This window comes from Tachyglossus aculeatus, chromosome 14 (assembly GCF_015852505.1).
Source record: "Tachyglossus aculeatus isolate mTacAcu1 chromosome 14, mTacAcu1.pri, whole genome shotgun sequence".
NCBI lineage: Eukaryota > Metazoa > Chordata > Mammalia > Monotremata > Tachyglossidae > Tachyglossus > Tachyglossus aculeatus.
Window position 1 is genome coordinate 36,566,270 of NC_052079.1, and position 144,179 is coordinate 36,710,448.

Below are 144,179 nucleotides of genomic sequence, written 5' to 3' on the forward strand. Positions count from 1 at the left end.
CCTGCAACAGACTGCAAGCCCCACGTGAAACCTGATTATCTTGGGTCTACCCCAGCACTTAGCACTGACTGACTGGATTGTAAGCCCCTCTAATGATGGCATTTATTAAGCACGTACTATGTGCGAAGCACTGTTCTAAGCTCTGGGGAGGTTACAAGGCGATCAGGTTGTCCCACGGGGGGCTCACAGTCTTAATCCCCATTTTACAGATGAGGTAACTGAGGCACAGAGAAGTGAAGTGACTTGTCCAAAGTCACACGGCTGACAGTTGGCGGAGCCAGGATTTGAACCCATGACCTCTGACTCCAAAGCCCGGGCTCTTTTCCACTGAGCCACGCTGCTTCTCTAGACTGTAAGCTCCTGAGGGGTGGGGAACTTGTCTTCCAACTCTGTTGTACTGTCCTCTCCCAAGTGCTTAGTACAGTGCTCTGCACATAGTAAGCACTTAATAAATACTATTGGACCAAATGATGGATTGGGCCAATTACTTTCTTAGACTAGGAGTCCGACATGAGAGAGGGACTGTGTCTGACCTGATTATCTTGTAGATATCCCAGTACTTCCTAGTGTTTGGCACAGAGTAATCGCTTAACAAATACTATTATTATTATTATTATCAGTATTCTATTGTAAGGCTGAGGATATCCTATATTGAATTATCTTGGATACTTGTCTAGTTTGTCTATTAAAATAAGTTCTTCAAAGGCAAGGAAGATGGAGTCTGGACATTATAAATCCCCCTCTTAAAGAGAACCCAGTATAGACCTGCTCACTTAATCAGTGGAATTTATTGAGCTCTTACTTTGTGCAGAATGCATTTGGGAGAGAACTCAATGGATATCAATTATTCAATGGTGTCTATTGAGCATCTGCTTATGAATCAAATTAATTTATGCTAGTAGAGAGAGCATATGCCTAGGAGTCTGAAGGACCTGGGTTCTAATCCTGGCTCTGCCACTTTGCTGCATATTCTTGGGCAAGTCACTTAATTTCTCTATGCCTCAGTTCCCTCAGCTGTAAAATGGGGATTAAGGTTATGAGCCCCACATGAGTCAAGGACGGTGTCCAACTAGATTAGCTTGTATCTACCCCCAGCACTTAGTATAGTACATGGCACAGAGTAAGCAATAATAATAATAATAATGATGGCATTTATTAAGTGCTTACTATGTGCAAAGCACTGTTCCAAGCGCTGGGGAGGTTACAAGGCAATCAGGTTGTCCCACGTGGGGCTCACAATCTTAATCCCCATTTTACAGATGAGGTAACTGAGGCCCAGAGAAGTTAAGTGACTTGCCCAAAGTCACACAGCTGACAAGTGGCGGAGCCGGGATTTGAACCCATGACCTCTGACTCCAAAGCCCGGGCTCTTTCCACTGAGCCATGCTGCTTCTCACAACAAATACCATAAAAATATTGAATTTCCTCCCTCCCTGTTATTGAAAATAACTTTGCAACAACTAACTGAAGATGCATTTTCTCCCGCTGTTAATTTCCAAATTCTGTAGTCTCTTTATTCACCGCTAGCTCTCACTCATTCATTTATTCAGTCAATCATATTTAATGAGCGCTCACGGTGTGCAGAGCACTGTACTAAGTGCTTGGGAAAGTACAATACAACAATAAACAGTGACATTCCCTGCCCACAACGAGCTCACAGTCTAGAGTGGGGGAGAAAGACATCAGTATAAATAAATAAAGTTACAGATATGTATACAAGTGATTTGGGGCTCAAGTGAAGGCATCGCAGAAGGGACTGGGAGATGAGGAAAAATGGGGCCTAGACTGGGAAGGCCTTTTGGAGGAGATGGGCCTTCAATAAGGCCTTGAAGTGAGGAAGAGCCGCCGTCTTCTCTCATATTTTGGAAACTTGCGCTAGAGAAACTGAGTTTAATTGCTGGAAACCTTGTTGGCCAGGTCATCTTCATTTACCAACAACGTCTCTGACGTCAGCGAAGGGTTGAGTAACAGCTGCTGCGGAGCCAGGAGACAAAGCTTCCACATTTGCTTAAGGGTTTCAGTTACAATGATGGCATTAATCAGGTTATAACTGAAGTTCTGTGGTGGGGAAAGAGGACACTGAGGAGGAAAGGATGGAAAAAATGAAGCAGTAAGTGGGAGTCAGGAAGCTGGAGGAATTAGAAGTTAGACAAAACACAAAGAACTATTGTGTCATCCTCTTGCTCTACTTTTCGTGAAGAGCACCCATTCGCGTAAGACTTATTTTGAAAGGCATCTTTAGACCTTTAGGATCATATGCTATTTTCCGTGATTGAGTCAACTGATAGCCTAAGTTTGGGGAACTGCTGGAGCTGTTTTTCTGGAAGGTATTTTCCCCCCAAACGGACGCTTTGGCTGAAAGGGGGTAATGATTACACTACTAGACTGTGAGCCCACTGTTGGGAAGGGACCGTCTCTATATGTTGCCAACTTGTACTTCCCAAGCGCTTAGTACAGTGCTCTGCACACAGTAAGCACTCAATAAATATGATTGAGTGAATGAATAAGTAAGGTTCAGTAGAAGTAATAATAATAATAATTTTGGTATTTGTTGAGCGCTTACTATGTGCCAAGCACTGTTCTAAGCTCTGGGGGAGATACAAAGTGATCAGGTTGTCTCACATGGGGCTCACAGTCTTAATCCCCATTTTCCAGATGAGGTAACTGAGGCACAGAGAAGTTAAGTGACCTGCCCAAAGTCACACAGCTGATAAGTAGCGGAGCCGGGATTAGAACGCGTGACCCTCCGACTTCCGAGCCAGGGCTCTTTCCGCGGAGCCACGCTGCTTCTCTACAGTTGCACCTTGTTTTTAGGCAGGGGCTAGTGGAAAGCGGGAAGCAGCAAGGCCTAGTGGATAGAGCTTGGGCCGGGGTATCAGGAGGACCTGGGTTCTAGTCCTGGCTCCACCACTTGTCTGCTGGGTGACCTTGGGCAAGGCACTTCACTTCTCTGTGTCTCAGTTGCCTCATCTGTAAAATGAGGATTAAGACGGTGAGCCCCATGTGGGCCAGGGACTCTGTCCGACCTGATTAGCTTGTGTCTAGCACAGTGTTTAGAATAGTTGAGGATGCTGACCCATCTCGGGTGAAAACCCAAAGACATTAAGTAGTCCCAACAAGTCAAGAAAGAGAGCAGGCCTCCCTCCTCCCTTCTTCAACTATCAAGGGCACAGGAGGCCCATAGGCCCATCCCGCCTCCACTAATTGTCAGCTGTGTGACCTTGGGCAAGTCACTTAACTTCTCTGTGCCTTAGTTTCCTCATCTGTAAAATGGGGATTGACTGTGAGCCCCATGGGGGACAACCTGATCACCTTGTAACCTCACCAGCGCTTAGAACAGTGCTTTGCACATAGTAAGCGCTTAATAAATGCCATTATTATTATTATTATTATTATTATCATTATTATTATTATTGGTGAGCCTGCTTGCCAAGCGGAGAAGGAGGCTCTGGGTTCGCAGCCCCGTTTCTAGATCAGACTGACATTTGGTTCTGAGATATTTGCTGAAAATGTCTTTCTTCCAAATAAAGTCAAAACACCATCAAAGCTATTGCTTCATTTCCTCTCAGAACACACCCAGGCGAGGGAGCTGACAAGTAGTATAATCCCATTTAAAATTTAAGAGAACGAGGCTAAACTATTTGCTCCAGATCACACAGCAAGTACTTGGTAAAGCTGGACCTGCTGCCCATTTACCTTAGAGTCCTAGTTTAGTGCCCTAAGCATTTATCTAGAGGACATTGACACTCTGAATTTTGGCTGACGTTCTAGTTTGGCATCACGTTTTGTTGTCTTTTTTGATATCTGAGAAAGCTTCTAGGAGCCTTCTTTTCCAGCAAATAAATCTAAATGAATGAATCGAGTCCCCTCATTCAGGCCCCCGGTAGAGATAACTGCACAAAAAGCACTAAACTGTGCCAGGGCCTGTGGAGAGTTATCAAGAATGTGAAAGAAGCTGCCTCTTTGACCTCAAGGAGCTTAGGATTTTACCTCACAGCACAAGCAGTTATGTATTTGGAGCCATGGGCTGTGGGCTATCTTGCTCATCTGAATGTCTTTCAGTACAAGTTAGAGTCAAAAATAACCTGACAGTGTAACGACTAGTAAAGGGGCTTTCTTCCACATTTGAAATTCGTTACGTTGGAGGGGCAGGATTTGCTCCTAGTGATATTTTCAATCCATACAAGAAGTCCGGCGTGAAATTCTTATATAAATCTTCAGACATGAGAAGCCTCAAAAGATGGAAATCTGACATAACCCCCCCCACACTTTCCTTGACATTTCATTAATTTATCTAGGCTTCACTTTAGCTTTGGAAGGTGTATCCATTTTTAACAAGGACTTACCCTTTGGACGTAATTTTTGTTCCAATTTCAAATTTAGTTAGTTTTAATCATGTGCATTGACCTTCAGGGTCACTGTTAAATCCTACAATGGGAATTCTAAGATATACAAGGTGAAATTGATTTACTGCTCCTAAATGAAAAGGAAGGAGCCCAAAATATTCTTTCACTTTCATTTCCAATTACCCAGCAAATGTCAGATCTTTTGCTTTTCTCTTTATTTGGCATTCAAAAATAAATCAAAGTATTTTCTCGAGTTTTTTTATGATAAGATTGTTCTGCAGTACATGAATTAAATAAAGAACATTTTCAGAACTCAATTCCCCTTTGATCATTTTAGCTTTCAAGATTATTTCATTGGTGGAGGTAGTTACAGGAAAATTTCATAGGCAGAAACAGTAATTTTTTTTATTTATCATGTTACTAAGGGAGAAAATGGAATGGGAATGTCCTTCTTCCTGAAAACTGGAGTTCATTGAACATTGAAAATCCTGAAAAAAAAAGCTACAGAGGAAGGGTTGGACTATATTCCTTGCCTTACTGAATCTTACTGAACCTTATAAATTGGGACACTGAGGAGACTATTAATAATGATGGTATTTGTTAAGCGCTTACTATGTGCCAAGCACTATTCTAAATGTTGGGATAAGATACGAGGTTATCAGGTTGTCCCACGTCGGGCTCACAGTCTTAATTCTCATTTTGCTTGTCACATGCTGTCAAGCGGTGGAGCTGGGATTAGAACCCATGACCTCTACTTCATGGGGTAATAGTGGTGGTAGTAGCACTTGTATGTATTAATTGCTTACTGTGTGCAGAACATTTTACAAAACACTGGAAAAGCATACACAGATGGCAATCAAACAGGGTCTTTTATGGGTTTACAATCTTAGACGTTAAGGGAAAAGAGGACTAGAAACAGGCACACACTGAGTGTAGAGGTGAGACTTCTTGCTTAGGAATATTTTCCCTGGTTTTCTATTCATATTAAAGATAGGACTAGTTGCTCCCTGCTTTCACTGAGTGGATAAAGGGAAGAGGAGGTCTGTAACTCAATTCTGGGTAATAGAGCTCAATTTATAAGGCAAAATCTCATTGTGGTGAAATGGTGAAAAAGTCAAAAGAAACGCAATCGGCACTGTTGGAAATTAACACCTGTAAGTGCTTAACGAATACCATAATCATTATTATTATTACCTGAGACAATTCTATTGATGAAATACAGGTTAACACACTTCTACTTCCTATCAGTTATTGTAATTCTTCTAGGACAAGCAACTTCTTTGGGGATGTAAGGAATGTAAAAATCAAGGGTTCCGATTTATCACTATTATCATAGTCAGTCTTGTAGAAGAGGAAAGGAAAGAAAGCAATGACAGAGGTAGATGATTGTTAATTTAATTTGCGGAGTTAGTGGGTACTGGAGGCCAGTAAGTAGAAATTCAGCCAAAGGACCGTATTATCTGACTTAGGAACTCTAAAACAGATTACTCAAGTAGGCCAAAAGGATCAAAAGATAGGTTGCAATATGTTCCCAAACTCCCTCCAGTCTCATATTTCTCGTTGTATAACTTCTAATTTTTGAAACGACCATGTCTTGCTTCCCTCCCGCGAATGTCTGAAGAGTCTTAGCTCATTTCCTCCTCTTTTATTTTCTTTTTCTCTTTCCTTAATTTACCTCTTCAAAAACATTCCACGAATATGCAGCCTTTGGAAAACCACGCTGCTTGCACTGGAGCTCAGAGTAATGAAATTTCAATCTATCACACAATGGCAGGAACATCCTTTTTTTTGCTCTTCTAGTGGAGGAAGAATAGCAACTGCCTAGCATGAACAATAAAACTACTTTCCAGTTCTCTATGATTGGCTGTTTCTGAACAGAAGTGCATAAAAATAATCCTCAGTCATCCCATGGGTGACATGTCTCATTTCTTATCGGCTCTCCCGCATACAGTCGGAACTTGATAAGACACCAGAAAGAAGATAATGGCTACTATCAAGCTGTCTCGGTAGAAATAATAATAATAATCTGTTTATGGAAATGCAGCTGTCGTATTGTTTTGCATTTCATGGAATCCAGGAATAAAATATCCCCCTATCACTTTCAGGCTTTAGAGTGGGCAGATATTTTTTTCTGGGTTTTTATTTTTGATGCCCAAGGCAAGTGGCCATTCAGCTATCTTATAATTAAACCAATCGTAGAATGGGCTTGAAAGTAAAAGACAGCAAAAATCATCTTTGAGATCAGAAGGGCTTCTCCGATATGGGCATAGCTCTGGAGTGACTTGGAGAATTGTCAGAGATTTTGATAAAAAGCCCTACGTTGCCTGCAATCTTTCTTTGAAATCCAACTTCCCCACATTATTCCATTATTCTGCCGCCATCTGGACCTACATCAAGCACATCAGAAGAAGGGGTGAATCCATTAGAGAAGAGCTGAATGGCAGTGTAAGACAACACCTTTAAATACTTTCTGGCATGTTCCTTGCTCCCTGGACCCACTGGTTTTCCAACACCCCAACCAATCATCTGGCTACCTTATTGAGGGTCTGGAATCCAGAATCTTTGATTTTAAAATACCCGCCCCCATCCAGGCCCCTCCCAGCCCCTTGGAAAGTGAGAATGATAGGCACCACAGAAATGCTGGGGGGAGAAATACCTCCCTGGTTATACTTTATTCCCCCCTGAATACTTAAAACATGTGGATAAATAAGCGTTATCATTGTAAGTGTAACTTGTCCTCCGGCGAATGCTATTTTCTGTTCCTTATCGGCTCACGTAGGCATTTGTACCCAGACTCGCGGTGTCAGGATGTGAGGCTACAGTGGCACAGGAAGGGCTAGACTTTTTCTCTTGACCTTAGTGCAGCTCTCGGACTTTGCCACTCTCTCCAGGTCTCAACATACATCAGCGCCCCGCAGCACAGACGGGCCTGGAAAGAGACCACCGTTAATCAAGCAAGCCGATTGTCGTATGATCCCCTCAGTTTCCCTCTGATTAGGCCTCAGCTGTCTCATTTTCTTTCAGAGCTTAGCTTCAGGCTGGCACTGCCAGATGCGGAAAGATGGAAGCTATTGCGGTGGCTGTGTTGCTTTGCCCAGAGACTGAACATCGTGGGTGGTGGAATAAAATCTTCAGGAACTCCGCAAATTGACGAATCCCCTTGATCTGTACGGCAGGACCGTACATTGAACTTTCTAGTCTTCTTTTGATAGGTGCTATTCTCCCATTTCTTTTCCTCTAGAAGCAACATGTCCCAGTGGAAAAAGGCCCGGGAATCAGTAGACTTGGGTTTCAGTCCAGGCTCTGCCACTTGCTTGCTGTGTGGCCTTGGGCAAGTCACTCCTTGAAGCCTTAGTCTCATCTGTAAAATGTGTATTAAATATCTGTTTTCCCTCTCCCTTAGCCTGTGAGCTCTGTGTGCAGTACAGGGATTACGTCCTACCTGATTATCTTGTCTAAACAGGAGAAGCAGCGTGGCTCAATGGAAAGAGCATGGGCTTTGGAGTCAGAGGTCATGGGTTCAAATGCCGGCTCCGGCAATTGTCAGCTGTGTGACTTTGGGCAAGTCACTTAACTTCTCTGAGCCTCAGTTACCTCATCTCTAAAATGGGGATTGACTGCGAGCCCCCCGTGGGACAACCTGATCACCTTGTATCCCCCCAGTGCTTAGAACAGTGCTTTGCACATAGTAGGTGCTTAACAAATGCCATTATCATTATTATTATTAGAAGGGGGAGACAGACAACAAAAGAAAACATGTAGACAGGTGTCCAAAAATTATAATAAATATAATAATAATAGTTATTATTATTATTAAAGAGTTCAGGATGCAGAAGGTTGCAGATCACCGGGGGAAAGGAGTCAATGGCATAACTGCTGAGGCTCCTAAGGCAGCAAAAGTTAACCCTCTGATGGGTAAATCCCAGAACAAGCTCAGGGAAGCGTACGTTCGGATCAATTCTTTCTTAAGGTCAAGTGTGCTCCATTCATTCAGTCGTATTTATTGAGCGCTTACTGTGTGCAGAGCACTGTACTAAGCACTTGGGAAGTACAAGTCGGCAACATATAGAGACAGTCCCTCCCCAATAACGGGCTCCATCTGACTTCAACTGAGGCTGTTGACTTCTTGTGGCTTCATTCTCAGATGCTCTATTCTGTGAATACAGTCTGGGGAAGTGTTTGCCTCCAAATAAACCCTCCTAATTATGAAAAGGAAAGCAAAGTTGATCAAGCTCTGGATCGATATGCTCAAGTAGGTCAAGAGAGGATTTTAGAAAACAATGAAACTTGGCATTAGAGGTGTATAGTTCGTTGATACGGTGTTAGCATCACACCGTTGTAAGATGTCTAATCAATGCTATGGATTGCAAAATCCTGGAGCTGTCTGGCTTCAGGCCTTCATTCTCCTTCCTCCTCACCCCCCACCTCCCCGCCTGCCCCCATATAACATCAGAAGGGTTAACGTCTGGCCTGGTAATCAAATTCTGGCAACTCAAACAGAAAGCACAATGGGCATTGTTGCCATTGAAAGTTTGTCTGTTTTTTCTGGCAGGCAGCACTGTTTGGAAGTGATTCTAAAATAGAAGAAAAGGCATTCTGAATTTAAAGAAACACACCCGGACGAGGAATTGTTGTTCAGCTAGATTTCCAGGAAGAGTTAGTGGCTCGCTGTTCTGAGAAGCTGACTTACATGCTTTAAGTACAATTACTTCAAGAAGCAATTTCGATGTCCACATAATCTATGTATAAGGGAGCTTCTGTCTCAAATGTGAAGCAACACATTACCAGTGTATTAGCTGATACGTGAACTGTGAATACCCCATCTATCTGCATAGAAAATCCATTTGCTGGGCATTATTAATGCTATTACATCAACCAACGGGTTTCACTTGCAATCTTGTGGTCTGACCATCTCCCTCCGGATGAGCTCCCAGCTGTTCCTGTCTGTTTCCCTGCACGGCGCTTTTCCTAAGTTGTAAATCTGACTACAATGCAAGGGGAATACTGGCTTGCCTGTCTGCTGCCTGTCAACCCAGGGGGTGTATTATAAACAATTAAGAAACAAATGACTGAATATATAAAATAGATATTTCTTCGTGCTCCTAGGTGCCCTCAGCTCAATTTTGCTTTCAGAAGCTAGTCCCAAAATAGCCTTCGTGAGCGGTGGGTTAGTGGGTTGAAGGTCTGTTTTGTTTTGTGGGGTGTTTACAAACAAGTGTGCATTTGTGTTGCACGCATATGCACACACGCGAAAACCACTAATCCCTGTTTGCAGCAAGAGGTGGCAAGAAAGACCAACCAACTCTTTCAACATTATAGCACTTGGTTGGAAGCTTTCATGAAGAGTTTCATGATCTAATAAGAGGTTTGGGGAGCCTGTAAGTTCCTTGCAAAAACCACTGTGTCAAGAATGCATTCAGTTCGATGTTTGACCGACTGGGCACGTTTAATAGCTGCCCAGTTACAGTTGGGTAATCCATTTTCAGTTTTTATACTCCCCCTCTGCTAAACTCTTCACACAGCAATAAAAGAAAAGGTCTGACAAGCTATCAAGTCCAATGACTAAGGAAACTCTGGTGAATAGTGTCTGGGGAATTTGGATAGTTTACAATTGTTCTCTCCTGTTTTAATAATAATAATGATGGCATTTGTTAAGCGCTTACTATGTGCAAGGCACTGTTCTAAGCGCTGGGGAGGATACAAGTGATCAAGTTGCCCCCCGTAGGACTCACAGTGTTAATCCCCCTTTGACAGATGAGGTAACTGAGGCACAGAGAAGTTAAGTGACTTGCCTGAAGTCACACAGCTGACAAGTGGCAGAGATGGGATTAGAACCCATTTCTCCCCCTTCCAGACTGTGAGCCCACTGTCAGGTAGGGACCGTCTCTATGTGTTGCCAACTTGTACTTCCCAAGCGCTTAGTACAGTGCTCTGCACACAGTAAGCTCTCAATAAATACGATTGAATGAATAAATGAATGAATGACCTCTGACTCCCAAGCCAGTGATCTTTCCACTGAGCTACGCTGCTTCCTCTAAGACGTTTTCTGAGAACTTTGGCACCAAACAAGTCCAGTAGATATTCAGCACCTTGGAAGAGTGATTATAAAAAGTGTATTACGTGTGAAGTTCCAACAGTCGTGATTAGTTTCCTCTTCTGACCCTCAATCTTCAATGTGATTGAAAGCTCCTTGAGGGGAAAGAATTGTGTCTACTAATACTATTGTATTCTACCAAGGGCTTGGTAATTATAATAATAATAATGATATTTGTTAAGCGTTTACTATGTGCAAAGCACTGTTCTAAGCGCTGGGAAAGTTACAAGGTGATCAGGTTGTCCCACGGGGGGCTCACAGTTTTCATCCCCACTTTACAGATGAGGGAACTGAGGCACAGAGAAGTGAAATGACTTGCCCAAAGTCACCCAGCTGACAATTGGCGGAGCCGGGATTTGAACTCCTGACCTCCGACTCCAAAGCCCGGGCTCTTTCCACTGAGCCACGCTGCCTCTGCTGTTATTATTTTGTGGTTTTGAGGTTTAACCATTTGAAAGTGCTTTACAATCATGTTTTACAATTCAGTCAGCTAGTTGGCCTCGTTTTAAATAGTAATAATTGCGGTACTTCTTTATTATGTACTTATCTTAAGTACTGGAATAGATGCAAGATAATAAGATGGGGCACAATCCCTGTCCTACATGGGGCTCATAGGTATTTAATCAGCACTGTAGAGATGAGGAAACTGAGGCAGAAAGAAGTCGTGTGACTTACTAAGGTCACATAGTCGGCAAGCTTCAGGGCCAGGATTAGAACCCAGATCTCCAGGCTCCTAATCCTGTGCTCTTTCCACTAGGCCAGGCTTCATAAGATCCTTGTGGGCAGGGAACATGTCAACCAACTCCGTTGTATTATATTCTCTCAAGCACTTAGTACAGTGATCTGCATTAGATAAATGCTCAGTAAGTACCATTGATTGGTAAGGAAATCAAAGGAGAGGCTGACAAATAACTTGCATAGGTAATGTGTGGAGCAGAGTCAATTTGAGGTAGTATCTCCTGATTTTTGAATCAACTCAACGCGTTTACAGTGTTCAGGAGAATGAAAATGGATTTGGTGCAGTTTTATTTTGTGTACCCTACTGAGACCTTCAACAGAAATGTCACTCGGAAAGTTTTGTGTTATTTTTCCCCTTCCCCTTCCCATTCGATAAAGACAAAATTGAGGTTCTGGCAGCCGAAACAATGCTGGGGTGGAGGAGGAGGACAGAGGAAGGAAAGCCTGATGGCAAACATTCAGCTTGTGTGATTGTTTTCACGAGGATGTAATTCTGACACAACCCCTTCTGGGTCTCACGCTGCTTTGCTCAGCGGAGCCGGGGCAGAGCTGCCCAACGGTGCACCCATATGGATGCTGGGTTTTGTATAGTCTTCACTAAATCACCTTGTAACCTCCCCAGTGCTTAGAACAGTGCTTTGTCCATAGTAAGCGCTTAACAAATACCATCATCATCATTATAATAATAATAATAATGGCATTTATTAAGCGCTTACAACGTGCAAAGCACTGTTCTAAGCGCTGAATTATTATTAACCTCTCGTTGCCTCATCTGAAAAATGGGGATTAAATCCTACTCCCTCCTACTAATTTAGGCAAATATTTGTGTTTGTGCACCTGTGTGTTTTTAGACTGTGAGCCCACTGTTGGGTAGGGACTGTCTCTATGTGTTGCCAATTTGTACTTCCCAAGTGCTTAGTACAGTGCTCTGCACATAGTAAGCGCTCAATAAATACGATTGATGATGATGATAATAGACTTGTACCCTAGCTAAAATCGAAGAACTGTTCATGCTATTTTAACCCATAATGCCCTGTCTGTATTAATCAGGCTAGTGTTTCTTTATGGTCTTATCCATGATATTTTCTTCTTCTCCATTGTACTCTCTGTCTCACCCAATCTTACTGATTGTTTTTCTTAGTGTTTTACTTTCCTTTTTTTGCCTTTCTTTTCCTCAACTCCTGAGGAACCTGATGAATTTGTATGAATTCCAGCACTTGGAACTGCGCTTGAAACATAGTAAGCACTAAACAAGTATCATAAGTGTTATTGTTGTTATTTGATAGTATGTTGTGCTGCAGTTGTAAAATATTTACAACCGTTCGAAGATAAGGCATCACTTGAAAAGCAGCTGCTGCTTTGCCTAGATCTGCAGGGCCGATTTTATTCTGCTGGAACCAGGAAAAGAGCTGGTAATGTAACCAAACCAGAGCTACATGGATTTCCTTCCTTTTTTCAACAAAATATTTTCTTAGTCAATTTTCTTTTTTGCTCCGAAGGAAATGATGACAAAGTCGCATCAGTGAATGTGTCGAGAATCTCAAAATCCAAATCTGTGTGATCTTTTGATCATCACACTTTGTTGATAAGAATAATTGTGGTATTTGCTAAGCGCTTTGCTCCATCTAAGTTGGAGGCAGAATAGCCATGCATCTCTACTTTGCAGATGAGGGAACTAAGGCACAGAGAAATTAAATGACATGCCCAAGGTCACACAGCACACAAGTGGCAGAGTCAGGATTAGAACCCAGGACCTCTGACTCCCAGGACTGTACTGCTTACCTCAGTAACAATTGTTATTTTATTAACAATTTTGATAAGCTGCGTGACAGTTACTTTCAAAGGTCCCATAGTATTTTCAACCTTAACTTTAGTACATCCTTGTAGAAGAAGTATTTACCTTATGTCCATTTTTAATATGTACATGAGATGCCAATACATTATTTCATAATTCTATTCCTTATTTCCGTGTACTTTAGGCAAATATTTGTGTTTGTGCACCTGTGTGTTTTAATAGACTTATGCCCTAGCTAAAATCGAAGAACTGTTCATGCTATTTTAACACATAATGTTAAAAGCCCTGTCTATACTAATCAGGCTAGTGTTTCTTTATGGTCTTATCCATGATATTTTCTTCTTCTCCATTGTAATCTCTGTCCCACCTAATCTTACTGATAAATTGTTTTTCTTAGTGTTTTATTTTCCCTTTTTTGCCTTTCTTTTCCTCAACTCCTCTCTAAACTTTCCCTCTGGTTTCCAACAGACACCTCTCCCATTGTCTCACCTCTGCTCCTCTTATCTGCTCCTCTTGGAGCCCTCTCCCAGGAACTGATTCCCCTGATACCATGGATGATTTTTCTGAGTCCCAGAACCTTTAGTGATCCCAAGTCTCACAATGGATTACTGCATCAGCCTCCTCTCTGATCTCCCATCCTCCTGTCTCTCCCCACTTCAGTCCGCACTTCACTCTGCTGCCGGGTTCATCTTTGTGCAGAAATGCTCTGGGCATGTTACTCCCCTCCTCAAAAATCTCCAGGGGCTGCCTGTCAACCCACACATCAAGCAAAAACTCCTCATTCTCAGCTTCAAGGCTCTTCATCACTTCGCCCCCTCCTACCTCACCTCCCTTCTCTCCTTCTCCAGCCCAGTCCGCACTCTCCGCTCCTCTGCCGCTAACCTCCTCACTGGGCCTCGTTCTCACCTGTCCCGCCGTCGACCCCCAACCCACGTCCTCCCCCTGTCCTGGAATTCCCTCCTCCACACATCTGCCAAGCTAGCTCTCTTCCTCCCTTCAAAGCCCTACTGAGAGCTCACCTCATTCATTCAATCGTATTTATTGAGCACTTACTGTGTGCAGAGCACTGTACTAAGGCCTCCTCCAAGAGGCCTTCCCAGACTGAGCCCCCTTTTTCCTCCCCCCCTCCCCATTACCCCTTCCCTACCTCCTTCCCCTCCCCACAGCACCTGTATATATGCTTGTACAGAGTTATTACTCTATTTATTTTGCTTGTACATATTTGCTCTTCTATTTATTTTGTTAATGATTTGCATTTAGCTATAATTCTATTTGTTCTGATATCTTGACACCTGTCCACTTGTTTTGTTTTGTTGTCTGTCTCCCCCTTCTAGACTGTGAGCCCATTGTCAAGTAGGGACCGTCTCTATACGTTGCCGACTTATACTTCCCCAGGCACTTAGTACAGTGCTCTGCACACAGTAAGCACTCAATAAATACAATTGAATGAATGAATGAATGAATTGAAATCCCAGTGGATTTCAATTTGGGCTGAGAACGATGATGATGATAATTGTGGTCTTTGTCAAATACTTCCTGTGTGTCAAACACTGCGCTGAGTGCTGGGGTTGCTACAAGATAATCAAGTCCGACTTTGGACTCACAATCTAGGTAGGAGGGAGAGCAGGTATTGAATCCCCATTTTGCGGATGAGTAAACTGAAGCAAAGAGAAGTTAAGTGACTTGCCCAGGGTCACCCAATAGACGAGTGGTGGAGTCCGGACTAGAACGCGGGTCTTTGGAGTCCCATGCCTGTGCTCTTTCCATTAGAAAATGCTGCTATAATAATAATGATGATAATAATAATAATAATATGCTCACTGGCTGTCAAGAAATATACTAAGCGCCAAGGTAAATAGAAGACAATCAGGCCAGACATAGTCCTTGTCCCACATGGGATTCGCAGTCTAAGAGGGAGGAAGAATGGGTATTTTATTTCCAATTTTCAAAGGAGAAAACTGTGGCACAGGGAAGTTAAGCAATTTGCCTGAGGTCATCCAGCATTCATTCAATCATATTTATTGAGTGCTTACTGTGTGCAGAGCGCTGTACTAAGTGCTCGTACTATGCAGCAGGCAAGTGACAGAGGCAGGATTTAGAACCCAGGTCCTGGGACTCCCAGCCCTGCGCTCTACAAGCAGCTCATCAAGGTTCCCTCAGTTTGGCTTCACCAGGACAGCTAACTCCAAGCTAAGGAGTCACATGGAGACAGATAGGAACTCCCATTCCGCAAACCCCGGCCCCACAAGACTTCTCAGCTTGGACTGTGAGCCCACTGTTGGGTAGGGACCGTCTCTATATGTTGCCAACTTGTACGTCCCAAGCGCTTAGTACAGTGCTCTGCACACAGTAAGCGCTCAATAAATACGATTGAATGAATGAATGACCTACGAGACCCAAGAAAAACTTATTTCATGTTACCAGCCCCCTCAATCCAGCCCTGCCCTCAACTCATTCCTCCAGTCCCCTTCAGATTCCTGCTCCTCCCTCCGCTGCCCTGTTCCTACCTCTCCACCTCTCTCCTCTTCAGTTTTCACAAGCCCAATTGCACCCATCTCCTTCCCCGATTCTCGGACAGGCCTTTGTCCTTTCCTAAAATTAAGGGCTGCAGCTAAGCTGGGCTCATCCGTTGCACCGTGCACCCTGGTAATTCCTGCTAACTCCCGCCTACATCTTTCACAACTCGCTTCTGACTGGCGATGCAACATTTTCGTCAGCCTTTCCACCCTCCAGGCACTCTAGGCCACTCTGCGTAATCCTCCCCATCCAGGCGAACTAACTTCCCCATGCCCTCGCCTCACTGGGTCGGCCTTCAGATGACCCCTCCCGCGCCCCTTCCCTCGTTAGACCAGATCCCCACCGCTGTGTTTCTGTGACATCAAAGCAGGCCTTCCCACTTCCCCATCATGCTGCGTAGAGTTGCCCACGTTCGCCTTCGGGGTTTGGGCTTTACGTGTGGTACGTGGTCACTGCATAGCAAATCTCTGGGCAAGAATTTCCCGTAGAGTCACGGGAGTTAATCGGGGGGCTCAGAGTCAGCAGCCAGGCTATCTTCACAGGTAGTCGGCTCACTGTGGGCCGGGAACATGTTTACCGACTCTGCTGTACTCTCCCAAGAGCTTAGTACAGTGCTCTGCACATGGAAAGTGCTCAACCAATGCCATTGGTTAATTGATCAATCTCCATGGATAGATAACAACAATGACAATAATAATAACAGTGGTTTTGTTAAGCACTTACTAAGTGACAGGCACTGTTCTAAGCGACGGGGTGGATACGAGCAAACTGGGTTGAATGTAGTCCCTGTCCCACAGTCCAACTCTCCATTTTCCAGATGCCAGGTAATTGGGGCACAGAGAAGTTAAATGATTTGCCCCAGATCACACAGCAGACAAATGGCAGAGCTGGGATTAGAACCCAGGTCCTTCTGACTCTCACCACTAGACCATGATACGTACTAGTAGAGCTAAATAAATGCATAGTTACAGGACCTATATCACATTTCCATGTATACTTCTAGACTGTGAGCCTGTTGTTGGTAGGGACTATCTCTATATGTTGCCAGCTTGTACTTCCCGAGCACTTAGTACAGTGCTCTGCACACAGTAAGTGCTCAATAAATATGATTGAATGAATGAACTGACATATCTAGAGAGAAATATATGTAAGTTTAGAGAGCAAGAGACAATAATAATAATAATAATGGCATTTGTTAAGTGCTGACTATGTGTGAAGCACTGTTCTGAGTGCTTGGGGGGGAATACGAGGTGATCAGCCTGTCCCACGTGGGGCTCACCGTCTTAATCCCCATTTTACAGATGAGGTAACCGAGGCCCAGCGAAGTAAAGTGACTTGCCCAAAGTCACACAGCTGATAAGTGGCGGAGCCGGGATTAGAACCCATGACCTCTGGCTCCCAAGCCCGGACTCTTTCCACTGAGCCACGCTGCTTCTCTTAAACTTGTATATCTATCTTGTTCCCAATTTGAACTATACCTTCCTTGTGATTTATTGTTTATAGAGATTACTCATTTAGATTATATTGTAGATATTAGAATGCATTCAAAGGTGCTTTTATAGCATTTGGAGTTCTTGGAAATTGTGGCCCCCCCCCAAAAAAAAAACCCCACTTGATTCCCTTCAGAGGCTTAAATGGGCAGAAGTCCTTGTTGGAAATTCTCAAGTAGGAAAGACACTAATTGGGAAGTTGAGAGACTGGCTCACTGTATGATCACTTGTATTCATTCATTCAATTGTATTTATTGAGCACTTACTGTGTGCAGAGCACTGTACTAAGTGCTTGTATCCACTCTGGGTTTCAATTTTTCAATCGTTTATAACAGAGAAGAATGCAGAGGACTATTTTGTAGATAAATGGGATGAGAAGAGGGGTCCTGGAAGAACAGACCTGTGAGTGAGGGGACCTGGATTCTAATTCCAACTCTGCTACTCGCCCGCTGGGTGACCTTGGGCAATCACTTAACTTCACTGGGCCTCAGTTTCCTCTTACATAAAATGAGAATTCAACACCTGTATTCCCTCACATTTAGACAGTGAGCTACATTCCGGATTGTGTCCAACCTGATTATCTTGTGTTAATAAGTGCTTAACCAATACCACAGTTATTATCATTATCATCATGAAAGGGAAAGATCTCTGTAAAATGGGTGTTAGAAGAATGGGGCATTTTTCTGTGTGACGGGTTTTCCCTCCCTTTTTCTACCGGTTGTATTACTGCTGAAATGGGATGTAGCTCATAGAGCCTATAGTGGTTTTAAAATAGCAAGCAAAAATAAAGAACCTAGTAAAATGCACAGGCAGAGGACTATTAAAAAAAATCAAGGGCTTTTATAGCAAGTATTTTTTGGAATTTCATAAACTCTCATGAGCATTATGCTTCTCCTATGTAAAAAGGAATGAAGCCCCCCCCAAAATTTGACAGATTCCTGTAAGAGCTATGGTTTTCCATTCACTTCTCTTCAGCCTCGATTAAAACTATTTCCTTTTAAATTTGAGCTATAGCAGATCCATTGTATTAGAAATGAAGTGTTTGGGGGAAGGACCAGCAGTTACATTCTAATTATATTAATTCAGACAGCAATTTATTTGGAATATAAAAGCCCTGCTGTACCGATGATGTGGACAATGGAGGCTGATCATGTCAGAGACGTGACAAATTCTTCTAGAAGAGTGCCAGATGTGCTGTGGCACAGAGCAAATTCAGCCACAACGCCGTTGTCTAAGCCCAGAGGAAGGAGTGGTTCATTTGTTATCTTCCCAACTTGCAGGTATAGCTGCCAGGAAACCAAGTAGTAATTAAAATAATTTTCGTGTTAGGAAGTTGCTTCTGGGATGGAGCATTTCAGAAATATTTTACTTCTTCTTCCTTTGGTATTTAAAGACTCTTTCGATAGGCAGCGTCATGGATTTATCACAAAATGTCCTAAACTTCGGTCTCGCAACCCTGAATGTATTTTGTTGGCATCTAAAAAGAGCCTCAAACTACAGGGGCTTTGTTGATTAGAAACTGTCAAAGTCATATGCAGGTTGGACGCTTTTGTTGTCAGTTAATATCAAGGGAAAGGGACCAGAGGTTCGGTTTTTCGCTAAATCTCCATATGCATGTCACCCAAGAAACCAAGCACATTAATAAACATTTGCAACTGTCATTTTATCCTCTCCTCTCCAAGAGCATTTAACCATTTTTCTTTTGTGGGATTCATTTTGGTTTTTCCTCCAATACATTTCATTATCTCTCCCCATCATTTAAACTAAAAAACATTGTGTCAAAATCCAAGTAGCTTTAAAGGGGCTTTACGAACTCTTTCTCATGGATGAGAAGCCTTGCCGCAGCCCAGCGAGATAGGAAGTTTTGAAATTATTCAGCTGTTATAAATTTTATTGTTGTTATAGCATTCCATTGTCTCAAGGTGCCAGTTATTTGTTGGAAATTGCTGGGGTGTTTTCATTTCAAGAGAAGGGAGGGGAGTATCTTCATTCTTCAGAAATGTGACAGCTGTTTAAATGCCACCTTGATTTTTTTTTAATTGGTATTTGTGAAGCGATTACTATGTGTCAAGCACTGATCTAAGCACTGGGGTAGATACGAGTTAAATCAGGTTGGACACAGTCCATGTCTCATGTGGGGCTCACAGTCTTAATTCCCATTAATAATAACGATGATGATGGCATTTATTCAGTGCTTACTATGTGTAAAGCACTGTTCTAAGTGCTGGGGAGGTTACAATGTGATCAGGTTGTCCCACGGGGGGGGCACACAGTCTTAATCCCCATTATACAGATGAGGAAACTGAGGCACAGAGAAGGTCATTCATTCATGCATTCAATCATATTTATTGAGCACTTACTGTGTGCAGAGCACTGTACTAAGTGCTTGGGAAGTACAAGTCGGCAACATATAGAGACGGTACCTACCCAGCAGTGGGCTCACAGTCTAGAAGTGACTTTTTTTATCGTATTTATTGAGCGCTTACTGTGTGCAGAGCTAAGTGCACACAGTGTACTAAGTGCTTGGAAAGTACAAGTTGGCAACATGTAGAGAGGGTCCTTACCCAACAGTGGGCTCACAGTCTAGAAGTGACTTTTTTCATCATATTTATTGAGCGCTTACTGTGTGCAGAGCACTGTACTAAGTGCTTGGGAGGTACAAGTTGGCAACATATAGAGACGGTTCCTACCCAACAGTGGGCTCAAAGTCTAGAAGTAAGTGACTTTTTTTATCGTATTTATTGAGTACTTACTGTGTGCAGAGCACTGTACTAAGTGCTTGGGAAGTACAAGTCAGCAACATATAGAGACGGTCCCTACCCAACAGTGGGCTCACAGTCTAGAAGTGACTTTTTTTATCGTATTTATTGAGCGCTTACTGTGTGCAGAGCTAAGTGCACACAGTGTACTAAGTGCTTGGGAAGTACAAGTTGGCAACATATAGAGATGATCCCTACCCGACAGTGGGCTCACAGTCTAGAAGTGACTTTTTTTTATTGTATTTATTGAGCACTTACTGTGTGCAGAGCACTGTACTAAGCACTCGGGAAGTACAAGCTAGCAACATATAGAGACGGTCCCTACCCAACAGTGGGCTCACAGTCTAGAAGTAAGTGACTTTTTAAATTGTATTTATTGAGCGCTTACTGTGTGCAGAGCACTGTACTAAGCACTTGGGAAGTACAAGTTGGCAACATATAGAGACGGTCCCTACCCAACAGTGAGCTCACAGTCTAGAAGTAAGTGACTTTTTAAATCGTATTTATTGAGCGCTTACTGTGTGCAGAGCACTGTACTAAGCACTTGGGAAGTACAAGTTGGCAATGTATAGAGACGGTCCCTACCCAACAGCGGGCTCACAGTCCTGGCACTTCCTTGGACTTGCCCAAAGTCACACAGCTGGCAATTGGCGGGGCCGGGATTTGAACCCAGGACCTCTGACTCCAAAGCCCGCGCTCTTTCCACTGAGCCACTCTACTTCTGGAGCATTAGATAAGTTAACTGAGGCAGAGAGAAGTGAAGTGAACCCGGGTCTTCTGATTCCCAGGCTCATGCTCTTTCCACTAAGTCCTGCCGCTGCTTCCTTCTTTTTACCATTCAACTGTTTTTCTCAGCGTCGCTTAGCATCTCTCTCAATGTTCTGTAACGCAGCTGCCATTTCATTTGTGCATCCCGTGGATTTGCCGTTTGGTTTTGGTTTTATCCTGCTCGCTGGTGAGGACGGGAACCGGTCGGGAAATATTTTCTCCACTCGGAGAGCAGCGGGTGAGCTGCTGAGATGTCAGGAGGCTACGAGTGGCTCCACTTCTCCACCAACTTGGGTGACCAAAATCATCAGGTTCCTACTTGCATTAGACTTCAGGTGTTTCCACTGGCTGAGGAATAGGCCCTTGCTTTGTCTTTCCTTTATCAAGCAATCAGTGATATTTATTGAGAACTTATTGGGGGCAGAACACTGTACTAAGCACTTGAGGGAGTACAATACTAAAGAGTCTTACACATGTTCCCTGTCTATAAGGAGCTTAAAGTCTTTAGTGACCTGTGCCAAGCTCATAATAATAATATTATTATTATCTGTAAAGATGATTGCCAGAGGTGAGGGATACAGTCTATGGCTGTGGAACAGACTATCTTGGTGTGACCTCCTCTGCAAGTAGCAGCGTGGCTCAGTGGAAAGAGCCCGGCCTTTGGAGTCAGAGGTCATGGGTTCAAGTCCCCGCTCCGCCAACTTTCAGCTGTGTGACTTTGGGCAAGTCACTTAACTTCTCTGCGCCTCAGTTCCCTCATCTGTAAAATGGGGATGAAGACTGTGAGTCCCCCGTGGGACAACCTGATCACCTTGTAACCTCCCCAGCGCTTAGAACAGAGCTTTGCACAGAGTAAGTGCTTAACAAATACCATCATTATTGTTATTATTATTATGGCCATGGAACAGACTATCTTGGTGTGACCTCCTCTGCAAGTAGCAGCGTGGCTCAGCGGAAGGAGCCCGGCCTTTGGAGTCAGAGGTCATGGGTTCAAGTCCCCGCTCTGCCAACTGTCAGCTGTGTGACTTTGGGCAAGTCACTTCACTTCTCTGGGCTTCAGTTCCCTCATCTGTTAAATGGGGATTAAAACTGTGAGCCCTCCGTGGGACAAACTGATCACCTTCATCATCATCAATCGTATTTATTGAGCACTTACTGTGTGCAGAGCACTGTACTAAGCGCTTGGGAAGTACAAATTGGCAACATATAGAGACAGTCCCTACCCAACAGTGGGCTCACAGTCTAAAAGGGGGAGACAGAGAACAAAAGCAAACATACTAACAAAATAAAATAAATAGAATAGATATGTACAAGTAAAATAAATAGAGTAATAAATATGTACAAACATATATACATATATACAGGTGCTGTGGGGAAGGGAAGGAGGTAAGATGGGGGGATGGAGAGGGGGACGAGGGGGAGAGGAAGGAAGGGGCTCAGTCTGGGAAGGCCTCCTGGAGGAGGTGAGCTCTCACCTTGTAACCTCCCCAGTGCTTAGAACAGTGCTTTGCACATAGTAAGTACTTAAGAAATACCATTATTATTATTATTATTATTATTATAAGTAGAATTTTCTGCATCTCTGTGAGATTCTTGGCCATTTAGAAGCAAAGGCGGGGTCACTAGATGCTCTCTAACATCCCAGGCAATTATTGAAAGCTCGAAACAAGTGATTGAGTGCAAAGCAAATACATGCAGCCTCGTTGTGGGCAGGGAAAGCATCTACCAGCTCTGTTACATTGGACTCTTCCAAGAATGGTTTTCTGCATACAGTCAGTGCTCAAGAAATGCGATTGATTGATTGATTTGCTAAGAGAAGGAAAGACCTCTCGACCATAAAACACTGGAATCATAAAACACAGCCCAGCAATCCGGAGTGGGAACATTGTGCAATTTATTGTTACGCTGTCGAATGGAAAAAATTGGGAAACTGTTAGGAAATTAGAAGGAAACAAAAGAGTCCATTTTCTTGGTCATTCGCATGCAGTCATTTTCACATACAGAAAAGCTGTTCCCTATTCTGGTCGTGAAGAAGACTGCTTGACCCTGATGCCCCAAAATCTACAATCCTCCCAAGAGCCTTCCCTCTGGTGTCTTTCCAGGCCCAAGTGCCCAAGAGGAGAGAGCCTCATGCCTTCCCTTTTGACCTTTTCTAGAGTTAGAAAAACCATGGCCCCCTCACCGATTTATGGACCACTCACGCTCACATATCACTTGCCGTACAGCATGAATATTCATGACTATTCAGAGAAGTAGCTTGACTCAGTGGAAAACGCCCGGGCTTTGGAGTCAGAGGTCATGGGTTCAAATCCCAGCTCCGCCAATTGTCAGCTGTGTGACTTTGGGCAAGTCACTTCACTTCTCTGGGCCTGAGTTACCTCATCTGTAAAATGGGGATGAAGACTGTGAGCCCCCCCATGGGACAACCTGATCACCTTGTAACCTCCCAGTGCTTAGAACAGTGCTTTGCACATAGTAAGCGCTTAATAAATGCCATTATTATTATTATTATGAACAGATATCACAGCATTTAATATGATCGAGCAATCAATGAATGCTAACTCTGGGCACAACCGTGTACTAAGCGCTTGGGAGAGCTCAGTATTGTATTCTCCTAAGCACTTAGTACAGTCCTCTGCACACAGTATGTGGTCAACAGATACCATTGATGATGATTATGATTAGATTACAATACAATTGGTGGACACAAACTCAACCCGCAGGGCCCTTACAGACTAGAGCTGGAACCAGGCATTAAAATAAGTTACAGCTAGAGAAAGCAGCAGAATATAAGGATATTTACATAACTGCTGAGGGCCTGGTGTTGGGGTGGGTTAGATAACAAGTGCTTAAAGGGTACAGCCCAATTACCTTGTGTTTACCCCTGCATTTAGTACAGTGCCTGGCACATAGTAAGTGCTTAACAAATACCACAGTTATTACTATATCCAAGTGCCTAGGTGACCCAGAAGAGAGAGGGAGTAGAGAAAATGCGAGCGAAATGGGAAAGGTCTCTTGGAAGAGATGTAATTTTAGGATGGCTTTGAAGGTGGGGAGAGTTATAATAATAATAACATTTATTAAGCGCTTACTATGTGCAAAGCACTGTTCTAAGCGCTGGGGAGGTTACAAGGTGATCAAGTTGTCCCACGGGTGGCTCACAATCTTCATCCCCATTTTACAGATGAGGTCACTGAGGCCCAGAGAAGTGAAGTGACTTGCCCAAAGTCACACAGCTGACAATTAGCTAGAAGTCTAGAAATCCCTCCTAGACTGTGAGCTCCGTTCTAGACTGTGAGCCCGCTGTTGGGTAGGGACTGTCTCTATGTGTTGCCGACTTGTACGTCCCAAGAGCTTAGTACAGTGCTCTGCACACAGTAAGCGCTCAATAAATACGATTGATTGGTTGATTGAATTGCCGGAGCTGGGATTTGAACCCATGACCTCTGACTCCAAAGCCCGGGCTCCTTCCCAGAGTTGTGGTCTATTGGATAAATTGGTGATAATTGTTAAGATCCTACTCTGTGTCAAGTACCCTTATAAACTCTGGATTAGGTACAAGATAATCAGGTCAGACACAGTCCCTGTCCCATGAGCGGCTCACGGTCTTGGGGGGAGAAAGAACAGGTATGAAATCCCCATTTTACATCTGGGGAAACTGAACCCTAGAGAACTGAAGTGACTTACCCAACGTCACGTAACTGGCAATTGGGGGAGCAGGGATTGGAACCCAGCTCTTCTGACTCCCTTCTCTGTGCTCTTTCCTCTAGGCCTTGCTGCTTCTCACTTTTAAGGTAGTGCTGTATTTTGAGTGCTGATAAATATCTGTTTTTCCTCTCCCTTAGACAGAGTGCCCATTATGGGGCAAGAACTGGGTCTCATATGATTACGTGACTCTACCTTAGTGCTTTTTTTTAAATGATGGCATTTATTAAGCGCTTACTATGTGCAAAGCACTGTTCTAAGCACTGGGGGGGGGTTACAAGGTGATCAGGTTGTCCCACGGGGGGCTCACAGTCTTCATCCCCATTTTTACAGATGAGGGAACTGAGGCACAGAGAAGTCAAGTGACTTGCCCAAAGTCACACAGATGATGATTGGAGGAGTCGGAATTTGAACCCACGACCTCTGACTCCAAAGCCCGTGCTCTTTTCCACTGAGCCACGCTGCTTCTCAACTAACACCTCTCTTCTGTTTTACATATTTGTTAAGCGATTACTATGTGCCAGGCAATGTACTAAGCGCTGGGGTAGATACAAGATAAGCAGGTTGGAGACAGCCCACGCACGTGATCTCTCCACTAGGCAACTCAGGCCACTTCTTCTCTACTTTTCTGCAGGACAATCTTTTCCTGGCAAACACACATCTCGTCTTCTTCCTTTCTTACTTTCTTTAGCGTTGAGAGACTTAAGGGAAACAAAGAATCTTAAAGACAACCAAGTGTTCTCGTATTTTTTTATGTTTATAAATGGATATTTTGAGGAACGTTTGGACCCACAAGTACTGGCTGTGCAACAAAAATGCTGCGTAAAATGTTAGTTCAGTCAATCTGTCAATCAACAAATTACTCATGCCCTCCGCCCACAGCATTTATGTATAGATCTGTAATTTATTTATTTATATTAATGTCTGACTCCCTGTCTAGACTGTAAACTTGTAGCGGGCAGGGAATATGTCTGTTTATTATTATACTGGACTCTCCCAAGAGCTTAGTTCAGTGCTCTGCACACAGTAAGCACTCATTCATTTTCATTCATTCAATCGTACTTATTGAGCGCTTACTGTGTGCAGAGCACTGTACTAAGCACTTGGGAAGTACAAGTTGGCAACATATAGAGACGGTCCCTACCCAACAGTGGGCTCACAGTCTAGAAGGGGGAGACAGAGAACAAAACAAAACATATTAACAAAATAAGTAGAATAAATATGTAGAAGTAAAATAAATAGAGTAATAAATACATACAAACATATATACATATAAATACGATTCAATGAACGGTGTTTAGTTAACATTTTCTGTGTGCAGAATACTGTACTAAGTATTTGGGAAAGTAATGATAACAATGACAATTATGGCATTTGTTAAGCCCTTATTATGTGCCAGGCACTGTACAAAGCGCTGGGGTGGATACAAGCGAATCGGGCTGGAAACAATCCCCGTCCCATGTGGGACTCAAGTCTCTATCCCCATTTTCCAGATAATAATAATAATGGTGTTTATTAAGTGCTTGCTATGCCAAGCACTGTTCTAAGTGCTGCAGTAGAGGCAAGGAAATCAGGTTGTCCCATGTGGGGCTCACAGTCTTAATCCCCGTTTTCCAGATGAGCTAACCGAGGCCCAGAGACATAAAGTGACTTGTCCAAGGTCACACAGCATACAGGTGGCAAAAGCAGGATTAGAACCCAAGACCTTCTGACTCTCAGGCCGGTGCTCTATCCATTTTACCATTTGCAACAGTCGGTAGACACAATCTCTCCTGTATATATGTTTGTACATATTTATTACTCTATTTATTTTACTTGTACATATCTATTCTATTTATTTTGTTAGTATGTTTGGTTTTGTTCTCTGTCTCCCCCTTTTAGACTGTGAGCTCACTGTTGGGTAGGGTCTGTCTCTATATGTTGCCAACTTGTACTTCCCAAGCGCTTAGTACAGTGCTCTGCACACAGTAAGTGCTCAATAAATACAATTGATTGATTAAGGATAACTACACACACACTTCAAGGCCACTGATGTTCTAAATTTCTAAACTACCTTCACGGCGAGTTTAAGGTGTGGTGTTCATTATAGTATTTATTAAGCACTTACCATATGCCAAGCACTGTTCCTCTTGGAAAAAGCACGGGCCTCAGAGTCAGCGGACCTGAGTGCTAATCCTGCTCCATCGCTTGTCTGCTGTGTGACCTCGAGCAACTTCTCTGGGCCTCAGTTATCTCATCTGTAAAATGGGGATTAAGACTGTGAGCTCCATGGCACACCTGGACTGTGTTCAACCTGATTAGCTAGCACCTACCCCAGCTCTTAGTACAGTGCGTTGCACGTAATAAGCACTTAAATACCATTAAAAAATAGATGCCACCCTCTCTAATAGACAATCCAGTAAAATGAATGTTTGCAATTTGTTCTTAATTTGCCGTGTTTACAGGTTCTCATTGTCTTGCTGTGAATCCTAGAAATAATCCTCTTTCTGGCCCCTTTCCAGGGGCTGATGGTTTATTTTAATAAAGTCCATTCCTATGTTTTCTCACTAGCTTTCAGATATATATATGCATATACACACATATATATATACACACACATATATACATATATATATACACACATATATAATATATGTATATTATATATGCTTATATTACATGCACATATATAATATATGTAATTATACATATATAATATTTATGTAATATATATAATATATTATAATACATGTATATATATGTATATATGTGTATGTGTGTGTATGTGTACATATATGTATGTGTGTGTATGTGTACATATATGTATGTGTGTGTATATATATATATATATATATATATATATATATATATATATATATATATATATCTCCAAACAAAACAGCAAGCAATTAAAACATCAACACTTCTCTGAGCAGAAATGTCAACTGTCTTTAGATACTCTCTCTATTAGAAACCTCGTTCCTTTCCTGGAGAAGTCATCCCCTCAACAACAACTAACACCTCTCCAAAGGAAATTAGGTGTGATATGTTGAACGAGCTCTCCAGAGAGCATAAACACCACATTTTACACAGACGCATTTGTACTAATCGTTCTCTCCACCATTTTCCAAACCAAATGACTTCTTTGTGACTTCCTTGAAACCGACTAATATTTAGTGGAATCAATGCATCTAAATTCTATGGGGTGCGGAATGTACACCCGAGTTATTTGATCTTAGACTAAATAATATCATGTGTGGTCTAACAGTTAGCTATTCAAGGCTGCAAAACAAATCAGCTGAGTGTCACTATGTGCAATGAAGGTAACTATTCTAGCTGGTGTGCAGAGACTCAAGCCCTTATCTAAGAGAACAGCTGCTTTTTGTTTTTGTTTTGTCTCTCAACATATCATAATGTATAAACACTATGTGAATAAATCACACCGTACGTGGCATCCTACCAAGGATTCACAAGGGTTTGGAGGGAAAGTTGCAGGCCTCCTGGTTAGAAAATATAAACTATACTGGCCACTACATTCATTCAATTGTATTTATTGAGCACTTACTGTGTGCAGAACACTGTACTAAGCGCTTGAGAAGTACAACTTGGCAACATATAGAGACGGTCCCTACCCAACAGCCGGCTCACAGTCTAGAAGAGCAGAGTGAGCCCGTTGTTGGGCAGGGACCGTCTCTATATGTTGCCAACTTGTACGTCCCAAGCGCTTAGTACAGTGCTCTGCACACAGTAAGCGCTCAATAAATACAATTGAATGAATGAATTCCCAAATAGCTCCTGTAACCAAGAAGGGTTCTAGCCAGGAGGGATCCTGGGAATTCTAGTCTCAGGAATCTTACTTCAATATCTAACAAATTGACTTGGTAGGTTTAGGTTGAGTTGGCATTTATATTTTCAAAATCCTTTTGACAAATTTCTGCACCAGCAGCTATTAAAAAGTGAGTAATCATGCATTTGAATAGTCTGCCATGGATAGAGAATGAATTAAAATAGAGAATCTAAAGCTTAGAGATGGAGGTTAGTGTAAAAAAAAATGGAGCCCCACAAGGGATTGGTCCTGTTTTCTTGACCATATTCTCAAATCAATCAATCGTATTTATTGAGAGCTTACTGTGTGCAGAGCACTGCACTAAGCGCTTGGGAAGTACAAGTTGGCAACATATAGAAACAGTCCCTACCCAACAGTGGGCTCACAGTCTAAAAGAGAGTAAATAATGATAGCAAAGAGTCTATTTGCAACAGTTGCAGCCCCACTTGGAAACTCTTTGTTAGCAAGCTACTCACGGGCAGGGAGCATGACTTACCGACTCTTTCGTATTGTACTTCCCCCAGAAACTTAACACAGGGCTCTGCCTATAGTAAGCACTCAATAAATTGCATCGATTGATTCAGTCCTGCTCAGAAGCTCCCAAGTCTCATCTATGATCTGGAGAAAAAAAGGAAGGTGGGGATTCAGGCTTTTAGGCTGTGGGAATTGAGGACCCATCAGGGTATCAGCTTCGCATAGATTGAGCATCTACCCAACCATCATCTAGCAGCTCACGTAGTAAATAATGGAGCGAATATAAACAGGGACATTAGTAATCACAGAAGATCAAATTTTGTAGCTATTTCTTCTCAGAGCAAGGTGTTGGTTTTAGATGCAGTACAAATGCAGCACCAAGTATTACTTTATTACTCTATTTATTTTACTTTATTTTATTTATTTTTATTTTATTTTATTTTATTTTATTTATTTATTTATTTTACTTGTACATATCTATTCTATTTTATTTTGTTAGTATGTTTGGTTTTGTTCTCTGTCTCCCCCTTTTAGACTGTGAGCCCACTGTTGGGTAGGGACTGTCTCTATATGTTGCCAACTTGTACTTCCCAAGCACTTAGTACAGTGCTCTGCACACAGTAAGTGCTCAATAAATACAATTGATTGAAGTAGATGCTTCTTTACAAATTCTGTAGAGAGCTAGAAGCTGACCTGTGATGCTGGGAGCTGGTAGAGAGAACCTGGAGCGAATCTGTTTTCCCGTGAGCGTTGGACAATTCTGCTTCATACCGTATCTCACCGGTGCTTAGTTTGGTGGTCTGCAATATCCATCAATATCCAGCAGCGATTGAGTGATCGATTGGGTGCCACTCCTACTGCTGGGTTGAAAGTAACTCTGGCTTTCCCAAGAATGGGAATTCAGGAGCAGCGACAGAGAAAAGGGAGTAGAGAGGAATTTTGGTTAGGGAGACTCGTACGGATCAACTGCCCCAGGTCCATCAGAACTGGAACCAGATCCTGCTTCTAAACCGCCATGAGCTACAGGAAACATTGGGCCTCTCTCATCCTCCTTCATTCTCCTCCTCAACATCCCAGGCCCATTGAAAAAGACTTAGCCAGGGTCCATGCGAGGGTGAATTTTCTCTCTCGCAGCTTCCAGCCAAAAATGAAATTTCCTGCTGAATTGTATTTTAAAAAAGCACTTCGTCCCTGTGCAGACACGGCCCAGTCCTGTCTTTAAAGTCCTCTAACATTTCACTTCATTTTTTAACTCATAAGAAAAAAAAAATACTCATAGTGGTGGTTGTATTTGTTAAGCGCCATGTGCCAAGCACTGAACTGAGTAATGGGATACATCCAAAATCATCAGGATGGGTACGGTTCCAATCAAGACAGGATCTTTGCTTCTGAACCTTTGTTTTGTTTGGGAGATGCTTCATTCCTTGCCTACATCTCAGGGGGAAAAATAGCCCCCAATAGAAAATGACACCATTGAAGAGAATATGAACACTGATTAGTTAACCTTGTCCACTCACTAAAAACAACTGTACATCAATCCCCAGCTCCAAATGGACAGATGATTCCAAGGGGCGGGGTGGGGGTTGAACACAAGTTTTTATCTTCAGGACTGCTTCTTACTCCAGATCTTTCATTTAAACAGTGTAAGGCCTTTTCTGAATGGGAATCAATTGTCCCTGACGAAAATGTGTAGCCGTGACCTCTCCGCGGCCCGAGAGTTTCATAAACTAATGGAGCACGTTCCTGATAATTGCTTTTGGTCTGCGCTAGATGCTATTGCTTTTCCAGTGAACAAAGTGACTGCTGAATCGCTAGCAACTCCTATGCCAGAAATACGTACATGCTTGCATTCAAAATTGGATCACGTCTCCATGTGGTGACAAAATGTGGTCGGCCTTTTACTAATTAGCTCTTATTTCATACATCCTTACTTCATACATTCCTCCTTTAGGTCTCCCTGGGAGTTTCTCTTAAATTTTGCAACACACATAGTGATATCAATTGGATTCCGCACAGTGCAGCTTGCAGCTAAACCATGTGGGAGTCAATAAATGAATCGGAGCCCAGTCTACTTTATTGATCTAAGGATCATTTAGCTCCTTAAGTTAAAAAAAAGTGAAATTGTAATTAGTCTATGTGAGTATCAACGTTCAACTCTTGCATACAGTGTCTGAGATTTTAGACTCAGAGAGGCCAGGACAAAGAAGACTGTGAGCCCCCCGTGGGACAACCTGATCACCTTGTAACCTCCCCACCGCTTAGAACAGTGCTTGGCACATAGTAAGCGCTTAATAAATGCCATCATTATTATTATTAAGGGGTCTTCTTCAGAAAACATCAACCAGGTCTCCCCTCCTATGGGTGAGGATCACGTGGGAAGTGGGGTCCTCTGGAGAGGGTCTCCAAACTGCAGAAGGATCTGACTGTACAGGGAACCTAGCACTGTTTTCCAGATTGGCAAATCCTAAATCAGTCAATTACATTTATTGAGTGCTTACTGTGGGAGAGTACAATCTAAGCTTGGGAGAGTATCTGGCAGACCCAACCAGATTCCCCCAGGCTCCACATTCTTCGCTGTTTATTGTTATATTGTGCTCTCCCAAGTGCTTAGTACAGTGCTCTGCACTAAGTGCTTAATAAATGCCATCATTGTTAGTATTATTAAGGGGTCTCTTTCGAAAAACATCAACAGGGTCTCCCCTCCTTTGGGTGAGGATCACGTGGGAAGTGGGGTCCTCTGGAGAGGGTCTCCAAACTGCAGAAGGATCTGACTGTACAGGGAACCTAGCACTATTTTCCAGATTGGCAAATCCTAAATCAATCAATTACATTTATTGAGAGTACAATCTAAGCTTGGGAGAATTATCTCCCAGACCCAACCAGATTCCCCCAGGCTCCACATTCTTAGCTGTTTATTGTTAGATTGTACTCTCCCAAGTGCTTAGTACAGTGCTCTGCACACAGTAAGCACTTAATAAATGCCATCATTATTATTATTAAGGGGTCTCCTTCGAAAAACATCAACAGGGTCTCCCCTCCTTTGGGTGAGGATCACGTGGGAAGTGGGGTCTTCTGGAGAGGGTCTCCAAACTGCAGAAGGATCTGACTGTACAGGAACCTAGAACTCTTTTCCAGATTGGCAAATCCTAAATCAATCAATTATATTTATTGAGTGCTTACTGTGGGAGAGTACAATCTAAGCTTGGGAGAGTTATCTGGCAGACCCAACCAGATTCCCCCAGGCTCCACATTCTTAGCTGTTTATTGTTAGATTGTACTCTCCCTAGTGCTTACTACAGTGCTCTGCACATAGTAAACGCTGAATAAGTATGATTGAATGCCTAGCAACCTTGAGGGCGTCATCCACCCAACCTGAATTTTGTTTTAAATTTAGGCACTGTATGACAACTTCTTAAAGTAGGTGAGGGCCTTCTAAGCTGTTGACAGGTGTAACGCGGCCTTGGAGACTCCGCTAATGGGGACCTAGATGTGAGGCAGTGAGGGCCTCAGAGGGAAATCATCCCACCAAAAAATATTAGCTGGCAGTCACAGGTCCCACTGGCACTGCCATTTCGAAAACTCCCAAATTAAGAATGACTAATTTGGGGAGTTTAGAGGAGCAGCAGTATCCTGGCCCAACCTATGTGGTTTCAACTTGTCGGCAGACAAATCTGCCCGGAAGACTCGATAAGGTTGTAAGCACTTAACAAGCACCATTATTATTATTATTCAGTGTAGCCCGTGGCTCAAGCTTCTTCAAGAGAAGCAGCGTGGCTCAGTGGACAGAGCACGGGCTGTAGAGTCAGAGGTCATGGGTTCTAATCCCGACTCCTACAATTGTCCGCTGTGTGACTTTGGGCAAGTCACTTCACTTCTCTGGGCCTCAGTTTCCTCATCTGGAAAAAGGGGATGAAGACTGTGAGCCCCCCAGGGACAACCTGATCACCTTGTAACCTCCCCAGTGCTTAGAACAGTGCTTTACATTCATTCATTCATTCATTCATTCAATCGTATTTATTGAGCGTTTACTGTGTGCAGAGCACTGTACTAAGCGCTTGGGAAGTACAAGTTGGCAACAGATAGAGACGGTCCCTACCCAACAGTGAGCTCACAGCCTAGAAGAGTGGGCTCACAGTCTAGAATAAGTGTTTAATAAATGCCAATATTATTATTATTATTATTAACAATAATGATGATGGTATTTGTTAAACACTTACTATGTACCCAGGACTGTACTAGGCACTCTGGCAGATACAAGATTATCAGGTCAGACACAGTTCTTGTACAGCATGGGGTTTACTGTCTTGGTAAGAGGCAGAAGAGATATTGAATCCACATTTTACACATGAGGAAACTGAGGCCCAGAGAAGTTAAGTGACTTGCCCAAAGTCACACAGCAGGCGAGTGACAGAGCTGGGATGAGAACCGAGGTCCTCTTACTCCCAGGCCTGTGATTTTTCCGCTAGGCCATGCTGCTTCTCCACCTCTCAGTGATGTCTACTGAGCACTTACTCTACGTGGGGTGCTCTAACAGCCCTGGAGAGCATACAGTACAACTGTATGTCAATCAATACAACTGATTAATCAATTAATCAGTGATTAATTAATCAATGGTATTCACTGAGCACTTGTGCCAAGCACTGGATTAAGTGCTTGGGAGAGCACACTGTAACAAGAGTAGACAGGCATGTTCCTGGCCCTTTAAGAGTTAATAGTATACTACTACCTTAATAATAATAATACTGATGATGGCATTTATTAAGTGCTTACTATGTGCAAAGCACTGTTCTAAGCACTGGGGAGGTTACAAGATGATCAGGTTGTCCCACAGGGGGCTCAAAGTCTTAATCCCCATTTTCCAGATGAGGGAACTGAGGCACAGAGAAGTGAAGTGACTTTTCCAGAGTCACACAGCTGACAACTGGCAGAGCCGGAATTTGAACCCATGAACTCTGACTCCAAAGCCCGGGCTCTTTCCGCTGAGCCTCGTACCTTAAGGGAGCTCACTGACCAAAACCTCCATTCATTGATTCATTTATTCAATCACATTTATTGAGGGCTTATCGTGTGCAGAGCACCATACAAAGCGCTTGGGAGAGCACGATGCAACAATAAATTGACACATTCCCTGCTCACAACCAATCAATCCATCAATCAGTTGATTGATGGATTGATTGGCCTTGAAGGGAACCAGTTTACAATCTCCAGGCTCTATAATCCAGATCCATCCTGCAGATGGGCTTGGTAGTCAGAAAGGCCTGGGTTCTAATCCTGCCTCCTCCACACGGCTGCTGTGTGACCTTGGTCAGGTCACTTCTCTGGGCCTCAGTTACCTCATCTGTAAAATGGGGATTTAGAGTGTGTCCCCCATATGGGGCAGGGACTGTGTCCAAACTGATTACCTTCCAGACCGTGAGCCCATTGTTGGGTAGGGACTGTCTCTATATGTTGCCAACTTGTAATTCCCAAATGTTCCCAATATGGCAACATATTACTGACGCTTTCTTGTCCCTGCCACACATGTTCCCGCTGGGGCAGGGTGAGCAATCAGTGAGCATGTGGGAAGAATTGCAACTCCCTGCCAAGTATATACAATGTATTTTTACAGGCAGGACACCTCTAAAATGGCCGCAGCGTAGCGGCGATGCTTTGTTGGGTCACCATGACACGGACAGTGGGTTGCTTTGATATCCGCTGCAATCATTTTTTTTTTTTAATGGTGTTTGTTAAGCGATTACTATGTCCCAGGCACTGTACTAAACGCTAGGACTGATTCAAGCTAATCAGGTTGACACTGTCCATGCTCCATGAGGGGCTCACATTCTAAGGAGGATTATTATCTTGAATGGCATTTGTTAAGCGCTTACTATGTGCAAAGCACTGTTCTAAGCGCTTGGGGAGGTTACAAGGTGATCAGTGCTTAGCGCAGTACTTGGCACATAGTATTTGTTAAATATTACAATTATTCATTCATTCAAGCATATTTACTGAGCGCTTACTGCAAAGCACTGCACTAAGCACTTGGGTGAGTACAGTATAACAATAAACAGACACATTCCCTGCCCACAACGAGCTTCTTAGTATTATTAAACCAGTCACTCTGAATAATAATAATAATGGTATTTATTAAGCGCTTACTATGTGCAAAGCACTGTTCTAAGTGCTGGGGAGGTTACAAGGTGATCAGGTTGTCCCACGGGGGGGCTCACAGTCTTAATCCTCATTTTACAGATGAGGGAACTGAGGCCCAGAGAAGTGAAGTGACTTGCCCAAAGTCACACAGGTGACAAGTGGCGGAGCCGGGATTTGAACCCATGACCTCTGACTCCAAAGCCCGGGCTCTTTCCACTGAGCCACGCTGCTTCTCCAACGGAGACTGTTCTTTAACAGAGACTGTGTACAACCCGATTAGCTTGTATCAGCCTGAGTGCTTGGTAAAGTACCTGGAATATGGTAAGCATTTAACGAGTACCACAGTAATTATTATCATCATTATCATTACCAATTATAGGTTTGCAAATCTGATTGCCAGGAAGAAATCTCAGTAAATTAAAGAAAACATACCTTGAGAGGTCAGACTGCATGTGACGGTGGCTCAGTGGAAAGAGCCCGGGCTTTGGAGTCAGAGGTCAGAGGTTCAAATCCTGGCTCCGCCAACTGTCAGCTGTGTGACTGTGGGCAAGTCACTTAATTTCTCTGTGCCTCAGTTACCTCATCTGTAAAATGGGGATTAAAACTGTGAGCCCCCCATAGGACAACCTGATCACCTTGTAACCTCCCCAAGCTCTTAGAACAGTGCTTTGCACATAGTAAGAGCTTAACAAATTATTATTATTATGTGATTCTGATCAAGCATATCCAGAAATAAAAATTGCTTACCTTCTGCATCAACTAGGAGCCAATGAGTAACCCCAATGGACAACGTACGTAGATCACTGGTGGAAGAATGAACCAAAAAGATAATTTCCAGGAGTCTCTGGGCGTTTGAAGGGACCTTCGAAGACGAGGCCTGTGTCGTCCTTGTCAGGGATGTTTGTGGCATGAGGGGAAGGGGATGGCACTGAGGTTGACGGGGTGGAGCGCTTAGTCCAGTGCTCTGCACATAGGAAGTGCTCAATAAATAGGATGGAGTGAATAGGGAGAGATAGGTGATACCTTTTTCCCTTTTAGAGAGGCAGCGTGGTTCAGTGGGAATCAGGGGTCAAGGGTTCTAATCCCGCCTCCACTGCTTGTCTGCTGTATGACTTTGGGCAAGTCAGGGGATGGTGCGAGGCTGACGGAGGAAAGCGCTTAGTCCAGTGCTCTGCACATAGGAAGTGCTCAATAAATAGGATGGAGTGAATAGGGAGAGATAGGTGATACCTTTTTCCCTTTTAGAGAGGCAGCGTGGTTCAGTGGGAATCAGGAGTCCTGGGTTCTAATCCCACCTCCACTGCTTGTCTGCTGCATGACTTTGGGTGAGCCTCGTGGCTCAGTGGAAAGAACTCGGGCTTGGGAGCCAGAGGTCATGGGTTCAAATCCCAGCTCTGTCACTTGTCAGCCGAGTGACTTTGAGCAAGTCACTTCACTTCTCTGGGCCTCAGATACCTCATCTGGAAAATGGGGATGAAGACTGTGAGCCCCACGTGGGACAACCTGATCACCTTGTAACCTACCCAGCGCTTAGAACGGTGCTTTGCACATAGCAAGCGCTTAATAAATGCCATTAAAAGAAAACGTAGGGAACAAATTCTCATTTCGGGTCTCCAGCCTATGCCCAAAATGGTGAGAGCAGACAGGAGCTCCTGCAGGAAGCAAAACTCAGGAGGGAAAGCAGAAGTTAATAAGAGGGGAGGGAAAGACAGGCAAGGCTGCTACAGACCCAGGGTGGGAGTAATGCACGGGCTCAGGGGGCTGAAGCTTGTACTTCCAACTTGTACTTCCCAAGCGCTTAGTACAGTGCTCTGCACACAGTAAGCGCTCAATAAATACGATTGATGATGATGATGATGAAGCAGAGGGAGCTCCTGATTATCCCCAAAGCTCCCCTTAAGTGAAACCGGATGGATCACACATTCCTTCTAAGTCCCCATCCTGATATGGAACCCTCTCCCATCCCTGCAGCTTTGACGCTTTCCAACATGTGGGACCCCACAAAGCCTGGTACTTCCAAGTTAATGGGAGGATTCACACAGCCCTGCCCATCCCACTTTGAGATCCAAAAATATGGTCATTTATTCAATTGTATTTATTGAGCACTTACCGGGCCCTTAAAGCAAATCTGGTGTTGTGTAAGTCTCTTTCTGGGCTACTGCTGACCGGGCTCTTGTGCCTGGGAGGGCAAGAAGAGACCTAGAAAGCAAAATGAATGAGGAAGTTCTGAAAGCCAAAAAATCTTCTTTTTTCAATTAAGATAAACAAAGAGTGTAAAATAAAAGAAAGGACAATGTAAAGCAAGGCTCTGAAAGGACAAGCATTATTGATATAAAGTTTGCGGTACAGTGTGTCTATCCCCAAATTAAATTAAGTCAGGAATGGATCGAGTTAATATTCCCCAGAAAAAGAATAATAATGACTTTGTGGGTGGTGGGGGGGAGGCGGATGGTGAGTATTATGCTTGATAGGTATCATTAGAAGGTGTTTAATTTGCTAAGAGGTGTTAGAGAAGCAGCATGGCTCAGTGGAAAGAGCCCGGGCTTTGGAGTCAGAGGTCATGGGTTCAAATTTCGACTCGGCCAATTGTCAGCTGTGTGACTTTGGGCAAGTCACTTAACTTCTCTGTGCTTCAGTTCCCTCATCTGTAAAATGGGGATTAAGACTATGAGCCCCACTTGGGAGAATCTGATCACCTTGTATCCCCCCAGCGCTTAGACAGTGCTTTGCACATAGTAAGCACTTAACAAATACCATCATTATTATTATTATTATTATTATTTGCACTCAGAGATTCCTGGAAGATAATCCCAGATTGTTTATTTTTGGTTTACACACATAGAATGACCAAAAAGAGAAAAGGCCTGCTAAATATAGGCCCCTTTTCCTCATAAACCGACTGCCTTTGAACTGCTTCTGGCCTACAGGCTGCTCCTGGAGGATTTAGTCAAACTGAAACTTATGGCTGCTAACCAGGAAGATTGATTTTTTAAAGAATCAATGGAATAAGATCTATGTTTAGTGTTTTTTAAAAAAATTGAGATTTTTAAGTGTTATATGCCATCTGACAAAATGCCTAGGGAATAATTTTAAGTGATTTGCACAAAAATACCTAAATCCAGTATCTTTGAATATCTCATTTAAAGAAATAGTGACAAAACCGAATGAATTTCTCGGTGCATTTGGAGACTTTTAATTAGGAAAATAATTTAGGGTTTGCAAAGAAAAGCTCAAATAGAATAGGTTGGCACAATTTCAAGTCTTCAAAAATAATATTATTTCATTTAGTTCACGAGCAAGAAGCACAGATAGTTTTTATATATAAATGTGCCACCTGTATTCCATGAAAGCACTCGCTGTTGCTGTAGTATTTCCTTACACAATTTATTCACTGTTTGTTTAATCTAGTGGTGAGCTTGGATGGCAGAAAATCATCAATCCTTTAATCCCAACCAGCGAGGTAATCAATTTTAAAAAGCAAAAAAATAAAAAAATCATCTTGAACCTTACTTAGAACAGATTCTTAACCAGCTACTGAGCTAAAGATATCTGAGCGACTCAAGTTACTTGAAAACCACGTATATTTCTCTTCCTGAAATTATTTGCTTTTGAATAACCAAAGCTGCTGACTTAACAGAAGAGGGCCCGGTATTGGACGCCTTCAGGCTGAAATATGACACAGGAATGAATGAATCCTGAATCTGAGGCAAAAGTCTTCTCTGAAGACATTCAGTCAACTGCTGTGTTTCATCCAGTTTGTCTCAAGTTATTCATTAGCACATGCGTTACTTGCCCAACAGACACCAATGTATCGTCTCTATGTATTTGCAAGTAGTTTTTTGAAAAACCTGTATGTGTTTTTAAAGGGTATTTGTTAAGGTCTTACTGGGCTAGATACACAAACTAATCAGGTTCGACATGGTCCATGTCCCATGTGGGGTTCACAGTCTTAATCCCCATTTTACAGATGTGGTTATTGAGAGAAGTTAAGTGACTTGCCCAGTGACACACAGCAGAAAAGTGACACAGCCAGGATTAGACCCCAGATCCTTCTGACTCTATCCACTAGGCCAAGCTGCTTCTACAAGTAGTTGTTCTTTACTACTGACTAAAAAGCAAAAAAAATCGCTCTCTCTACCAGTCTGCTGAGCGAAACATCATCAGGATGTGTTCACGTCGCTATACGAAGGGCCCCTGTTCCTGATGTGTCCTGTCCATCTTGGACCTTGGTGATTAAGGCGACAGCAGCTCAGAAACTTTCCAAGTCTTAGGAGGCACTTATAGATCCCCTTAATCACAGGATTTATTAAACTCTGTACTTTTATACTGTCTTCTCTTCAAATTACTTCATTTTTCCTACTGTGCTTGTCGTCAAACTTTCTTCCACTATATTTGTAGTGTCTAAGAAGCAGGGACTGTGTCTAACACTCACCTGTGTATTTTTTTTTAGCAGAGTGCTCTGCAGACAGTTAGCCTTTAATTAATACCACTACTCCTTCTATATGGATTACGGCACTGAGGTGTGAAGCTGTCCAGATTATCGGGCAGTGAGAGGTAGATAAAATGACAAACTCAGAGTTTCCACAGGAATCAATTAGCCTTCGAATTATTTTCCTATTTCAGTCGATGGGAATTTGGATCTGTACCAGAACTGTGAACGTAGGCCAGCGAAGGATAAAGATGTAACCTGGATTGGCCTTCAGAAGTCTATGAAGTACAGTTCCGTAGTAAAACTTCAAAAACTCACTCACCGAATTCAGAGCATCATGCTGCCAAAAGAATTAAGTAGGTGGATTTGCTCTTGAAAGGCAGAGAAAATGTATAATTTCACCAATCAAAAACTTTCGCTAGTTCAATGTTCTTATACTTTGCCTTTTCAAAAACAGAAGTTCCTTCCTATTTTAGTAGCAGCACATGCACCGCTATTGTTCATTGTAAATTAGGATTTCCATTTTTAACCCTCTAAATACGTATTTTCCTTCCTAGCATTTCTTTTCTACTTTTCTGCCCTTCAGTTCTGTCTGCCTATTTACTCTGGGGGCAGGGAAATGTAATACTACCATGAATTTACCATTTGCCACTTTAGCAATCCCCAATTTACTTATATCATTTATTTAGATGGGACCTTATAATAATAATAATAATGGTATTTATTAAGTGCTTACTATGTGCAAAGCACTGTTCTAGGCGCTGGGGAGGTTACAAGGTGATCGGGTTGTCCCACGGGGGGCTCACAGTCTTAATTCCCGTTTAACAGATGAGGTAACTGAGGCACAGAGAAGTGAAGTGACTGGCCCAAAGTCACACAGCTGACAAGTTGTGGAGCTGGGATTTGAACCCATGACCTCTGACTCCAAAGCCCGGGCTCTTTCCACTGAGCCACGCTGCTTCTCAATTGCCTCAATTCACTGTTGCGAACTCACCGGGGCCACATTATTCCACCAAACAGTGGAAGCTCCACTTGTCTGCTCTGTGGCCATGTCACTTAACTTTTCTGTGCCTCAGTTACCTCATCTGTAAAATGGGGATTAAGACTGTGAGCCCCAAGGGAGACAGGGACTGTGTCCAACTCATTTTGCTTGTATCCACTCCAGTGCTTAGCAAAGTGCTTCGCACATAGAAAGCACATAACTAATACCACTATGATCATTACTCACCACTTACTGTGCACAGAGGATTGTACTAAGTGCTTGGGAAAATACAATACAATAAGAGTCGGTAGATAAGAAACCTGCCCCAAAAGAATCCACTGTCCTTTCCCTTTCCATTCTAAGAATTGACAGGCAGCAGTCTAGTGAATCCATCTTGAAATTCAAAATATGATTGGCTTTGATTTTTTTTTACGTCTTCCAGCATAAAAATAAATCCACTAGCCCTCGGATGAGTGGAAAGCCCACAATATTCAAATATCAGCCATCAGACTAGCAAGACCCCAAAGTACATGTTGAAAACAGATTTATACACACCAGCACAATTCACCCATTCAATCCACCCCCGTTTTCCTTCTACTATCATCATCATCAATCGTATTTATTGAGCGCTTACTATGTGCAGAGCACTGTACTAAGCGCTTGGGAAGTACAAATTGGCAACATATAGAGACAGTCCCTACCCAACAGTGGGCTCACAGTCTAAAAGGGTGGGGGGGGGAGTCTGACGGGGGGGGGGGGGAGTCTAAAAGGGAGTCTACTACTTAAACCATTAGTTGCTTTCTCTCATAATTATGTGCCAGTCTACAATTCATTGTTTATCACACTAGATGATAGACTATAAATTCCTTGTGGGCAGGGGATGTGTCTACCAAGTCTGTTGGATTATACTCTCCGAAGCACTTAGTACAGCACTTTGCATATGGTAAGTGCTCAATAAATGCCACTGATTAATTGATCAGTTGACCACTAATTGTCCAAAGACAGGAAGAGGGGCAGCACTGTGGAGCAGAAACAAATGGGGAAACTGAGGCACAAAGAAGTAAGTGCCTTGCCCAAAGTTACCCAGCGGGCCAGCGGTAGAGCTGGGACTAGATCTAGGTCCTTCTACTCCTAGACCCAGTCAGTCAGGAGGAGCCCTAGTAGCATGGAGTAGTGACTAGAGCATGGACGTGGGACTCAGAAGGTCATGGGTCCTAATCCCATAACAGAGAAGCCGTGTGGTTCAGTGGAAAGAGCCCGGGCTTTGGGTTCAAATCTCAGCTCTATCAATTGCCAGCTGTGTGACTTTGGGCAAGTCACTTAACTTCCCTGTGCCTCAGTTACCTCATCTGTAAAATGGGGATGAAGACTGTGAGCCCCCCGTGGGACAACCTGCTAGCGCTTAGAACAGTGCTTTGCACATAGTAAGCGCTTAACAAATGCCATCATAATTATTATTATCTTGTAACCTCCCCAGCGCTTAGAACAATGCTTTGCACATAGTAAGCGCTTAATAAATGCCATTAAAAAAAAAATCCCAGCTCCGCTAAGTGTCTGCTGTGTTGCCTTTGGTTTGGTTTTGTTCTCTGTCTCCCCCTTCTAGACTGTGAGCCCACTGTTGGGTAGGGACTGTCTCTATATGTTGCCAACTTGTACTTCCCAAGCGCTTAGTACAGTGCTCTGCACACAGTAATAATAATAATAATAATAATGATGGCATTTATTAAGCGCTTACTATGTGCAAAGCACTGTTCTAAGCGCTGCAGCGCTCAATAAATACGATTGATTGATTGATTGGCCTTGGGAAAGACATTTCACTTCTCTGGGCCTCAGTTATCGCATCTGTAAAATGGGGATTAAGATCGCGAGCCCCATGTGGGACAGGGACTGTGTCCAACCCGATTTTCTTGTATCCATCCTAGTGCTTAGCACAGTGCCTGGCACAGAGTAAGCGCTTAACAAATACCAGAATTATTAGTAGTTGTAGAAGTACTGGACTCCCTGAGGCAGACCTATTTACTAGACATTTGAGAAAGGCACTGGAAAATATGTGCTCTTATTTGCCTTTCTATATCCACCACATCACAGCCACAGAAGAACAGGATGTTATTAGTACATCGTGAACTTTTGGCAGTTGTCATAAAGCCTTTCTCTGAGCTTTCTACCTCTGTGCTTACAGTGTTTGACTGGCCCTCCAAGGTTCATCTTCCATGGAGATTTAAAGAAATATTATTTTTCTACCTTGCAGGATAGTACAAGCAACTCCCCAGAGTATCATTTTTAATGAAATCAATCAATTAATTGTCTTTATTAAGTGCTTACTGAGTGCAGCGCAATGTACTAAGCTCTTGGGAGAGTGTACTACTTTACAGTTGGTAGACACATTTCCTGCCCAAAAGGAGCTTGCAGACTAGAAGGGGAGATAGTCATTAAAATAATTACAGATAGGGGAAATGGCTGAGGGGTGTGTATATATAAAAGTCTTTAAATTATAATAATGATCATTGTGGTATTTGTTAAGTGCTTACTTCGTGCCAGGCACTGATCTAAGTGCTGAATAAGATACCGGATGATCAGGACAGACACAGTCCCTGACCCACAAGGGGCTCACTGCCTTAATTCCCACTTTACAGATAAGGGAACTGAGGCACAGAGAAGTGAAGTGACTGGCCCGAAGTCCCCCAGCAGACAAGTGGCAGAACGGGGATTAGAACTCAGGTCCACGCTGTATCCACTTAGCCAAACTGCTTCTCAGGCCCAAGTGCATAGGCAACACAGAAGGGAGGATGAATAGGAAAAATGTGGGTTTAGTCAAGGAAGGCCTCTGCAGAGGAGATATGATTTTAGTAGGGCTTTGGAGATAAGGGAGAGTTATGTTCTGTCAGATGTGAAGAGGGAGGGAGTTTCAGGCGAGAGGGAGGATGTAGACAAAGGGTCTGTGGCAAGACAAATGAGATGGAGGTAAAATGAGTAGGCTAGCGTTACAAGAGCCACGTGTGAGGGCTGGGTTGTAGTGGGAGATCAGTGATGTAAGGTTGGGAGGGGAGAGCTGATTGAGTGCCTTAAAGCCAACCAGAGTGGGGAGATATGGACTGAACATGGTTTTAGAAAAATGATCCAGGCAACAGAATGAAGTATGGATGGGAGGCAGGGAGTTCAGTAAGGAGGACGATGCGATAGTAAAGGCAGCGTTAGCATGGAAGCGGTTTGGAAAGTCTAAAGGCATTGTGAAGGTAGAACCAATAGGATTTGAAGACGGACTAAATATTCGAGTTGAATGGGAGAGATGAGTCGAGGAGATTGCCAAGTTTACGGGCTTGTGAGACGGAGAAGTTGATGGTGTTGTCTACAGGGATGGGAAACTCTGGAGGTGCGCAGCATTTTGGTGAGGAGTTAAGTTTTGGACACGCTAAGACGTTGGCAGGACATCCAAGTAGAGATGCCGTGAAGGCAGGAGGGAATGTGATACCACGGAGAAGAAGAGAGTTCAATACAAGAGAGGTAGATTTGGGAATCAACTAAGTAGAGACGATAGTTGATGATATGAGAGTCAAAGAGTTTTCCAAAGGAGTGGATTTAGATGCAGAATAGGCGGGGGCCCAGAACAGAGCCTTGAAGTTCCCTTTTTTTTGTTCTTTTAATAGTATTTGTTAAGCCCTTACTAGGTGACAGGTACTACACTAAGCTCTGGGATAGATACAAGCTAATCAGTTTGGACACAGTCCACGTCCCACGTGAGGCTCACGGTCTCTATCCCCATTTTTCAGACGAGGTAACTGAGGCCCAGAGAAGTTAGGTGACTTGCCCAAAGTCACACAGCAGATAAGGGGCAAAGTGGGAATTAGAATCCAGGTTTGTGCTCTATCCACTAGGCCAGGCTGTTTCTCCTAGTCTAGTGGATAATAATAATAATAATAATGATGGTATTTGTTAAGCACTTACTATGTGCAAAGCACTGTCTAAGCGCGGGGGTGGGGGGGGATACAAGGTGATCAGGTTGTCCCACGTGGGGCTCACAGTCTTAATCCCATTTTACAGATGAGGATACCACTGGCTCCTACCATTAGCAGGTGAGAGGCAGAGGACGAGCCAACTAAAGAGAAGCAGAGAAGCAGCGTGGCTCAGTGGAAAGAGCCCTGGCTTTGGAGTCAGAGGTCATGGGTTCAAATCCCGGCTCTGCCACTTGTCAGCTGTGTGACTTTGGGCAAATCACTTCACTTCTCTGGCCTCAGTTCCCTCATCTGTAAAATGGGGATTGAGACTGTGAGCCCCCCGTGGGGCAACCTGATCACCTTGTATCTCCCCAGCACTTAGAACAGTTCCTTGCACATAGTAAACCCTTAACAAATACCATCATTATTATTATTAAAGAGTCTGAGAAGGAGAGATAGGAAGGGAATTAGGACGGGCTAGTGTCAGTGAAGCCAAAGTTAGATAGTATTTCCAGGAGAAGGGGATGTGCAATGAGAGCTCACATTCTGAAGGAAAACGCAGAGCAAAAACTGTACTGTGAGCCCACTGTTGGGTGGGGACTGTCTCTATATGTTGCCAACTTGTACTTCCCAAGCGCTTAGTACAGTGCTCTGCACACAGTAAGTGGTCAATAAATACAATTGATTGTAATCTCTAAGAATAAACAAATACATATACAAACAAAAAAGTCTTGCCAAATTACGTTTCCTTTTTTTCTGGATAAAAAAGGAATAGGGCAATTATTTTGTAAGATGTACATTAAACAAATCATCCTCCCTTGACCCAGCTGGATTTTATAGTCGGATGAAACAGCAACTTGCTGAAATTCTTCTGCCCCTCTCTTCTATACAAATTCGGATTTAAGTAATGGTGGGTTACGAAAGCAAGTTAAAGCCTAAAGAATATTTAACCCAAGTGAAGTGAAATTGAACATGTGTACAATAGGCCCTCATAAATTATTTCCAGAGTTTCGCTTGCAAAATCTTCCGCTATAAATTCAGGCACAAGGTAAAGCGATCCAGTTCCCTTGGGACCCAAATTCCCATATATTAACATCTGTGTTGAATCACTAAGGTGCCACTTCGCTAACTTGCCATTTTTCATTATGGGGTCTGGGTTTGTCAGATGGGGTGCCCATATCCTCAGTTTGCCAGTGAGGAAATGGGAGGATCAGGATGGCAATAAAGAGAAGCTTCCAAGACCCTGACACTGACTACTCCATGGCTTTTCTGTGCTCCCTTCTCAGCCTACCACCACCAATCTTCAGCCTCCACTGTAAAACAAGCATCAGCTAAGCACTGGCCATTTACTAAGCACCCTCCACTGCACTCTTTTCAAGCATATATGCAGTCATAAGTGAAATTTCCTTTCATTTTGTTTTTTGTTGACACGAAGAACTCTTCTCCACCCTTGGGCAACACTGGAGTTCTTCTGTTTACATTATTTAATGTTACTAGGGCATGTCCAGACATCATAAGAAAACAGCAATCCCAGGCAGAGCATCTGGTGACTCATTTGAGGAAATACAAAGCTTATGAAAGTTGGTGTCCTGCCAGGGGAAATTCACAGACTTAATGCAACATGTCTCTTCACGGAATCTCAAAGGAAGGAAAACAAGGGGGAAGGGGAGGGAGATAGGGCGTCATCATCTGCCACTGATGGTCAGTCGGGATAAGCGCACAGTAAGTGCTCACTAAAAAAGATTGAATGAATGAATTCTCCGTGGTAGGTTGTCTTAAAGTTTCTTTGAGGACCTTCAGAGTTGTGGCCTCTGTTTATTGACAACCTGCTAGATCTAACCTTTTCAAATACTCTGTTGGTGATTCTCTGGTGGAATATCATTTAGGCCAATCTGAGTATGGCGTTTAGTAAATAAAGCGAACAAATCAGCAAATTGGTAATAATAATAATTGTGTAGTTGTTAAGCGCTTGCTACGTGCCAAGCATTTTCTTAGCACTGGGGTGGATGCAAGGTAATCAGGTTGGACCCAATCCTGTCCCACATGGGGCTCACAGTCTTAATCCCCATTTTACAGATGAGATAACTGAGGTACAGAGAAGAGAAGCGACTAGCCCAAGGTCACACAGCAGACGTGTGGCAGAGCTGGGATTAGAACCCACATCCTCTGACTCCCAAGCTTGTGATCTCTCTACTAGGCCACACTGTCCTAACAACATTCTTGGGAGAACATTATTAAAACACAAAGAGCAGATGTCAACACTATGCTACTGAAATTGGCCAGAAAGTAAATCCACCCCCCTTCCTGTTATTTCTGAGATAGGGCCTAGCTAGACCAAATATTTAGAACACAACTAGCACAACACAATACTTTGAATGCTTGTGATATGCAGGAATTGTACACAGCCACAACCGACAGATGGAGAAAGTGAAGCCAAAAGAACAAAAAAAAAAAAAATCAAGTTACAAATTAGGGATAACCCCCAAGACAGATCACACATCTCTCCAATTTGGTTTTCAAGAAGAGAATTGACTGTAAAAAGGGATTTTCTTGATAAGAAAACACTATCTCCTGTAAAGGTTAATGCAAAGGTAACAAAGATTCCCCATGGTCTGTTTATTGCCATTCTTTCCACAAGCACAATGTAGAGGTGTTATCTTATATTTGCAGATGGGGAAAGTGAGACATAGAAAGATCAAATGACCATTCCCAAATAACAAGAGAAAACCATTAGGCCCTGGCCTTCTGACGTCCAAGTAGTGCTCTGACAACTAAACCTCAACCTTCATATTGGGGGTGGGGGGGGTGGGAGAGAGTTAGTGAACCAGAGAAATATCACAATGTCTTGCAGTTGTAAATTTCATTAGGTCTCATTAACCGGATATAAATCTGGTCAGGTAGTGTGCGATTGAGAAATCTGAAAACCTTACCCACTTAGTGCTAGGAGACCTTGGACTTGCCTGTGTCCTACTAAATTGACTCTGCTGGAAAGGGTGGTGGTTTTTCACAAACTACTCTCTGATGATAGTTATTCGGTGTGAAGTGTGAAGATAATGATAGGGAGGAACTGAAGAAATGTGCATTAGTGATAAATTCAGCCCAGGAGACAAACTCTAGGGACAGCTGAAAATGTCAGTGAAAACAAAAGAATAGGAAACTGAATTAGGATTATGTTAGCTTGATCTTACTTTTAGAAAGAGTGCATCTCTTCGATTGTTTCGGGGTTCTAAGGGCCTTTATGTAACTTACTACTTCCTGGTCCCTAAATGGTTATTTAGTGGATTGTCGAAGTCCACGGACCTCCTCATTTGGTTCCCTTTTTCCAGTAGTAGTAGCAATAATAGTATTTATTAAGTGCTTACTATGAGCAGAGCATTGTACTAAGCTCTGAAATATCCCTAACTCCCACCTGTATAATGTTTCCCAGACCTTAGAAGGCTCACAGTTTAAAAATGGGGAGAAGAGATTTGTTAGAGGAACATAGAGATGAAAATAAAGCACTAATAGAGACAAAAAAAAAAGAACAATAGGGTTCTGTGGCTAGAGGATCAGAATGTCAGACTCTTAATAATAATAATAATAATAATAGCATTTATTAAGCGCTTACTCTTCAGGGCTTAGGGTCCATAGTCACTTAACCAGGGAGAGTCATCTTTCATGTTTTCAAAAGGATGTGCGAGGCCATTTACATCACAGTAATTAAACCGTAAGGAGCCATTTTAGTTGGAGGAGGAACCACTTGGAATCTTCATCTCCTTGCTGCTGAAAACTTCAGGGGCAAAGGAGACGTGAGCAACGGCTTTCAATTTCCTTTGCAGTGCTGATTCTTGGGGATTTTTCCCACCAATTTCCCTAGTGTGACCAGTTCACAGGAAAAATTCCCCCAGATTAAGTTCAAATCAGCAAAATAAAAAGCAGAAATCCAGAGCTCCCTCTGTGGGTTCACACTCCGTGGAATTCAGGATGTCGCTCACTTTGACAATTTCCCAATATCGCAGTGGAAAAAAATGGAAAGCCCCATACCGTTTTCATGGAGTTGCCGACTTGTACTTCCCAAGCACTTAGCACACGGCTCTGCATACAGTAAGTGCTCGATAAATACGATTGAATGAATGAATGGAGTGATAAATTAGCCATTTTACTCATTTTGGGATGGTTAATATGGTTTTTGTATGTGTGTATGTGTTTAATGGTATTTACTAAGTGCTTACTATATGCCAGGCACTATACTAGGCTCTGGGATAGAAACAGGCTAATCAGGTTGGACACAGCCCATGCCCTACATGCAGTCTTAATCCCCATTTTACAAATGAACTGAAGCACAGAGAAGTTAAGTGACTTGACCGAGGTCACAGAGCAGACAAGTGATGGAGTCGGGATTAGAACCCAGGTCCTCCAACTTCTAGGCCTGTGCTCTTTCCAGTAGGCCAAGCTGCTTGCCAGTGTCTGTGTGCTATGCCCATTGCAATGAAAGATCTTCTCCCCACGTGAAACTCTCTCCACCATTAAATCCTTTCAAAATATCACTTCCTCCAAGGAGCACACCCTAGTTAATTCCCATCTGTCATTATGTCACTCCATTAGCCTCCTTATCACCCATTGATCTTTTCTATTTATCTGGTTACTTTAGTTCTTTCATTTACACCTATTATATATTTTGACCATTTCTGTCGTCTTGCCTCCTCCTTGTACTCTAGAGCAGGGTTCTTATCTTCAACTGACAATGAATGTTCCCAAACTCCAAGTTCCTTATTCTGCACTCATAGAAGCTCGAAGAAATGCTGTTGCTGATAATGAGGGTGTGCCACTGTGGTGATCTCTGTTCCTGAATAAATCTTGAAATGAGCTGTAACTAAGCACAGTGGAGTTCTGAGGCCCCTGTTTCTCTCTTACAGTTCTTCACTGAACTATAATTCAGGCAGCTCACACAGTTAGTTCATGGGCAGTGCACACTTGTCAGAAAAATGTCTATTTTGGAATGTAAATCGTTCAGAAAGTCTCATTAAAAGCATTAAGTCGATCTTTAGCAGAGACCTAAACAGTCTTCCTGGAAACCAGTTTGACTTAGAAAAGCCTAGAGTCACAAGTTCTAATTTGGTCCTGTCAGTGACTCAAGTTATAACCTTGGGTAAGCACAGCTCCCTCCTGTTTGTTTCATCATCTGTAAAATGAAGAAGACGTTTTGCCCTCTTTTTTAAAATAGGCCGAAGTTCTAGCTGATGGCTGGATCGAAATGGGGAAGTGGTTGTCTTTATATTTCAACATTAAAATAACCGTCTCCATTGAAGAAAGCATTTAGAAGCAATCGATTTTTCCAGCAATGGCTCTAAGAAGGACTCAGTCCATTTCATTTGGAAATTCCAATTTATTGACTGTAGCCCTGTTCTCTGCGAAAAACAGAGATACATTTTAAAAAGATATTTTTTGGGAAAAAAAAAAGAAAATGCTGCTATGTCTCATCATCCCTCCTAAGACTGCCCAGAGGCTCCAACATGTAAAAGGCTTCTATAGCCGTTGCTGAATGTGACACCGAGTTTAGTGTATACACACTGCACGTTTCGGGTTAAAAATCTCACAATTTGTTTCCCCAGTTTTGGGAAATGGCAGTGCTATGAGTTAAAGAGAGCTCTCTTGGTATTGATATGCAAAAATCTATGTCAAGTGCTCTACTGTGCTTCAGAATTCCCATGACTGTCTCTTCCACAGGCAGGTTATTAAACCTAAACAAGGCTAGTTTGTCTCTCGTGAAAAGCACAGCCCTTTCCCAGTGACTGAGAGATTCACGATTGTTTACATTTAAACTATAAATAAATCAACCTAAGTGTTCTTCAGAATCCAGTTTCTAACCGACGTTGTCAGTTGTGCTTAACAGTGGCTTCAGAGAACCAGTGTTGGTTCAAGATTATGGTTCCAGCGCTTAGAACAGTGCTTTGCACATAGTAAGCGGTTAACAAATGCATTATTATTATTATTATTACTATCACACAAGAGTCAGAGTTTCAGTAATAACTGTTCTAGGTACTCCAAAAACAATATTAAATGAATTCCCATAGGATCTCATAAGAGCGACCAACTGTTCTAGGTACTCCAAAAACAATATTAAATGAATTCCCATAGAATCTCATAAGAGCGACCAATAGTAATCCCTGTTTACCAATTAAGAAACCAAGGCCACGCTGCGGCTCAGTGGAAAAGCTTTATAATCCCAAATTTGGTCCCTGGACATGACTGCCAGCAGGAAAGAACAGTTGCATCAAACGACAAGTAACGACCCAGAATAGAATCCCATTTAATTAATAAATCATTACAAAACAAGAGAAGCAGTGTTACCTATTGGATTGGGCACTGGCCTGGGAATCAGAAGGGCCTGGTTTCTAATCCCAGCTCAGCTCTTATCTCCTGTGTGACTCTGGGCAAGTCACTTCACTTCTCTGTCCCTCAGTTACCTCATCTGTAAAATGGGGATTAAGACCGTGAGCTCCATGTGGGACGTGGACTGTGTCCAACCTGATTTGCTCGTATCTACCCCAATGCTTAGTATAGCACCTGGCACATTGTAAGCACTTAACAAATTCCAAAAAAAAAACCCCAAAACCACAAGGTGTCCGGTCTCCTCAGAGATATTAGTTGAAAAACAATGGAGATAAAGAGGTAGAAATCATTGTTACAAATTCAGAAGTTTCACTAACATATGATTTGAAGCGATGATTCTCCTGTAGATTGTAAGCTCCTCCCTTTAGACTGTGAGCTCCTTGGGCTAATAATAATAATAATAATGGCATTTATTAAGTGCTTACTATGTGCAAAACACTGTTCTAAGCGCTGAGGGATCACAATCAATCAATCATATTTATTGAGTGCTTACTGTGTGCAGAGCACTGTACTAAGCGCTTGGGAAGTACAAGTTGGCAACATATAAAGATGGTCCCTACCCAACAGTGGGCTCACAGTCTAGAAGGGGGAGACAGAGAACAAAACCAAACATATTAACAAAATAAAATAAATAGAATGGATATCAATCAATCAATCATATTTATTGAGCGCTTACTGTGTGCAGAGCACTGTACTAAGCGCTTGGGAAGTCCAAGTTGGCAACATATAGAGACGGTCCCTACCCAACAGTGGGCTCACAGTCTAGAAGGGGGAGACAGAGAACAAAACAAAACATATTAACAAAATAAAATAAATAGAATAGCTACGTACAAGTAAAATAAATAGAGTAATAAATATGTACAAACATATATACATATATACAGGTGCTGTGGGTAAGGGAAGGTGGTAAGGCAGGGGAGATGGAGAGGGGGTGGAGTTACCCACTCTGTTGTATTGTACTTTTCTAAGTGTTTAGTACACACAAAGCACCCAATAAACACCTCTGATAGCTTGGCTGATAGATCTGAACTAGGCATTCCTTTCTTTTGAGATTTCTGTTCAGAACCTCAATACTTCACACCCCACTTCCTCCTAGGCAATAGTTTCATTTAATTTTTATTGTAGATGAAACCACTGAACCTGAATGGAGTAAGTACAAGGTTATCTTATTTTATTAAATACCATTTAAGAAATAATCAATCACTTGTATTTACCGAGCACTTACTGTGTGCAGAGCACTGTACTAAGTGCTTGGGAGAGTATCGTATAACAGAATTAGTAGACACATTCCCTGCCCATAGGTATAGTGGATAGAGCACCGGCCTGGGATTCAGAAGGTCATGGGTTCTAATCCAGGCTCCACCACTCGTCCGCTATGTGGCCTTGGAAAAGTCATTTCACTTCTCTGAGCCTCAGTGACCTGATCTGTAAAATGGGGATAGGGACTTTGAGCCCCACATGGGGCAGGGACTGTGTCCAACCCGATTTGCTTGTAGCCAACCCAGCACTTAGTACAGCACCTAGAACAGTGCTTTGCACATAGTAAGCGCTTAATAAATGCCATTACTATTAACACAGTGCCTGGAACATAGTAAGCACTTAAATACCATAATTATCATTCAAAGTCTATCTTAAAAATGACTTACGTGTTCCACCTATGCTCCAAATTTCAGCGTGGCTCAGTGGAAAGAGCACGGGCTTTGGAGTCAGGGGTCATGGATTCAAATCCCAACTCTGCCAATTGTCAGCTGTGTGACTTTGAGCAAGTCACTTAACTTCTCTATGCCTCAGTTACCTCATCTGTAAAATGGGGATTAAGATTGTGAGCCCCCCGTGGGACAACCCGATCTCCTTGTAACCTCCCCAGCACTTAGAACAGTGCTTTGCACATAGTAAGTGCTTAATAAATGCCATCATCATTCCCCCTTCTAGACTGTGAGCCCACTGTTGAGTAGGGGCCGTCTCTATATGTTGCCAACTTGTACTTCCCAAGCGCTTAGTACAGTGCTCTGCACACAGTAAGTGCTCAATAAATATGATTGAATGAATGAATGAAATAAATAAATGCCATTATTATTATTATTATTAGCTCTTTCCCTAAGGTCCTCCTTTTCCCAAGGCCTGTTGGTAGAAACATGACTTCACCACGACAAAAAATGGCTGCTTCATTCATTCATTCATTCAATCACTTACTGAGCACTGTACTACTGGCTGGACTGTCCCGGGGGAAACCGAGGACTGATCTAAGCAGCTTCAGTCAATCTCATATTTCCCCTTATTGTCTGTTTGTGATCATGCGATTTTTGGTATTTATTAAGCACGTGCTGTGTGTTATGCACTGAGTTAAGCCCTGGAGCACGTCCAAGCAAGTCATTGCTGTCCCTATCTTCAGAGCCCTCCTGAGAAATCACATCTCCTCCAGGAGGCCTTCCTAGATTATCTCTCCTCCACCCACCCTCTTTCTTCCCCTGCTCTACCTCAAACACTTCTGCATCACCAAGGAACTTGGGCACTCAACTCTCCCCAGCTTTCTGTGTGCAAAGCACTGTACTAAACTCCTTTAGAGCAGGGATTGTGTCTACTATCACTCTAGTAGTCTCCCAAGCACTAAATACTATGCTCCTCTTAGAGTACACACTCAATACATGATAATGATTAATTGAGTAGATACAAGGGGATGATTTGTGAATTAATTGAATTAATTCCACATTGTTGGCCGTTCCCTTCAGAAAGCTGGGTATGAAATGCAGTGTGAGACAAACACAAGAAAGTTTCTGGACTACAAATAGTTGTCATCAGTTAAAGTTGTCAGTATTGACGCTGAAATTTTGGCAGGTAATTATCAAAGAGACCTTAGAGAAGCAAATTTTTATGAACTGTTTTTCTTTTTTATTAATGCCGTTCTTGTAACCGATGGTGTGCACTTCTGAATCCAGTAATCTTTTCTCTTTAGATAAATCTGTCTTTCGTTTTTCATCGAGGTGTCACTGAATGTAATAGTCTTGCTGGGTTGTTGTTTTTTTTTTAAAAAAAAAAAGCAGTCCAGAGTAGAGAAAAACTGAGATTAGTGCTGGTTTGCAGAAACCTATCCATCTAAGAGAATAGAATAGGTGAAAGAGAGAGAGAAAGTTCTGCTTTTGTTTGAATAGATGTATTTACATATAAGGCATAGATAATGGGGCTAAAGATTCTGGAGACAACCAGTACCTGTATATATGTATATATGTTTGTACATATTTATTACTCTATTTATCTTACTTGTACATATCTATTCTATTTATTTTATTTTGTTAGTATGTTTGGTTTTGTTCTCTGTCTCCCCCTTCTAGACTGCGAGCCCGCTGTTGGGTAGGGACTGTCTCTATGTGTTGCCGACTTGTACTTCCCAAGCGCTTAGTACAGTGCTCTGCACACAGTAAGCGCTCAATAAATACGATTGATTGATTGATTGGAACTAGTCTGCAACAAAACACCGAAGGCTTCTGTCCCCTATACAGCCCGTAACTGAACCAAAACAATATCATTCTGGGAACATTTTCACTTCTTTTTCTTTGTGAACCGGCCGAGTCTTTTGTCGTGTCTAAACAGAGGATTGCAAGGCTCAGCCCCCTCTCTTGTCCACAAAAAATAACTCTGTTGGAAAGCTTGCCTGTCTATTTGCTCTCCCACTCTCCCTCCTGCCCTCCTTGAGCAAAGGGTCGTTGGTGGGAAAGACGCCAATATCTAATGGACTTTAATGGATCATCAGTACCTAATGGACTCTTTCAAAGGAAAAAAAAAAAGCTTGTTCTGGAGATTTGTTTTCATTTGTTTTCGGCAAGCGGAGTTCCTCGGGTGGCCATTCATTCATCTGGTTTTAGAGCAGACAGTCCAGTTTTCAGCAAGGTTGGGGCATGGGGGTTATTGAGCGGGGAGGTCAGCAAAGGGGTGGCCAAAGGGCCATCAGTAGCCACCTAGTAGCACCCGATACTTGTTTTCTAGACTGTGAGCCCACTGTTGGGCAGGAACCGTCTCTATATGTTGCCAATTTGTACTTCCCAAGCGCTTACTACAGTGCTCTGCACACAGTAAGTGCTCAATAAATACGACAATGAATGAATGAATACTATGCTGAGCGTGGCTCAGTGGAAAGAGCAAGGGCTTTGGAGTCAGAGGTCAGGGGTTCAAATCCCGGCTCTGCCGATTGTCAGCTGTGTGACTTTGGGCGAGTCACTTCACTTCTCTGGGCCTCAGTTATGTCACCTGCAAAATGGGGATGAAGACTGTGAGCCCCCCATGGGACAACCTGATCACCTTGCAACCTCCCCAGCGCTTACAACAGTGCTTTGCACATAGTAAGTGCTTAATAAATGTCATTATTATTATTATGGTAAAAATAATAATGGTACTTGTTAAGCACTTACTATGTGCCCAGTACTGTTCTAAGCACTGGGATAAATACAAGCTAATCAGGTTGGACACAGTCCAGGTCTCACATGGGGCTCACAGTCTTAACTCCGATTCACAGATGAGGAAACAGAGGCCCAGAGAAGTTAAGTGACTTGCCCAGATATTCATTCATTTCCCCCTCCTCACCCCTATCTCCCCCGCCTTACCTCCTTCCCCTCCCCACAGCACCTGTATATATGTATATATGTTTGTATGTATTTATGCTATTTATTTTATTTGTACATATTTAGTCTATTTTATTTTGTTAATATGTTTTGTTTTGTTGTCTGTCTCCCCCTTCTAGACTGTGAGCCCGCTGTTGGGTAGGGGCCGTCTCTATATGTTGCCAACTTGTACTTCCCAAGCACTTAGTACAGTGCTCTGCACACAGTAAGCTCTCAATAAATACGATTGATTGATTGATTGATTCCCAAGCGCTTAGTCCAGTGCTCTGCACACAGTAAGCACTCAATAAATACGATTGAATGAATGAATGAATGAATTCATTCCTGGCCAGCCTCGGCACCTGCCTATTTATTCACATTAGCTACTTTACATCTGTCTCCCCAGTTTGAACGTAAACTCGTTGTGTACAACACATGTACCTTCTGCTTCTGTTGTACTCCCTCAGATACTTAGTTCAATGAAGCAGAGTGGCATAATAATAATAATAATAATAATAATGGCATTTATTAAGCACTTATTATGTGCAAAGCACTGTTCTAAGCGCTAAGGAGGTTACAAGGTGATCAGGTTGTCCCACATGGGGCTCACAGTCTTAATCCCCATTTTACGGATGAGGTAGCTGAGGCACAGAGAAGTCAAGTAACTTGCCCAAAGTCACACAGCTGACTATTGGCGGAGTGGGGATTTGAGCCCATGACCTCTGACTCCAAAGCCCAGGCTCTTTCCACTGAGCCACGCTGCTTCTCTGTATAGAGAGGATAGAGCACAGGCCTGGGATTTGGAAGGACCTGGGTTCTAATCCTGCCTCCACTATATGTCTGTTGAATGAGCTTGGGCAAGTCACTTAACTTCTCTCAGTTGCCTCAATTACCTCATCTTTAAAACAGGGAGAAGAGTGGAAGCCCCATGTGGGACAGGGACTACATCCAACCTGATGAACCTGTATCCATCACAGTGCAGAGAACAATGCTGGGCACAAAGTAAGTGCTAAACAAGTACCATAATTATTATCATTAATGAATCTGATCACTACGGCAAATTTCTTTAAAAATGCTTCCAAACTGCTCTGTCTCTCTGTCAAACTTCCCACCCTTCATTTCACCATTTCACTTGAAAGGATACACGTTGGTAAAGAATTTGAAATGTATACAATAAAAGGTACTGTACAAAGTGCTCCTCCTTTTTTGACCTTATTAAAAGGATACTCTAGTACAGGCCAATTGGCCCAACAAAAGATTTGGGGTATAGTTCATTTATGACAGACACAGTCCTATTTGGAGAAGAATTTAAGGTGAAAATCTAACGTGGATAAAATATATATTTTTACAGGATCATGAAAAAATAAGTAAATATTACTTTATTGAAAATGGCCTCTTCTTCCAAATGGCCACCACTCTTGTCCAAGTACTTGTCATATACTTGGGATTTATACCAAAGGAAGAAATGGGATCAGAAAATAAGTGGCTTTTTTAAGATGAGCTTGTTCGGGGGAGCTTAAAGCAGGATGAGGGTAGACTTCCAAAGGTCCAAAAGGCATATATATATATTGCATTTATAAAGCATTAAAGCTTATGTAAATATATAAATATATAAAGCATTTATTAAGCGCTTTATTATTATTATTATTCATAATTATTATTATTATCATTATTATTTATTTATTAAGTGGGCGAGCTTAAAGCAGAATGAGGGTAGACTTCCAAAGGTCCAAAAGGCATATATATATATATATATATATATATATATATAGCATTTATAAAGCAATAAAGCTTATATATAAATATATAAAGCATTTTTTAAGTGCTTACTATGTGCAAAGCACTGTTCTACGCGCTGGGGAGTTTACAAGGTGACCAGATTGTCCCACGTGGGGCTCACAGGCTTAATCCCCATTTTACAGATGAGGTAACTGAGGCCCAGAGAAGTGAAGTGACTTTCCCAAAAATCACACAGCTGACAACTGGCAGAGCCGGGATTTGAACCCATGACCTCTGACTCCAAAGCCCGCGCTCTTTCCACTGAGCCACGCTGCTTTTCTAAATAGGTTCTTATATGATACTTGTCACATCCCAGCTTAATTATTGCACCAACCTCCTCACTGCCCTCCCTGTCTCCAGTCTCTCATCTCTCCAGTCCATCCTTCAATCTGCTGTTGAGGTTATTTTCTAAAATATCTTTCTGCTCATTTTCCCCGCACTCTTCAAATCTCCTCTCCACATCCAGCAGACACTCCTGTTCTCTGGCTTTAAGGTACGCACACAGCTCTCTCTCCAATTTGTCCACTCTTCCCTCCCACTACACCCCAGCTCACAAACTCGGTTTTTCTCCGGCCATCCTGCTCCCTCTGCCTCACTTTCCATCTCTCCCACCACCAAGCTCTTGCTCACACTTTTCCTCCTACCTGATTTGACTCCTCCCCTTCAGAGAAGCAGCGTGGCTCAGTGGAAAGAGCCCGGGCTTGGGAGTCAGAGGTCATGGGTTCAAATCCCAGCTCCTCCGCTTGTTGGCTGTGTGACTTTGGGCAAGTCACTTCACTTCTCTGTGCCTCAGTGACTTCACCTGGAAAATGGGGATTAAGACCGTGAGCCTCACGTGGGACAACCTGATCACCTTGTATCTTCCCCAGAGCTTAGAACAGTGCTTTGTACATAGTAAGCGCTTAACAAATGCCTCATTATTATTATTATAACCGTCAGATGGCGGCTCCCTGGGTTTTCAAAGCCCTTTTGAAATTACATCCCCTTCAATCAATCAATCATTTATTGAGCGCTTACTATGTGCAGAGCACTGTACTAAGCACTTGGGAAGTACAAACATATAGAGACAGTCCCTACCCAACATTGGGCTCACAGTCTAAAAGGGGGAGACAGAGAAAAAAAAAAAACCAAACATACTAACAAAATAAAATAAATAGAATAGGTATGTACAAGTAAAATAAGGAGGACCTTTGGGAGGTCTTCCCAGGTTAATTTCTTACCTCACCACCATATTCTCCTTGCTGCCACTTCAGCTCTTTTCAACCACCCAGGCACTTAAATGTTCACATCCCTCCGCAGCTTTATATTTTTGTAACTTTCTCCTTGGTGTCATTTAATTTAGTCTGTCTCCCCTACTAAACTGTAAGCTCCTTGACAGCAAGAACAGTGTCTTCTACTTCTATTCTACTCGCCCAAGGGTTTAGTAGTGCTCTGCACATAAGCACTCAATAAATATTATGGATTGATTGATGATGTCGTTCTATCTGATGAAACCCTGAAACCCAGGTTGTAATTTGCAGGGTTTGTTAGTTTACCGTCTCATAGCAATATGCTTCAGTTTATTCTCTGTGGGCAGGCTAATGTTTCACTTTTGTGTAGAAGGTTTCACAGAAGATTGACTAATACCGTGATGTGTGTATGGCCACATTGCTTGGGGAGAGATGCTACATTGCTGCTGTGGTCAATCAGTTGGGAATCTACCTCATGGTTGCATTTCAAGCAACATCTGTGTATTACATATGATTACTTGTACATATTTATTCTATTTATTTCATTTTGATAATATGAGCCCGCTGATGAGTAGGGACTGTCTCTATATGTTGCCAACTTGTACTTCCCAAGCACTTAGTACAGTGCTCTGCACACAGTAAGCGCTCAATAAATATGACTGAATGAATGAATGAATGATCCAAAAATCAGAAAGCATAGCACTCTGCCGCATGTGATACCTTTCTGTTCCCTTCTTTTCTGGTTTACACGGAGCGCAACATAACTAGGCCCTGACAGGATACTTCTGAGAGCAGAGAGGAGGGAGGAAGTGAACAGAAGGGCTTTGAAGCTATAGTGGAAATCCTTCAGGTTCAGACATACTAGATTGGTAGATAGGGTTCAGGCCAGATAAAAAAGTTCAGATTGCATATACCAGGTTTCAAGTAGGTGAACTCTTATCAACTACCACCGATTTTGGCAACGTGCTTTTAGGTGTGATTACTGGTCCACATTATTGTCTTGTCCGGGGGACCAAAAGCATAACGCTCTACTGGGTGTTTTGGAACTGTCTTTCCGTCATTCCTCTTACTCTTCCCCCAAAACACCCAGGTTGTTCCAAATCCTCCACATTCATGCCATTCCAACAGCCACCTTAGCATCCTTGTTTATATCTAGATCTCCTGTTATAGCTTCTTGAGACTAGCGATGTTGTCTACCAACTCTACTGAATTCTCTCCCAAGCACTTCATGGCTGCTCTCCCATACTGAGCCCCTTCCTTCCTCTCCCCCTCGTCCCCCTCTCCATCCCCCCCATCTTACCTCCTTCCCTTCCCCACAGCACGTACATATATGTATATATGTTTGTACATATTTATTACTCTATTTATTTATTTATTTATTTTACTTGTACATATCTATTCTATTTATTTTATTTTGTTAGTATGTTTGGTTTTGTTCTCTGTCTCCCCCTTTTAGACTGTGAGCCCACTGTTGGGTAGGGACTGCCTCTATACGTTGCCAACTTGTACTTCCCAAGCGCTTAGTACAGTGCTCTGCACACAGTAAGCGCTCAATAAATACAATTAATTGATTGCTCTGCACAGAGTAAGCCCTCAATAAATGCCATCGATTAATCGATTGGTTGGTTTGGAAGGGTAGATGGATCTAGCTAGCTAGAAGCAGCGTGGTAGAGTGGAAAGAGAACAGGGTCAACAATTAACATCTGTGTCTCATTCCCTCATTTTTTGGGAATTCACCACCTGTTTTCCCTCCTATTTAGACTAGGAGCCTAAGTGGGACCTGATTAGGGTAGACACCATCTCTATATGTTGCCGACTTGTACTTCCCAAGCGCTTAGTACAGTGCTCTGCACACAGTAAGCGCTCAATAAATAGGACTGAATGAATGAATGATTCTTTATTTACATAAATCCTGACCAAACACTACAATTATTACCTAGTTCTTTCATTTCTTTAGTTTTTTATCATTTGAAATTATTCTCTTATTCTTTAATCTATTGCAAATTTTTAGAGAGGAGGGGACTATGTCTTTTATGTCTATCGTATGTTCCCAAGCACTGGTAATCTGCACAGGTAGTTAATGTATATCGCTGATGGAGGTGATAATAAAGACTAACAACTGATGTGTCTAAATGGGTAAACTTTCTGTACGCCTTATTCCTTTCTTTTTAAAAAAACAGGAAATATTGACCCATATTGTTTTATAAATCAAATGGAATACCTGAATTCATTAGTGATGTCATGTAATGCTAGGTGTTTTCAATATCTGACAAGTAGTCACCCCAGCTACTAGGTGTGTAAGCAGGTCATTTTCCACCTTAATAAATAATAACAATAATAATGGCATTTGTTAAGTGCTTACTATGTGCAAAGCACTGTTCTAAGCACTGGGGAGGATACAAGGTGATCAGGTTGTCCCACGGGGGCCTCACAGTCTTAATCCCCATTTTGCAGATGAGGTAACTGAGGCACAGAGAAGTTAAGTGACTTGCCCAAAGTCACACAGCTGACAAGCGCCGGAGCCAGGATTAGAACCCGTGACCTCTGACTCCCAAGCCCAGGGTCTTTCCACCGAGCCACGCTGCTTCTCTGATGAAATTTCCTTAATGAAATGGAAGCTAACTTTGAGGAGGAGAAAAAAGGACAGACAAAGACTGAGGTGGAAAGAAAACTCTCTAAGGTACCTGTTAGCCCTCAGGCACCTGCGTGTGAAAAATAAACAAAGGTGGTAAAGTAACAGACAACTGATTGAGTATTATAAAATGTGCCATACTCCATGGAAACACTTTACTATTTTTTAAACGGACATAAATAATTCCAAAAGCATATGAAAGAAATACCCATATTCATGAAGGATATGGGAATGCATACACATGAATTATAAGCATACATATTGTGTATATATATATATATATATATACACACAATATATACACAATATATACAATATATATATATTTATACATATATATGTATATATGTACACATATTCATATCTGGCCCAAGAATAAAAGTAAAACAAAAGAAGACAAGGGGAGAGCACTAAGTTCAAGCCTCCATTTTTTTTTTAACAACAGTCAGTAGTTGAGAGCTTGGTTTTTTTGTTACTGTAAAAGAAAATAATAATACTTTTCATCTCCATCCACGTGTAATTTGATTTGGAAAAGTCAGAGAATTTTCTAGGAAAGAAGGATTATATAGAAGTTCAATTGTTTTCTAAAATTGCACTGAGGCATCTAAATGCAGCTTTGCTAAAATATATAAAATATATTTCCAGTCCAGCAAAATATTTCATTATTTGCAAGTAAGAATACAGAGCATAAAATGAAGAAAACGAGTATGTTTGTTTCTTCCCATGAACAGTGTATTGCTCATCAAAGGTGAGTAGTCATTTTAAAAAGCTCTTTTAGGCTTAACTAGATTGTCAGTGCCTTCGGTCGTCCTCACTTGGTAGAATACTACATGCTGTGGTGACTGCTCGAATATCATCATCATCAATCATATTTATTGAGCGCTTACTGTGTGCAGAGCACTGTACTAAGCGCTTGGGAAGATATACCAAACATGGTCAGCCAAGCGTTTGTTTCAAAGACTCGCTCCACCAAAGTTTGATCAAAGCATCAATCCACTGAACACAGACCATTTTTTTGACGCAAGCGACTTTCAGTAGGGAATCAAACTCTCTTTTCTGGCAAGGCAATGTGATAAAACACAAAGATTCTTGTTTTCGGGAGCATAGTCATACCACATTTGAATGTTTAGCAACAAACTGTAAGCAGAAAAACCCCTCAGCCACTTGACTTCAAAACAAACACAAGTCAGTGGAGAATTACCAGATGTTCCGGTGAGAAAAATGCTCTCACCCTCCGCAGAGCTGAACCCTTCCTCACTACCACCATCATCACCACTACCACCGAGAATGTAACACACAGGCAAGCAAACCTCCCCACTCATACACACACACACAACTATCAAAAAAAAATAATAATAAAAACACCTTCTTGCACAGTAAACACACATTTTAGAGGAAGAAAAAAGTGAATCAGGTCATGGGCAATGGAGATTTTTACTCACCTTAAATCGGCTTCAGCTAAGTAAAAAAATTAAGGGACTGAGGGCCGAAGAGTGTTTTGTATTAAGCAGTCTCCGTATGCATTGTCTGCTCTCTGTACATATTTTGCGATAAGGCAGGCAGACAGAGATCTCTAGAAGCCACCTTTCTGAATATAAGTTTTTGAGAAGTGATGGGTAAGTAGGACAAAACAGAGAGTTCTGCCCTGGACTTTGAGCTGCAGGTCACAGAGGGGGAAATTGTAATTGGCAACTGATTCCTCCTTTAAGCTACCATCACTTTTACCCATCCAAAAGGAGGAAGCCCAGATGGAACTGGGTTTCTTGGGTTTAGGAAGAATTGTTGGTGGAAATTAAGATCATGAATAATAGGAGTAAATTGCGATTCTTCCTCTATTTCATATCATGTAGAAGCCAAGATTAGGGGAGTCTGGAGAGAGAGAGAAAAGGAAGAAGGAAACTTGCTGGATGTGCTCTGTTGAGGTACTGAAATGCACTTCCTTTATTTTTTATGGACCAGAAAAAGCTACCTTACCTGTGGGTATGGTGGGGTGTCCAATCAATCAATCGTATTTATTGAGCGCTTACTGTGCGCAGAGCACTGTACTAAGCGCTTGGGAAGTACAAGTTGGCAACATATAGAGACAGTCCCTACCCAACAGTGGGCTCACATTCAAAAAGCCCAGTCTAATGGCCCAGTGTTAGTGGGTAAGAGGGAAGATGAATAATGATAACTGTGGCATTTATTACTGATAGATTGATTCAGGAGGCTAAAGGCCCAGAAGAGGATCATAACTTAGTTTCTTCAGAACTTAATAATGATAACTAGCTGCGGCATTTATTAAGTACATACTAGGTGCCAAACACTGTACTTGGTGCTGGGGTAGGTACAATAATAATAATAATGACGATGGCATTTATTAAGCGCTTACTATGTGCAAAGCCCTGTTCTAAGTGTTGGGGAGGTTACAAGGTAATCAGGTTGTCCCACGGGGGGCTCACAGTCTTAATCCCCATTTTACAGATGAGGGAACTGAGGCCCAGAGAAGTGAAGTGACTTGCCCAAAGTCACACAGCTGACAATTGGCAGAGTGGGATTTGAACCCCTGACCTCTGACTCCAAAGCCCGGGCTCTTTTCCACTGAGCCACACTGCTTCTCTAGCTTCTCTTCTTCTTCTCCTTCTACAATGTAACCTGTCTCACATGGGTCTCACAGTCTAAGGGGAGGGAAGAGCGGGCCTCATCCCCATTTTTACAGATGAGGCAACGGAGGTTACAAAGAAATTCATTCATTCATTCAATCGTATTTATTGAGCGCTTACTGTGTACAGTGCTCTGCAGTACAGTGTGCAGAGCACTGTACTAAGCGCTTGGGAAGTACAAGACATATAGAGACGGTCCCCACCCAACAGCGGGGTATTGGAAGAGTCCGGATTAGGAACCTTATCTCCTGAGTACCAGGCCCAGGCTATTTCCACCGGTTGGTTGGCAAAACTGGTTGGAAAAACATAAATTTGTCCAAGTCCACTGTCCCACCCTAATTGGCTCTGAGCTAAGAGTCACTCTCTCATTTGGCTCCCAGCAGCTACTTGGCTCAGATCCAATTAGAGCAGCACAGTGTAAGAAAAAAGACTTTCCAAGAGCCACTTAGTGACAGTCGGACCAACATGGCTAACAGGACCGCTGCCCAAGGCCTCCCGAGGTGCGGGGCCCGAAGCGATTGTTCCACTGAATCAATGATAATCCAGCCCTGATTAGGCCAGCCTCTCAAGAGCCTCATTATGATGGAATTGCCCACAGTGCTTCAGTCCTGAGGATTTGAGTTTTCAATAAAATAGTTTTGAAAAGAATTTGCCAGGTTTCTCTGCTTCAGTCTGTTGATTTATTTTCAGGTTCAAGTGAACTACTTAGAGGGAAGCATTCTTAGACCTAGGCCCTATTAGAAAAGATGCCAATAGTCAGAGAATGCAAAATTTCTCAGCAGAGTGCAATCCCTTTATATTCGAAGTGCTGCATTTCTCCCCGCTTACCGCTGCACAATGTCTTCACTGAGACTCGGGAACGAGGACAAGACCTAAAACAAAGGACACTATAAGACTGAAGATGCAGGAAGCCACTAATGATGTTGAGCTAACCGCTGTTACATAACATTTCCAATAATGAGAGGATGGGTCTGTTGAGAAGCTGAATTTAGTTAACGACAGACAGTTAAAATCGCATACAAGGCTTCAACTCTCTAGCATAACTTCGGTTCTTGAAGGTACCAGCAATTCATTCATTCAATCGTATTTATTGAGCGCTTACTGTGTGCAGAGCACTGTACAAGTTGGCAACATATAGAGACGGTCCCGACCCGACAACGGGCTCACGGTTAATTCCATATTATCTAGTTAGTGGATGAGACTGGTCCCCTTATCCTCCCCTCTTCTCCCTTTCCTGTCTGCTGATCACTTTTTAGATTATTTCCCTGCTCAGTAGTTAGGGAAGTTAGGGAAGGAGGAAAAGAGCAAAGCGATGTCTCTCCCTGTTGCTTTGTGATGGCTGCTCAAATAAAAGGTTCATTCATTCAGGAGGTTGAAACTAATAATTAAAATGAGGTTTTAGTGTTATCTGTGCTATCCCTGTCCCCATTGGTACGAATAATCAAGAATCAGCTACAGTAGAAGGAAATGGATCGCTTTTTATTCTCTCCTGACAGTGTATATTGGACATTTGATATTCGCCCCACTCCCAACCCCACAGCACTTATGTCCCTACCTTTAAATTATTTATTATAAATTACTTATTCATTCATAGTAATGTCTGTCTCCCTTTCTAGACTGTAAGCTCATTATGGTTAGGGAACGTGTTTGCTAATTCTGTTATATTGCACTTTCCTCAGCACTTGGAAGAGTACTCTGCCCATAGCAATCAATAAATACCACGATTGACTGATTGATCGATTGATTTCAATAACCACGCTAAGGCTATTCTCCCTGAGATCTTTTATCAATGGGAAACTTGGTGTGGCAACCTTATCTCTCTGTGTGTGTGTGTGTGTGTGTGTGTGTGTGTGTTTTCTCTAACTCCTTTTTGTTCACTATCTTGCACAGAAATGTGGATTTAGAAACGAGGTTGATAGTATTTCAAAATTTTAATAATGGAGAATTAAGGCCCCTATGTTGCATGCTTCACTATTCTGCAACTTGTTCCCAAAGTTTTATATCCATGAAGGCCCCCTGTGGTGTAAAACCAATGAGCTTCTCATCTCTTCTGGAAATGTTTTCTAAGTCCCGGGCAGCCTATGAAGTGGAACGTGCCTTTGAAAGAAGGGGAAGAAGCGGGAAATGATCTTCCTGGCACCCCACTGGCAAATAGTTGAAATCATATTCCTCTCGTGAAGAACGGGAAATTCTCTCTCCACGGAGCAACGACACGACTGAGTCCCTTCCCAGCTATTGCTTCACCTTTGTTTACATGACTTAATTCTGTCAGTTTAAGATGGCATTTTAAAAGCAGAACTGGGTAGCCTGTTTTTACGTTAGTGGTGAACTTTGTGCCTCAACCGTGTTGCAACCCGACAGTTGCTCAACTGCACCTGGGTGAGGAGCGCCTTCAAGGTAAAAAGGGTTCATTAAGAGTCTCTCTGGGGAAAACCAGTAACAGTTTATTATCCCTGAACATACAGCTGGCAATGTTCAGCTGGGTTGAGTCTTTTATGAAAATTGGGCAACTCTGCCAGCGAAAACAACAGCGACGTCAGCGCGGTGGTGCGGAAACAAACGCGGGGCTGTGTAATCGCCATTGGAGGACATTCAGCCTCCAATTAGCTTCCGCAGATGCAGAATGAAAACTGTGCTTCCTTTAGGGGCCTCTCACTTCCTTCGGGAATATGAACAGCCTCCTCTGCCCCCACCGAGAACTAGTAGGGTGGTCCGCCATTCTGTCGTTGGCCCTGGTGAATTTTGTTGATGAATTTCTCTTCGCTCCTTACAAACCCTGTAGTCCCTTTCTCTAGGATGCTTCAAACTAGCAGTCGGAAAGGCAAAGACCATCTAGGACAAGTGTAGTCTAGTATGAGGAATGTGAGAGAGGGCATGACCCACGTTTACATTGTTTTCTTAAATGGTATTTCATTCAATCGTATTTATTGAGCGCTTACCGTGTGCAGAGCACTGTACTAAGCTCTTGGGAAGATGGCAACATACAGAGATGGTCGCTACCCAACAACAGGCTCACAATCTAAGAGGGGGAGACGGACAACAAAACAAAATATGTGGACAGGTGTCAAGTCGTCAGAACAAATATGAAAGTATTTGGTAAGCCCTCACTCTGTGCCCGGCCCTGTATTAAGTGCTGAGGTAGATACAAGATAATCAGGTTGGACAGAGTCCAGGTGCCCCATGGGATTTACAGTCTTAATCCTCATTTTATAGTCAGGGTAACTGAGGCGCAGAAAAGTGAAGGGACTTGTCCAAGATCGCGCAGCAGACAAGAGGCGGAACGGGGATTAGAAGCCAGGTCCTCTGAATCCCAAGCCACTAGGCCCCGCTGCTTCCCAATTTGGACTAGACTAGTATTTTAACTGAGCACCAAAAGCACGTAGTTCTGTTGAAGCTACACAGGGATTGGAAAGAGCTCTTTGAATCAGTCAACAGCAATGGCATTCAGTGAACACTTATTTCGCGCAGGGCACTGTATTAAGTGAAGTCAACTCCGGTATATTGATATATTGCGCTTCCTCTGCACTCAGCACTCAAATACGATTGGCTGATTGCTTGGGAGAGTATAATAAAGCTGAAAGATAATATCCCTGTCCTCAAGAAGTTTTCAATCAGGATGGGGAGACAGATATTAAAATAAATTACAGGTAAGGGCAGTGATTGAGTATAAGATATGTATTATAGAGAAGAAGCGTGGCTTAGCTGAAAGAGCACAGGCTTGGAAGTCAGAGGTCATGGGTTCAAATCCCGGTTCCACCAATTCTCAGCTGTGTGACTTTGGGCAAGTCACTTCACTTCTCTGTGCCTCAGTTACCTCATCTGTAAAATGGGGATTAAGACTGTGAGCCCCCCATGGGACAACCTGATCCCCTTGTAGACTCCCCAGTGCCTAGAACAGTGCTTTGCACATAGTAAGTGCTCAATAAATGTCTTTATTATAATTATTAATATTAATTGTGGGGTGAAGATTGGGGGGCATCGCCCAAATGCATAGCGGGTGGGACCAAGTGCATGGGAGAGGCAGCAGAGAGGAAAAATGGAGTCAGGGGATGAAAGCTTAGTCAGGGAAGGCTTCCTGGAGGAGATATTATTTCGAAAGGGTTTTGAAGATGGGTAGAGTGCTGGGTTATCAGCTATGAAGAGGAAGAGAGTTTCAGGCATGAGAGGGGGGAGAGCTCTGAAGCTACAGTTCCTCCCCACCCCTCAACACCAAAATTTGGCATCCAAGAAGCTAAACTCATTCCTGTCATCACATCAACCCACCTTAAACTACAGCCATATTCCTCCCCTTGCTCAGCCACATCAATCAATGTTATTTATTGAGCGCTTATGCGCAGAAACTGTTCTAAGCTCTTGGGAAAGTCTTTTTAAACTGAGATGGTAGATGCTACCTTTACCCACAAGGAATTTACAGTCTACAGGGGTAGATAGGTGTTAAAATAGATTATGGATAGGGAAAATAGCAGAGATCAGTGGCTGGGAATAGGCAGACTCCCATCTGGCCACTGCCTCGAAACAGAGGAGAGACTAAGGATTGGAACTGAGGCTTTCTACAGACCATGAGCAGGGACAAGGGAGTAGTTTGAGGGGTGAGGCAGAAAGAGGAGCATAAATGGATGGTTGCTATTAATCTAGATTAACCAGGGGGATTAATGATCCGGATTTTGAAGCTTTGAAAGGGAATACAATGGGTAGAGGGCTGAGAGAGCAGCTAGGGAGAGCTCAGTAATGTAGTCCTGTCATGGGATTCTGAATTTCTAGGCAGATTTCTAGTGGTATTTATGGTTTATAGGAGTAAAGAAGAGCTAGAAATCTGCATGATAGGAGAGATAGAAGGGATGAGAGGGAGGGAAGGAGGGAGGAGAAGGAGGGAGAAAGGGAATTTGTAGGAGAGAGGGAGAACCCAAAAGGAAGCTACTCTTTCCTGCCCCAGTTGCCCCACTTGCCCGTCTCGTTGCTGAGAGCTTATCAACAGTTCGAGGTCGCTGAAGGTGACCGTCTCTGCTCTAGAGCTAAGACGACAGTGGAATAAACAAAGAATTGCTACTAAGTCTGAAATAAACTGTTTTGCCCGTTTGAGTTTAGAATTCTGACACCACTCACCGCACCAGTAGAGGTGAGATGGAGTGGAGGGAAATTATTTTTTCCTCACATCTTTTTGGCACCACAAGACACTTCCAACCAGGGTTTGCATCAAATAATCACTCTCAGATAATTCGACTTTGAAAAATCTTGTCTAACCTCTGGACACTGGGGAAAATTATTTTTTCCTCACATTTCTTGGCACCACAAGATACTTCCAACCAGGGTTTGCATCAAATAATCACTCTCAGATATTCGACTTTGAAAAATCCTGTCTAACCTTTGGACACCGGGGCTGAGGCCCTGGGAGCTGAGAAGCTTTTTGTTTGTTTGTGGTTGTTTTTGGTGGGTTTTTTTTTTTTTTGGTCGGAGGAGGAGTGGGTGGATGCTGATTATGAGGGAGTTGAGCTGAAGTTTTGGCTCTTGGCTGAATGGATAGCAGGAGGGGCTGGCATTTCGGAGACAGGTCCAAGTCTTTGTCTAGGGAAGTGTGTGGGAGACGTACTGGATGGTGATGCGTGACAGGAGGAATTGGGAAAGAACCAGCAGCAGCAGCTGAGCGAGGGCGTGTGAGTGGAATGCTTTGTGTTGGAATTGGAGGAAGAGACAGGCAGCTGTGACTAGATCTGGTTTCTTGTCAGGGCCCTGAGAGGGAGGGTAGGTGAGGGGGAGTAAGACCACGAACTACAGATAGCTCATTCTTACCGCTTCGGGGAAAAAAAAAAAAAAAACTCGCTTAAAGGAGATCCGAAATGCAAAGGTTAAGTTTATACCACCCTTCTCCAGGAGTAAGGACTTCAAATTCACCCGTATTAAATAAAGCTTTGAAAATAGGAAGGCATTTCAGAAATGACAAGAGACACTAGGAAAGCTCTATTTGTTTTTCTAATTGCAAAACCAGCCCAACAAAACAAAAGCGGAGGAGAAAGACTGTCGGAGCTAGAAAACATACTCATGACTCAGAGCCTGAAAGTAACTGCTACCAGCCATCTAGCCGTCAGAACCTTTCTTAGAACATTTGCACTAGAAATATTATCCAGGCTGAACCTTATCCCTGCATAATTATTCAATTATCCACCATCTTCCTCACTTCTAGGTCATCACATAAGCAGGAAGCAGCGTGGCATAGTGGATAGAGCACAGACCTGGGACTCAGAAGGTCATGGGTTCTAATCCTAGCTCTGCCATTTGTCTACTGTGTGGTCTTCACAATAAATACGATTGAATGAATGAACTTGTCTGTGCCTCAGTTACCTCATCTGTAAAATGGGGATTAAGACCGTGGGCCCCACGCGGGACACAGACTGTGTTCAACCCAATCCGCTTGCATCCTCCCCAGCGCTAAATACAGTGTCTGGCACATAGCGTTTAACAAATACTACTACTATTATTATTTTAAGGAAAGAATCTATAGTTAAGCCTGTTCTCTTCAGCTAGATTGTAAGCCCCTTGAGTACACTGATCAAATTTTATTTAGTTATGCTGATATCTGTCTTCCCCACTATAGGCCGTGAGCTTGTGGTGGTCAGGGAAAGTCACTGTTTATTGTTGTAATGTACTCACACAAGCACTTAGAACAGTACTCTGCACACAGTAAGCACTCAATAAGTACAATCGAATTAACTACAACTGTATTTTTATAATGATAACTGTGGTGCTTGTTAAGGTGTAAAACGCTGTACTAAGGGCTGGAAAAGTACAGGATAATCATGTCAGTCTCTGTCCCATGTGGGGCTTACACTTTAAGTAGGAGGGAGAGTAAGTAATGAGCACTTATTGAGGGCAGAGCACTGTATTCAACGCTTGGGAAAATGCAATATAACAGAGCCGCTAGACACGGTCCTTGACCACAACAAACAGACATTGAATCCCCATTTTACAGAAGAGGAAACTGAGGTTATAGAGAAATTAAGTGCCTCACCCAAGGTCATGCAGCAAAGAAACAGTGGAGCTGGGATTGGAACCCAGGTCTTGATTTCTAGGCCCGTGTTTTTTCCACTGTTCAGTGCTGTATTATTCCAAATGCTCATTAATAATAATGGCATTTGTTAAGTGCTTACTATGTGCTAAGCACTGTTCTAAACACTGGGGTAGATACAACGTAATCAGGTTGTCCCACTTGGGGCTCACAGTCTTAATCCCCATTTCACAGATGAGGGAACTGAGGCTCAGAGAAGTGAAGTGACTTGCCCAAAGTCACACAGCTGAGTGGCAGAGGTGGGATTAGAACCCACGACCTTTATTGAGTGATTCTCATCAGGGTACTGCATTTTGACTGCAAGCGGTCTCTTCCATGAACTGAATTTTCATGGCAAACCCCACCTTCTCCAAGGAAACTACTTTCAGAGAACTCCGGCGGATTCCAAAGATGATACCGACTCCATTTGGAATATGCTTTTAGGATTCAGCTGTGCTTGTTAGTAGTAAAATAGCATATGCACATTCTAAATGACCAAGATGCCAATGGTGATTGAAGAACCTCTTAGATACCAGCCATATATTGAACTGAAACCAACAAATATAGTGCTACATTCTAACACATCATATTTAAAACCCTTTTATATTTTTCCCCGCCTCCGGATTACAGTATTTTGCTTGCTCTGTCAGTTGGGGATGGACTAGGCCTTCCACTTAAACGTCTTATACAACTCCCTCATCACTATTAGAGAACCTTTCCTATTCTCTAGAGGAACTTGGCTTCATTCAGAATTGAGGAAAGGAGAGTGAAAAAAAAGTCAGGAAGAGAGGAAAAAAATCTGGAGAAGTTGGGCCATTTTTAGGTTTAAATTCTCACAGATGACTCCAATCCAAGACTTTCTTGGAAAAATCAAAGAATGCTACCTGAGATTAAGAGATGATGGAATTGTTGTGACATTTGGAAGTTGTTGGAGAGTGGCCATGATGGGATATAAGAGCTGTGACTGTGCTGTCCTCCATACTGGCTGGAAGTTGATATTGTACTTTAAATAATAATAATAATAATAATAATTTTGGTATTTGTTAAGCGCTTACTATGTGCAAAACACTGTTCTAAGTGGTGGGGAAGATATAAGGTTATCAGGTTGTCCCATGTGGGGCTCACAATCTTAATCCCCATTTTACAGATGAGGTAACAGGCACAGAGAAGTGAAGTGACTTGCCCCAAATCACACAGCTGACAAGCGGCGGAGCCGGGATTTGAATCCATGACCTCTGACTCCAAAGCCCGGGTTCTTTCCACTGATTTTAAAGCTTCTTAACATTAACCTACCCCTATCCATGGCTCTCCTTTCAGTCAATCAGTGATATTTATTCAGGGCTTACTGCGTGCAGAGCACGGCACTAAACGCTTGGGAGAGTACAATACAAATTCAAATTGTCCGATACAATTCATCCCACCTCTTGAAGGAAGATGGATTTTTATTTTAACTGGGAAAAAAACATTAGAAGAGAAAACTAACCCCAATAAGGTGCCCACACATTGATTCCTAACTTATTTAGCAATACAGAAAAGGTATGTAAATACTCAACAATAACTGTCTACCAAATCCTGTAGCTTTCCTCAATGCAATGGTCTACACTCCTAAACACAACCCTTAGAATATCCTAAGATCAATCAACCATATTTATTGAGCGCTTAGTGGGCCCAGAGCACTGTACTAAGCGCTTGGGAGAGTATGACAGCTGGTAGACACATTCTCTGCCTAGGATATCCTCAACCCCAGTTGATTTTTTCTGTTGTTTGAACAGATCTCTGAGCTCTGTGCTTGTCCCCATGTGAGAAAAGGACTGATCTGCTTCTATCATACCAGCAGCTTAGCACAATGCTTGGCAAATAGTGAGCACTTAAATACCACAATTATTATTGTCATTCACAGTGAATGGAGGATTTTCCTAGATGCCCCTCCATGGCGGGGATCACATCTGTACTCCCCCAAGTGCTTAGTGCTGTAGTCTTTCACAGAATAAGCGCTCAATCAATAACATTCATAAATCGATTGATTGATTGAACCTGGACTGGTGATTTGTGAGGCGTGACAAAAGTTAGTGGGAAGTGGAATGAGTCTGTAGGGGTGGTAGGAATTGGTGGGGCGTGGGCAACAGTCATTGATTTTAGAAGCAGCTGGGGAAGCTAACAGTTTAATGAACTGCTAGAATTTGGCCAATCCCAGAGTATGGAAAGGTCCGAAAAGCCAGACATTTGTTTGGGTTGAATGATAATGATGCTGTAATGAAGCCGAAAGCACTCACCCATTCCACGCTTCATTTTCAGATTACCTTATTAGAGTGAAATCTACTCAAGGGCAGGGATCTTATTTTTATTTCTTTCATTTGCCCCCCAAGTGACCAGTACAGTTTCTGCACCCTCAATAGACATTCTTCTAGACTGTGAGCCCGCTGTTGGGTAGGGACCGTCTCTAAACGTTGCCAACTTGTACTTCCCAAGCGCTTAGTCCAGTGGTCTGAGCACAGTAAGCGCTCAATAAATACGATTGAATGAATTCAGTACTGTCGATATTGACGCTAATACTAGAATTCAGTGTATAGAACCAATATGATACTGTGATTGTAATGTGAAAAACGAGTGGTAGTATCTGAATGAAAAACACGGTTTTACAGTTTAGAAGCCACATAATTCATGGTTTTTTTTACAGCTCGTGAAATGGCAGAGGAAAGCTGGACTCGTTATGATTAGATGAATGAATCCCTCTAAATACTCTCCGATACTCTATCTTCATAGTAACCGAGACACTGCGGAATGAGCCATAAATTCCTTTTAACATCCAATTTATGCTGACTGCAAGCAAAGCAGTTGTAATACCCCACCCACTAAAAGCCACAATGAGTATTTTATGGACTGCTGGATGCTGTTACCTGAAACTGGGGAGATAATGACTTTAATCATTTTCTCTAAGGCAATTTTGGTCACTGGACAAAAGAAGACTGAGTTCTCCTGATTGGCAAAAGGAAAGACACACAGATGGAGAGATGTACATATCTGTAATTCATTTATTTATTTATGTCTGTCTCCCCCTCTAGACTGTAAGCTGGTTGTGGGCAGAGAATGTGTTTGTGTATTGTTATAGTATACTCTCCCAAGCACTTAGTCCAGTACTATGCACACAGTGAATGCTCAATAAATACGATTGAATGAATGAAGAAAGGCTGCTGGGAGATTTCCTGCCTAGTTGAATAATAATTATATTAATAATAATTATGATACTTGTTAAGCGCTTACTATGTGCCAAGTACTGGGGTAATTACAAGTTAATCACATTGGACACAGTCTCTGTCCAACACATGGGGCTTATACTCAGTCTCCATTTTACAGATGAAGTAACGAAGGCCCAGAGAAGTTAAGAGACTTGCCCATGGTTGCACAGCAGACACACGGGGGAGCCGGGATTAGGCTCTTTTGACTCCCAGGCCGTAGCTTGAAGACAAAGCAAAATTTATTCTAAGTGAGGGCAAATGGAAATTTTCATTCAAGAGTACAGTATATTGTAATAGAAGAGAATGGCCACAAATGAAAATAGGTTTAATCTAAGCTTCCCTTTCCTTATGAATGTGTATCTTTTTCTAGGTCAGCCTGAGGTTTTTGAAGACCAAGTTTTCCTGCCAATTCTTCACTGAAGTTCCCAGGTGCTTCTCAAGAAAAATGGAATGGGTAGTAATGCTTCTGAATACTTGTGAACATGAATGGCTACTTTTTAAGTATTTAGGCCCTGGAGATGGTCACCTTTGTGGAAAGGATAGTGCTTTCTCCCTGAGGACAAAGTGCAATTTAATTACATTACCCTAAGTTCTCCTTTCCCAGTAAAATTCACAAGACAGGAAGGAAGGAGTATAATTCAGTCTGATCCAAACATCATTTTGTTTTCTTAAGGCAATTCAAATGAAACTACGGTTTTAACCAGCAAACATGCAGTTTGATTAAACCCCAGATATAGGAGTTAAGGAAATGGGCTCCTGGAAATGTTTTCCTATGTTAACCTTAAGTTCAGAGTTTGGAATGCCAAATTCTACAACTGAATCAACACACTCCGATCTCTCATGATGACTTTTCTTTTTTTATCATTTTCACTAGCATAAATAGTTTGGTTTCCAAATAGCTACAGTTCCATCATAAAACCTCTCCATTCCCATATTTCCCTAATATGCCATACTTATTTCGGGGATTCCAATTACCTAACAGGAGGTATGCTGAATTTCCCTGGGAGAGAGGACAATATATAATTGTAAGGATTTATGGGGGTGAAGGAGGGAGAACAGGAGGGAAAGGAAGAAGGCGGAAGGGAAATTGTGGGGAAGTTTCCCTCCGTGAATTCCAGACAATCTTAGAAGTTTAAACTTGGAAACAAATACAAACATTCTGAAGAGAGCAAACACGCAATGATAAACCTGTTTGAAAAATATCAGCCCCTAGCTCACGACAAAAATCATACCCCTTCATCCAATGCACCTTTTGTGAACTATTTGACTTTAATATTCAGCATTCCACTAATGCTAATAAATGATGCATTAAATGTTGAAAAATACATTTTCATAAAGTCAAAGAACAATTCAGGAAATTTTCATTAAAGAGGGTGCAGTATATTTGAGTAACTGAAACCATCGAACAGGGCACTGAAAGGGGCACAATGTCTTTAAATGTAAGGACTGTAGCTTTTCGTGCATCATCATGTTCAGGGGCGAGCACATTTGCTTTAGCGCATGGATAAATAAATTGGAATATTTGGTGTGGGTAAAAGAAATATTTTTGATTTCGGGGTTTTTTTTTCCAGGATCCAGTTAGAGGGGAAAACAGCTGAATGATTTATCTTATATAGAAGAAACAGAAGAAATAACACACGCATTTACTAAGAGGTAATATGGCATCACACCTGCTGTGTGATCTAGGGAAAGTCTCTTAATAGATCTGTGCCTCAGTTTCCTCATCTGTAAATGGGGATTAAACCTGTTCTCCCTCCAACTAAGTCAGTGAGCCCTATGTGGGACAGAGACTAGGTTCAATCTAAATACCTTGTATCTACCTCAGTACTTGGTACAGTACTTGGCAAATAATAAGAGCTTAATAAATATTATTTATTATTATTACAACTCTAGATAACATCTTTGTTTTTCTTATGGCATCTCTGTTAACATCTTGGATTTACACTGAGCCAGACTTAGCTACTGACCTCCCAAATCTTCCCAGAGACATGTGATGGACTCATAATCCTATGCCTGTCTAAAGTCAAAATGCTTTTCTACCATTATTGGCACATATCAATCAATCAATCAATCAATCGTATTTATTGAGCGCTTACTATGTGCAGAGCACTGTACTAAGCGCTTGGGAAGTACAAATTGGCATCACATAGAGACAGTCCCTACCCAACAGTGGGCTCACAGTCTAAAAGGGGGAGACAGAGAACAGAACCAAACATACCAACAAAATAAAATAAGTAGGATAGAAGTGTACAAGTAAAATAAATAAATAAATAAATAGAGTAATAAATATGTACAACCATATATACATATATACAGGTGCTGTGGGGAAGGGAAGGAGGTAAGACGGGGGGATGGAGAGGGGGACGAGGGGGAGAGGAAAGAAGGGGCTCAGTCTGGGAAGGCCTCCTGGAGGAGGTGAGCTCTCAGCAGGGCCTTGAAGGGAGGAAGAGAGCTAGTGCGGCGGATGGGCAGAGGGAGGGCATTCCAGGCCCGGGGGATGACGTGGGCCGGGGGTCGATGGCGGGACAGGCGAGAGCGAGGTACAGTGAGGAGATTAGTGGTGGAGGAGCGGAGGGTGCGGGCTGGGCAGTAGAAGGAGAGAAGGGAGGTGAGGTAAGAGGGGGCGAGGGGATGGACAGCCTGGAAGCCCAGGGTGAGGAGTTTCTGCTTGATGCGCAGATTGATCGGTAGCCATTGGAGGTTTTTGAGGAGGGGAGTAATATGTCCAGAGCGTTTCTGGACAAAGATAATCCGGGCAGCAGCATGAAGTATGGATTGAAGTGGAGAGAGACACGAGGATGGGAGATCAGAGAGAAGGCTAGTGCAGTAGTCCAGACGGGATAGGATGAGAGCTTGAATTAGCAGGGTAGCGGTTTGGATGGAGAGGAAAGGGCGGATCTTGGCAATGTTGCGGAGCTGAGACCGGCAGGTTTTGGTGACGGCTTGGATGTGAGGGGTGAATGAGAGAGCGGAGTCGAGGATGACACCAAGGTTGCGGGCTTGTGAGACGGGAAGGATGGTAGTGCCGTCAACAGAGATGGGAAAGTCAGGGAGAGGACAAGGTTTGGGAGGGAAGACAAGGAGCTCAGTCTTCGACATGTTGAGCTTTAGGTGGCGGGCGGACATCCAGATGGAGATGTCCTGAAGGCAGGAGGAGATGCGAGCCTGGAGGGAGGGGGAGAGAGCAGGGGCAGAGATGTAGATCTGGGTGTCATCAGCGTAGAGGTGATAGTTGAAGCCGTGGGAGCGAATGAGGTCACCAAGGGAGTGAGTGTAGATTGAGAACAGAAGGGGACCAAGCACTGAACCTTGGGGAACCCCCACAGTAAGAGGATGGGAGGGGGAGGAGGAGCCTGCAAAAGAGACTGAGAAAGAACGACCGGAGAGATAAGAGGAGAACCAGGAGAGGACGGAGTCTGTGAAGCCAAGGTCAGATAACGTGTTGAGGAGAAGGGGGTGGTCCACAGTGTCGAAGGCAGCTGAGAGGTCGAGGAGGATTAGGACAGAGTATGAGCCGTTGGATTTGGCAAGCAGGAGGTCATTGGTGACCTTTGAGAGCGCAGTTTCCGTGGAATGAAGGGGACGGAAGCCAGATACATACATACATCCACATACATCCACATACATCCCAACTATAAAAAATAGACACAAAGAGAAAGAAAAAAAAACTCTTAATCTGGAAAGGACTGTTATACTGACTCCAAAACTGAAGAGTTGATCATCACAGAATATCTCAATGGACTAGTGGCTATTGATGTTTAAATATGGAAAAATACCATCAGACCTCATAGGATTGGGAAGTTAAATAGGAATAGTGTATGTCTGCCCAGTCAACATGCCAGCCATCTGCTCATATTTACCCATGTGATCTTCACGGTCCCCAAATAAGGACAGTGCTTAATGTTTAGTACAGTGTGGCACATAGAATAAGAACTCAATAAATATCTTTCCCTGAAATAAGATTTAAAAAAATCAGATATCCCCAGGAAATAAACAATGACGTCTTGCAGATAAGTCCTTCTGAGGGGCTTGACGGACAGAGAGATCACTAAAGTCATATGCCGAGGGCCAAATGCTGAGCCGACTGTCAATTGTTTGCTCCTAACGTGATATCAAGAATAACCAGTGCTGGGGAAGCAGCAACCAAACCATCGAGAAAACTAAATATCAAATTCCTAGAAAATACAGAAACCTAGACGGCGTTCTGAGACCATCTCACAGAAGGTGCCGAAAGTACAAATAAAAATTCGAACTGAATCATTCCTCCACCGAGCCCCTTGCCCCTATTCACTCTCCTTTTCCCTCCCATGGCTAATTCTGTCATATTGTAATCTCCCAAGCGCTTGGTACAGTGCTCTGCACACAGTTAGCACTCCAAAAATACAACTGATTGCTAAAGATCCAACGCTTAACAGAGTGCCACCAGTTGTTGAAACGCAGGTTTAATCTTTCTAATTCAAAGTTTTAATTCCAAGTCAAAATACTTCAAAGGTTAAAGGAGCAAAAAGAGCTCTAGGGTGTGAGCTCCTTGTGGGTAGCCTTGTCACTCTTTATTGTTGTATAATTCTTTCCCAAGTGCTTAGTACAGTGCTCGGCACACAGTAAGTGCTTAATAAATGCGATTGAATGAATGAGTGAAAAGGAGGGAGGCATTTGACCCAAGCCAAATTTAGCATGCCCTCCTAAATCAAATCAGAACATTATCACAAAAGGAGAATGCGCTATAAGAAATATGGGCAGTATAATGGACTGGTGCTGTTTGGAAAGAATGTGCTAAAGAGACAGAGAAAAAATAAAATCGGTGTTCTGCTGGGGCCAGAAAACAACTGTGCCATTCAGTTCTGCTTTAGAAGAGAAGCATTTTGGCCTAGTGGAAAGAGCACAGTCCTGAGAATCAGAGGAGCTGAGTTCTAATTCCAGCTCTACTGCTTGTCTGCTGTGTGACCTTGGGCAAATAGCTCAACTTCTCTGGGTCACAGTTTCCTCACCTATTAAAGGAGGATTAACTACTTAGTCTCCTTTCCACTTGGATTGTGAGCCCCCTGTGGAGCAGAGATTTTATCAGGCCTGATTATCTTATATCTACTTCAGAGCTCAGCAGGTGCTTGGCACCTAGTAAGTGTTTAACACATACATAACTGTTATTATCAATGGGCCCTGGGCCTCACTTCCAGGATGTGAGGCCACGGAGATGTACAGCTTTTATCCTTTTTCTCAACTCCCAGGGGGGTTCTGCTGGAACTGGGGTGACAGCAGCTCAGAGAAACAAATGATATTTTCCCCCAGAGCCGGTGACACCCAGTCATGGTACCACCAATTCCCAACTTGATAATGTCCCACAAAGGGTACATGCAGAGGAAAGGCAACATGTCCAAACTTAACCCAACTCAGCTAGATTTGGCTTTGACTTAACCCCTCAAGATGACCCAGGCTGATACAACTCTCCAGGGCTTTTCAACTCTCTACTAGTAGCGTATGATGATATCCCCTATCCATTTGTCCTCTGCATCACCTGAAGCAGCTGGAAGAGGACACGGGATTAAGGACCCAAGTGCTTAGTAGTAATAATAATAATAATAATAATAATAATAATAATAATAATGGCATTTGTTAAGTGCTTACTATGTGCAAAGCACCATTCTAAGCGCTGGGGAGGTTACAAGGTGATCACGTTGTCCCAGGTGGGGCTCACAGACTTCACCCCCATTTTACAGATGAGGGAACTGAGGCCCAGAGAATCAATCATCAATCGTATTTATTGAGCGCTTACTGTGTGCAGAGTACTGTACTAAGCGCTTGGGAAGTACAAGCTGGCAACATATAGAGACAGTCCCTACCCAACAGTGGGCTCACAGTCTAGAAGAAGCAAAGTGACTGGCCCTAAGTCACACAGCTGACAGTTGGTGGAGCCAGGATTTGAACCCATGACTTCTGACTCCAAAGCCCATTCTCTTTCCACTGAGCCACGCTGCTTCTCAGTGCTCTGTAATATGATTGATTGACTGACATGAAGTTTTCCAGCTGGAACCTGGGCAGACTGAAGTCTGGGACAGTCACACCCAAGAGTCTGAGCCTGTTCAGATGGAAATTGAGGTCCAAGCGGATCAAAGGAGATGGATAACATTTAGCGGGGTCATTCCAGTCTCAGGGTCACACCTGGAGAGTTTCCAGTCCTCTACCAGTCTCAACTATGGGAGGGGGAGTCAAGCAGAGGCCTACCCATTCCATTCCTAGCTTGGCCAGTGGCTAGAGAGTGGAAGACAATTTGCTACAAATCAAAACTCCCCTATGCTGGGCAGCAGCAGCATGGGAGAGAATCAAGGATGGAGACTCAAGTTTACCGGGCAGAAGGAGACAATGGTAAAGCACTTCCGTATTTTACCAAGAAAACACTATGAGTATTGATTGATATTAACTTAACCATGGAGAAGATAGGCTTGCTGAGGGACCCAAGAAATCTTCTCAGACATGACTTGAAGATTAACGAGGAACAATGTTGGAGAAGATACCGGGAGATTGAACCTCATTTCCAATTTGAAGAAATGTCCACCCCCCACCCCCTTATGATTTGGGAGCTATTAGGTTAGAATTCAGTTGTAATGTGTTAGCCTGAATTTTCAGAAGAGGAATTACAGTTGTTCACATTGTTGTAGGGGCTGGATTTGGGGGGACAGGGATAGAGATAGTGTGTGAAAACACACAAAAGCGAACACCTCCATGTGAGCCCACTGTTGGGTAGGGACTGTCTCTATATGTTGCCAATTTGTGCTTCCCAAGCACTTAGTACAGTGCTCTGCACATAGTAAGCACTCAATAAATACAATTGATGATGATGATGATGGAGCTCAGAAAACAAATCTCTCTTTGGCAGCAAGTACAAAATTTTCCAGGATTCTCTTTATTGTTACCAGAGGCCTTTCATGTTTGTATATGATCTTTTCTCTATTCCAAACTCATTTCGACCTCAATTTATCCTGCTATTACTTTCCAGTCTGTGGCTATTGAAACTGGCCACAAAACCTAGAATTCAGCAGCAGGACAAACAGAAAGAAAGTCCGGTAGAAGGAAACCTTTGTCTCAGTACTGACATTAAAACCTTTCTCCCTCTTCAGAAAAATCCCTGAAGTTTTTTTTTCAGGTAGGTTTTGGTTTCAACTGAAGTATGCAAGAAAGTTTCCTTGGGCCCAAGAACATTTTTTCTTTCAAAAGAGAAGTAAATATTTAAAAAGAAAACAGCTCTATCAAAAGCGTAAGTAGCAAGAAGTCAATTCCTTGGTGAAGAGTGAGTTACTGGCAGATTAAAAACTAGGTCATAGCCTCCCTTAAAATCCCTGTATCCATTCACAATATATAATAATAATAAGCAGTATTTTTAAGTGCTTACTGTGTGTCAAGTACTGAATTAAGCACTGGGGTAGATATAAGACAGTCAAGTTCGACATGGGGCTCACTATATAAATAGGAGGGAGAACTGAATACCCATTTGGCAGATGAGGGAAGTGAGGCACGCAGAAGGGAAGCCACTTGCCCAAGTCGACACAATGGATTCCCCTAGACATCCCGAAAGGCAAGGCTCTTACCACGATCCACATGGGAATCCAGGGAGAACAAGGGGGGAAGTGAACCTCAGGCACAGCACTGCGGCTTCTGCGGGTTTGAAGAAGAAGCAGAGCCAGCCAAGTAGCTGCCAAGAACAGAGAGCTCCATCATGAAGATGCCCGGTGAAAGAAGAACAAAGCCCAGCAACCATGACAACTCTATGAGGAACAATCGTCGTGTAGCCCACAATAATTACCAGTTATCCTCTGGATCTGAAAATGACTTTGCTGATAATGCGTCAGCATGGGCCAGAAAAGACTGAAATGCTTTATATCGCTGGCATCCTCGGGGTAGGGGGTCCTATCTACCGACTCTGTTGTACTTTTAGACTGTGAGCCCACTGTTGGGTAGGGACTGTCTCTATATGTTGCCAATTTGTACTTCCCAAGCACTTAGTACAGTGCTCTGCACACAGTAAGTGCTCAATAAATATGATTGATTGATTGATTGTACTTTTAAGTGCTTAGTAAGGTGTTCTGCACACTGTAAATGCTCAATAAATGTCATTACTTGACTTTTCAACAACAGTATTTACTGAGCCCCCACTGCGCGCTAACTACAGTACTAGTGAGCACTCTTGGCATGCATAGGCGCAGGGTAAAATGCAACTGTGTCTTTGAAAATTGTCCAAAGAAGACAAGGATGTATAAATGGATGAGACTACAATAGATAAAAAATTGAGTAATCATATATAAACTTGGCTGAGATTGACACTATCAATCAAACTGTATTCCTTAAGTGCTTACTGTGTGCATTCATTCAATTGGAGAAGCAGCGTGGCTCAGTGGAAAAAGCCCGGGCTTTGGAGTCGGAGGTCATGGGTTCGAATCCCGGCCCCGCCAACTGTCAGCTGTGTGACTTTGGGCAAGTCACTTCACTTCTCTGTGCCTCAGTTACCTCATCTGTAAAAATGGGGATGAAAACTGTGAGCCGCCCCTGGGACAACCTGATCACCTTGTAACCTCCCCAGCGCTTATAACAGTGCTTTGCACATAGTAAGCACTTAACAAATACCATCATTATTATTATTAATTGTATTTATTCAGCACTCACTGTGTGCAGAGCACTGTACTAAGCTCTTGTGTGCACAGACCTGGACTAAGCAATTGGGAGAGTACACTATAATAGAGTCGATCGAAATATACAACTAACATGTCTACTACTAACTCTATGGTCTCCTAAATGATCAGTACAGTACTCAGCAAGAGTGATCGACATACTACGTATTTATTACTCTATTTATTTTACTTGAACATATTTATTCTATTTATTTTATTTTGTTAATATGTTTTGTTTTGTTGTCTGTCTCCTCCTTCTATACTGTGAGCCCGCTGTTGGGTAGGGACTGTCTCTATATGTTGCTAACTTGTACTTTCCAAGTGCTTAGTATCATGCTCTGCGCACAGTAAGTGCTCAATAAATACAACTGAATGAATGAATGAATACTACTACTACTAATAGTGATATTTGTTAAGCATTTACTATAGGCCAGGCACTGTACTAAGCACTGGGGTGGATATGAGCAAATCAGGCTGGACACAGTCTCTGTCCCGCATGGGGCTCACAGTCTTAATCCCCATTTTACAGATGAGGTAACCGAGGCCTGGAGAAGTGAAGTGACTTGCCCAAGGTCACACATCAGACAAGTGGCAGAACTGGGATTAGAACCCAGGTCCGCACTCTATCCAGTAGGCCACGCTACTTCAGCTCATCACCAAGTGAAGTGTTTGATGGTCCTGGAGGGAGAGCTTGTTGTGGGGAGCCTTATCTCGGAGGAAGTTGGGAGCAGGCCACAAGCTCTCTGCTCCGGAGCTTGGATCTGGAGTCAGGAACGCACCTGAGGCCAGGGAAACGGGGAGCCAAGTTGGATACGTCCATCCACACCACTGAGTGTAGAAGTCGACACCAATCAATCAATCAATTGTATTTATTGAGCGCTTGTGTGCAGAGCACTGTAGTAAGCGCTTGGGAAGTACAAGTTGGCAACATACAGAGACGGTCCCTACCCAACAGTGGGCTCACAGTCTGGCTCACACCACCGAGAAGCAGTGTGGCTTAGCTTGGGAGTCAGAGGTCATGGGTTCTAATCCCGGCTCTGCCACTTGTCAGCTGTGTGACTTTGGGCCAGTCACTTCACCTCTCTGGGCCTCAGTGACCTCTTCTGTATAATGGGGAATAAGACTGTGAGCCCCACAAGGGACAACCTGATTACCTTGTAGCCCCCCCAGTGCTTAGAACAGTGCTTGGCACAGAGTAAGTGCTTAACCAATGCCATCATCACTATTATTATTAGTGGAAAGAGCATGGGCTTGGGAGTCAAAAGTCATGGGTTCTAATCCCGGCTCTGCCACTTGTCAGCTGTGTGACTTTGGGCAAGTCACTTCACTTCTCTGGGCCTCATATGTAAAATGGGGATTAAGACTGCGAGCCCCACATGGGACAACCTGATGACCTTGTATCGCCCCCAGCGCTTCAGTGCTTGGTACATAGTAAGTGCTTAACAAATGCCAACATTATTATTATTAATATTATCAAGTACCATCATTATTATTATTACTATAGTGGAGCTGAGTGCCTTTCTCCAGAATCAGGCAGGACTGCTTCCCAGCAGGAACTTTGTCCCGGGCAAGAAAGCTCTGGGAATGGTAACAGCTCAAGGACCCAGTGATGCTACTCTGATGCCAGAGGAGACTTGTTTATCCACAAATTCTTCAACCATTGGTGGTCCAGAGGAGCTGACCCACTTCCCCCAACTTTTTCTTAGGAGATCTTTTCACCGTCCACTTCGATTTCCCGACCACGCAGCATAGTTGGATTTGAGGAGCGCTGCTTAGGAACTAGTAGTCTGACCCCATTCCAGCTAGCTTGGGGGATTCTGGTAGAGAAGCAGTTAATGGAAACTAGAAGGTTCTAACCTTAGCCCCACCACTTAATAATAATAATAATGTTGGTATTTGTTAAGCACATACTATGTGCAAAGCACTGTTCCAAGCGCTGGGGTAGACACAAGGTAATCAGGTTGTCCCACGAGGGGCTCACAGTCTTCATCTCCATTTTACAGATGAGGGAACCCAGAGAAGTGAAGTGACTTGCCCAACGTCACACAGCTGACAAGTGGCGGAGCCGGGATTTGAACCCACGGCCTCTGACTCCAAAGCCCATGGTCTTTCCACTGAGTCGTGTGCTGTGTGACCCTGAGCAAGTCATTTAACCTCTCTGTACTAATCTAAGCACTTGCAGCATCAAACAGACACATTCTCTGACCACAGTGAGCTAAATCCGTTGTACTCTCCTAAGCCCAGCAGACTGCCCTGCCCACAATAAGTGCTCAAATACTATTGACCGATTGAGTTGATCGTGGTGTAGCTACCCTAGGACTTAGTACAATGCGAACACTTCAAAAGACCACAGTTATTATTGCCATGAGGCTCTTTCAGTGATGACAACGAAATTGCTCAATTCACATCTGGGTCACTATGAACCGTAGGAATCGGGTGACCTGTGTAAAATACGTGGGTGATCACAGCACGGCTAGACATGTAGGCTTGTTGCCGAATGCAAACACAGATGTACAAAGTCTAAATCTCCTCCAGGGCGAGTGATAGCCACTGAGGTGTGGCTCAACAGGGATAAAAACAGATTAGTTAATAATTATGTACTTCTTGATGAGCAGGGTTCATCATCACCTAAAAGCATTTATTAAACCCTCACAAGTGTTCGGTGCTGTGCAAGACAAACTAAGCAGAGAGGCCACTGTTACCTGGGAGTTCCTTGTGGGCAGGAAATGTGTCTGTTGTTGTATTGTACTCTCCCAAGCGCCTAGTACAGTGCTTTGCACTCAGTAAGCTCTCATGAATGCTCTAGGGCCTGGAGTGTTGCAAGAGCTATTTCTTATTTTACTGTCTCCCAAACAAGCATTGTCCCGGGAAAGAGAAAAGGCTGAAGGAAGAAGTTACATTTGAAATGGTTTGGAGAGAAAGAACGCAGGAACTCCAGGATTAAAAAAAAAAAAAAATCAGGTGAGCCCAGTTGGGGAAAAAGGGCAGGAATTTATTCATTCAATCGTATTTACTGAGCGCTTACTGTGTGCAGAGCACTGTACTAAGCGCTTGGGAAGTACAAGCCGGCAACATATAGAGATGGTCCCTACCCAATAACGGGCTCACAGATATGTGAAGCATAAACAATAACGATGTTGCTCTTTCAGCCCTTTTCTATGTGCCAAGCATCATGCTAAGCACTGGGAAGGATAGAAAATAATCAGATCAGATACAGGTCCAGACCCTCTCTGGGGTCACATTCTAGCAGTATGGCATAATGGCTAGAACACAGCGCTGGGAGTCAGAAGGTCATGGGTTCTAATCCCAGCTCTGCCACTTGTCTGCTGTGTGACTTTGTGCCGGTCACTTCACTTCTCCGGGCCTCAGTTACCTCATCTGTAAAATGAGGGTTGAGACTGTAAGCCCCGCATGGGACAGGGACTGTGTCCGACCCAATTTGCTTCCATCCACCCCAGTGCTTCGCTTAACGAATACCATAATTATTACTAGAAGAGGGAGGGAAAACAGGTAATTCATCCTTAAATTACAGATGAGGAAACCAGAGACACAGAGAGGCTAAGCGACCTGCCCAGTGACACACAGCGGACAAGCGGAAGAGCTGGGATTAGGAGAACAGAAAAACTAAAACAGAGGGGAAAAGGCAGTGGACGCATAGGTAGAATGAAGATGAGGGTAAAGTGCAGCAAAGATAGACAAGGAAGAGGGAAAACAAGGTGGGAAAGGTGGGTGGCAATAAAGAATGGGGCTGTAGATACCTAAAGAAGAAAGTCCAGAAAAAAAGGGCGATGGCTGAGAGTAAATCATTTGGAGAAAGCCACAAGTGGGTATCAAAAAGAGGCAAATAAAGTGTCAGCGAAACTGTACCATCTATACTGGAAAAATAGCTTTTAAGCGTAAGTGTTCAGATTTTTTGTGTGCTTCCAAGGGGAATGGAATTGAAATTGGAGGTGAAATTGTGCCTGTGAAGAAGGAAATGTGTGAGTGATCCTTTAGCCTGACCTTTGGCCCTGCCCTCTAGACTCCAAGCTCCTTGTGGGCAGGGAACATGTTGTACTGGATTCTCCCAAGCGCTTAATGCGGTGCTCTGCACACAGTAAATGCTCCATAAATACAGTTGATGAATTGAGCCTGAGGAAGAGTCGACTTAGTACTTCAGAAAAGCACCTAATGGTGGGAGATAGGGCAGAAAAGGGGCCAGATCCAGTCCGACCTGAACACTGAGGTAAAAAGACTTAATACGGCTTTGTTTCACAGTCAATCACAAAACCAAGCAGAGACCAGCTGAAAGAATCACTCATTGTTTCAAATCAAATCTATCTAGTACAGCATTATTAAGGATAAGGGCCTAGTTATAAAAGAACACTCTGAATGCAAATTGGCAACACACTGGAGCATCAGGAAAGGAGAAAGACTTGAAAAGTCACTTGTAAAACTCATCCGAAATACGTCACGACTATACCAAGGACAAGATAAATAACAGATTCTGACCCGAAAAAGGACTAGTGAGTAGAACACTTATAGACCCAGGTACGTCAATGACACCAAAGGTCCCATCCTGGTTGGCCTGAGGAAAGAAAAAACACCACCAAAACAACTCTTCCATTTTCATTTCACAACCTGAGGGAACGCAAGAAAGGACCTGTAATGAAGCGGCAGGATTGTTGAAAGTTCCCAGATGATAATCGCGGTTCTCATCGCATCTTAAGATGAAGAGATAAAGCACAAATACTAGTCTGTTAGCCACCAACCCCACGTCTGCAAGACCCACAAAGGACAAATGAATGGATGAAATGAGATCACAAACCGGAATGACCGAAACGGTAGTGAATAGTGGCCCTTGGAGAAACTGCTCTGCTTCATGGGGAATCTACAGCTTCAAATAAGAAAAATAAATCAGTGGAGGACCTCTCAAATTCTTATCTGTTCCATCTCTCTTGTACTCCCCCAAGAGCTTAGAGAAGTGTGGCTCAGGGGAAAGAGCCTGGGCTTGGGAATCAGAGGTCATGGGTTCTAATCCCAGCTTCACCACTTGTCAGCTGTGTGACTTCGGGCAAATCACTTAACTTCTCTGTGCCTATTACCTCATCTGTACCATGGGGATGAAGACTGTGAGCCCCACATGGGACAACCTGATTACCTTGCATCCCCCCCAGTGCTTAGAACAGTGCTTGGCACATAGTAAGCGCTTAACAGAGAAGCAGCGTGGCTCAGTGGAAAAGAGCCAGGTCATGGGTTCAAATCCCGGCTCCGCCAATTATCCGCTGTGTGACTTTGGGCAAGTCACTTAACTTCTCTGTGCCTCAGTTACCTCATCTGTAAAATGGGGATTAAGACTGTGAGCCCCCCGGGGGACAACCTGATCACCTTTGCACATAGTAAGCGCTTAATAAATGCCATCATCATCACCATTATTATTAACTGAAACCATTATTATTATAGCACTGCTCTGCACACGGTAGGTGCTCAGTAAATATACTGATTGATTGAGTCAGGTGAGTTAAGAAAAAGCTCACAGAGAGCCTCAAAATCTGCACTGGCTCCGTGATTTCCTTTCCCTGCTGCTGCCTCTTAGACCCCTAGGCTAAAAGAGTACAAGATGTTCCAGCAGCGGTTGCACTTGGAGTTCCTCCACGAGCACACATTCCCATGAAAATCGAGCTGATTTACTTGGCCGGTCGGCAAGGCCTGGACACATCTGGCCTGTATGCCTCGGGCTTTGCCGGGGAAACAACGCCAGTGTCCAGAGAAAGAGGATATAGCTCCCTTTCGCAGTATAGATGAAACACCTCTACCTGATGGGCTAAATACCCAGTCCAGAAGCCCTCAAGTTCTCTTCCCAGATACCCAGGGTAGTTATCCAGTGGACAGCTGGAACCACCACTGCTGCTAAAGAAAAGCTAGACCCAGAGAAACACCGAGCAGCCCCGAAGCCCGTAGGACTACAAAGGCGACTCCTCCACCGAAAAACAGGATGAGGATAAAATAAAATGAAAAAAATAATGACCGAAAGCCCACTCCCCTCCTCCAGCCCCATCTTGCTCCCTGAACCCTGATCTGGTCTATCTCACCACAGACCCCTTTCCCAAGTCCTCCTCCAAGGCTGAAACTCTCTCCCCTTCCTTATTCACTCATTCAATAGTATTTTATTGAGCGCTTACCGTGTGCAGAGCACTGTACTAAGCACTTGGAAGGGTACAACAATTAACAGACACATTCCCTGCCCACAACGACCTTACAGTCAAGAGGGGGAGACAGGTGTTAATAGAAATAAATAAATGACAGATGAAGTGTTGTGTGGCTGGGAGAGGGAGAAAACAAAGGGAGCAAGTCAGGGCAAGTCCATACGTGCCAGACCACCATTTTCTCCACCTTCAAAGGACAAGTAAGATCACATCCTCTCCATGAAGCTCCTTTTCCCCAGCTAGCTCTCTCTCCTGCATTGTCTATCCACTTGGATCTATGACCTATGGACACTTGATATTAGCCCCACTCCCAACCCCTCAGCACTTATGTACGTATCTTTAAATTATTTATTCATAGACGGTAAACTCATTACGGGCCACAAACGTGTCTGCTACTTCTCTTGTATTGTACTCTCCTATTTAGAACAGTGGTCTGCACATAGTAAGCACTGAATAAATACAATTGATTGAGTGACTGATTAGAGATGTGGCCTAGTGGAAAGAGAATGGGTCCGGGACTCAGAAGACTGGGTCTAATTTCAGTTCTGCCACTTGCTTGCTGTGTGACCTTAAGATGCCTAACTTCTCTGTGCCTCTGTTTCCTCGTCTGTAAAATGGGGACTCAATGCCTGTCCTCCCTTCCCCTTAGATAGTGAGCCCCATGTGGGTCAGTGACTGAGTCCGACCTGATTATAGCACTCACATATCTCCATTATCATTACTGTTATTATTACTATTATTTTTAGTATTAGCAACAGAGAGACCCTCGAAAACAAGAAGTCAAAACCGAAAGGGATTTAATGAAAATAGCCAGACAAATTTAGTGATAGGCAAATCTTATTCCTGTGAGCTCAGATAAGCACCCAGCCTTGGGGTGCTTAGCAGAACATTGAGATTTGCAAAACGGGCCTGGAAAATGTAAATGTATCACAGAATCAAGCTTATCATGGGGGTATTTTCCTGCTTTAGTCAGGGTGGAGTAACAGTGAGGATTGACCGCTTTGGGATATTTCGGCACAACTATTTTCAGGCCCGCCCCTCTGCCTGGCAGTGCAGAGGAAGAAGTAGGGACAGTGGATGCATTTGGAAAGGAGATTTGGGTTCAGATTTTGAGGTCTGGAGAAAACATTTGGCCGGGAAGGGTCAGTTTTTTAGCTTTATCCTAAACCGTTTGCTCACTTCCAGAATTACGATTAACGGCTAAAATCCTTGGAATTTTGAAAGGTAAATGAAAACAAAAGGCAAAATAATTTTAAAACATCCAAACAACAAGCTGGCACCCTAGCATAAAAACTGGCCCAATTATTTTTTTAAAAAAGGAAACAGTCATTTACAACTTAAACATATACAGATCAAGATAGTAAAGGGATTGATTTATCTCCTCATAAATCTTATTCAAAAAAAGAAATACATAGGCCAAACACTGTAGCCCCTAAATTCCAGAAAATTGGAAGTTGACGTAACTGCTGAGACGTAAAATTGGTGGAAATACACCTATGTTAATGATGGGAACAGGGTCTAGGGAAAATTGAATATTGAACAAGTTCATCCCAAAATGCATTTTATAACCCCTTTCTTCTAAAGTACAACTCCTTAGCCAACATTTGCGCATACATTTGCACCGCATCCTTGCTAGAAAAATTCTTGGCTCTGCTGCTGATTGGATGCTGAGAGGGGACCCACAAAGGCGTAACATGAGGATATTGTGATGTCACGACACGACAAAGTGCAAGCTCCTCATCTTCCCTCCCAAATCCTCTCCTCCACCCAACTCTGTCGACCATATCCATTCGATTGTATTTACTGAGCGCTTACTGTGTGCAGAGCACTATACTAAGCGCTTATCTCTCGAGCCCCCAGCCTTGGCATCTTCCTTGACTCCTCCCTCTCTTTCAACCCCAGTATTCAATCTGTAACCAAATCCTATTGATTCTTTGTTCCAAACATTTCCAGAATCCCCGCCCTTTCTCTCCATCTGAACTGCTGCAAGCACTTGTCATATTCCTACTTTACTACTTGGGACGGCCTCCTCTCAGACCTCGATACCTGACATCATCAAACATCATTTTGCGCACACCTCCCCACTCTAAAATAACTTCTCATGGTCGTCCATTCCTCTCTGAATAATAATAATAACAAGTGCTTACTACACACCAGGATACAAGGTTATCCTGTAGTTGAAAATGGCAAGTCTTCATCCCCCAAATTGTCCATAAATTCTAGAATTGTTGCCTATTTTACTCATCTCCACTCAAGGTATTTCCATTTACCTTACTAGACATGTCTCTCTGCTAATGTAGATAACTCTCTATCTATATCTCTAAGCCCTTTGTGTTCAAGGATGTCTCTACTGTATATTGATGGATGAAACATTGGAGTGTCTGCCAGCGTGTTTGAAATGATTAATGTGCTAACCTTCAGCTCTGTGTACACAATGCCACTCATTACATATATTATACTTTCCTTGAAGGAGGCCACTAGGAAAATCCATAACAATGAGAATGGAAATCAGGAAAAACATAAAAGTACATTAAATTCTGGGAACCCTGATCTTTATAAATTAGCTAGTAAAGGATGGCTTTTAAGGGACTTTTTTGTCCGCTTGCCTGAGGCCTTTAGGGCAGTACCAACTGCAGGTTGATTGGTGGGGAGGGGAGACATAGCAGGTGATTTGATGCATCTGTTTTCCATTTGTCTGAAGCACAAACCACCCCTTATTCATGAGGGAAAAATAATATCCCACCCACAGAAGTTTGCCCAGAAGTCCAGAAGCTATAGGCAAACCAGCTTTTTTCCTCCCCAAATTCCTCCTTAAGACGGACATGTGCCTTGCTGTTGTCAATGGAATAGTGAGTTCAATGCAGGTTTGCACTTTCCCAGCCATTAAACAGCTGCTAATGCATTTCATTATGTTTGGGTTTTTTCTACATCAAAGAAAGCCCCCAAACAGTGTGATCAAGTGGAAGTAACTGAGCCTGGCCTACATTTTAACTTGCAATGTTTTTCGGGTTTTTTTTTTTTCCTGGGATATAATGCCATCTGGTATACTAACAGCAAAGGACAGTAGGGGGAAGAAAAAAAAAAACCTACACACCCTACTTTGTTTATTGGTTTAACAGTTAATCCTGATAAAGAACAGAACCTTGGAGTAACTGCCGGTTATCTGGTATATCTATTGTCTTACATAGAACTGTAGAGAGTTCCTGAAAACAAAGATAGCATACTGGATTCCATGAGAAAACAAACTAAGTAGACCATGAAAAGCAGACTTTATTTGGTTTTTGTTTGCTTTATTTCTTACCAATTACTGATCCTAAAAAAAGGAAGAAAAAAAAAAAGGCTGAGGAGAATTTTCCTTAGAAGCCAAAGAACTTACTGGATAAGCAGCAATAGGGAGCTGTCTTTTTAAAGCTTTATTTAGGCTCCGATTTAGATATTTAAACATTTGTATTTTTTGATTTTAAAAAATCCCCCCAAGAGATAAGGAAGAACAAAAATACTCCTAACCTGGTTTCATTAATCAACTTCAAACTAAGTATTTCATGCCCTCTTACAATGAAAATATAAAAACTTATATCTGAGAGGACTAAAGTCAGTAAAACTGAGATTTCTGTATGCTGAACTTTCAATGGACAATTTAAGGAGGAAAATGCTGCGACCACCTTGTCATTATGATTTTAGCCTCCAATACAAAAATTAAATATGGCCAACCATTACTTCCCTTGAAAATGAGGATTTGAGTTCCTAATAAGCATATTGTAACAATCTATTATTTAGTTAAATACAAGTTTGATTAATCCTTTTTAAATCTCAGTTTTGATCCCTGGGTTGCCTCGATAGCCTCAATAGAATGAAACTATTATAATCACTAGCATTTTCTCACATTTAGTGATTTAGCCTGTCAGTTGTGAGCCCCCTGTGGGACAACCTCATCACCTTGTAACCTTCCCAGCGCTTAGAACAGTGCTTTGCACATAGTAAGTGCTTAATAAATGCCATTATTATTATTATTATTTAAAAAATCTTTAGGTTTTGGAGGAAACCCCAAAAAGAAGTTTCCAACAACTATTTTTCCTTGCACTAGAATAATAATTGTGATATTTTTCAGGGGCTTACTAACTGCTAAGGACTGGATTAGATACAGGTTAATCAGGTCAGATACAGTCTCTGGTTTCACGTGGGGGCTCACATCTTAGAAGAGAGAACAGGTATTGAATTCCCATTTTAAAAATGAGGAAACAGAGGCACAGAAAAGTTACTTGACTTCCCCAAGGCAAGTGGCAGAGCAGGGATTAGAACCAAGATCCCCCCAAATGTATTTTATGGATGAGCCAGCTGTACCAGTACATATCTATTCTATTTATTTTATTTTGTTAGTATGTTTGGTTTTGTTCTCTGTTTCCCCCTTTTAGACTGTGAGCCCACTGTTGGGTAGGGACTGTCTCTATATGTTGCCAACTTGTACTTCCCAAGCACTTAGTACAGTGCTCTGCACACAGTAAGCGCTCAATAAATACGATTGATGAGGATGATGATACCAGCAAAATCGTTTCTCCAATAGCAGTTCAAATACATGCTTTAGTCTTTTAGTTATTTTATAATTTTGATGTTGATAAAGAACATCAGCTTCAAAAGACACTTCTCCCCCTCTAGACTTTAAGTAAGCACCTGTATATGTATATATGTTTGTACATATTTATTACTCTATTTATTTATTTATTTTACTTGTACATATCTATTCTATTTATTTTATTTTGTTAGTATGTTTGGTTTTGTTCTCTGTCTCCCCCTTCTAGACTGTGAGCCCACTGTTGGGTAGGGACTGTCTCTGTATGTTGCCAACTTGTACTTCCCAAGCACTTAGTACAGTGCTCTGCACACAGTAAGCGCTCAATAAATATGATTGATTGATTGATTGATTGTGGGCAGGGAACATGTCTGCCCACTCTGTTGTATTGCACTCACCCAAGCGCTTAGTAGAGTGCTCTGCACACAATAAGAGCTCAATATCTATGATTGATTGACATCAGATACGCATATGGTTTGGACTTGTGAAACATATTGTCCTACCATCTGTTTTGCATTGACTGTTGCAACTTTAGCTGAATTATACCATGCTCTCAGTGCCTTTGCTAGATTGCTATTTTCAGCATATGAAGAAATCGTTCTCTTAGAAATGAAGTTACTTGCAGCCAACATTAAAAACAAACATTTCTGACCTTGGCAATTCTCAATACAATGCTGGGTTTTCTGATGTTTAAATTTCAGTGGGAATGAGACAATTAAAGTGAGATTAATATTTTCTCCTGAAGGGAAAAAAGTTGTTTCCATCTGAACCGTATTTTCTTCACCAAGTAATCATATAGAATGAGAGAATAGCTCTTCGAAAACATTTGCTTTATGTTACATATAATAAAGTGAATCACTCATTTAATGAATTCTGTAAATAAATGGCAGAGAATTCCCTGCATATTACATTTAAAACCAACTGTTACCCTTGTCTTTTATTTTCTAAGTGGAAAATAATTACATGTGGTAGAACTGAGCATTCCACTTAATATAGAAACTGAATCCTAACCTGTCTTGCCGCCCTTGATTTGATAAATCTCACCTAGTTTGAAGAAATGACACTGATTTCCTCACTCAACTCACTCAGAGATGATGTCCCCTTTTAGAATGTAATGTACATACAAGGTAATTGATGAAATTTGAAAAGGAAGAGGAAAAATTATACAGGATTTCTTCCATAGCATTTTATCCAAATCTTGGAATTGTAATGGACAGAAATTACTAATTTCTAGCCATGCGCCTGGGGATGAAACATCCTATGCATTTACATTTTAAGTAGTAAAGCTTCTGTGATTCCCCATTGGAAAAAAAAAATTCCAGTCTAAAATATCTCACTATTAGCAACATTTGACAGAGATGCACCCAGATCAGTGATTCCCAACTTCTTTCTTAGGAAAAGAATCCACCTGACCCTTATCAACTCTCCAAGGACCTGGAAAGAAAAAATATGTGGGCTTGGGGTAAGGAAGGAAGAATCCTGAGGGAGGGGAGATTGATTAATAAATGAAATAATAGTAATAAATGTTAATAATAATAATAAATGAAATATTAATAAATAATAGCTTCAAAAAAGCCAATCAGTGATATTTATTGAACACAATGTGAGCAGAGCACTGTATTAGCTTGGGAGAGTACAGTAGAGTAGGTAAATATTGTGTCTCCATTCAAGGACCTTACATTCTAGATAATGAAAATCTAATTTTCTATGCTATATGTACTTATGAATAATGTAATTATCTCTGCAAATGATGGAGAAAATCAAGAGCCTATTGTGCTATTGGAAAATTCCAAGGAATCCCTCTAAAATCTGAAATTGAGAAACAATATGGCCTAGTGGAAAGAGAGTCAGAAGGACCTGGGTTCTAATCCAAGCTCTGCCACTTGTCTGCTGTGTGATCTTGGACAAGTCAATTAACTTCTCTGTGCCTCAGTTACCTCATCTGTAAAACGGGGTTTAAGACTCTGAGCCCCATGTGGATCATGGACTGTGGCCTATATGATTAACTTGTATTCACTCTAGTGTTTAATACAGTGCCTGGCACCTAGATAGCGCTTAACAAATACCATTTAAATAAAAATGTGCCTCAATAAAGGCAAAGGGAATCCTAGTCAATAATAATAATAATGATAGTATTTGTTAAGCACTTACTAAGTGCAAAGCACTGTTCTACAAGGGGGGGATACAAGGTGATCAGGTTGTCCCATGTGGGGCTCACAGTCTTAATCCCCATTTAGAGATGAGGTCTCCAAGGCACAGAGAAGTTAAATGACTTGCCCAAAGTCACACAGCTGACAAGCGGTGGAGCCAGGATTAGAACCCATGACCTCCGACTCCCAAACCCGGGCTCTTTCCACTGAGCCACGCTGCTTCTCTTTGCCTCTGCAAACAGTTGCCTCTTATTTACCAGGCACTAAAAAAGATCCTGAGAATTCATTCAATTGTACTTTGAGTTCTTAGAGTGTGCAGAGCACTGTACTAAGCGCATGGAAGAATGCAACAGTAAACATTCATTCATTCAATAATATTTATGAGTGCTTACTGTGTGCAGAGCACTGTACTAAGCGCTTGGGAAGTACAGACACATTCCCCGCCCATAATGATGTGCATATAGCTTTACTTCTATTTATTCTGATGACTTGACACCTGTCCACATGTTTTGTTGTCTGTCTCCCCCTTCTAGACTGTGAGCCCGTTGATGGATAGGGACCGTCTCTATATGTTGCCAACTTGTACTTCCCAAGCGCTTAGTACAGTGCTCTGCACACAGTAAGTTCTCAATAAATATGATTGAATGAATGAACACCCAGCTTACAGTCTAGAGGAGTCCTAGTGACCCAGAGAAGTAGGCTGGGCTATGTGGGCAGAGAGTGTGTTTGCTGTACTGCTTCCTCCCAAGCACTCAGTATAGTGCTCTGCACATATTAAGTGCTCAATAAATATCACTGATTGATTGGTGGAAGACCAGCTGCAGAAACCACCTCCCAGCCAGCCCCATCCTCCAGGTGTTTGTTCTGCAGAATAATGGGAGCCTCTTCCACTCCCACCCCATCCTATTTGGGTATAAAACTGGAACAAAAAAGAAAGCAAAGGCCTCGGAAGTGAAAGTGAGTGAGAGTGGCAAGAGACTCACAGCCATTAAACAGAAAAACAGGAACCTTCAAGATGTAGTTTATAGAGAAACTGGAAACAGACTGTGACTATAGGCCCCCTGAGGAATTGGAGAGGCAGGGTGGTCTAGTGAATAGAGTACAGACAGGCCTTGAAGTCAGAAGGACCTGGGATTTATGCTACCTATGAGCTGCTCTTTAATATTTTAACGAATATAAAAACTACAAGGATAAGTAGGAAAAGTAGAGAAGCAGCATGGCTCAGTGGAAAAGCACAGGCTTGGGAGTCAGTTCTAATCATTCAATCGTATTGAGCGCTTACGGTGTGCAGAACACTGTACTAAGCTCTTGGAAAGTACAATTTGGCAAAGATAGAGACAATCGCTACCCAACAACGGGCTCACAGTCTAAAATGGGGGAGACAGACAACAAAATAATAATAATAATGACATTTGTTCCCGGCTCTGCCGCTTGTCAGCTGTGTGACTTTGGGCAAGTCACTTAACTTCTCTGGGCCTCAGTTACCTCATCTGTAAAATGGGGATTAAGACTGTGAGCCCTACGTGGGACAACCTGATCACCTTGTAACCACCCCAGTGCTTAGAACAGTGCATTGCACATAGTAAGCGCTTAACAAATGCCATCATCAAAATATATGTGAACATGATTGAGCTGTTTGAAAGATATTTATATCACTAAAAATGCAAACGTCCAGCTATCTCACATGGATGAACATAAGGAAATGCTTCATTTGTCCTAAATTCCAGTTCTTATTTTGATGACAAACTCCCAGAGGATGAGTCTGACCAGCATTGAACCACTCTTCTCTCCTCATAAAACCCCAAACCAGATGCTTCCTTGAATAATGCTTTAGCATCAGCTGAAAGCCTTTTGTTTCAATCTCTGCAAACCAGGATGTTTGGCTACGTGATTGTCTACTGGGCCTCCCACTTAACCCAAGAGACTGCTCGATTCCCAGTTGCTTAGGGTTCTGTGAGTTTCCCAAGAAGGAAATGGCAAAAATCATTACATTGTAAAACACAATCTGGAAAATGGTAGAAACGTATATAAAAAAAAATTTACATCAAGAACCGTTGGAAACTGCTCTCTTACCTTAGTTTGCCTGGACTCTGGGAATGACCAAGAGGTTTTGCAGGGTGGTGGATTGGTGAAGGAAGAGGATGGTAATTGGGTGAGGGATCCTGTGATGGATGGTGGGTTGAAAGCTCGTACTGAAATGGCTCAGCTGCAACTGTGTTCTTTCATCATGGGTCCTGAAAGAGGTGTGTTTCTGCCGTCTTAAAGTCACCGGTTTCACACTAAAAGATAGCTAGGCCTCATCCAGGTGTGGATTACTGAAGGAATTTTCCACTAGAAAACTTCCTTTAAAAATTGTGACCTGCCCTAGGCAGGCCTAGTTATTATTTAAGAAAAGACACTTCCCAGCTGACAAATCATCAACCACAAAGGTCAACCCCTAAACAAAGACAAAATAGCTATCAATCAGAAGTACTTATTGAGTGCTAAGCACTGTACAAAATTCATCATTAGCAAAATACACGTGCCTGATCTTTAAGAAGCTTACAGTTCAATGGGGGAGACGGACAAAAAAATGTTTATAGGTAATGAAAGCTGGAGGAAGTGGCCTTTTCTTCTCACCCATCTTTAGGCCAGAACAGTAGAAGAGTTTCCACCATCTAATCCAAGAAGTTTATGGCAACGGGAGGGGAAATGTGGAGTCTATAAAGAATTCACAGGAGTGGTAGTTAGAATACATTTTATTCCTTTAGCCTATAACTGTCAACGAGAAATGATTTGTGCCTGAGTTTCAAAAGACAGAAACCACAAATGTTATTAAAACTTCAACTTCTGTTTTATGTGTGAGCCAGGCTTTTTTGGTTTGCGAGCTCTTATTCCTTCTATTTATATTACTTTAAAAATCTTTTCAATCTGAATCTGCCCAGGGAAATCCTGACCTTAGCTTTAGAGCTAATGTTATCAATCAGTCAGTGGTATTTATTGAGCACTTAGGGTACAGAGCACTATACTGACAGCTTGGGAATGTCCAATGCAATACAGTTGCTAAACACAGCCCCTCCCCACAAGGAGTTTATAAGCTACAAGGGGAGAACAATCTGAAGGGGGAGAAGCAGTGTGGCTCAATGGAAAGAGCCCGGGCTTTGGAGTCAGAGGTCATGGGTTCAAATCCCTGCTCCTCCAATTGTCAGCTGTGTGAGAGAATGCTGGGAGAAGTGCTGGGAGAGAATATACAGGTGAGAAACACTAAAGCAGATGTGTTTTCAGAGGAATCGCAAGAATTCTACACACTGCTTGCAGTGAAGCCAGAGGGATTTTAGGCCTTCCTATCTTTCAGCACCCCAGGGTCTATTTTGTTGTTTATTTGTTTTACGGCATTTTGTTAAGTGCTTACTATATGAACTGGGGTGGATGAGATAAAGGAAACTTATTTAGAGAAGCAGGGTGGCTCAGTGGAAAGAGCACAGGCTTTGGAGTCAGAGGTCATGGGTTCAAATCCTGGCTCCGCCACTTGTCAGCTGTGTGACTTTGGTCAAGTCACTTCACTTCTCTGTGCCTCAGTTCCCTCATCTGGAAAATGGGGATTAAGACTGTGAGCCCCACGTGGGAAAACCTGATCACCTTGTAACCTTCCCAGCACTTGGAACAGTGCTTTGCACATAGTAAGCGCTTAACAAATGCCATTATTATTATTAGAATAGTGCTTTGCACATAGTGCTTAACAAATGCCATCATCAGTATTATTATGACAGTGATCAGTCATTTTTAATGAGTGATTAGTGCATGCAGAGCAGTGTACTAAGAACTTGTGCCATTTTCTAGAACAACTGCTATTCCTGCCTCAGAGTCCTGATCAGAGAGTATCAGTCAATCAGAGGGCATTTCAGGCTCTTTTCATACCCCTAGTCCTTTTCTAATACTCACTTGTACAGATTTATTACTCTATTTATTTTATTTGTACATATTTACTATTCTACTGATTTTGTTAATGATGTGCATTTAGCTTTAATTCTATTTGTTCTGACGACTTGACACCTGTCCACATGTTTTGTTTTGTTGTCTGTCTCCTCCTTCTAGACTGTGAGCCCGTTGTTGGGTAGGGACCGTCTCTATATGTTGCCAACTTGTACTTCCCAAGCGCCTAGTACAGTGCTCTGCACAGAGTAAGTGCTCAATAAATACGATTGAAAGAATGAATGAATGAACTGGTTCTCCAGAGGAGATTCAGAGCAGTCACAAAGGAGATAATGAGTTGGGGATGGAAGGTGGTAATGGGGAGAGAGGGTAATAATAACGATGGTATTCGTTAAACGCTTACTATGTGCAAAGCACTGTTCTAAGCGCTGGGGAGGTTACAGGGTGATCAGGTTGTCCCACAGGGGGCTTACAGTTTTAATCCCCATTTTACAGATGAAGTAACAGAGGCCCAGAGAAGTTAAGTGACTTGCCCAAAGTCACACAGCTGACAGTTGCCAGAGCAGGGATTTGAACCCATGACCTCTGACTCCAAAGCCCCGGCTCTTTCCACTGAGCCACGCTGCTGCTCTGCTTAGTACCCATTGCCAACTGCTGCCAATCACCAAGACTCATCACCATGGCATTTGTTAAGCGCATACTATGTGCCAGGCACTGTTCTAAGAGTTGGGGTGGATACAAGCAAATTGGGTTGGACACAGTCCCTGTCCCCTATGGGGGGGCACAGTCTCAATCCCCATTTTACAGATGAGGTAACTGAGGCACAGAGAAGAGAAGTGACTTGCCCAAGGCCACACAGCAGACAAGTGGCAGAGCTGGGATTAGAACCCACCACCTTCTGGCTCCCAGGCTGGTGTCCTATCCACTACTCCATGCTGCTTCTCTACTCTAGATCAGCTAGGAAACAACCTGAAAAAACAAAAAAATAGCTGTTTCTCTGACCTTAAACCAAGACTTTATATCCCTTCTGTGCTGATTTGCATTATTCATTCATTCAATCGCATTTATTGAGCATTTACTGTGTGCAGAGCACTGTACTAAGCACTTAATATGCAAACCCCCAGTTGTTAGGAGACAGATATTATAAGGGCCAAGAAGAAAAATAAGGATTCTGTTAGTTTTTTCCTCACATTCCTTCTGCCCCTTGTGGAAGCAGTAGCGAATATTAAAATGCCAATTATTCTTGCTGAACACCTTATTATCTTACATTTGAAGGGTCTTTCGATCGTCTTATCATCCCCCGTTAGGGACAAAAGGCGGAAGAAAGATACTTTCCTTTGTCAACCGTGTTTTTCGAAACTAGCCCTCCACCATGTCTCTTCACAAATGTGTCCTTTAGCTAACTGCAAAGTTTCAATCGGGAATGATGTTTCACTCAGCGAAAGCACAACACAAAAGAAAGCTGAATGAAAAACAAAGCCTTACTTAGAGCTTGGAGGGGCCGCTTTCAGTTTACCGTGAGGTATTCGAAGAACAATTCTGAGAACACGGAGAAGGAAATCCCTAGCACAGCTGTGGAGTAAAGTCAGATCACCAGTCTCTGAAGCAACTTCAAACCGAATCGCTCATTCTTCCACGTTTTTAAAGACTCCTGTGGGACAGAAGTGTAATCAACTAGAAGAACATAATGTCTGGGTTTTCACATCAGCTTTGCCCCCCCCCACACCCTTCAAGCTGAACTTTCACACTTTTCACAATATGGGATAACTAAATGAAGATGAAGTTACACCCAGACATAAATAAACAGCCAATGCAGTTAGCAGAGACCTTTGACCGTGTATGATAGGTAAACAGAGATAAACCATTTCATGTTATGCACCACGAGATCTGTAACCTGAAGATCTAAAGTCTGGCGATCTCTGAAATTCACGATTACTGTCATGAAACTCACTCAATGGGAGAGGCTCTGTCCTTTCTGCTCAGCTGAACAGCCGTGAGGTTTCTCTTCTTTCCCAAGGCCGCCTTGCTTTGTCCAACAGCCCCAAATGACTCATCCCCGCATGCCAGGTTAAATCACCTGTGGCTTAGAGGGGCATCATAAGAGCATCATTGGGCCATGCTGTGTTTTTCCCCCACCATGAAACACTTTAGTTTCACCTCAGGATCCCCCTTTTGGACTCTGCTAAAATATCAAAGAGAAGTGGTTTCCTCTCTGGACTGAATTTGGAGCTGCATCGCTAAATACCAATGAACCAGGACCAGTGTCAGCAATCCTGTATCAGGACACCAATGACCATGGCTGAATCGCACTCCCAAACTGGTATGGTAAAGAATTAGAATTTAATTGAGAACACAGATGCAGTTCCAAGTACAGAAGAAAAGGTCTGCAAGTTTACTCTCCACGTACAGCTCCTGAAGGTATTTTAAGACTGATTAACCAATCACCCACCTAGAAATCAGGCTAATTAACAATGGATGTAGTAGGGAGGTTTAACTGCATGAGAGAAAACCTTGAAAATTTGCAATTATCTAAAGAGGACACTTAGGACCAAGTTAGCCCAAACTAGGCTTTCTTTTTACCTCAGATGTAAATTTACTGGGGGCAGGGACCATGTCTGCCAGCTCTGTTGTAATATATTCTCCCAGATACTTGATACAGTGCTCTGCATGTAATCAGTGCTCAATAAATACCAATGATTGATTAACTGTAGCTTGCAGAGAGAGTGGTGGTTCTGACTAAGCCTTCTGTCCCCTGCTTAACTCAATCCAAAAGAATTAAGCTTCTTTCACTAGCTCTCCACCAGAGCTGAATACCTCTTCCAGGAGAGAGAAGGGGAAGGTAGTGTTTCACAATATTGATCAAAAGTCCATTCCAAATAACCCTGGAAGGGTGAAGAAGGGGCATTTCTGGGCTGAGCCCATTCAAGAAGCAGCATCGTGAAGTGGATGGAGCACGGGCCTGCGAATCAGAAGGTCTTGGGTTCTAATCCCAGCTCTTCACTTGTCTGCTGTGTGACCTTGGGCAAGTCACTTAACTTCTCTGGGCCTCAATTACCTCATCTGTAAAACGGGGATTGAGACCGTGAGCCCCACATGGGACAGGGACTATCTCTAACCCAATTTGCACGTATCAACCCCAGTGCTTAGTACAGTGCCTGGCACACAGTAAGCACTTAACAAATACCATAATTATTATTATTATTAGCTCCTTCCAATCGCATTACCCTTTCCAAAGTGCTTAATTCTAATTCTGGCTCTGATATTTGTCTGCTGGGCAAGTCACTTGACTGTGCCTCAGTTACCACATCTGTAAAATGGGGATTAAGACTGTGAGCCCCACATGGGCCAGGGACTTTCTCTAACCCAATTTGCCCGTATCTACCCCAGGGCTTAGTACAGTGCCTGGCACATAGTAAGCACTGAACAAATACCATAATTATTATTATTATTGGTATTAGTGTCTTCCAATTGCATTGTATTTTTCCAAGCGCTTAATTCTAATTCTGGTTCTGCTATTTGTCTGCTATTTGGTCAAGTCACTTCATTGTGCCTCAGTTATCTCATTTGTAAAATGGGGATTAAGACTGTTAAGACTGTGAGCCCCACGTGGGTCAGGGACTGTGTCCAACCTCATTAGCTTGTATCGACCCCAGCCCTTAGAACAGTGCTTCACACGTACAAAGCGCTTGACAAACACCATCGTTATTACTAACCATTTCTGGCTGTCGCAGCCTTATACAGAAAATTCCAGGAGTTCTTCAAGGATCATTTTTGGTGTGCTCATTCCATGAATAAATGCAATGTAGTTTTAGAACAGAACTAGTTACACATGTACGTATATTTAGAGCTTTCATTCCTCCTTCAGGAACAGCACGGAGAGCCAAAGGAAAATTTAGTGTTCAATACACACAACACATGAAAAATTAATGTTTGGATACAAGGACTAGGATGCCAACCCTCAGAGAAAGAGGCTTGCATCTGTTTCCAAGCTTGACAATCATGCAGGCCCTTGAGGGAATCTAATGCACTTGATGATCATTCATAGCTAGGGCAGGAATGCGGGTTAAGTCTAATAGATTAAATTGATTGGCCCACTCCAACTTTCCCTTCAAACAATGTAGCATCTTAGATGAAAAATGATGGCATGTGAGATGAACTGAAGATAGGTAAGAGAAGATCGACAATACAAAACAACAGGAAAGCGCTACACGGATGGTCCACAGAATGATTTCTTGGACAAGGCTTGAAAAAAAGAGCTCCTTTTCCTTCTGAGCCACGTTGCCAAACCAGAGAAAAATGAACACACATATTATGGAGATTCATTCCTCCGCCCTCATTCCTCTTCATTATCTCCTCTTTAAGAGCAGGGATGCCCAGTGCATCGTGATTGCTAAAGATGATCTTTTCATAAAATCATAGTGGAAATTATCTATAATAATCTATTATTATTATTAGCCAACATTTGCTATGGCTGTGAATTCTGATCCTACTCTAGAAGACAATTCTAGCTCCTCTAACAATTCCAGCAGCGTAAGCTCATAGTGGGTAGGGATCGTGTCCATTTATTGTTATATTTTACTCTCCCAAGCGCTTAGCACAGTGCTTTGCACCCAGCAAGCGCTCAATAAATACCATTGAGTGAATGAATGCTCCAGATGACATTAAATGGCAGGACCACGTTTCCTACACCGAGGCCCTAGAAGGCAATCGGCTCACCAGCTCGGAAATAACGTTCACAGTCACATGATGGGGTGAGAGTCGTGAGAGCTGTTGATAGCAGGATATCTAAGCAGATATTGTATGGTGAACTGAATGAAAATGAACAAGTCAGCAATTAAAAGGCCTAGTGAAGCTTAGTTTCAAACAGCACATCGGAGCAGTAGAGTGGACACTTGGACTGCAGCAATAGACGAACCTAATGGAGGCAATTAGTAAGGTGGGAAAGGCCGGGGGGGACCATTATTCTCAATCAATCATTTATATTTATTGAGTACTTACTGTGTGCAGAGGACAGTACAAAACACTTGTGAGTACAAGACAGTAAAGTTGGTAGGCACAGTATTTACCCTCAAAGAGCTTATTAATAATTATAGTATTTGTTCAGTGCTTACTATGTGTCAAGAACTGTTCTAAAGGTAGAGTGGACACAGTCCCTGTCCCACAAGGGGCTCACAGCCTTCATCCCCATTTCTCAGAGATGAGGGAACTGAAACACAGAGAAGTTAAGTGACTTACCCAAGGTCACACGGCAGAGAAGTGGCAGAGCTGGGATTAGAATCCAGGACTTTCTGACTCCCAGGACCTTGAAAATTATACAAGAATAATAATAATAAATAAAGATAGCATTGATCGAGCTTCTCAGCCTGGTACAGGGCTCTGTTGCCAAGCCTCAAATCTCTCCCCAAGCTCTAAAGAGAGCAATATCAACTCCGTGCTGAGGTAATTGTAATAGAAGCATTTCTGTGATTTCATGCCCATTTTTATGGTGAGGTTAAACATTCAGTAAAGCTTTCCTTAATCTGCCATTCCTTTGACAAGTTTCTATATACATAAGAGACCAGAACTTTCTGTTTAGGGTGTGAAATGTACCTTCACAAAAATAAATAAAAAGATACAATATAGCATTTGTTCTTTTGAACAGCATGGCCTAAATTCTGCACAGGATTATGAACTCACTGAGTGTTGGAGCCATTTACTGTTTTCTTGATTTAACATTTTCCAAGTGTTTCTTCATTAATAGAGTGTCAAGAGAAAGACACATTTTTTTTTGCTTTAAATATTTTTGTAAATGTTCTTTCTTTATATTTCCCCCAAGCTCCATTTTTGTGGTGACACATTCTGTCTGTTGGGTGGAAACACTGAAATTGTACTAGATACTGCAACGACTAGTGATCTTGTCTTGTCTCTCCCCGAACGCCCCACTCTCCATCTGCAATCGTTCTGGTAATGTATCCATAAGATTTTTCATTCATTCGTATTTACTGAGCGCTTACCGTATGCAGAGTACCGTACTAGGTGCTTGGGTTTTCTTGGTAAAACGACCAGTGATAGGCACCGGTTATTACATTTACAGTTAGAAATAGCTTATAATATCTTCTAGACTGTGAGCCCACTGTTGGGTAGGGACCGTCTCTATATGTTGCCAGTTTGTACTTCCCAAGCACTTAGTACAGTGCTCTGCACACAGTAAGCGCTCAGTAAATACGATTGAATGAATGAATATATGACAGCATTGAGATCCTCAAACTGAACTGTAAGTAGCAGCCTATTCAACAGTCTGAAATCCAATGTCATTTTTTTCCAGTTTTCCAGTTTTGCTTCTCTCCTCCCCTCACAATGCCTACAAATGTTTATATGATCTCAAGTCCACATACGTCTGTGTGCAGCTATAAAAAAAACCCCAAAAAACAAACTTTACTCCTTGATCCCTATTCTTTTTAAGACTGTTGAAGTTCCCTGCCTCCTGTCTTTCCCCACTCTAATCCATACTTCACTCTGCTCCCCGAATCATTCCTCTAAAAAAAAAAAATTCAGTCTTCATCTGCCCACTCTCAAGAATCTCCAGTGGTTGCCCATCAACCTCCACATCAGAGAAACTCCTTACCATCATCACCTTTAAAGCACAGTTTGCTCATCTAGCAGCAGAACTGTGCCTCAATCTTGTCTTTCTCACCACTAACCCTTCCCCACATCCTCCCATATATTACAGACCACCACTCTCTCCACCTTCAAAGCCTCCCTACAATTACATCATCTTCTAAAGGCCTTCCAGAATAAGCCCTGTTGTCCCTGCCTCCTTCTCATTCATTCATTCATTCATTAGTATTTACTGAGTGCTTACTGTGTATCCCTGCTCCGCCGCTTGTCAGCTGTGTGACTCTGGGCAAGTCACTTCACTTCTCTGGGCCTCCGCTACCTCATCCGTAAAATGGGGATTAAGATTGTGAGCCCCACATGGGACAACCTGATCACCTTGTATCCTCCCCAGTGCTTAGAATGGTGCTTTGCACATAGTAAGCACTTAACAAATACCAAAATTATTATTATTATTATTACAGAGCACTGTACTAAGTGCTTGAAAAGTGCAATACAGCAATAAAGAGAGACAAATCCTGCCCACAATGGACTTACGATCTTTTTTTTTCTCCCTTCTGCATCTCCTATGCACTCGGATCTGTATGCTTCAAACACTTAATCTTCACCCCACTCTCAGCCCCACAGCACTTATGCACATATCTGCAATTTACTTATTTAATATTTCTCCCCTTCTGGACTGTAAATTCATTGTGGGCAGGAAACATGTCTGTTAATATTGTAGTTACTGAACACTTGGGAAGGATACCATATAACAGAGTTGGTAGATATGTTCCCTGCCCACAACAAGCTTGCAGTCTAGAAAGTACAGTGCTTTACACACAGTAAGCACTCAATAAATACCACTGATTCACTGATTTTACTTCCTCCGTATATTAGCAAGCATAGTGCTAAGCGCCAGGGCAGAAACAAGATAAACGTATTGGACCCAGTCCCTATCCCTGACATGGGTCTTACACAATCTAAAGGGGAGAGAGGATAGGGATCTAAATTCCCATTTTAATATGAGAGGAAACTGAGGCACAGAGAAGTCAGGTGACTTGCCTTCAGTCACACAGTGGGGAAGCAGCAGCGACAAGGTTAGAATCCAGATCTCCTGACTCCCAGTTCTGGACTCTTTCCACTATGCAACACTAACTTCTCTGATTAGCTAAAGCTTGCTCTAAGTAACTGTTTTTAGTCCATTCTAATTTAGATTCTTTGGACCCATTTCTAGTCATTTTGGAAGTTTGCATGTAGCCTGTATGAAAAACTGTGCAATTCACCTTGATTAAATTCTTCTCACTGTTTCTGTATTTATTTCATGTAGGCCTTCCTAATCTCACTGCTTCCTGAGCTTCGGACACCAATCATGCATGGATCGATCCTGACCTGATTCTTAACTTCTTTTTTCTAATTATTGCTTTATAAAAGTGGTTTCTAACAGGGTGCCATTTTTAAAGTATTGAGCCTTCGGTTGCGCTCTGTGTACTAATATCAAAATTAACAACACGGTTGGTTAATGATGAGCACTCCTGGATCAAATTTTGGCTATTTCAGCCCTGCCGCTTGTCTTCTAGACTGTGAGCCCACTGTTGGGTAGGGACTGTCTCTATATGTTGCCAACTTGTACTTCCCAAGCACTTAGTACAGTGCTCTGCACACAGTAAACACTCAATAAATACGACAATGAATGAATGAATGAATGATGCGTCACCTTGGTCAAGTCATTTAACTTCTCTGGGCCTCAGTTACCTCATCTATAAAATGAGGATTAAGACTGTGAGCCCTGTGAGGGACAGGGAGTGTGTCCAACCCGATTACCTCATATGTCTATCCTAGCACTTAGTACAGTGCCTGGGCCATAGTAAGCACTTAACAAATACCAGGAAAAAGAAAGAAGGTTAAAAGTTGATGCTATCTTTTCCCAAACGGATAAACCACTCCAAGGGCTGGGATAATAATAATAATAATAATAATAATAATAGCATTTGTTAAGTGTTTCCTATGTACAAAGCACTGTTCTAAGCGCTGGGGAGGATACAAAGTGATCAGATTGTCCCATGTGGGGCTCACAGTCTTAATCTCCATTTTACAGATGAGGTAACTGAGATCCAGAGAAGTGAAGTGACTTGCCCAAAGTCACACAGCTATGTGGCGGAGCTGGAATTTGAACCCATGACCTCTGACTCCAAAGCCCGTGCTCTTTCCACTGAGCCATGCTGCTTCTCACGCTGCTGCTTATATCTATCCTAGCACTTAGTACAGTGCCTGGGCCATAGTAAGCACTGAACAAATACCAGGAAAAAGAAAGAAGGTTAGAAGTTGATGCTGTCTTTTCCCTAACGGATAAACCACTAGATGGGCTGGGTTGTAGGAGCTTATTCAAATAACTTATTTTGAAAACCATTCTGTGTTGACGTAAAAGGAGATATAAGCCCTTTGGCAAATTCATTTTGCCCTTGACTTCAATTTCACAGACTTAGCTGAAACCACGGAGAATGGAACAAAGTTTGAATAGTCTCTTATTACCCGTCCTTTTAACTCCTTGGTTAACAGACAAGCTACTAAAACTTTCTGATCCAGACTGAGTTCTGAGGATTCCAGTGTCACCTTAATACTCCCTAGCACTTAATATTTAAGCTCAGTTGCTTCCCTCTAACTATAATTCATTTTAGTGTCTGCCTCCCCCACTGGATTGTAAATTTACCGAGGGCAGGGATCATATCCCTCACTAACCTTATGCCAATAGCTGCCAAGATTTTCTTGCAATCAGGAAGGTTTATTAGCAATAATAATGGATAACAGTGGTATCTGTTAAGCACTTACTATGTGTCGTGCACTGTTCTAAGCGCTGGGGTAGATACAAGATAATCAGATCCCACATGGGGCTCACAGTCTAAGTATAAAGAGAACAAGTACTGAATCCCCATTTTTGCGGATGATGTAATGAAGGCACAGAGAAGTTAAGTAACTTGCCGGAGGTCACACAGCAGAGAAGTGGCAGAGCCAGGATTATAACCCAGGTTCGGACTCCCAAGCCTGTGTTCTTTCCTCAGTGCTTCTTTATCTACTTCCATTAAGCAGTGCTAAAAAGCTGGAAAAAGTCTCAAAAGCCGTAGGCTTTTCCATCATCATTATCATCAGTGGTATTTCTTGAGCACTTACTGTGTGACGAGCACTGTACTAAGTGCTTAGGAGAGTAGAGAGCTTGTGATCTATGAGAGTAGACGGATATTAAAATAATATAAAATAAAATTTTAATAAATAAATAAATAAATCTATTAAAATAAAGTACAAGTAAGGCATGTAAGACTAGGTACATAAATAATGTGGGGATGAGATAGGGATACAAACCTAAGTGCATATGTGGGGAGATGAGAGATTAATCAGGGAAGGCTTCCAGGAGATAGATTTTACTAGAACTCGGAAGATGGAGATTGTGGTGGTCTGTCGTACAGGAGGGAGTTCAATGCAGCAGGGAGGCAGTGGGCGAGAGGTCAACTGTTAGAGTTGAGAGCTGGCAAGGCACAGTAAGTTATTATAGGCTGATTGAGGAAGGGAAATATCCTGTATTTTCTACTGAAAAATGATCTCCTCAAAACATACTCAAATCATGAAGATACATTGAGTATGTTCGATAAACCTTAAGAGAAAGAGGGTGAAATCTTCTTTACCAAGGTAAAACTCCCTGCAGGCAGGCACTTCAGTGGTCGGCAGGTGGAAAATGAAAATTAGCTAGACAGTGGAAGGGCTGGGAGGAAGTGACGGGGCTGGTTTCATTGGAGAGGTTTGTATTGAGATCAGCTTACCTCTCTTTAGGAAAAGACTCTCCCTCCTAGGAGGAAGGCTTTATCTGACCAGTCTTAATTTACCTACTCCATCTTAATCCTCATCGACCTCTCAGCCGCTTTCGGCCCTGTGGATCGCCTTCTCCTGGAAACATTACCCAACCTTGGCTTCACTGATGCTGCTGTCTCCTGGTCACTCATTCTCCAGTCCCTTTTTCTGGCTCCTCCTCTGCCTCTTACTGTGAAAATCCCTTAAGGCTCAGTTCTAGGTCCCCTCCTAGACTCCGTGTTCACCCACTTCCTTGGAGAACTTATTCATTCCCACGGCTTCAACTGCAATCTCTACAAGGATGATTCCCAAATCTACCTCTCCAGCCTTGATCTTTCCTTCTCTACAGTCTCACATTTCCTCCTGCCTTCAGGACATTTCCATTTGGATGTCCTACAGACATCTCAAACTTAACATGCCCTAACAGAACTCATCTTCCCCACCAACCCCATCCTCTGCCCGTCTATCCCAATGTTGCAGACATCACTATCAGCCCAGTCTCACAAGCGCATAACCTTTGCGTTATCCTCAACTCATCTTTCATTCAACCCACATAATCTGTTTCCAAATTCTGTCAGTTCCACCTTCACAACATCACTAAAAACCCCCCTTTCATCTCCATGGAAACTGCTACTCTGTTGATCCAAGCACTTCTATCCCCCTTTGATTACGAGATCAGCCTCCTTGTTGACCACCCTACCTCTCGTCTCTTCCCCACTCCAATCCGTACTTGATTCTGATGCCCAGATCATTCTTCTAAAAAAAAAGTCAGTTCACATCTCCCCACTTTTCAAAAACTCTGATTTGTTGCCCATCCATCTCCACAACAAACAGAAGCTCCTTACCACAGGCTTTAAAGCACTCAATCATCTTACCCACTCATACCTTACAACTATCTGATTTCTCACTATTACCCAGTCGATAAATTTTACTCCTCTAATGCCAATCTACTCAATGTACCTCAGTAGCTTCTCACTGCCAACCCCTTGCCCACATCCTCCCTCTGGCCTGTAACTCTCTCCCCCTTCGTACATGACAGACCACCACTCTCCCCACCTTTAAAGCCTTATTAAAATTATATCTCCTCCAAGAAGCCTTCCCTGACTAAGCCCTCTTTTTCCTGATTCCCTCTCTCTCCGTGTGTCTCCTATGCACTTGAATCTCTAATCCTTAAGCACTTAATATTCATCCCATCCTCAGCCCCACAGCACTTACTTGCACATCTGCAATTTATGTCTGCTTTCTCCTCTAGCTGCTTGTGGGCAGAGAATTTGTCTACCAACTCTGTTGTCCTGTACTCTCTCAAGTGCTCAATAAAGTGCTCCACACTAAGTATGTACTGAATAAATACCATTAACTGCTTAACCTAGGTTACCAGGTCCAAAACGAATCACTCTGAAGTGTGACCCGGGAAACAAAGAATTCCGAGTTGGACCCTAGTTGCACTCAAGAAGCCAGATCTGACCACCAGACTGGACCACCTTACTGCCCCCCCCAACTCACTTTGCTGATCTAAAAGGGGATGTGAGCTTCCTTTTCAAAGTGTAGGCAAGTATCCTTTTAAATGCACAGGCGAGGACACTGCTACAAAGACCTAAATATTCATGTGTTTGGCACCATGCAAATAGAAATTAATCCCACATGATCAAGGAGGGAGTGAGGAGGGAGGTAACTAGGGATTTGCTTTTTTTTTCCATCTCTCCTCTAGAGAAGAGAAAGGACTGTTTGGAACAGACAATGGAACCGGCACTGGGGCTATTCCTGCTTTGTACTTATTTGTGACTTTGTGCAAACTGAACAATAACTTTAGTTAATAATTGTAGTATTTGTTAACTGCTGTGTGGCCGGCACCTACTAAGTGCCGGGGTAAATACAAGAAAATCGGGTTGGACCCAGCCCTCCTCCCACCTGGGGCTCATAGTTTCAATCTCCATTTTACAGGTGAGGGAACTGAGGCTCAGAGACATGAAGTGACTTGATCAAGGTCACGCAGCAGATAGGTGGCAGAGCCAGGATTCAAACCATTGCTTTATTGCTGAATTATATTGCATTCCAAACACTTAGTACAGTGTTCTGCACACAGTAAGGGCTCAGTAAATAAGATAGATTGAATGACTGAATGAACTCTGCTTTACCCACTATGCGCTATACATCTGATTCTCGATGGTAAAATAAGTATGTACAATATTAGAGCAGCATTTCTTCATGGTTGAAACCACCTCTGTTGTACTGTACTCTCCGCCCAGTAAGTGCTCAATAAATACGATCTATTGATTAATCTATTTCCATTACAGTGGAACTGGAGCATGTAATAAAATGCCAAGAACTCAGTTTATAATTTGGAGTTTTTGAGGGGGGATAAACTCCCCCAAGACTCTTGTTTGGGTCAGGTGACCCAGGAAAAGCAGTGCTCATAAAAAAAACCTAAGATACAAATAAAGACATTTTTATTTTTTAAATTTTTTGAAAAAAGTGAGAAAAGTTTTGAGGTTGTCTCACCCAAAGCTACTGAAATGGGTAACAAACCTCACTTTCACCGCATCCCTTGCTTTCAGGCATGATCTTCTCTCAAGAGTAGGATCTCAAGAAGCAGAGTAATCTGGTGGAGAGCACAGGTCTGGGTCAGAGGACCCAGATTCTCATCTAACTTTGCCACTTGCCTGTTGTGGAAAGTCGGGCAAGTCACTTAACTTCTCAGGACCTCAGCTTCCTCTGTAAAATGGGGATATGAAACCTGTCTTCCTTCCCCTTTACTCTCTGAAGCCCAGGTGGGACAGGAAGTGCATTTGACCAGACTACTTTCTAGCTACCCTATTAATGTCTTCCTAGATGAATTTTCTTTTCCTTTCACCTACCCGATACTGTGCTTTTTTTGCTGAGTTACGCTGAAATATTAAAGGGAAGTAGAGAGTAGGATGACAGTCCGCACATGAGCACTGTTCTGCATTCAGCCACAATCTCAAATGACACTCCACTTACAAAGATGGTGTAATGCCCTTATCCTCTGTGTCAGGTAGAAAGGGGAGAATGTGTCAGTGAATAAACTACTTCTTAAAGCACCCTATCACTCCCTTTAGCAGGAGAACAGAATTAGTATTAGCTTGACTAGCAATCTTGATTTGTTAATAGCTAAATTAGGGTGGGAAACACTGAGGGCAGGGATCCTGACTAATTTTTTGCACCACGCTCTCAAATGACACTCTACCTACAAAGATGGTGTAATGCCCTTATCCTCTGTGTCAGGGTAGAAAGGGGAGAATGTGTCAGTGACTAGACTACTTCTTAAAGCACCCTATCACTCCCTTTAGCAGGAGAACAGAATTAGTATTAGCCTGACTAGCAATCTTCATTTGTTAATAGCTAAATTAGGGTGGGAAGCACTGAGGGCAGGGATCCTGACTAATTTTTTGCACCACGCTCTCAAATGCCCTTATCCTCTGTGTCAGGTAGAAAGGGGAGAATGTGTCAGTGACTAGACTACTTCTTAAAGCACCCTATCACTCCCTTTAGCAGGAGAACAGAATTAGTATTAGCCTGACTAGCAATCTTCATTTGTTAATAGCTAAATTAGGGTGGGAAACACTGAGGGCAGGGATCCTGACTAATTTTTTGCGCCACGCTCTCAAAGCGTGGCTCAGTGGAAAGAGCTCGGGCTTTGGAGTCAGAGGTCATGGGTTCAAATCCTGGCTCTGCCAATTGTCAGCTGTGTGACTTTGGGCAAGTCACTTCACTTCTCTGGGCCTCAGATCCCTCATCTGTAAAATGGGGATGAAGACTGTAAGCCCCCCGGGGGACAACCTGATCACCTTGTAATCTCCCCAGCGCTTAGAACAGTGCTTTGCACATAGTAAGTGCTTAATAAATGCCATTAAAAAAAAATGACACTCTACTTACAAAGATGGTGTAATGCCCTTATTCTCTGTGTCAGGGTAGAAAGGGGAGAATGTGTCAGTGACTAGACTACTTCTTAAAGCACCCTATCACTCCCTTTAGCAGGAGAACAGAATTAGTATTAGCCTGACTAGCAATCTTAATTTATTAATAGTTAATTAGGGTGGGAAACACTGAGGGCAGGGATCCTGACTAATTTTTTGCACCACGCTCTCAAATGCCCTTATCCTCTGTGTCAGGTAGAAAGGGGAGAATGTGTCAGTGACTAGACTACTTCTTAAAGCACCCTATCACTCCCTTTAGCAGGAGAACAGAATTAGTATTAGCCTGACTAGCAATCTTCATTTGTTAATAGCTAAATTAGGGTGGGAAGCACTGAGGGCAGGGATCCTGACTAATTTTTTGCGCCACGCTCTCAAATGACACTCTATCTACAAAGATGGTATAATGCCCTTATCCTCTGTGTCAGGTAGAAAGGGGAGAATGTGTCAGTGACTAGACTACTTCTTAAAGCACCCTATCACTCCCTTTAGCAGGAGAACATAATTAATATTAGCCTGACTAGCAATCTTAGATTGTTAATAGCTAAATTAGGGTGGCAAACACTGAGGGCAGGGATCCTGACTAATTTTTTGCGCCACGCTCTCAAATGCCCTTATCCTCTGTGTCAGGTAGAAAGGGGAGAATGTGTCGGTGACTAGACTACTTCTTAAAGCACCCTATCACTCCCTTTAGCAGGAGAACAGAATTAGTATTAGCCTGACTAGCAATCTTAATTTGTTAATAGCTAAATTAGGGTAGGAAACACTGAGGGCAGGGATCCTGCCTAATTTTTCTGTATTTACTTTGTGCCAGGCGCTGTGCTAACTGCTGAGGTAGATAAAAGATAATTAGCATGGACACAATTCCACGTAGGGCTCGCAGCTTGAATCTCCATTTTACAGATGAGGTAACTGCTCCACTAGACCAAGTTGCTTCTCAATTCTATTCTACTAATTTTATTGAACTCTCCCAGTTGCTTAGTACAGTGCTTTGCACACAGTAAGCACCCAGTGGACTGGTTGATTGGACTGGGAACCGGTAGCTGAATTAATACACCCCTAAAATTCCTAGTAACATTTAATTGGAAACCTTAACACACTTTCATTTGGATTCACAGAGCCCAAGCTGAGGGCCTGAGAAGACACTGAAGCACTTTTTAGTAAATCTGTGAGTCAGTGATTACCGAAGCAGTTTTGGACATGACTCAGATTTTTATTGCTCATTTCAGAGGGAAAAAAAGTCAGAGCTAAGTTGGTCAGGAAGACATTAGTAACCACCAAATCGTTACCAGTTGAAAAGGAATGGTTTTGTCTCGCAACAGTTTGTTTCATGTTTAAATTAACTATTGCCACATGCTTTTGAAGCAAAAATAAAGTTTCAAATGGAGAGGAAAAAGAGCGATTTATTTCTTTATTTGTGCCTGGCTCTGTTACAATCTCTGTTAGGGAACCAAGTGCTGAATTAAAAAAAGAGTAAGCTAATTACTCAGGTTTGCAAGAAATATAGGAATTTGTTCAGGTTATAAAAGGTCTTTTTGTTTTGTTTTTAACTCTGCAACAATCGCATCCTAACTGATTAGACAGTCTCTGTTAGGCCAGATACACTAGGTTGCTTAATTAATGATGGCATTTAAGTGCTTACTATGTGTGAAGCACTGTTCTAAGCGCTGGGGGGGAGATACAATAATAATAATAATAATAATGATGATGGCATTTGTTAAGCACTATGTGCAAAACACTGTTCTAAGCGCTGGGGAGGTTACAAGGTGATCAGGTTGTCCCACAGGGGGCTCACAGTCTTAATCCCCATTTTCCAGATGAGGTCACTGAGGCTCAGAGAAGTTAAGTGACTTGCCCAAAGTCACACAGCTGACAAGTGGCGGAGCCGGGATTAGAACCCGTTACCTCTGACCCCCAAGCCCATGCTCTTTCCACTGAGCCACGCCGATTCCTTTGCTTATTTATATACACGCCATACAAATGCTCTACTTTTGACTTCAGTGGGATTTATGAGTGTGGCAGGCCATTGTCAGCGCTTAGTACAGTGCTCTGCACACAGTAAGCGCTCAATAAATGATTGATTGATGTTTGTACAGATTTATTACTCCATTTTACTTGTACATATTTACTATTCTATTTATTTTATTCTGTTAATATGTTTTGTTTTGTTGTCTGTCTCCCCCTTCTAGACTGTAAGCCCGTTGTTGGGTAGGGACCGTCTCTATATGTTGCCAACTTGTACTTCCCAAGCGCTTAGTACAGGGCTCTGCACACAGTAAGCGCTCAATAAATACAATTGAATGAATGAATTGTCAGAGATGGGCTCACTGGGGCAAAGAATTTCAGTCTAGTATGAGGCATTTCTAGCAGAATCCATGGGTCAGGGAAGATTTACAGGAAAAAGTTCAGGGGAGGAGCTTCAAAGCTTAGGTTCAGGGGTTCAATTCAGAACTACTAGATTGTGAGCCCGCTGTTGGGCAGGGACCATCTCTATATGTTGCCAACTTGCACTTCCCAAGCGCTTAGTACAGTGCTCTGCACACAGTAAGCGCTCAATAAATACCATTGAATGAATGAATGAATGAACTACTGCCTTAGCTTGATACCTACTTTCTCTGAAAGAACACCACCCTGATTCATTCATTCATTCAATCATATTTATTGAGCACTTACTGTGTGTAGAGCACTGTACTAAGCGCTTGGGAAGTCCAAGTTGGCAACGTATAGAGACGGTCCCTACCCAACAGTGGGCTCAGGCAATTCTGCCACAAATGGACAGGGTGGTCTCAACCTCCTATTCGAAGATCACTGAATCTGAAAAAAAAAACCTTTCGTAGGAGTATGCTGACTGATTAATTGTGAAGACGTTCACAGGGGAGGGGAGACCCTTAAGAAACTATTCATAATCCAAGCCACAATGTTCTATAAACTAAAATCAATTTATTTATGCTGGGGTTGTTCCATTGAAAGCCTTGGAAAAGCCCATTGTTCCTGCTAGTGGGAATTCTGCCAAATAGAGCTCTTCAGTCAATTCACTCCTCAGGCCTTTCCTTCTAAGCTAAGTTTACTGTATTTTAATCATTTAAAGTACTATGGGAATCGAGTTATTTGGCATATTATTCAGGACTAGTCAACCTGGAGATCCTCATATCATTAGGTGTCAAAATTTAAAAGCCCATGATCACTCAGTGACTCACTTTATGGCTGAGGAAAGCTGGCTTCATTATGTTACAGATGCAGTGTAAACCTTGCATCAGGTTTTGCATCACAAAATGCCACAAAAGGCCTATTGAAACAAGAAAAGCACACTCTATGAAGCAAAGAAAGAGGGCAGTTGAACTTGGACTACTGGACTGTGGTACTGTGACAATTTCTTCTAAATCTACAATGACCCATTTTGGATGCTACCTGTCTTTCTACCAATCCCAGAAAAATTCAGGTACCTAAGCAGAATTTATATAACTCCCTGAGAGCAAAGAAATCACCTGCAGTTCCTAAATTCTAGGGAGCTTCTAGACACACCAAAGGTCTCTCTCAAAGCCTCTGGACAGTTTGTTTTGCGGAAGTCTCTCCATTAGCTCCAACTACATGAAACATCTCGGTATAAAGAAATGTCACTAGCTCAAGGAAGTCTGAAAATAAAATATAGCTCCTTTGCCTCCTCAATTCAAACTTCCTACTCGCCACTTCCAGAAGACAGTTATTTCTTCTTTTCCATCAATGCTGAGACCACACCACCTCCAAGAAAAAAATTTATATTGTTTATTGAGGCCCTTGAGAGTCAGGCACAATATTAAGCACTTAAAAACACAATCAATCATATTTATTGAGCACTTACTGTGTGCAGAGCACTGTACTAAGCGCTTGGGAAGTACAAGTTGGCAACATATTAACACAAGATTAAGATCAGTAACAATACCGCTTGGCAAATAAGGGAGAGCCTTATAGGTAAGTGATCTAACCCCTATGCATAACGTAGGGTCCAATACATTTCTGGAACTTAGAAAATTACTTACAACAAATTTAATTTCCAGATTGAGAGATGATGCTCATGAGCTATACCCATCACCTGTTTTTTTCAAAAATCAGCCACATAACTGCTCTACTCCCCACGGCTTTGAAAAATTAGTCCGCTATCAATCTTTTTCAGGGAATCCAAGTTATCAGGAATAAAATGGAAAGGCAATTTTTCCCAGTCAAAATATGGAGCGGAGGGTTGGGGAAGTAAGAGGAGTTTAGTGATGGAGAAGCTGAAGGTGGCCAAACAGCAGCCTAAAAATAACTAATAATTAGGGTATGCTAAGCACTTACTAATTGTCAAGCGCTGTTCTAAGCCCTGAGGTAAACACTAATCAGGTTGGGTACCCAGAAGAGCAGTATGGCCTAGTGGATAGAGCCCAGGCCTGAGGGGCAGAAGGATGTGGGTTCTAGTCCCAGCTCCGCCACTTGTATGCTGTGGGACCTTGAGCAAGTTACTTAACATCTCTGTGCCTCAGTTACCTCATCTTTAAAATGGGGATTATGACCATGACCCCCATGTGAGACATGGACTGTTTCCACCTGATGACCGTGGCTCGGTGGAAAGAGCCCGGGCTTTGGAGTCAGAGGTCACAAATTCAAATCCTGGCTCTGCCAATTGTCAGCTGTGTGACTTTGGGCAAGTCACTTCACTTCTCTGTGCCTCAGTTCTCATCTGTAAAATGGGGATTAAGACTGTGAGACCCCCGTGGGACAACCTGATCACCTTGTAACCTCCCCAGTGCTTAGAACAGTGCTTTGCACATAGTAAGCGCTTAATAAATGCTATCATTATTATTAAAATGGGGATTAAGACTGTGAGCCCGCCGTGGGACAACCTGATCACCTTGTAACCTCCCCAGCACTTAGAACAGTGCTTTGCACATAGTAAGCGCCTAATGAATGTCATCTATGTCTATATCTATCTATATATATATATATATAATATAACCTACCCAAGAGCTTCAAACAGTGCCTGGCACATAGTAAGTGCTTAACAATATCATAAAAAAAGAAAGAAAAAAACCACAAAGGTCGGACAGAGTCTCTGTTTCACATGAGGATCCCAGTCTAAGTAGGAGGGAGAGCAGTTATAGAATCCCCATTTTACAGATGGGAAATGGAGAGAAGTGAAATGATTTGCTTTAAGGTCGCACAGCAGACAAGTGGCAGAGCCGGGATTGAAACCCGGGCCTCTAGACCTTAAACTCGCTGTGGGCAGGAAACGTGTACAGTGCTCTGCACATAGTAAGCACTCAATAAATACCATTGATTGATTGACTCTGCCCGCCAAGCTCATGCTCTTCCCACTGGGTCATGCTGCTTCCCAAAGTTTCAAGATGCTAAAATCTAGTGATACAGACTTTCCCAATCAAGCCAAATTTAAACAGGAATAATTATTTTACACTCATTTTATTGGAAATCTGGAGGCTCCTTTTAACATAATGCTACTAGCACAGAATTGAGATGCTACAAAATCTCTCCTCAAATCCCACCACGCATAATAATAATAATAGCGGTATTTTTTAAGTGCTCCCTCCCTCTTAGATTGGGAGCCCTGTGAGGACATCTCTACCTAAGTGTCCAGCTGATGTCTCAAACATATCCAAAACAGAACACCTTATCCAAGCACTTGCATACTTCCTTGATATTGCATTTCCCTCCTCGCTGACCTCCCTGCCTCCCAGCTCTCCCAACCCCAGTCCATACTTCACTCTGCTGCCCAAATCATTTTTCCAAAAAAAATTCAGTCCACATCTTCTCAGTCCTCAAGAACCTCCACTGGCTGCCCATCCCATCCACCTCCTTACCGTTGGCTAAACCAACTAGACACCTCCTCCCTTACCTCAGTTTCCCACTCCAGCCCAGCCCCCACACTTCACCCCAGCATCATCTTGCTCACCGAGTCTCCATCTCATCTATCCCACTGCCTATCCTTTTCCCACATCCTCCTTCCCCTTCATTCGCCAGACCACCACTCTTCTCCCTTTCAAAGTCTTATTGAGGCCGCAACTCTTCCAAAAGGTCTTCTTCATTTTGAAGGGCTTACTTGGTACAGTTATCTTTTTAAAGATGCTTTGTTATCCAAGTTTGCCAGTACCACCACCACCAACAAAAAAACCTGCCTCAAGAGTTCTATTCTTAAAGTATTTATTCTTGGATCAATCAATTGCATTTATTGAGCACTTACTGTGTGTGGAGCTAAGTACTAAGCACTTGGGAGGCGATATAACAGAGTTGAAACTTTATGAGACTGAAGTACTGTATGCAAAAAGGGGCTCACTAACCTTCTACAGCTCATCCCACTAACTATAACAATAATTGTGATGTTTGTTAACCACTTTACATCAACGAATGATACTTATTGAGTGCTGTGTACAGAGCACTGTACTAAGTGCTTGGAGTACAACAGAGTTGGTAGACACGTTCCCTGTGCCCAAAGTGAGTTTATGTCCCAAGATTCAAGACAATCAGGTCAGACAGCAGACACTGCTTCCCAAACAATTTTTGACCTCCTGATGCTTTTAGGTGACACTCACACAAAGCATTCCATCCTCTGGCCTCCTAGTCCTTAAACCAATAGAGTGAAAATAGTGGAAAACAAAACCATCCACAAAAGATTCTTGTCTTGAATTTTTCAAATGAGATCAGACTAAATGGGCTCCCTTCAAAGGTGTAAGAGTGAATGTGAAGACACCAGCATTCTGTGTTATGGGAAGAGAGCTCAGATGGATTTGTACAGGGATTTTTTTTTTTGTCCAGCAGCAGCAGGCACTTTTGTTCTCCCCATACCTTCTCTCAGATGTGCAGAAAGCCAGCTACTTTTCCAGTAGGTCCTTCGTATTTCCAATGAGCCTCACCTAATGTTCCCCCAGCTCTTTCTCCCTTCCCAGCCCAGGTTCTACTTTCAACCCTAAACCCACACAATACAGTCACAATTATGGGCAAACTTGCGATCACAAATACAGCGTTATTGTGCTCCCACCTAGTTTATCTTTATTTCCCCTTCATGGACTCAATCAAGTCCTTGCTGAAAAATCTAGTTCCCAAGCTTTTTCTGAAGAACTTTTATGGCACCTAAATTTCAGTTCTCATATCTGCCTTGTAAACCAAAGCTCCTTCTATCTTCAAGCACACAGCTTTTTCCTCTTCCCACTGCCTTCACACCCAATTATTTTCTCTTCCTCCCTTTCCCCTAACTCCCGCTCATTTCCTTATCTCCAACTATGTCCTTTTTCATCCTTAATAATAATAATAACAATGATGGTATCTGTTAGGCAGTTACTATCTGCCAGGCACCTTATTAAGCACTGTGGTGGATACAGGCATATCGGGTTGGACACGGTCCCCGCCGGCCCATAAGGGGCTCACGGTCAATCCCCATTTTACAGTTGAGATAACTGAGGCACAGAGCAGTGGTTTGCCCAAGTTCACACAGCAGACAAGTGGCGGAGCCAGGATTGGAACACAGAACTTATCAAGTTGGACATAATCCCTGTCCCACATGGGGCTCACAGTAAGTCGGAAGGAGAACAGGTATTGAAGCTCCATTTTACGGATGAGGAACCTGGGGAACAGAGAAGTGACTAGTCCAATGTCACAGCAAGCAGAGCCGGGATTAGATTAGCTCTGATTTTCAGAGTGGTTGCCTTTCCACTCGGCCATGCTAGTGGGAAAGCGTGTTAGAAAAGCACTCCGCTTCTAATGACTGTAATTTTGCGTTTGTTCACAACCAGCTATTGAAAATTGGTCAGTTGACTGTTCCTCAATTAATGGCAGTTTCATCTCTTTGGATTGTGACTGTAGCCAAAAGTTAGGAAACCAGACTTTAAAAAAATACCGTCAAAGCAACTGATGGAAGTTTTACTCTAGGAAATGAAGTGTGACTGCTATCAAGTCAGCATTTACCATGTAAGACTCCCTTTCTCAGCAGCATCTTAAAGCCACTGAGTTAACAACCTGCTGAACAATATTCACTTTATACCACCTTGGGCTTAATACATAAAGCACATGTAAAAATAAACCTTCGCTATTAACTAAGAATATAGAAACAGAAGTCCTCTAGTGATTTTGGTCCACATCTTTAAAGCCATCCTAAATTCCCCTAAGTAGCAGAGTTTTGCTAAAGCAACCATTTTATCCTAGATGAATGTTTTCCAGGAGACTTTGAAAAGTAATCCAATAGTCTTCCTATTTACTGACTGCTGTTGAGAAACACATTAAAAAAAAAAAAAAACAAGAGCTGATGTGCTCTATGCAACGGCTGGGTTTGCATACTGAAATTCCACTAGAGACCTCAGTGTTAAGGACTATGATATTTCCAGACAACCTATTTTAGGATGCGTGAGAAGATGGTCAGACAAACCGAGATCTGCATCTTGAAAAAGCTACACCGAAAAATATTGAGGGGTCAGCCTGCAAAACTTGCAAAAAAAATTGCAAAAAGTTCAGTGCTTAGAACAGTGCTTGGCACATAGTAAGCACTTAAATACTATTATTATTATTATTATAAAACCAAATCAAGGGGACCACTATAGTCCATTTGGCAACAGAGGAAGCCTTTCAACAATGAGTCCTCTGATCAATTCCACCATCATGAAGAGGGATCCTGCACAGGCAGAACTGCTGTGTGGATGATAGAAGGATGAAAAAATAGATCAGGATGGGAGCAAGAGTGGGAGGAAGGCACAAAGGGAGCACTTTGAAGAGAGACGGGGTGGGGAGATTGGTGCTAGAAGACTATTTCTATCATTGAAGCCAACTTAAAAAAAAAAAATCTTTGGCAAGCCAATAATTTACAAGCTTACCCAAACATTCAGCCGCAGGCAGGAGGGAAAATTTAAAAATAATCAACTGACCAGTAAAGACCGGTAACTCTTGGCCAAAACAGCCAATTGAAAGCCGAAACTTCCCTTGTAATTTAGTTAGGTTTCAGTAAACTACACCAGAAAGTGTCTTAGTATACGCTGTGACCATTCTAATATGGCTACAGAGAAGCTCGTTTCAAAGCAAGACAAAGAACTGTGTTTTCCATATGGATATCACATCCAGAAAAGCTGGCTTTACTTGCACCGGGAAAATGAAGGCACTATTGGCTATTAAAGAGGACTAAGGAGAAAAGGTTCAAAAGATTAAATTTCAAAAGTTTCAGTTCAGAGGAAAATCCAATTTCCACCTGAAATCCTAGGCCAAGAACCCTTGGAATGCCTGGTTACAATTGTTACAAGTCAAAAATCAGGCATAAACGACCTATTTTAAAAGGATTAAAATGTTGACAATAACATTTATTCATTTCTACACGGGGTTATGGGTAGCCACCTCACTCCTTGACATCTGAAGGTGGCCTAGACGTTATCTGTTCTTAGCTGGAAACATACAACTGTATGATCAGGACATAAATAGACTCAGCACTGGAAACAATACTACTAGTCTTAACCATTGCCTCCCCAAATAAAGAAACAGTGAGAAGACAAAGTCAGTTGCCACACATCTAGATCTGTGTGCTCCATTGTCTGGAGAAAGGAAGGTTTAGAGTTACAGGAAACAGCTGTAAGCTTGTTTTCATTCCCCGTCTGGCCTCTCAAGTTGTACTGTATGCAGTCTATTGGCCTTATGCCTCCAAATGCTGCAGATATTTGCAGTAAACCGTTCTTCAGGTGGTAAAACTGAAGAACTGAAAATGGCACCTAAGAACTTGAACCGTGAGAAGCAGGGGTATCTTTAGTCCAGATTACTAGAACCTTTTCATTCAGTTCACTTCTCCTGCCAAAGGAAGGGTCACTTATTCAGACTGTTGAGCAGTCGGGTTAAACAGCAACCAAAATAAGGGGCAAAAAAGCAAAAAACACGGAACCAAATATGACCTCGATACTTCCCATTCTGACTTCCCAAAAGTCCAGTTCGAAAAGTGACCTGCTGGCCCTGGAGCCAAACCTTGAGTGAAACAGTCACTCAGTATTCAGCCAAGCTGCCTGTGTCACCAAAGCTTGGATGGTCTAGATAAATACTGCAAGACTAACTGCTATTTAACCTTAGACGACTCTTTGGCTTCTGGATACTCTTACAGAACGAGCACGTAATCCACTACCATACACCTGAACAGCACTGACATCTCCGCTTAATGAGCCTCCCACAATGCACAAAGGAAGAGCATTGTCAAGTATTGCTCACTCATTAACTACGGTAGGATAGGCAAGGCTACATTGAGGGTAGTCGATTTACTCTTGAAATATGATAAGGTTTTTGGGGGGGCACCGAACTGAATGCTTAAAAACTATCGTGCTGCTATTGGAAACAGCGAGTCCGGCCCGGGTTGGGCGGCGTAACCATCCCCCCCCAACAAAATATGAGCGTTTACAGCCACGATTACACGGGTCTAAGAACGGCGGGTCGCACTGGCCATTCGGGTTCTCAGAGACGATCTGAAAACGAGAATCCGAAGATGAGCGTTCAATTCCAAACAGCCCAACATTTCAGTCCGGGAGAGAACAGAAAGCTCACGCGTACATACCTTTAGTAGAAGTCCATCTTAGTGATTTATAAATACGGCTTGTCGCTGGAGTGAAAAGCAACCCATCTTTCTGCAGTGATTAGCCTGTTTAAGACTACGGGCACTTTCCCGGGGTTTTCTAATCAAATCCATCGGGGACAAACCGTAATTTTTTTTTTTTTTTTTTCCTCAACGGCGGGTTGGCATGGACCCTGTGTTTTGGTTAGGTCTTCACTTCATCGGGAAACCGTTAGAATTTTAATCCTCTGGGTTTATGTGAGTCATCTTTGGTAGAAGTTACTGTGGTCCCTGATCCTCTCATATCCTGGATTTACTCTCCCTAGAATTAGTTTCTGCATTTTGCTGGACTTAGAAGGCGTTTTTTTGTTTTGTTTTGTTTTTAAAAGCAGTGACACGTGATGCCACCGTGTTTCTCTAGACCTTCCGGGTACTCTGACACACCCGTGTCTCCGTTCATCCAGGTCTGGATCGAGTGTTTCCCAGCAAGACCAGTGTGCCTCTAGGACCGACATCCTTTTCGACAGTACCTGGAATACGTCTTCCGGGAGAAAGGAGCTGGACTGGTCCTACGTAATCATGACAAGAGATGAATTAAAATGCCAAGATAGGAAACGATTTATTATAGAGAGAAGAAAAATTTCTCATCCAAAATATAGAAATCTGTACAACTTTGCCACAATCAATATACATGAACTGTACAAATTTACACCAGTTCATAATTTACCAAATAAAGGATGACTAACAAAGTTCACAAAATAGATGGTGGTTTGTGGAAAAGACTTTTACCCAATTAAGTACAAGGAAAATTACAAACCAGACCTCCACTTTCTAAAAATAAGAAGTTTACTTAGTCTTATAAAACTACAAGCTAGCAAATGTACAGAGAGCTGGCTGGTGGTAACGCACACACCACAGTTCAGACAGTGTCTTTATCTGGTCTTTTGAAAGCCTGTTGCCACGGCAGATTCCGGTCACTTAGTAATTCCGGGGCCGAGAACACGACAACCGGGTCTGACCCCTTTTCCCGGGTCACGCTCGCTAAATCGACCGTTTTATGTACATTTTATACATATCGTAAGTGCTAGGTAAAAGTCTGTCGTACAATTTCCACTACTGCTGTGTTTGAACACTCGAGCTTCGCCACTGAGCTGCCAAAAGGGTCGACCTAGAACAATTTATATGGGTGTAATAGTGCAAATCGGCTCTGCGAGGTCGGCCGCAGAGGGAGTCACGGATACGGGTTCGAGTCGAAGGAATCGACGGAGAAATTAAGTGAAAGGGGAGAGACTGAATCCGCCCTAGGACACTTCACTCCCTAGCAAACGGGAGTGATCGTTTATTTGGACTCACAGGCTATTAAATCACGGAAAGGTACTGTCCAAACTATGGCACTGTCACTTTAAAAACGGACCCTTCAACTTGGTGCCAGATCTTCACAGCTGTGACTCGGTATAAATTCCATAATCCATCCCCAAGAGGAGCCCACCCGAAGCCGGAAAAAGAAAAAGGAAAAGGAAAAAGGTTTTTTTTTTAAAAAAAAACAAAAAACAAAAAACGAAATCAAATCGATCCATCCGTAAGACGATCCATCCTCTGACCGTATCTTAACCCGATACAGTCATCATATTGTAGTTTTTGGAAGGGCTCGTTCTGCCCAAGAGAAGTTCCTCTTTACAGCTGATCCTGCTGTCTACCATCTGCACGTTGGGGCTGTTTTGGGTGCCACCTCCCGCGGGCGAGGCTTCGTAGAGCACGCAGATGGAGCCGTCCTCTCCGATGCGATAGGACACTTCGTAGGGGTCGACCCAAAGGGTCAGTTCGCTGGGGAGCAGCCGGAACAGCTCCTGACCGCTCAGTCCGATCCGCTGGGCCGCCTGTCCGATCAGGGGGTCCATTTTATGGTTGATCCGAATGCAGCGGTAACCTGATCCTTTACAGGGCTTCTCTGGGAACCAGTGGTGTTTATAATGCTCTGCGCGAGAAAGAATGGGGGGTGGGAGGGAGAGAGAGAAAGGGGGGAAAGGCCACGTTTAGAGCTCTGTTATTCTCCGGGGAAGGGGGGGGGGGGGGGAGAATAGTGTTTGATGGGTGGGAGGGGATTCGAATCATGACCCCAGGCCCAAAATGGGCCCCTCGAGTAGTTTTTTTTTTGGGGGGGGGAGGTTGGAGAAGGGAAAAGTAATCAACCAGGGAGGGGAACCCCCTAAGAGGAGGCGATGGCGGCGAAGAAAGGGGTTTGTGTACACGTTTGTGTGTACACACACAGCCCCTCTCGGTGTTATTCCTCAGGGAAGGTGATGGGTGGGGTGGGGGGGGATTCCAGAAGCAGCATAGTGGCTCAATGGAAAAGAGCCCTTGCTTTGGAGGCAGAGGTCATGGGTTCAAATCCCAGCTCCACCAACTGTCAGCTGTGTGACTTTAGGCAAGTCACTTCACTTTCCTGGGCCTCAGTGACCTCACGTGGAAAATGGGGATGACGACTGTGAGCCCCCCGTGGGACAACCTCATCACCTTGTAACCTCCCCAGCGCTTAGAACAGTGCTTTGCATATAGTAAGCGCCTAATAAATGCCAGCATTATTATTATTCTAATCATTACCCCAGGCCCAAAATGTGTCCCTCGAGTGTTTTTTTTTTGTGGGGGGGGGAGGTTGGAGAAGGCAAAATGAATCAACCAGGGAGGGGGACCCCCTAAGAGGAGGTGATGAGGGGGAAGAAAGGGGGTCGTGTACATGTGGCTTGGTGGAAAGAGCCCCGGCATGGGAGTCAGAGGTCATGGGTTCTAATCCGACTCCGCCGTTTGTCAGCTGTGTGACTCTGTGCAAGTCACTTAACTTCTCTGGGCCTCAGTTACCTCATCTGGAAAATGGGGATTAAAACTGTGAGCCCCATGTGGGACAACCTGATTGCCCTGTGTCTACCCCAGCGCTTAGTACAGTGCTTGGCACATAATACACACTTAAGAAATACCATAATTATTATTATTATGTTTGTGTGTACACACACCCCCAGGCCCCTCCCAGAAGCCCCCGCCCTGTTTACTTTCTGTCCCCTCTCCACTCCCAGTTGCACAATGGGCTTCGGATCCCTGTGCCAACTCTTTGGAAAAACCCCTCCCAAGGGGGAAAATCAAAATAAAAACTGCAGCCTTTCGGGATCTGGGCCCCATCCCAGAGCCCACATCCCACCCCGGGCAACGGCTGGCAGGACCGACCCGTCCTTTGTCTGCCCCCCGCCCCCAATCCGTTGAGGGGCTTCGCCCTCGCCAGGGGTCCCGGGGTGGTTTGAGGGGCTTTAGGGGGGAGGACTACCTCTAGGTGCGGCCAACTCGTACTTCCCAAGCGCTTAGCACAGTGCTTCGCATCCTCAGTGCTTAGAACAGTGCTTTACACATAGTAAGCGCTTAACAAATGCCATTATTATTATTATTATTATTATTTGGGAGCAGCGAGGCTCAGTGGAAGAGCCCGGGCTTTGGAATCAGAGGTCATGGGTTCGGATCCCGACTCCGCCAATTGTCAGCTGGGTGACTCTGGGCAAGTCACCTCACTTCCCTGGGTCTCAGTTCCCTCATCCGGAAAATGGGGATGAAGCCTGGGAGCCCCCCGGGGGGCAATCTGATCACCTTGTATCCCTCCAGTGCTTAGAACAGTGCTTGACACAGAGAAAGCGCTTACCAAATGCCATCATCATTATTATTATTATTCTCTGGGCCTCAGTTCCCTCATCTGGAAAAAGGGGATGAAGACTGGGAGCCCCCAGGGGACAGCCTGATCACCTTGTATCCCCCCCAGCGCTTAGAACAGTGCTTGGCACATAGTAAGTGCTTACCAAATGCCATCATTATTATTATTATTATTATTCTCTGGGCCTCAGTTTCCTCATGTGGAAAATGAATGTCCCCAGGGGGACAACCTGATTCCCTTGTAACCTCCCCAGCGCTTGGAACAGTGCTTGGCACATAATAAGCGCTTACCAAATGCCATAATTCTTCTTCTTCTCTGGGCCTCAGCTCCCTCATCTGGAAAATGGGGATGAATCCTGGGAGCCCCCCCGGGGGACAACCTGATCCCCTTGTAACCTCCCCAGCTTGGCACATAGTAAGCGCTTTCCAAATGCCATCATTATTATTCTCTGGGCCTCAGTTCCCTCCTCTGGAAAATGAATGTCCCCCGGGGGACAACCTGATCACCTTGTATCCCTCCAGTGCTTAGCACATAGTAAGCACTTACCAAATGACATCATCATTATTCTGTGGGCCTCAGTTCCCTCATCTGGAAAATGGGGATGAAGACTGGGAGCCCCCTGAGGGGGACAACCTAATCACCCTGTAACTTCCCCAGCGCTTAGAGAAGAGCTTGGCACATAGTAAGCGCTTACCAAATGCCATCATCATTATTATTATTTTCTGGGCCTCAGTTCCCTCATCTGGAAAATGAATGTCACCCAGGAGACAACCTGATCACCTTGTATCCCTCCAGCGCTTAGAACAGTGGCACATAGTAAGCGCTTACCAAATGCCATCATTATTATTATTATTATTATTATTATTCTCTGGGCCTCAGTTCCCTCATCTGGAAAATGGGGATGAAGCCTGGGAGCCCCTCAGGGGAACAACATGATCACCTTGTAACGTCCCCAGCGCTTAGAGCAGTGCTTGGCACATAGTAAGCGCTTACCAAATGCCATTATGATTATTATTATTCTCAGTTCCCTCATCTGGAAAATGGGGATGAAGCCTGATCCCCTTGTAACCCCCCCAGCTCTTAGAGCAGTGCTGGACAAATAGTAAGCGCTTACCAAATGCAATTATTATTATTATTATTATTATCATTATTATTATTATTCTCAGTTCCCTCATCTGGAAAATGGGGGTGAAGCCTGGGAGCTGCCTGGGGGGGCAACCTGATCACCTTGTAACCTCCCCAGCGCTTAGAGCAGTGCTTGGCACATAGTAAGCGCTTACCAAATGCCAGTATTATTATTCTCAGTTCCCTCATATGGAAAGCGCTTACCAAATGCCAGTATTATTCTCAGTTCCCTCATCTGGAAAATGGGGATGAAGCATGGGAGCCCCCTGGGGGACAACCTGATCCCCCGTAACGTCCCCAGCACTTAGAGCAGTGCTTCGCACATAGTAAGCGCTTACCAATTGCCATTATTATTATTTATTCTCAGTTCCCTCATCTGGAAAATGGGGATGAAGCCTGATCCCCTTGTAACGTTCCCAGTGCTTAGAGCAGTGATTGGCACATAGTAAGCGCTTACCAAATGCCATTATGATTAGTATTATTATTCTCAGTTCCCTCATCTGGAAAATGGGGATGAAGCCTCATCCCCTTGTAACCTCCCCGGCACTTAGCACATAGTAAGCGCTTACCAAATGCCAGTATCATCATGATTATTCTCAGTTCCCTCATGTGGAAAACGGGGATGAATTCTGATCCCCTTGCAACCTCCCCGGCACTTAGCACATAGTAAGCGCTTACCAAAATGCCATTATCATTATTCTCAGTTCCCTCATCTGGAAAATGGGGATGAAGCCCGATCCCCTTGTAACCTCCCCAGCTCTTAGAGCAGTGCTTGGCACATAGTAAGCGCTTACCAAATGCCATTATCATTATGATTATTCTCAGTCCCCTCATCTGGAAAACGGGGATTAATTTTGATCCCCTTGCAACCTCCCCGGCGCTTAGCAGATAGTAAGCACTTACCAAATGCCATTATGATTATTATTAATATTCTCAGTTCCCTCATGTAGAAAACGGGGATGAATTTTGATCCCCTTGCAACGTCCCCGGCGCTTAGCACATAGTAAGTGCTTACCAAATGCCATTATGATTAGTATTATTCTCAGTTCCCTCATCTGGAAAATGGGAATGAATTCTGATCCCCTTGCAACTTCCCCGGCGCTTAGCACATAGTAAGGGTTTACCAAATACTATTATGATTAGTATTATTATTCTCAGTTCCCTCATCTGGAAAATGGGGATGAAGCCTGATCCCCCTGTAACCTCCCCAGATCTTAGAGCAGTGCTTGGCACATAGTAAGCGCTTACCAAATGCCATTATCATTATGATTATTCGCAGTTCCCTCATCTGCAAAATGGGGATCAATTTTGATCCCCTTGCAACCTCCCCAGCGCTTAGCACATAGTAAGCGCTTACCAAATGCCATTATGATTAGTATTTTTCTTAGCTCCCTCCTCTGGAAAATGGAGATGAAGCCTGATCCCCTTGTAACCTCCCCAGCATTTAGCACGTAGTAAGCGCTTACCAAATGCCATTATGATTATTATTATTATTCTCAGTTCCGTCATGTGGAAAACGGGGATGAATCTTGCTACCCTTGCAACGTCCCCGGCGCTTAGCACATAGTAAGCGCTTACCAAATACCATTACCATTATTCTCAGTTCCCTCATGTGGAAAACGGGGATGAATTTTGATCCCCTTGCAAACTCCCCGGCGCTTAGCACACAGTAAGCGCTTACCAAATACCATTACCATTATTCTCAGTTCCCTCATCTGGAAAATGGGGTTGAATTCTGATCCCCTTGCAACCTCCCCAGCATTTAGCACATAGTAAGCGCTTACCAAATGCCATTACCATTATTCTCAGTTCCCTCATCTGGAAAACGGGGATGAATTTTGATCCCCTTGCAACCTCCCCGGCGCTTAGCACATAGTAAGCGCTTACCAAATGCCACTATGATTATTCTCAGTTCCCTCATGTGGAAAAAGGGGATGAATCTGGATCCCCTTGCAACGTCCCCGGCGCTTAGCACATAGTAAGCGCTTACCAAATACCATTACCATTATTCTCAGTTCCCTCATGTGGAAAACGGGGATGAATTTTGATCCCCTTGCAACGTCTCCGGCGCTTAGCACGTAGTAAGCGCTTACCAAATGCCATTATGATTATTATTATTCTTCTCAGTTCCCTCATGTGGAAAACGGGGATGAATTTGGATCCCCTTGCAACGTCCCCGGCGCTTAGCACGTAGTAAGCGCTTACCAAACGCTGTATTAGGATTATTCCCAGTTCCCTCATCTGGAAAATGGGGATGAATCTTGATCCCCTTGTAAGCGCTTACCAAATGCCATTACGATTATTATTATTATTATTATTCTCAGTTCCCTCATGTGGAAAAGGGGGATGAATTTTGATCCCCTTGCAACGCCCCCGGCGCTTAGCACATAGTGAGCGCTTACCAAATGCCACAGTAGAATTATTCGCAGTTCCCTCATCTGGAAAATGGGGTTGAATCTTGATCCCCTTTGTAAGCGCTCACCAAATGCCATTAGGATCATTATTATTATTCTCAGTTCCCTCATGTGGAAAACGGGGATGAGTTTGGATCCCCTTGCAACGCCCCCGGCGCTTAGCACATAGTGAGCGCTTACCAAATGCCACAGTAGAATTATTCGCAGTTCCCTCATCTGGAAAATGGGGATGAATCTTGATCCCCTTTGTAAGCGCTCACCAAATGCCATTAGGATCATTATTATCATTCTCAGTTCCCTCATGTGGAAAACGGGGATGAGCTTTGATCCCCTTGCAACGTCGCCGGCGCTTAGCACATAGTAAGCGCTTACCAAATGCCACAGAATTATTCGCAGTTCCCTCATCTGGAAAATGGGGATGAATCTTGATCCCCTTTGTAAGCGCTCACCAAATGCCATTAGGATCATTATTATTATTCTCAGTTCCCTCATGTGGAAAACGGGGATGAGTTTGGATCCCCTTGCAACGCCCCCGGCGCTTAGCACATAGTGAGCGCTTACCAAATGCCACAGTAGAATTATTCGCAGTTCCCTCATCTGGAAAATGGGGATGAATCTTGATCCCCTTTGTAAGCGCTCACCAAATGCCATTAGGATCATTATTATTATTCTCAGTTCCCTCATGTGGAAAACGGGGATGAGTTTGGATCCCCTTGCAACGTCGCCGGCGCTTAGCACATAGTAAGCGCTTACCAAATGCCACAGAATTATTCGCAGTTCCCTCATCTGGAAAATGGGGTTGAATCTTGATCCCCTTTGTAAGCGCTCACCAAATGCCATTAGGATCATTATTATTATTCTCAGTTCCCTCACGTGGAAAACGGGGATGAGTTTGGATCCCCTTGCAACGCCCCCGGCGCTTAGCACATAGTGAGCGCTTACCAAATGCCACAGTAGAATTATTCGCAGTTCCCTCATCTGGAAAATGGGGATGAATCTTGATCCCCTTTGTAAGCGCTCACCAAATGCCATTAGGATCATTATTATCATTCTCAGTTCCCTCACGTGGAAAACGGGGATGAGCTTTGATCCCCTTGCAACGTCGCCGGCGCTTAGCACGTAGTAAGCGCTTACCAAATGCCATGTGAGGATTACTCTCAGTTTCCTCATCTGGAAAATGGGGGTGAAGCGTGAGGGGGTGGGGGGGGGGCACCTGATCCCCTTGTAAGTGCCCCAGCGCTCAGAGCAGTGCCGGGCACGTAGTAAGCGCCTCATAACCGCCGTTCTTTGGCCGATTCGGATGTTTTGTTTTTTTTTTTTTTTTTTCCCCCGTGTGGCGGCCCCGCTCACCGGCCAGCAGGTCCTGCAGGCTCTGGCTGAAGGTCTGCAGCTGCCTCTCGCTGGTCAGCCCCTTGGTGCGGAGGAATTTGGAGATGAAGGCCACGGCGGCGGCGATCTCGCGGATCATGCTGGCGGCCCGACCGTAGAAGGGATGCATGGGGGCGGCGGCGGCGGGTGGCCAGGGCCGGAGCGGCGACGCCCCCACCCGCACCCTGCCCCGCTCCGAGGGGCGAAGGGGGACGGCCGCCCGACACCGCCTTTTATACCGCCCCCTCGGCGCCGGAAGTGACGTCCCGCGGACGCCCGCCAATCGGGCGATCGCACTATTGTGACGTCGACGGCCGCGGGGGCGGGGCGGACTGCGGCGGCGCGGAGGGGCGGGGCGGGGCGGAGGGGGGAGTGACGTCATCCGCTTGTAAACAAATCCACCCGCGCTGCTGGGGGAAGAAAGGCCCGGATGCAGAGAGAGCGACACACACACACACACACGCGCACACACACACACACACACACACACACACACACACACACTCACTGTATTTATTTTCATTCAATAATAATAATAATATAATAATGGCATTTATTAAGCGCTTACTATGTGCAAAGCACTGTTCTAAGCGCTGGGGCAGATACAAGGTAATCAAGTTGTCCCACGGGGGGCTCACAGACTTAATCCCCATTTTCCAGATGAGGGAACGGAGGCCCAGAGAAGTGAAGTGACTTGCCCAAAGTCACACAGCTGGCAAGTGGCGGGGCCGGGATTCGAACCCACGACCTCTGACTCCAAAGCCCGGGCTCTTTCCACTGAGCCACTATTGATTGAGCGCTCACTGTGTGCAGAGCATTCATTCATTCGTATTGATTGAGCCCTCACTGTGTGCAGAGCAGTCATTCATTCATCCAATCGTATTGACTGAACTCTCACTGTGTGCTAGAGCATTCATTCATCCAATCACATTGATTGAGCTCTCACTGTGTGCAGAGCAGTCATTCATTCATCCAACCGTCTTGATTGAGCGCTCACTATGTGCAGAGCATTCATTCATCCAATCACATTGATTGGGCTCACTGTGTGCAGAGCAGTCATTCATTCATCCAACCGTACTGATTGAGCTCTCACTGTGTGCAGAGCATGCATTCATCCAATCACATTGAGTGGGCTCACTGTGTGCAGAGCAGTCATTCATTCATTCAATCGTCTTGATTGAGCGCTCACTGTGCAGAGGATTCATTCATTCATATTGATTGAGCCCTCACTGTGTGCAGAGCAGTCATTCATTCCTCCAATCACACTGATTGAGCTCTCACTGTGTGCAGAGCATTCATTCATTCATTCAACCGTATTGACTGAGTGCTCACTGTGTGCAGAGCATTCATTCATCCAATCACATTGATTGAGCTCTCACTGTGTGCAGAGCATTCATTCATTCATCCAATCGCATTGATTGAGCTCTCACTGTGTGCAGAGCAGTCATTCATTCATCCAATCGTATTGACTGAGCTCTCACTGTGTGCTAGAGCAGTCATTCATTCATCCAATCGTATTGATTGAGCGCTCACTGTGTGCAGAGCAGTCATTCATTCATATTGATTGAGCGCTCACTGTGTGCAGAGCATTCATTCATTCGTATTGATTGAGTCCTCACTGTGTGCAGAGCATTCATTCATCCATTCAATCGTATTGATTGAGCTCTCGCTGTGTGCAGAGCATTCATTCATCCATTCAATCGTATTGATTGAGCTCTCACTGTGTGCAGAGCATTCATTCCTCCAATCGCATTGATTGAGCTCTCACTGTGTGCAGAGCATTCATTCATCCAATCGCATTGATTGAGCCCTCATTTTGTGCAGAGCAGTCATTCATTCATCCAATCGTATTGATTGAGCGCTCACTGTGTGCAGAGCATTCATTCATTCATTCATCCAATCATATTGTTGAGCTCTCACTGTGTGCAGAGCAGTCATTCAATCGTATTGATTGAGCGCTCACTGTGCAGAGCATTCATTCATTCGTATTGATTGAGCCCTCACTGTGTGCAGAGCATTCATTCATTCATCCAATCGTATTGACTGAACTCTCACTGTGTGCTAGAGCATTCATTCATCCAATCACATTGATTGAGCACTCACTGTGTGCAGAGCATTCATTCAATCGTATTGATTGAGCACTGCGTGCAGAGCAGTCATTCATTCAATAGTATTGATTGAGTTCTCACTGTGTATAGGGCATACATTCATTCATTCAATCGTATTGATTGAGCGCTGACTGTGTGCAGAGCATTCATTCATTCATTCAATCATATTGATTGAGCCCTCATTGTGTGCAGAGCAGTCATTCATTCATCCAATCGTATTGATTGAGCGCTCACTGTGTGCAGAGCATTCATTCATTCATCCAATCATATTGTTGAGCTCTCACTGTGTGCAGAGCAGTCATTCAATCGTATTGAGTGAGCGGTGCAGAGCAGTCATTCATTCAGTAGTATTGATTGAGTTCTCACTGTGTATAGAGCATACATTCATTCATTCAATCGTATTGATTGAGCACTGACTGTGTGTAGAGCATTCACTCATTCATTCAATCGTATTGATTGAGCCCTCACTGTGTGCAGAGCATTCATTCATTCATCCAATCGTATTGACTGAACTCTCACTGTGTGCTAGAGCATTCATTCATCCAATCACATTGATTGAACTCTCACTGTGTGCTACAGCATTCATTCAATCGTATTGATTGAGCGCTGTGTGCAGAGCAGTCATTCATTCAATCGTATTGATTGAGTTCTCCCTGTGTGCTAGAACATTCATTCATGCATTCAATCGTATTGATTGAGTGCTGACGGTGTGCAGAGCAGTCATTCATTCATCCAATCGTATGGATTGAGCGCTTACTGTGTGCAGAGCATTCATTCATTCATCCAATCGTATTGATTGAGCGCTCACTGTGTGTAGAGCATTCATTCATTCAATCATAGTGATTGAGCCCTTACTGTGTGCAGAGCATTCATTCATTCACCCAATCGTATTGATTGAGTGCTTACTGTGTGCAGAGCATTCATTCATTCATCTAATCGTTTCGATTGAGTGCTTACTGTGTGCAGAGCATTCATTCATCCAATCACATTGGTTGAGCACTTACTGTGTGCACAGCATTTATTCACCCGATTGTATTTATTGAGCTCTCACTGTGTGCAGAGCATTCATTCATTCATCCAATCGTATTGATTGAGCGCTTACTGTGTGCAGAGCATTCATTCATCCAATCACATTGATTGAGCGCTCACTGTGTGCAGAGCATTCATCCAACCGTATTGATTAGGGCTCACTGTGTGCAGAGCAGTCATTCATTCATCCAATAGTATTGATTGAGCGCTCACTGTGTGCAGAGCAGCCATTCATTCATTCAATCATATTGATTGAGCGCTCACTGTATGCAGAGCATGCATTCATTCATCCAATCATATTGATTGAGCCCCTACTGTGTGCAGAGCATTCATTCATCCAATCACATTGATTGAGCTCTCACTGTGTGCGGAGCAGTCATTCATTCATATTGATTGAGCGCTCACTGTGTGCAGAGCATTCATTCATTCACCCAATCGTATTGATTGAGCGCTTACTGTGTGCAGAGCATTCATTCATTCATCTAATCGTATTGATTGAGTGCTCACTGTGTGCAGAGCATTCATTCATTCATCTAATAGTATCGATTGAGTGCTTACTGTGTGCAGAGCATTCATTCATCCAATCACATTGGTTGAGCACTTACTGTGTGCGGAGCATTTATTCACCCGATTGTATTTATTGAGCTCTCACTGTGTGCAGAGCATTCATTCATTCATCCAATCGTATTGATTGAGCGCTTACTGTGTGCAGAGCATTCATTCATCCAATCACATTGATTGAGCGCTCACTGTGTGCAGAGCATTCATCCAACCGTATTGATTAGGGCTCACTGTGTGCAGAGCATTCATTCATTCATCCAATCGTATTGACTGAGCTCTCACTGTGTGCTAGAGCAGTCATTCATTCATCCAATAGTATTGATTGAGCGCTCACTGTGTGCAGAGCAGCCATTCATTCATTCAATCGTATTGATTGAGCGCTCACTGTGTGCAGAGCATGCATTCATTCATCCAATCGTATTGATTGAGCACCTACTGTGTGAAGAGCATTCATTCATTCATCCAATCGTATTGATTGAGCGATCACTGTGTGCGGAGCAGTCATTCATTCATATTGATTGAGCGCTCACTGTGTGCAGAGCAGTCATTCATTCATTCGATCGTATTGATTGAGCGCCTACTGTGTGCAGAGCATTCATTCATTCATCCGATCGTATTGATTGAGCGCTCACTGTGTGCAGAGCAGCCATTCATTCATTCAATCGTATTGATTGAGTGCTCACTGTGTGCAGAGCATGCATTCATTCAGCCAATCGTATTGATTGAGCACCTACTGTGTGCAGAGCATTCATTCATTCATTCATATTGATTGAGCGCTCACTGTGTGCAGAGCATTCATTCATTCATCCAATCATATTGATTGAGCGCTTATTGTGTGCAGAGCATTCATTCATTCATCTAATCGTATTGATTGAGCACTTACTGTGTGCAGAGCATTCATTCATTCATCTAATCATATTGAGTGAGCTCTCACTGTGTGCAGAGCATTCATTTATTCATCCAACCGTATTGATTGAGCGCCTACTGTGTGCAGAGCATTCATTCATTCATTCAATCATATTGATTGAGCGCTTACTGTGTGCAGAGCATTCACTCATCCAGTCACATTGAGTGCTTACTGTGTGCAGAACATTCATTCACCCAATCGTATTTATTGAGCTCTCACTGTGTGCAGAGCATTCATTCATTCATCTAATCGTATTGATTGAGCACTGATTGTGTGCAGAGCATTCATTCATTCATTTATATTGATTGAGCGCTCGCTGTGTGCAGAGCATTCAGTCATTCATTCAATCGTATTGATTGAGCGCTCACTGTGTGCAGAGCATTCATTCGTTCATATTGATTGAGCGCTCACTGTGTGCAGAGCAGTCATTCATTCATTCAGTCGTATTGATTGAGCTCTCACTGTGTGCTAGAGCATTCATTCATTCATTCAACCATATTGATTGAGCGCTTACTGTGTGCGGAGCATTCATTCATTCATTCGCCCTACCTTCTTCTCATCCCCACAGCACCTACATATATATTTGCACAGATTTATTACTCTATTTATTGTACTTGTACATATTTACTATTCTATTTATTTTGTTAATGATGTCCATAGAGCTTTAATTCTATTTGTTCTGACGATTTTGACACCTGTCTACATGTTTTGTTTTGTTGTCTGTCTCCCCCTTCTAGACTGTGAGCCCATTGTTGGGTAGGAACCATCTCTATATGTTTCAGACTTGTACTTCCCAAGCGCTTAGTACAGTGCTCTGCACACAGTAAGTGCTCAATCAATACGAATGAATGAATGAATGAAATTCATTCAATCGTATTGATTGAGCGCTTACTGTATGTGGAGCATTCATTCATTCATTCAATCGTATTGATTGAGCGCTTACTGTGTGCAGAGCACTGGACTAAGCGCTTGGGAAGTGCAAGTCGGCAACATAGAGAGACAGTCCCTACCCAATGTAGATATGGTAGAGAAGCATCATGGCTCAGTGGAAAGAGCCCGGGCTTTGGAGTCAGAGGTCATGGGTTCAAATCCCGCCTCCGCCAATTGTCAGCTGCGTGACTTTGGGCAAGTCACTTCACTTCTCTGGGCCTCAGTTCCCTCATCTGGAAAATGGGGATAAAGACTGTGAGCCCCCCGTGGGACAACCTGATCACCTTGTATCCTCCCCAGCACTTAGAACAGTGCTTTGCGCGTTACTACTCTATTTATTTATTTATTTTATTTGTACATGTTTATTCTATTTATTTTATTTCGTTAATATGTTTTGTTTTGTTGTCTGTCTCCCCCTTCTAGACTGTGAGCCCGCTGTTGGGTAGGGACCCTCTTTATCTGTTGCCAACTTGTACTTCCCAAGCGCTTAGTACAGTGCTCTGCACACAGTAAGTGCTCAATAAATACGATTGAATGAATGAATGAATGAATAGTGAGCGCTTAATAAATGCCACCATTATTATTTTTATTCTTAGAAGCAGCCACATCTAGAGACAGTCCCTACCCAACGTATATATAATAATAGTAATAATGATAATAATAATAGCATTTATTAAGTGCTTACTATGTGCAAAGCACATTCAAAGCGCTCAATAAATACGACTGATTGATTGATTCATTCATTCATTCAATCATATTTATTGAGCACTTACTGTGTGCAGAGCACTGTACTAAGCGCTTGGGAAGTACAATTTGGTGTGTATATGTGTGAGCTAGTGTGTGTCTGTGTGAGACAGCAGAGCCCAGAGAGTTAGTGTGTCTCTTTATTGCCACATTGTACTCTCCCAAGCGCTTACTACAGTGCTCTGCACGCAGTAAGTGCTCGGTAAATGCGACTGAATGAATGAATGAGTGTACGTGAGAGACAGCGCAGAAAGGGAGAGGTCCCAGAGTGTGTGTGCGTATTTGTTGCCGACTTGTCCTTCCCAAGCGCTTAGTCCAGTGCTTTGCACACAGTAACCGCTCAATAAATACGGTTGGATGAATGAATGAAGGAGAGCGCAGAAAGAGAGTGTATGGGAGAGACAGCGCAGAGTGAGAGAGCTTAGAGAGAGTTAGTGTGTGTTTGAGAGATGCAGTGTGTGTGTGTGTTTGTGAGAAAGAGTGTGTGAAGGTGAAAGAGAGCACAGAGAGAGAGCCCAGAGTGTGAGAGAGCGTGCAGAGAGAAAGAGACTGTGGGGGAGAGACAGTGCAGAGTGAGAGAGCTTAGAGAGAGGTAGTGTGTGTTTAGAGAGACGCAGTGTGTGTGTGTGTGTTTGTGAGAAAGAGTGTGCGGATGTGAAAGAGGGCGCAGAGAGAGAGCTCAGAGTGTGAGAGAGCGTGCAGAGAGAAAGAGAGTGTGGGGTACAGACAGTGCAGAGTGAGAGAGCTGAGAGAGAGGTAGTGTGTGTTTGAGAGATGCAGTGTGTGTGTGTGTTTGTGAGAAAGTGTGTGAATGTGAAAGAGAGCACAGAGAGAGAGCTCAGAGAAAGCGCAGAGAGAAAGAGAGTGTGGGGGAGATAGCGCAGAGTGAGAGAGCTTAGAGAGAGGTAGTGTGTGTTTGAGAGACGCAGTGTTTGTGTGTTTGTGAGAAAGAGTGTGTGAAGGTGAAAGAGAGTTCAGAGAGAGAGCTCAGAGAGAGCGCAGAGAGAGTGCGTAGAGAGAAAGAGAGTGTGGGGGAGAGAGCGCAGAGAGAGTTGGGTGTATGTGTGAGAGAGTGCAGAGCAAGAGAAATAGTGTGTGTGTATGTATGTGAGAGTGTGCAGAGAGAGTGTGTTTGTGTGTGTGCCAACTTGCACTTCCCAAGCGCTTAGTCCAGTGCTCTGCACACAGTAACCGCTCAATAAATACGATTGGATGAATGAATGAGAGAGGGCGCAGAGAGGGAGTGTATGGGAGAGACAGCGTAGAGTGAGAGAGCTTAGAGAGAGGTAGTGTGTGTTTGTGAGAAAGAGTGTGTGGATGTGAAAGAGGGCGCAGAGAGAGAGCCCAGAGTGTGAGAGAGCGTGTAGAGAGAAAGAGAGTGTGGGGGAGAGACAGTGCAGAGTGAGGGAGTTTAGAGAGAGTTAGTGTGTGTTTGAGAGACGCAGTGTGTGTGTGTTTGTGAGAAAGAGTGTGTGAATGTGAAAGAAAGCGTAGAGAGAGAGCTCAGAGTGTGAGACAGCGTGCAAAGAGAAAGAGAGTGTGGGGGAGAGAGTGCAGAGTGAGAGAGCTTAGAGAGAGGTAGTATGTGTTTGAGAGACGCAGTGTGTGTGTGTTTGTGAGAAAGAGTGTGTGAATGTGAAAGAGGGCTCAGAGAGAGAGCTCAGAGAGAGCGTGCAGAGAGAAAAAGAGTGTGGGGGAGAGAGTGCAGAGTGAGAGAGCTTAGAGAGAGGTAGTGTGTGTTTGAGAGACGCAGTGTGTGTGTGTGTTTGTGAGAAAGAGTGTGTGAATGTGAAAGAGAGTGCAGAGAGAGAGCCCAGAGAGAGCACAGAGAGAGTAAGAGACTGTGGGGGAGAGAGCGCAGAAGAGAGTTTGGTGTATGTGTGAGAGAGTGCAGAGCAAGAGAAATAGTGTGTGTGTGTGTATGTGAGAGTGTGCAGAGAGATAGTGTGTTTGTGTATGTGCCAACTTGCCCTTCCCAAGCGCTTAATCCAGTGCTCTGCACACAGTAACTGCTCAATAAATATGATTGAATGAATGAATGAGAGAGGGGGCAGAGAGGGAGTGTAGGGGAGAGACAGAGCAGAGTGAGAGAGCTAAGAGAGAGTTAATGTGTGTTTGAGAGATGCAGTGTGTGTGTGTTTGTGAGAAAGAATGTGTGGATGTGAAAGAGGGAGCAGAGAGAGAGCCCAGAGTGTGAAAGAGCGTGCAGAGAGAAAGAGAGTGTGGGGGAGAGACAGTGCAGAGTGAGAGAGCTGAGAGAGAGGTAGTGTGTGTTTGAGAGATGCAGTGTGTGTGTGTGTTTGTGAGAAAGAGTGTGTGAACGTGAAAGAGAGCGCAGAGAGAGAGCTCAGAGAAAGCGCAGAGAGAAAGAGAGTGTGGGGGAGAGATCGCAGAGTGAGAGAGCTTAGAGAGAGGTAGTGTGTGTTTGAGAGACGCAGTGTTTGTGTGTTTGTGAGAAAGAGTGTGTGAAGGTGAAAGAGAGTGCAGAGAGAGACCTCAGAGAGAGCGCAGAGAGAGCGCGTAGAGAGAAGGAGAGTGTGGGGGAGAGAGCGCAGAGAGAGTTGGGTGTATGTGTGAGAGAGTGCAGAGCAAGAGAAATAGTGTGTGTGTATGTATGTGAGAGTGTGCAGAGAGATGGTGTGTTTGTGTATGTGCCAACTTGCACTTCCCAAGCGCTTAGTCCAGTGCTCTGCACACAGTAACTGCTCAATAAATGCGATTGGATGAATGAATGAGAGAGGGCGCAGCGAGGGAGTGTAGGGGAGAGACAGCGCAGAGTGAGAGAGCTTAGATTTAGTGTGTGTTTGAGAGATCCAGTGTGTGTGTGTGTTTGTGAGAGTGTGTGAATGTGAAAGAGAGTGCAGAGAGAGAGCCCAGAGCGTGAGAGAGTGTGCAGAGAGAAAGAGACTGTGGGGGAGAGACAGTGCAGAGTGAGAGAGCTTAGAGAGAGGTAGTGTGTGTTTGAGAGACGCAGTGTGTGTGTGTGTTTGTGAGAGTGTGTGAATGTGAAAGAGAGCGCAGAGAGAGAGCCCAGAGCGTGAGAGAGCGTGCAGAGAGAAAGAGACTGTGGGGGAGAGACAGTGCAGAGTGAGAGAGCTTAGAGAGAGGTAGTATGTGTTTGAGAGACGCAGTGTGTGTGTGTGTTTGTGAGAAAGTGTGCGAATGTGAAAGAGAGCACAGAGAGAGAGCTCAGAAAGAACGTGTAGAGAGAAAGAGAGTGTGGGGGAGAAAGCGCAGAGAGAGTTGGGTGTATGTGTGAGAGAGTGCAGAGAAAGAGAAATAGTGTGTGTGTATGTATGTGAGAGTGTGCAGAGAGATAGTGTGTTTGTGTAGGTGCCAACTTGCACTTCCCAAGCGCTTAGTCCAGTGCTCTGCACACAGTAACCGCTCAATAAATACTAATGAATGAATGAATGAATATGTGAGAGAGTGCAGAGAGATAGTGTGTGTGTGTGTATATATGTGAGAGCGCAGAGAGAGATAGTTCAGCGTGGCTCAGTGGAAAGAGCCCGGGCTTTGGAGTCAGAGGTCATGGGTTCAAATCCCGGCCCCACCAACTGTCAGCTGGGTGACTTTGGGCAAGTCACTTCACTTCTCTGGGCCTCAGTGACCTCACCTGTAAAATGGGGATTAAGACTGTGAGCCCTATGTGGGACAGGGAACGTGTTCAGCCAGAGGCCGTGGGTTCTATTCCCTGCTCCACCACATGTCTGCTGTGTGACCTTGGGCAAGTCACTTCACTTCTCTGAGCCTCAGTGACCTCATCTGGAAAATGGGGATGAAGACTGAGAGCCCCAAGTGGGACAACCTGATCACCTTGTATCACCCCAGTGCTTTGAACAGTGCTTCGCACATAGTAAGCGCTTAACAAATGCCACCACTATTATCTACCCCAGGGCTTGGAACAGTGCTTGGCACATAGTAAGCGCTTAACAAATACCACAATTATTATTATTACTGACATAGCTCTTAGAACAGTGCTTTGCACATAGTAAGCGCTTAACAAATGCCACCACTATTATCTACCCCAGTGCTTGGAACAGTGCCTGGCACATAGTAAGCGCTTAACAAATACCACAATTATTATTATTACTGACATAGCTCTTAGAACAGTGCTTATCGCATAGTAAGCATTTAACAAACATTATAATTATTATCATTATTTTCTATCCTTTGGTTATTGTCAGCAACACACTTCCATCTGCCGCTACTCCAGCTACAAGTTCCTCAGACTCAGGGGCACCGCCAGAGTTCGTTTGGACTTGGGAAGGGAATGCAAACATTCCAGAGCAAGTAGGGAGTTTCAGGGATTCCCCTCAGAGAAACGTCCTAAGATTAGGTGGAATTGGGGTACTCCTAACAAAATGACAACCATGGCAACATCACGATATGCTTGTCTGGTGTAACGTGTGGTGTCACGCCTGTGGCTTGGTTTAGTATTATTGAGGGCCAAGGGTGGCCACTATATAAAGACAGAGAGAATCTGAGAAAAAGAGGGAAGGAGGGAGTCAGGCTGAAAAACCCAGAAAAAGAAAAAAGGGAACGTGGGAAGGAAGGGCAACAACCCACAGGCGTACACCCGGGGCTGATCTTACAACACTACCGAAGCCAAATTAAAAACACATCTCCAAGAGGCCTTCCCCAGTGAAGCCTTCATTTCCTCTTCTCCCACTCCCTTCGGCATCCATCTCGCACTTGGATTTTCACCCTGTTTTCACCTAAGCCCCACAGCACTTATGGGCATATCTGTAATTTATTTATATTAATGTCTCTCTCCCCCTCTAGGCTGTGGGCAGGGAACGTGTCTACCGACTCCGTTATATTGTACTCTCCCAAGCTCTTAGTTCAGTGCTCTGCACACAGTAAGCACTCAATAAATATGACTGATGGATCTATGTCACGGAGGTTTCCAGCGCTGCCCGAATTACATCAGACCAGCCACACCAGAAACCCCTAGAAGGAAAAAACAACAACCCGGGAGGAGGCCAGTATAGTTCCGACAGCAGCGGTCATGACTGCTGGAGGGAGAGAATAAGAACGACAAAGGCGAGGAGGAAACTGGATGGCTTTTCCCCTGACGGACAGCCACTTTGCTGCTTTTGTGTTCCCCTGTTTCTAAGAGTGGGACTTTAATCCCATCCTTCTGGAAAGGTTTCAGGTGGCTAGGTGAGATTCCCGAAATTCGTGACCACCCAACTCATACAAGATGCAGGATCACTTAAAACTTTTCTTCTAAATCGCTCACTTACCAGCCATCCTCTCCCACGTTCCTCTCACTTCATCCCACTACCTCACGTGCTCCGCTCCAGGATTCCCAGACCGGGAGAGTCTCCGCTGCACTAACCCAACTCCAACAGATCACGAACGGAAAGCTCCCAAGTGTAAGGGGGATGCCGATCTATTATTTATAGAAATGCAAATCACAGGATTGTAGCGATGGTCTTCAAATGTTAATAAAGAAAAATTCATTCGCATTT

At 43.2% G+C, this 144,179-nt stretch overlaps 1 protein-coding gene and 1 long non-coding RNA gene across 2 annotated transcripts; both read right to left on the reverse strand.

Moving 5' to 3' along the window:
* Nucleotides 1-35,188: 35,188 nt before the first annotated feature.
* Nucleotides 35,189-97,397, reverse strand: LOC119937212. Its single transcript, XR_005453948.1, has 4 exons — nucleotides 97,120-97,397; nucleotides 36,734-36,822; nucleotides 35,371-35,426; nucleotides 35,189-35,207 (listed from the first exon to the last, which is right to left on the reverse strand). It is a non-coding gene; the product is annotated as an uncharacterized LOC119937212 (long non-coding RNA).
* A 27,025-nt stretch (nucleotides 97,398-124,422) lies between these two features.
* On the reverse strand, nucleotides 124,423-132,596 carry BTG1 (BTG anti-proliferation factor 1). Its single transcript, XM_038756815.1, has 2 exons — nucleotides 132,406-132,596; nucleotides 124,423-125,803 (listed from the first exon to the last, which is right to left on the reverse strand). The coding sequence occupies exons 1-2, from the start codon at nucleotides 132,551-132,553 to the stop codon at nucleotides 125,436-125,438; spliced, it is 516 nt and encodes a 171-aa protein (XP_038612743.1). The 5' UTR covers nucleotides 132,554-132,596; the 3' UTR covers nucleotides 124,423-125,435.
* Between the last annotated feature and the right edge of the window lie 11,583 nt (nucleotides 132,597-144,179).

What these genes read in the sequence shown, in the direction of transcription:
- BTG1 (XM_038756815.1), bottom strand. Translation starts at nt 132,553, where the DNA reads ATGCATCCCTTCTACGGTCGGGCCGCCAGCATGATCCGCGAGATCGCC. An exon ending in CCTGCAGGACCTGCTGGCCG is followed by an intron (nt 125,804 to 132,405) that starts GTGAGCGGGGCC and finishes TTTCTCGCGCAG; the next exon opens with AGCATTATAAACACCACTGG.